We start from the raw sequence: 141,098 nt of genomic DNA, 5'->3' as shown, positions 1-141,098 counted from the left end.
TTTGTCTTCTTATAACCAGTCTTATACTTCTGAGACTGTCTCTTGTGAATGGGCCTTAAACTTATTTTTCCTGTCTCAGCCTCCAGAGAGCCAGAAGACATGGTGTTACTGTGCACAGTCATAGCATACACATCAGTCCTCTGTCAGATACAACTAACTTATGTATATGCACAAATGTTGGAAGACATGATGTCACTGTACGTTGTCATAGTATGCATACCAGTCCTTGTTCACACACAAGGAAACAAAAAGAAATCACTTTACCAACAGGACCCACCCTGAGCCAGACTGGCAGCAATGCTATCCTTGTTCATGTGCGTCAGGACAGAAGGTGTCTTAGAGGGCATTCTTCCTTTTACTGATGATGGTTTGAATCCTGGCTTGACAATAGCTGTGACCCTGAGAACATTGGACAGCTGAACTCTATCAGGGGAGTACTAACACCAACGGCCTTATGGACTTCTATGATAACGAAATAAGCAAATGCATGGAAAGCTTATACAGTAGTGCCCAGCACAGAGTACGTGGAAAGCAGTGTGCACTGTCATCAGCAATTACCAACATGACTTTGTCACTGTAAACAATTAACTGGGAAAAACACACAGACAACTAGTCTACACTGTTGATTCAAGTTAAATTTCTACTGACAAAGTGAGAGTGGTGGGAGCTGAAGCAGGTGACAGACAGCTGCGGGCAGTGCTCTAGAATCTAGCCCAGTCCCACGAGTGCTCCTGAGTGAAAAGCCTTGAGTCAGAACCAACCTGGCGTCTCCCAGGTTATCTAGCATTTATGCTAGATAATGCTCTAGACAGAGTAGAGGCAAGGCCAATAAACAAAGCAGGACATGTGACAGTCGGTCTCTATACATGTACACTGAAAAAGCAGACAGTGCCCAGGATGCGGTCATATTAAGAGAAGCTGAGGGGCTGGTTTCCATGGCCAATGCTCCTAGACAGATGTTTGCAGCTGTAGATGGGAACCGAAAACCAATGAGTCCAGAACCTGAACCCAGACTGGAGAGGGAAAGGAGGTAGTGAAGCCTAGTCTAGCCCGGACCTGTCCACGATTATACCATATGGCCAAGTCTCCTCACTGCTCTTACATACGATGAAGTGAAAAGAAAACGGTGAAGTGAATGAGGTAGGGCTACACAGTGAGATCCCATTAAAAAGAGAGAAGTTTTTTACAAAGGTAGCTATTGTGGTACATATCTGGTAGCCCAACACTTGGGAGCAGAATGATTACCCAGCTATGAGCCAGCCTGGTCTACACAGCAAGCTCCCAGCTAGCCGGGGTACACTAAGTAAATAAATGATGAAAACAGCTAGCCAGCATTCTGGAGCATCTTGTGGATTTCTACAAGGTAAGTGCTAACCAGCAAAGAACTCTGGCTAGAGAGGTAGCTCCATGGGGGAGAGCTCGCTGCATAAACACGAGTACCTGAGTTCAATGCTCAGCACTCCTGTCAAAAGCCAGTGTGGCTACACATGACTATAACCCAGTACTGGGGGCTGGGGACAGGAGGGTCACTGGGGCTGTGCTCGCCAGTCAGCCGAGCCAAAGAGCTGCAGGTGCCAGGTTCCGTGAGAACCACCTCAAGGGAATGAGGCAGAGAGCAACAGAGGCCTCCACATGGTGTATATGAATGTCTAACCTCCTGTGTCTCCCCCACAGCAAACAACCAGCGCTCAGGAGAATCTGAACAGCACACACTCACTTAACCAGGGGGTGAGGAGTGGGGTAGGCCCAGGTGTAAATGCACACAGGAACTCTTGTATACCTTACACTGGGAAGCAGAGCTTTCACTATTTTCAGGCAAGGAAGCAGAGGCACAGAGAGTGTATGCAACTTGTCCTCATCACACAGGCCTGAGACTCAAGCTGGATCCTTTCAAAGCTCCAAAAGAGCCTTTTCTGCAGCCACTGGACCGATATCAGCGATTAGTCATTGAAGGAATAGAGCATTTTATATTTACAATCTTGTATATCACACTTCTCTTACAAAACTAGGGCCCTTGCAACTCTAGGTCAAATGCTCACATTAAACTCCTGGCTGGACCTAATGAGTGGCCACTCCAGGCCCCTCAGTTTATTCACAAGTAGCCTCTCCATCCCCCTCAGGTCAGACCCTCTAAACCACCTGACAGTCCCAGGCTCCTCAGTCCCCATCTTCCTCACATCACACAGTCAATGTCATCTGTTCACATTCCTGCCTTTAAGGGCCTTTGAGCTTGCTCTTCCTTCTTTTTTTTTTTCCCCCCAGAGCTGGGGATCAAACCCAGGGCCTTGCGCTTGCTAGGCAAGCGCTCTACCACTGAGCTAAATCCCCAACCCGCTCTTCCTTCTAATATGGTCAAAATTACTTCAATCCATGTCTACAAGTCTGTTGATAATATATGATAATTTGAAAACTTTCCCCAAGAATCAGGGTCCAAAATCTCTGCTAAGAGCTGGGGGGAAGTCGAGAAAGCAGGAGAAAAGGGTTGCTAGAACAGAATGAAGCAGACACATATGGCTATACACAGAAGGAACTGAACAAGGACTGAGGCAAAGGTTCTGGAAGCCCATGTGAAATCTGCCTCTCGGGAAACTCTTACCTGTTCATAATTTATGAACATGGCCGTCTCAAAACTGCGGGCTGCCCACTTTAGGAGGTTGGCTGACTGCTCCGGAGTCATGTACACCAGCACACATTCGGTTATCAGGAGTGTGGGCAACCTGAGAGAGAGAGAGAGAGACGGGTCATCAGGTCACGACACCGAGTTAGGCAAACATCACAGCACTGCTGCTCCATAGCCAAGAAATCCAGAGTTAGCACTCGGCTTGACTGATGTCTAGTACAAATGTCCAGAGACACAACTACAGAAAGGAGAGCAAGGAGCTGGCGTCTGTCTATCTTAAGAAAATGAGTTCAGTGCATGGGGCAGACTAGAAAGGGAGACAGGCCTGCTGCTGCTGTGTGCCTACTGTCCAGGGGCAACAGAACCCTGTAGGCTCTCCCACTGCAGGAGATTATTCTCCTACCCTGGAACCGGGGCTGTGTAGACCAGCAAACAGATAGTGTGGAGATCACACACGCACTGAGCATGACCTGTTCCTACAGTGGAATCCTGACAGAAAATGAACTCCAGATAGCCAGGTGATGGGAAGAAAACGAAGTGTCTTTGCTGATAGCTGCCAGCTGGCCCATCTGCTGGTCACTCAAGTGGGCCCCTGGGGCTATCAACATACTTGGCCTCGAGAAAGAACCACCCATTTAAGCCCAGCCCCACTACAACTCACAGAATCCTTAGCAACATGTGAACTGTTTCAAACCACTGAGCTGAGATATGTAGAAATTACTAATATTCCTTTAATAGAATCTAATCTTTATTAAGTGAAGGTCTGCCATAAAGAGATGGAAAAAGAAGACTTAAGAGTTTAATTCAGTGGTTCAGAGCTTGCGTAGCATTTATGAGGCCCTAGGTCCATTCCCAGAACCAAATAAAAAAAATAATTAATTTAAAAAGCTGAAGACAGGGCTGGAGAGATGGCTCAGTGCTTAAGAGCACTGACTCTTCTTCCAGAGATCCTGAGTTCAATTCCCAGCAACCACATGGTGGCTCACAACCACCTGTAATGGGATCTGATGCCCTCTTCTGGTTTGTCTGAAGACAGCGACGGTGTACTCATATAAATTAAAAAAAAAAAAAAAAGCTGAAGACAATGTCATTACAAATGGTTATATTCTTCAAGAAATTCTATTATTAGTATGCATCGATCTACCCAAAGTAATAATACATTTTAAAGCAGTAAAAACAATACATTGCTATACAGTTATCCAGACGGCATAACTCTTCTTATATTTTGTACAATTCCACATGTTTGCCTGGCACACTGGGCCCCCTTACCCACTGTCATCCCTCCCCTCTCCTACTTCCAACAAATCTCTCTCACATTCATGTCACTTTATGTCTACTAAGATTGACAAGGGCCACCTGTGTGAGCATGGGTTTGGAGCTCTCTGTTGGAATCATGTGCTCAGCAACAGGGCCACAACTGTAAACAAGGATCACTCCTCTTCCAAAATCTACCAGTAACCAGTAGTTCAGGGTAAAGAGCAGGGCTCTATGAGCCCCTCCTCCTTCCTAGTCCTGTGCAGTGGATAGAAGTGGACCAGTGATGTGAACTAATGGCCACAGTGGTAGGTCAGGTCTGGCAGGGATTGCATTTCCTAGCCTAGCCCTTTACCCATCTTCCCAGCCACTCCTCCACAATGCACCCTATGCCTTAGCAGGGTGGTACGAGTGGCTGCTTTTGGGCGTCCTCATACTCCCTGTGTTACTAGAACATCTCCACTTGTCTTTTCTAAGTTCATTTACATTCCTTCTCAGACTCCTTTGCCAGATCCTCATTTCCTCCCTTCACCTTAAAGAACAAGATTCTCCTGACTGGTTATTTCTCTCAAATTAAGTGGCTTTCTTTTTCTTTTCTTTTTTTTTTTTTTGAGCTGAGGACCAAACCCAGGGCCTTGTGCCTGCTAGGCAAGCGCTCTACCACTGAGCTAAATCCCCAACCCCAAGTGGCTTTCTTTTGTCTTTATGTTTAGATCATAGAACAAATAAACTACATGTAATGAAATGGTAAAAAAAAAAAAAAAAAGAAACTGATAAAAAAACATTATGTATCTTTCAAATATATTACTACAAAAACTGAAATGATTTCTATACACCGAAATTAGAAGTTATTTGTAGTTCCTCCACTAAGAACCATAAGCAACAACTAAAATTATAGAAATGTAACTGCAGCTCAGATTCTTCTGTTTGTTTTTTGAGACAGCCTCACTGTGAAGACCAGGCTGGCGATCAACTCCTGAGTCTCCAGCGTAAGGCTGACACCGCAGACATACAACACCACACACTGGCCATTTCTCACACTTTGTTCAGTACTGAGAATTAAAACCCGAACCCTGCATACACACGTAGGCAGGTGCTCTATCTTTGAGCTACATATATCTCCAGTCCCATTTCTTAGATTTTTAAGTCAGTTATCACTGACATGAACTTGGAACATGGCTTGTTGGGTTCTGATATTATTCCAGTACTCAAAAGAGAAACTGTAGAAATAAAGACGTGAAATAAACTGTTCAAATCATATCCTCGTGCACCCTGCGACCAGAACCCCTATGTGTATAGTTGCACATGGCACCTCTGCTCATAGCTGCCATCAGTGAGAGAAGTATGGCATTCACAACAGCCTAGCACTGGCCTGACAGCACCAACCATCCCCGTGTTCACCTGCATTCCATTTTAACCTTTTAAACGGTGAAACGATCAATACCTCCACTTAACTAAGACACACACCTATTGCTCATTAGCATGCTGGCCAGCCACCTATGTGCAGGGTGTGTACCTGTGTGTGTGCACATGTACGTGGATCAAATGTCTTCCTCTCCCACTCTGACCTTACTGCTTCTCACAGAAGCAGAAACTCATCATTTTGGCTGGCTGGCCAGTGAGAAACCAGGATGTACCTGTTTCCTCCCCAGCACACTGGTCCATAGATGTGCACTGAAAGAGCGCATACCACTGAGCCATATCCCCAGCTCCACCACACACCTTAAGCTCAGTGCAGCTGAATCACAGTACAGAAGGGAAAACACCGAATCCAGGAGACAGAAGTAAGTCCGTACTGCAAGCATGATGAATAACAGAAAGCAAACCCACTTTTTTCCAATTTGACAATATAATCTAAGTCTAAAGCCTTGATCCTTATATGGATCGGGGACAGAGCTCAGACTAGGCTGGCACTCCTGCAATGCTCACACTGGACATGGTATGAATCTCAGCACTGGGGAGGTAGAGAAAGGAAGATCAGAAGTTCATGGTCACCTTCCCTCTGCACAGTAAATTCAAGGCCAGCCTGGAGTACATAAAGACCATGTCACAAAATAAAATAAGACGAACAAACAAAAAACTCACATAATAGATTATGAAAGTGAGAAAAAGTGATATTACCATATCTCATTTAATAAGTTAATGACCAAAGAAAAACAGCCCCAAGCTTTAAAGAAACCTCTAATTGTATTTATTTATGCGTATGTGTAAGGAGGTCAGAGGACAAGCTGTGGGAGTCAGCTCTCCTCTCCCACCATACGGGCTCCTGAGGGTTAAACCCAGACTGCAAGGCATGGTGGCAAAGTCTCATGTTGCAAAGGCAACCACTGTCATTTAAGCTGTGACAGAAGGGAAGCCTCAGGAAAGGCATCACAGGGAAGTTTTGTGGTTTTAAGTTGTGCTGTTAGTGCTGTCAGCTTGTCAGAATCTAGCATCAGCAGGAAGACAGGCATCTGAGAATGCCTGTAGGAAATTATCTTGACTGAGCTAAGGTGGGAAGAGCCATTCTGTGGCTTGGGATTAGGGCTGCGTAAGTGGCGGCAGGGAGCTGAGAGCAACATGGACCCACTGCTCCGCTTCCTGACTGTGGATGTGGTGCGGGCAGCTGCGTCCAGATCCTGCCGTCCTGACTTCCTGACATAACAGACTATACTTTGAACTGAGATGAAGCAAACACGTGCTCCCTTGCGTTGGTTTACTTGTGTTGTAGTATATAACCACAGCGTAAGGAAATGAACTAAGAAATACATTGGAGTTATTTGAAATTTAAGTTACAAATGGTTAGAACCAAATGCAGTGGCACACATCCATAATCTTAGCACTAGAGTGTCTAGGATTACATGATGAAGCCTTGTATCATGAAAAAAATGAAATATAAAACAAAGACCACTTAAAACTATTGGTGGTGATAGTTGGGGTTCTAAACACAGTCTCTCTACATAACCCTTGGCTTCCCTGGAACTCATTCTGTAGCCAGGCTGGCCTCAAACTCAAGAGATCTGCCTGCCTCTGCCTTCCCAGTGCTGGGGTTAAAGCCACGCACCACCACCGCCTAGCTACTTAAAACTCTATTTTTAAAGATGTATTTATTTATTTTATGTGTATGAGGACACTATCGCTCTCTTCAGATTCCATTACAGACGGTTATGAGCCACCATGTGGTTGCTGGGAATTGAACTCAGGACCTCTGGAAGAGCAGCTAGTGCTCTTAACCGCTGAGCCATCTCTGCAGCCCCCTAAAACTACTATTAAGGATACTCATTAACATTAAAAACAGGATTAACAATTGATTTTTTTTTTCAAGACAAGATCTCACTAAGGGCTATGTAACCCCAGCTGCCCTTGAACCCATAGTGACTTATCTGCCTTGGCCTCCTAAGTACTGGAATTACCAGTTTGGGATCACTACTTTTCAAAATATAATGTAAAAGAAAGCACTGAAAAGATAAGGGAGCCACCCGGGAAATCAGACACAGTTCTCATACTTGTAACAACTGCTTTTCACCTTTTGGTATGGGGTTCCAAAAGTGAGGCCAATTTCCCCATCAACAGCTCACTTATAACTGGGTCTTCCCTGTTCTGTCACATCACTGCAGAAGCTGCAGGTCCCTAGGGCCGAAGTCAGACTGAAGTATGACTTACTCCAAAAGTGACCAGTACACGCTCCTCCTGTTCCCCCACCCTCACATGCATTTCATCATCAAGTCTTTAAAACTATCTGGAGATACAGTATTTACACCATATCAGAATGCAGAAAAGAACTAAGGGCCAAATAAATTTAAAAAATATTTTAAAGGACCACTGTCAAATAACTAGTTCATTAAAAGGTTGGCACTATGCTCAGGATAAGAGTCTAAGACTCCTGATGATGAGGGTGCCACAGTAACCTAGGAGCATCTGATTCCAACCCTTGGTGACTCTCATAAGCCTAAGGAAACCAGTGTCCTTGAATATCAGTATGTTATATTCAGTCAAAAGAAGAATAAGCTACATGCTATAATCTGAGATCTGTGGAGTGGAAAACCCAGGCTTGCCCTCAGACTTCCCCGACTCAGTTCTCTCTCCCCTGTAACACACCTGAGAGCCAGCTCATAAAGAGGAAAGGTAACTTCAGCACACATTATTCAAGGTTCCTATTCAAGATTGGTTGGCCCTGTTGCTTTGAATTCATGCCCAGATTCCAGATGGCCAGGAACAAATGGTAGAATAGGGTATACTTCATAACCAGGGACAGAGAAAGGGACTGGCTGTGGCTCCTTCAGAACTTATGCCCAGTGTAATCCCTACTGTTACGGTTTGAATATGCTTGGCCCAGGGCGTGGCACTATTTAGAGGTGTGTCACTATGGGCATGGGCTTTACGACCCTCATCCTGGCTGTCTAGAAGTCAGTATTCTGCTAACAGCCTTCAAATGAAGATGTAGAACTCTCAGCTCCTCCTGTATGATGCCTGCCTGGATGCTGCCATATTCCTGCCTTGATGATAATGGACTGAACCTCTGAACCTGAAAGCCAGCCCTAATTAAATGTTGTTATTTATTAGACTTGCCTTGGTCATGGTGTCTGTTCACTGCAGTAAAACCCTAACTAAGATACCTATCAAGTTCCCTTCCTAAAGGTTCCACCTCCTCCTAAGGGCGTCATGGCCTAGGAACCAATGGTGCTCTCTGAATACTCAGTGAGACAAAGACAGACAAAGACTCCAGGATGGTACTAGGCCATCAGAGCCATCTCTTGCATGGGACACGTGGACCTCCAAGTCCTACTGAGGCTAACAGTGTTGCTGAGTGGTGTAGGCTGACTATGTCAAGAAGAGCTCCAATATGCAAAGATACTAGCTCCCACATTGGCACAGATAAGTAGGGAAGCCATGGAGACTTGGTGCTCCCTGTTCTCTCCGTCCACCTCCCAGAGCTCACTCGTATTTCACATCCATTCCTACCCTCCTCCTACTTATGTCCCCCACTGCTCATTTCTTTAACCTGCAATGGATGCTCTGCCTTATTTATTCTTTAAGCAACATTCCCTTCACCACATCATCCCTTTAAATGTGCTCCTGGGTACTAACTTCAGATGGTGACTACCCAATGTTATCTTTATATATGCAGTCTGACTTTGACTTGGTTCCAAGGCCACACACCCCTCATCTCTTCTCTACAAAGGGCGATCTCAGAAACTTGGCATAGAGGACCCTTCTTTTCACCCATAAGCCACTTCTGCAATCTAAGTGTGCACTTCTGGTCCAGAGATGTGGCTTTACGTAGTTCGAGTGTTATTCTGCAACTTGATTTTTACTTCGTGGATAGATTTTGAGTTCTCCATGTGGAGTTGAGTCATGTACTTCATGGTTTATTCATCCAGTTTCCTTCCAGGGAGCCTTTCCAATTTCCTGCTACTCTGCTGGCTGCAATCAACACCCACCTTTTAGCGTGAAGTAACTTCTCTGGAAAATACACCCAAAGTGGGACTTTTGTATCACAGATTACAATTCTGCTAGCTATTTCCCACTATTCCCACCATGGCTTGTAGCCAGCCCACTCCTACTTGGTGAGTCACTGCAGCCTACTCCCTACCACCCACATCCTCACCAACTTCATACACAGTCAGATTTACATATTCTTGCCACTTTGGTCAGAGAATACCAGAACTTTGTATGATGACTACAATGGTCTGACAGCCCCATGTGATGGGCACACGTTGTACATCCTGATGTCCTGTCACTATCTACCTATCTTTGGCCACTTTCATGAGTGTTGGTCTCTATGTATTTTAGACACCAGCTCTTTCTTTGCACATTGTTGCTATAGGCTCTCACACACTTTATTATATTAGGGCAAGCATTTTAAAAAGGAATCACGGGTGAAAAGCACACTTAAGGAAAAGACTGCTTAGAACTCTCAGGAAACTACAAAAAGTAGCAATGGCACAATACAGCATAAAGACAGAAAGCAAGTAGCAAGCTGTACTAACTGGCTCTCATAATTCGCAGGAAACCACAAACACATAAGGGGTTAAAAAAAAATCTCACTGTGTATTCATGTTACATTTCTTTAGTTTCTCTTCCAGCTCAGAAAGGTCTCGGAGATCTGCTCCAATGATGGCATATCTTTTTGAATCCAGCATGTGACTATCTGCAAATGCAAAAAATAAAACGCTTATTTCAATGCAAGCCAATGATATCATTCTTTTAATGGACAAGGCCTTTTCTTTTTTGAAGGTTATTTTATTTTACATTTTTAATCATTTTATGCGTATGAATGTTTTGCCTGTATGTATGGCCGCATAGTACGCAGATGGTTGTGAGGCTCCATGTGGATGTTGGGAATCAAACCTAGGTCCTCTGGAAGAACAGCAAGTGCTCTTAACTCAGAGCCATCTCTCCAACCTAGATATGGCTTTTTCAAAATTAAAGTAACTTTAATCCAGGTACGATGGTGCACACCTTTAATCTTAACACTTGGGGAGGCAGTCAGGTGGCTCTCTGTGAATTCAAGGTCAATCTGGTCAGCATAGCCAGTTCCAGGACAGCTAGGGCTACAAAGAGAAACCCTATCTCAAAAAACCAAACATGATGATGATGATGATGATGATGATGATAAAGAAGAAGAAGAAGAAGAAGAAGAAGAAGAAGAAGAAGAAGAAGAAGAAGAAGAAGAAGAAGAAGAAGAAGAAGAAGAAGAAGAAGAAGAAGAAGAAGAAGAAGAAGAAGAAGAAAACACAGAAAAATCTAGGGTAAGTGAAAGTCCCTGTATCTCTGCAATGAGGTGGAGAGGAGAGCGACAGAAGAGGACTCGACTCCTCTTATGGTTTCCTTATGGGTACATGCACATACAAACACATATTGAACACACACACATAAATCATATGACAGGACAGTGAAAATTAGCCCAAGTCATATCTTCTAAAGGTTATCAGTGAACATTGTAGTTTTTTTTATTTTATGCTTAAGCTCAAGTAAAACACTTCTCTCACACACACAGGTATTTAAGAAAATAGGACCACTAAGTACCTGTTTTCCAAATTGTGTTTCCTACCTAATAACAGCATCGAAGACATCATTCTCTTTATTTTGATTTGTTTTCTCAAGATGAGGACTTACTGCGTTGCTCAGACTGATTCCTCCAACCTCAGCTTGTCCAGTTGGGACTACATACCTGCACCACTATGTCCAGCTCACGGAACCATTTTCTATATTGATTTTCTAGCATGCCATTAAAAGGGAAAATACAATCTTCCACTGCTGAATATATGGGATCACCATCAAAAACACCTTGTATTTGGTCAATCCCATACTATTGGACATACACAGTATTGCCAAATTTTCTCCATCTGAGACACTGCAATGAACATCCTCGTACATACACTGATGAAGTACCTGTCAGTCACCAGTCAGTTTAAAAGAATTACGAAGCAATACATTTTCAAAATGAGTAAGAACATGAGTTTTCAGGTGTGCCCGAGGTAAGATTTCGTAGTCATCGGTGTAGTCATGATACCTCAGTGTGGCCTTATAAATTGTCAAGTATTCAATGACTAGGCTTTGTTTGTTTGTTTGTTTGTTTTAACAGGGCCTTGCTGTTTAACTCAGACTGGCCTTGCAGTCACAGCGACTCTCCCACTCCTTGAGTGCTGGGAAGACAGGTGTCTATCACTGTGCTCAAATCAGGTATCTTTCTACTGCAGGCCTTATTTACTATTTCCTCAGTGGTACAGAAAATGTAACAAGGTGACAAGTCATCCTGAACCACTGCTACTGATTCAAGTTCTGGCTCTAGACTCCTTATCAGCAGGGGCAGAGAGTGGCACAGTGCCCACCTTGCATGTATAAAACCCTGTATTCAATCCCCAGGACTAAAGCACCAAAGCATGGAAGCAGGCCCCTTATCATCTTCATCAGTCGACGCAAATACACTGAAAAAGATAAACACCTTCCGGGAGTCCCTTAGATATCAGGAAAGCAATAAAGGACAAGCGGAACCCAGAGTCAGCCCCAGGGTACCACAACACTGTATCAAGAGAATAATATAACAAAAACAGAAATACTTGTCTGGCCTATAACAGAAACAAACACTTCCCACGTGCTTGTGTACCTTCTTAAAAATAACACATTGATAGTAAGCAAGTCTTTAATGAGCTTTTCCATTTCTAACGAAAACCTAAAAGGCACACAACAGAATTTTGAGGCATGCAATTAGTTCTCTAATATAATGGAAATAATATAGTGGTGGCAAGGGGCAACCAAGTGGTTTGGGAGAGACTTATCTAACTAGGCCCAGTATCAAACAGCAAACAGTGCACAAGGACAGCAGATCTGAGGCTCTCAGGCCAAGCCTGTGTCGAGGGGGCATTCCACACAACAGGCAGGAAGCCCTGGACAACATGACCTCGAGTCTTTGAAGTGACAGAATCTAAGGACTGGAACAGCACACACTAGCACCACATACAGTTGTCCCTAAGTCAAAGCTGTTGTTTAGATATAGGAGGTCCACTGTCCTCAGAGAATACAATGGACCTGTGGGGGACAAGGGCAGAGTTAATCCCAAGGAAGTTTTACTATTCTAAGAAAAGAGACACTTTCATGAAATCCAGCACTGGCCAGAGCCCACCGATTGAGCAGAAGCTGTGTATACTGGAGCCTCCCCAGAGGTGATGGAAGGACTTCCCATAACCACAGGAAGGAGACACATCCCTCCTCTCCTTCTAGGTTTTCTGGTAAGGGAATGTGGAGGAAGGTTTGAAGTATTTTGTGCAATGTTTATAGAAGGCTTTCTGAAATAATGGACATATCCAGGTTTGGAAAGCCAATCACCATGGATTTAAATCCTGTACATTGGGTAGCAGGGTGCAATCCTGAAATCCTAGCACTTGAATGTAGAGGCAAGAGGTCTGAGAACTGAAGGGTAGCCTTGGTTACATAGTAAGTTTGGGCCAGCCTGGGCTTCATGAGATTCTATCATCAGAGGGTGGAACGGTTAAAATGATACCTGTGTGTTACTACACGCACTTCTGTAGCCAGCACTCTTTTAGAGGACTTGTTGCTAAGAGAACTGACAAAGGAGAAGCTTTAAAAATACAGCTCCTATGCAGGAACAACTAAGAACTGGCTTATATATGGTCAAAATGAGAGACAATTATGAAAATCCTCATTACATAAGCTTAGCCATTCTTCAGTATAAGAAGTGGCTCTCAACCAGAGCAACTTCACGAGTAGAGAGCTTGGAGCAATATCTAAAGACGTATTTGCTTGTTATGACTGAGGGATGTGCTGTGTAAGTCTCCCATGATGAGCAGCATTAGATCCTAACCATCAATAATGAACACAAAGAGACCCTGACATAAAGAGAGGCACAAGAACCCTACTACTACTAAGTAGTAAGTTGTTAAAAGTCCTTAAATAACACATATCCCCAGCTACTCAGGAGGCTGAGGTAAAAGGATTTCTTGAACCCTGGAATTTGACACCAACCTGAACAACATGGCAAGACCCACCACAACAAAACAAATAATCTTTAAGTGGTCCTACATATTCTACGATTGAGGAGTCACAGCACATTGTGATCTATACAGATCACAAACTAAAACTCAAAAGCAAAACCTTCTTTGAATTGAATTTACAGTACATGGTCACATTTCAACTTAGCCACTGTCAGCCCTGGAGCTCTGGGCAAGTAACATAGCCACATGACTACATTCCTTTCTTCCTTTCTTTTTTCTTTTCTCTTTTCCTTCTTTTCTTTCTCTCTCTCTCTCTCTCTCTCTCTCTCTCTCTCTTTCTTTCTTTTTCTTTTCTTTCTCAACACTTCACATTTATTTAAAACAAGATTTTGAGTGGTTTAACACAGTACCAAGTCACTAAGTCCCAGTATTTAGACACTCCCTTTCATTACAAATCTAATGTAACGTAGAGAAGTGCTTTTCATACATGGCCCCCAGGCCTGTGACTTCAGCATCATCTGGGAATTTGTTTCAAATGTAAATTGACTCACAGTACACATCTAAAGTTAGTGACTGAGGATTTGAGAATCTACCAGTCAATGAACATAAGAGAAACTCTGACTTAAGATGGGGAAAATTAATGTTTGGTGTTGGAGAGATGGTTCAGACATTTAGAGCACACACTGCTCTTCCAAAGGACCTGGGTTTGGTTCCCAGCACTGATTTCAAGTGGTTCATAAAAGCCAGTAACTCAAGCTCCAAAGAAGTCAACATCTCTGGCCTCTGCAGGCACCTGCACTGATGTACATGAACACACACACACACACACACACACACACACACACACACACACAGAGAGAGAGAGAGAGAGAGAGAGAGAGAGAAATAAATTTGTTCATAGAAGGCCAAATTCAACTTTCCAGACACCTGCTATAGTATATCAGAACAGAGACAACCACATCGTGCTTTCAGTCAGCTGCTCATACACACATCCAACTAGTAAACATGTAAGCCACTGAGTATCATTTAAGGCTAACTTCCTTTAAAAAAAAAAAAACAACCTAAAATACTGATCTTGTAAGGAAATGTGTTAATCACTTACTTTTAGCATATTCGAGTTTGCTTCTCAATTTAGTCAACTAAGATTTAGTAAAATATAAGTGTCTGGTAATAAAAATATTGTCATTACAAAATTTAAGTTTAACATCAAATTATAAACAATAAAAAATAATAAAGACATATAGTACAAAGGCACAGGTTTGCTTTTCTTAGTAATATGTGACATTCTAAAAAAGACATACATTTGGTTGTATGTTCTAGGTAACAGCTTTCAGATGCAGAGCTCTGCAAATCTTAACCAGACACCCTGAGAAGGGAGAGGTGACCTCAAGGCAGAGTTGGGAGTGCTGCTAATGAGGGAGACTGATCGTCCACTCTTGCAGTCTTTGGTCATGAACTGTGGAACCTGAGAGGGTCTACACAATTATCGTCCATTCTACATCCATCTGTAGCTTGAGAGAATAGTTTGCCCAAACACTAACACTTATCCAAGAGAAAATCATTTGACTTAAAAGTAAATGTATGTATGTATGTATGTATGTATGTATGTATGTATGTATGTATGTATGTATAAGAAACAGAAGCCAAGCCTGGCATAATATACCTAAATTAATACAACTTGGGGAGCTAAGGCAAGAGGACTGTCATAAGTTCAAGGCCAGCCTGACCTACAGAATAGATAGATCCTGTCTCAAAACAAATAAGCACACATACACTCACACATCTCTCTCTCTCTCACACACACACACACACACACACACACACACACACACACACACACACACTCTCTCTCTCTCTCTCTCTCTCTCTCTCTCTCTCTCTCTCTCTCTCCATATCTCCTAGTCAGGAACACTAAGTGGCGGGGTGCTGATCATCTCCAGACTCGGTGACGATGGCATCACAGACCCGGCGCTCCGGCCCACACTTGTTGGAGTTGCACTTGGGACACAGGTGGAAACATCCCAGGCAGGCATTCTTCTGCAGGCAGTCACACAGGTCCACATGGTTACAGAGCAGCCTGCCGTTTCTGTTGTACGTCATCACCTCGTACTTCACAGAAAAATATTCCTTCATCTTCGACATCTGCGCTGTCTTTCTCTGCTGCCTTGTTTTGGGGTCAAATCTGCCACCCGAGGTCCAGGGTTCTGAAATGCCAAGCACTTTAGCTGCCGTTCTGTCTGGTGCTGCAAGTTACCAGCCAGCCTTGCAAACCTGAGAGGACGAACTCCAGAACTAGCTTTTCTTGGGCATAAGGACAGAGCAGTTATGGTACCTACATTTCTTTAAACCATAAAATATAGACAATGCTCATCTCAAATGATTATATTTAGTATTACAGATGTTAAACTGATGACCTTGAGGTTCCCAAATGTGCACTGAGGTACCCTGGGTAGCATAGCAAATTTACAGGAATTAAATAGAATGTTTTGAATTTCCCCAGGAAATGGATACTTAACATCAGACAAACATAAGCAAAACACAGTCTCAACAGTACATCTCTTTGAACTCTTTGAATTCCTCCAATGTTACCATCCCCCTTGGGAAGTTAAGCTCTCATATGCTGTACATAAAAAGCAAACACTGTGAATGTTGATGTAGACATAGGTGGTCCTCAGTCTGATTCCAAGGTGAAGTTGTTAAGTACCCAAAAGGTACACCAGGCTTCACTAGTAACAGCAGTTAAAGATCGAAATAGCCACACATAGAGCACTGGTGTGCATCTGGAATCCTAGTATTTGGGAGGCTAAGGTAGAAGGATTCAAACTTTAAAGCAGCCTTGGCACATAGCATGTCTAAATGTCTAAATAACTAGATATTGCTTATCCAACTTGTCTATTGCCTTCAAATGACTAATACATTGTTTCAACACATATACTTAAGAAGTTTGAATCCAACTAACTAGTAAACTGAAGCGTGGGAGATGTCTTTTGGCCTACAGTACTGTGGAGTTGCTGAGACCTTCAAGGCACTGTAATTTTAAACAGACAGGGTCAGCCTGACCTAATGTACTCAAGGCCTGGGGACACCCAGAAAGCCTTTGGCAAAGATAAGAGCCCAGCTTAGACGTTCTACCCAAATGAACACAACTGAAGAGACAAGTCTCACTGTGAGCTAAACAGATGGCAGATGTTTGGGCCACATGGTTTGCAGTGGTTTGTTACAGAGCAAAGGGTAACTGATAAAGGCTGTGTTCATCTGCCTTCTAAAGCATCTGCCTTCAACAGTTCGGGAAAAGGTATGAGCAAAGTGAAGGTCTATAAATAACACATACGCGGGCGCAAAGAGTGACTCAATAGTACTTGTATTTTTCAAGCAAGCATTTCAAAAGGCATACTGATCTGAGTTGAACCCAACCAATGCAACCCATCATTCCTTCAATGAAAAAGTAATTTATTATTTTTAAAGATTACAAAATGATCTTTTTAGATAAGAAATTTTCCCAGAAAACTTGAGTCTTGTTTTTTGTTTCTATTTTGTTTTAAGGTAAAGGAGACTCTGTCTCAGGTGGATTTCTTGACCATAAGCAAGATTAATTTACCCATCTGCCCACCCATCTAATAATTTGTTGGCACTGTGTACAGAGCACTGAGTCAATTCTCAGAACACAAGGATAACCAAAACATGGTATGAGCTGGGAATGACAGCACTGTCTGTGACTCTAGCACTGAGGAGGCATAGGCAGAAGAAACCTATGTTCTAGGTTAGCCATGGCTACCCAGCAGGGTCTTGAATTAAAACCAAACCAGCCAACAATAAATCCCTGGGACCATGGGGCTCCTTATCCAACAGGAAAGATGAAAACTGAACGCAGCTGAGCAGGGTAACGCTACGGGGGAGTGTGTGCAACGGAAGTGGTTCTGCGTCATACATCTCCCCATTGTTGATCAAAGTGATGCAAAGTGCAAGGTGGCCATGCCATCCTAACGTGACACCAATTAACCAAGTACTTAGATAAACAGAAAAGTGAACAGCCACAACAGGTCCAGCTGGTCTGCATGGGACACAAAGGCTGGCAGCCATACACACTTCTGTGGAAACCTCAGTACACTCTAGTCACAGGGAACTCCGCTACAGCACTGCAGATGTGCACAAAAGGAGGACAAGGGGTGCCTGATTAACAGAGAAGGCCACTCTCTGAATATGTTCTCTTACCTGTATGACTATTAAACCCTCTGACCTTCTGTCAACCACAACTGAACAATGGAAAATGTTGGTAGAAATCTACAGACAGACAAACAAACAAAATACCCACAATCTATAAGGCTCAGCACTGAGAGAATGTGTCAGAAACAGTTATATTTACACGGGGGTCTGGGGATATGGCTAAGTGGTAAAGGGCTTGACAAGCATGTAGAAGATCCTAGGTGACAACTGGAGCTGAGCACATTAGTATAAATAAATGGACTGCATTGCATTGAGACTATCATATTGAGAAGGGGACCCTGCCCCAAACAACTAAGCATGCTACGATCCTGACCACACCACTCATAGGCCACTTGCCTATTTGAAGAGTATCCTCTGGGTGTAACTCCATGATGGGTCTGAATAGAAGTGGCTTGTTTCTGTGGAAGGATAGAAAAGAGGAGAAAAGGGAATCAATAAACACAGGAGTGAATTTACTACCAAAATGCAGCCATCTGTCACGAACTGAGCAAACAGATTCAGGATGTCTGTGAGACCCGTAAGAACTGCATAGACTTTAACCGTTACACTTCCCTAACTGGACATGATGCTGAAAATGTTTCTCATTCTGAGCATCTTTATTTCAGATTTCTGGATGAGGGAAGTTTGGTGTAATGCTAATATACTACAGAACAAGGGTTACTTCAGAGATCTTTCACTCTACCTACATTTGGTCCCTTGTACACAGCAGCAGTTCTATCTACACAGGCTTTAGGTTAGGGCAGCTCTGCATTTGGCATTCAAACCACCCACCGACCCTGAAGTAATTCAATTTGAAAATAACTAAAATGCTAACACAAGTTTTCTGAGTGTTCTAGGATTTTCCAGCTACTTCCAATTTCTTGCTTGCTCTCAAACAAAACTCTATCTTATGATCCTTGCTGTTCTTTGACATACAGGTACAAAGAACTGACTTTTAAAGTCAACCCAGCAAATGAAAACAATCAGAAACTAGAGACCCGCATGGCTATGCACAGGTAAAACCTGTTTTTCTTTCCAGGAAACCATTGTGAGCTGCTTCAGCTTCACCCAGGGCACCTTTCCTACTTCAGCCAGGGTGCTTATGAGCTCAGCAGAAGTACCGAGTTCTGAGTCCCTGTTCGTCATCTGAAGAGCCTACTTAATATAAATGTATTTAATGTTTAGAAAAACTGGAAAACTCATAGTAGACCACAGAAAAGGTGGAAAAATATTCCCAATGTATAGGAATGCAGTAGCTCTAAAGAATAAACTGAAAGTTTTAATGTCTACGGAACTTTAAAACATAATAGCTAGGCTTCTATTTAAATATCTATTTATAGTGGGGCAGAAGTGTTAAAAACAAAACAACAACAAAAAGTCCTGATACAAGGCTTTCAAAGTCATGGTTTAGATCTTAGCTCTAACCGGGTGACCCTGAGCAAGTCAACTTGTCTGGGCAGAAGATTCTTATCTCCAGAAGAGGGCTCCGAACTCAGCTCTCAAGTCTACTATGAAGACTGGGCCACCCAAAAAAACATGAGACAGCAAGAGGCTGAGAAAAGTGCATCATCCACAGCTCTGCCAGCCCTCAGAAGAGCCCTCACAGATACTCAAAGCAAAACGAAATTACTATGTTAATCCAGGGCCCCATGATAAGGCAGTAATCACAAAGAATTTTCAGAGTATTCAACTGTGTTCAGCATAGGTCGATTTTTCCTGTTCAGAGAAGTTGGATTAATGAGTAAGGAGGGTCGTGCAGAAGGCTGTTAAAGACTGCACTCATGCTGGACTCATGGTCCCAGAGCAAGAAAGGAAACTGAAAGGCAACACTCTCTTCTGAGGTCTCTCACATTCAACTAGATACACCAAGAGCTGAGTCTCTAACTGGCATCCTTTCCCCCCAACAAAGCCACACTTACTTGATGGTGTGCAGTTTTCTTGTGACTATCATTGGAAAGTCAACTTCAAAATATTTATTTGGGAGAAGACCTTCATCCTGGAGAAAACCATACAGAATCACTCCTTAGCCCAGTCACTAAATGCAGCAAGCACCAAGCATTTAGCTAAATGCAAAAGATGTACTTAGGGACTTTAGGTCAGGAGACTCACATGGTCAGAAACATTTTTATTTATTTCTATTTGTGTGTACAAATGTTTGCTGATCCTATGTGCATGTCTGCACAACATGTCTGTACCTACTGCCCTCAAAGGTCATTAAATCCTGTGGAATTAAAGATGGTTGTAAACTGTCATGTAGGTGCTGAGACTTGAACTTGTGTCCTCTGCAAGAACAAGTGCTCTTAATTGATAAGCCATCTCTTCGGCCCCCAAAGGCATTTTTTAAATTCCTATGATCTCAAGAATGTATCTGAGAGGAGCAAGAATGAATACAGAAACTAGGAAACAGCTCAGTTAGTGAAGTTCTTGTCTTATGAGTGTGAGACCCTGAGTTTAATCCTAAAACCCACATAAAAATGCAAAGTATGGAGGTTGGGGATCTAGCTCAGTGGTAGAGTGCTTGCTTAGCAAGCGCAAGGCCCTGGGTTCGGTGCCCAGCTCCGAAAAAAAGAAAAAAAATGCAAAGTATGGTGTGTGAGTTTGTAATCCTACGGCCATGGAGACAGAGAGAAGACCACTGGGACACTTTGGCCAGTTAGTCTAGTCTATTTGTTGAGCTCTAAGCCAATGAGAAACCCCAACTGAAAGGTAGTGGATAATGTTCCTAAGGATGACACTTTGGCCTCCATAATGTTTGTATACGTGTGTGTGTGTGTGTGTGTGCGTGCGCGCATGCGCACATATATGCACCACCACCACCCTGATACACACACACACACACACACACACACACACACACACACACACACAAAACACATGCATTAAAAAAATAGAAATGGGGGTTGGGAATTTAGCTCAGTGGTAGAGCGCTTGCCTAGCAAGCACAAGGCCCTGGGTTCAGTCCCCAGCTCCGAAAAAAAAAAAAAGAAAAAAAAATAGATATGGGAAAAACTCGAGGTTTTGTATTTGTCCAGGTAAGGTCTATTAAGTCGTGAAGTGGAATAGTGGGGGAGGAGTTTGAGTTGTCAAAACACAGCACATACAGTGCACGGAGTTAGGATCATTTTCTTGCTGTTACAAGAGAGTCTGGTGAAGTGTAGAGCTTGAGTCCTAGCTCAAGCATTTGTCTGAATGGGTCAAGAGGTCATCTCTTAAAAAAAGGAGAACTGGAGAGATGGCTAAGTCATTAAAAGCCCTGATTGTTCTTCCAGAGGACCCAGGTCAGAATATGCGCACGTGCATACACACACACACACACACACACACACACACACACACACACACACACACACACACAGAGTAGTTCACAAACACCTATAACCCTAGTTCCAGGAAATCAGACACGATCTTCTTATCCAGGTATATACACAGTGCACAGACACACATGTAGGCAAAGCACCCATACAAATATATTCAAAAATTTTTTTAAGTGAAAATACTGCTAGCTCTCATGTGGTTGAAATGAGTTAATCCATGAAGGGCACTCCAAGAAGGGCCTGGCTATAGTAAATTCTTTGTCTGTGCCTTTATCATTTATAAACACAGTAGAAAGATGTAGGACCCAACATTAATTTCTCACTATGAAACACAGTAACAAATGTGAAAATGCACAGAGAAACATAAGATATGTGTGTACATCCACACAGCTCCACTCCTTTCTTCTGTGTTTCCTAGCATGGTGGGTGGCTAGACCCCACCCACCCATCTACTACTTTTTGTCCTAGCCTTTCTCCATCCAAATGGTGCTCCAATCATTCACTCACTCAGTCCTACTGTTCTCACATCTGTCCATTCCTCTTCCAATCTCCCCTCTCACACTGACTATAACAACACAACTTCCCGGACTTTGTGCTCCACACTACACTACCTCCACAGCTCTTCATGCTAAGATTCAATGGAAGCAAGCCTAAACAGCCTTTCTCCTTAGGGCCCATGCCATCCCCTGCCATCTACACTTATGTCCCAGAAACACAGAGCTGTCTGCATACTTTAAAGGAAGTGCAAGAGACCAGATATCCTGAATCGGGTGCCAGATGCAGTAAGGGAAAGGAGAATCCAGGACAGGGAATCCCTTCTTCCTGCCTTGAGCAACTGCAAACCTGAGAGCCAATCATGGGGACAGTAGTTATAAGATATAAAGATCAGGTATGAAGGTGTAAACGAGTCTGAGGGACCAAACACAGTAAAGACAACCTGGTGGGGACAGAGCCACCACAACTGCATGCTCACAGAAAGTAATCCCTTAAGTCTACCAACATGGAGACAGCTCCTCTTTCAGATTCTAAGGCACAGCCTGGGCTTGTTTTACAAGGGAGGGAGAAAGGCCAGTATCCTGACACCCTCGGCTCAGAAACCTTAGCTTTCCACACTTAATGGTTTGTGCTCTGCAAAGCTGAGCTGTATAGAAGCAGCACAAAGACACCTGAAGGATGAAGAATGTATGTTAGGGGACATGGAAGCACTTCAATAAGAAATCCTATCAAGACTATACCCGGTATAAAACCTGCTTGGGATGTAAGAACTATACCTGGAGTCAGAGGTGCAGCTCAGTGGTCGAACACTTACTTGCCTAACATGCAAGCCCTGGGTTCCATCCTTAGTGCCGTGAAAACAAAACAAGAACACTTTACTCAACAGACAACAATGGGAGCAAACACACATGGTCAACACTGTCTGTCCTCTCCCATAGGACAGTGTCTTCTTTCAAGGGCACTTCCTCTCCTGAGTCGCCTAGCTTCCTTCCTAGTAGAGGGGAAAATAACTGGCATGTCATGCTTCACTCACTGATGTTCTGGTTCTCTGGGCCATCAGCACCACAAACCTAAAGAGCTCCCAGCAAATGAGCTGCTACACAAGCCACAACCCCACCTCCCGAGCTTGTCAGGCTTGTACAGGGGCAGCCTGGAATCAGAGGGAAGCCACCATGGCTGACCATTTCACAGACTGCCAAGGTCAACACTGCTTCCTGCTACAGGACTCAAGAGACATCAAGAAGCTGAGGTACTTCAAAGGGCTTCACCTTTCAACCCTTATTCTTTCTGTGACTGTCCCAGCTTTCCTGTCTCTAGGAAACCCCAGCTATACAAAGGGTCTTGCATCCCTGAGATCACACAGAAGGAGCAGGACATAGTAAGAGCATGAAAGATCTCCCTATTCACTTATGGAAAGGCATACATCTCTAAAGTACAGAGTCATAGTTTTGTTTTGTTTTATTTTTAATGAAGAACCAGAAAACAGTTTAACCTTTGCAGTCTGTATGGTCTGTGTTATAACTCGTTAACTCTGTTGTCATCCTAGTCACACAGTTGCTAAAGATGGACAAAATATAACAAATGGAAGTGACTGTGTTCCAATAAAGCTTTCTTTACAAAAACAGGTGGGGGGCCAGATTTAGCCTATAGCTTATAGTTGGCAACTCCTTCTCTGAAGGAGCAAACAGGGAGCTGGAGAGACAGCTCAGAAGTTAAGAGCACTGGCTGATCTTCCAGAGGACCATGGATTTAACTCCCAGGACCCACAGGACAGCTCACAACCATCTGTAACTCCAGTTCTAGAGGATCTGACACCCTCTTCTGGCTTCTGTGGACACCAGGCATACACAAACATGTACACAAACAGACATTAAAGCAAAACACCCAGATGCAAAAAAAAAAAATTAAAAACACAGAAAATATTTACAATATCCTGAACAACAATGATTAATTGTCATGATTACAAAATCATGATTATCAGTAAAAATATGAAATTTCCACAAAAGACTTCCAAACTTTCTGCTGTTTTCTTACAACATGATGGGAAATTTTTTTTCTTAGAAGAGGTAAACTTTGTTCATAAATAAAAATCCCAGATTTAATAGTTATCAAGTTATCTACATGAAGGGAAAGAAAGCAACCCATGTGATAAAGGGATCTTGGCCCAGTGGAAGGCTGTCTCAACAGCATATCCCTTCCACAGAACATTCACTCAAATCCTTTATACCAACCCTGAGGCACTGCCACAAAGGCAAAACAGTCCTCCTGAAAAGATGTCTCTCAAAAGGCACTCCTTCTACACTGTGAGTAAACGAGGGCTTGGGTTCACTGCATGTGTGTCAAACTCTAAAGCCACTGGTTGTTGGATCCAAAGATCCAAGCAGGTCAGACTGTGTACATACATTCTCATCTATCTTATTCTACACTTACAAACCATCTGGGGAAACGGACATGCCCATTACTGCACATGACTGACCTCACAGTGAAGTCAAGAAATCTGCACAAACTACAAAAAGAACATGTAACATAGAGGATATATAACAGTAAACACCAAGCAGAACACCAGCAGAATCACATTTCCCCTTGTGACCATGACCAGACCTGCCTCTCTACTCCTAACAGGGTGGCCAGAGAGCCGATCAGAACAACTACTACAGGCTTTATGTCACATCCTGTTCATATCTCAAATCTCTGAATCTTACCCTGAACAATGGTAACCTTGTGGTCAACTGATCTTAGTTACGATCAAAATTTATAATTCATACATTTGTTCTCAGTGATTCTAGTAGAAATTCTTTCCCTCCCAATGTATATCAACACATATAGAAGAACACATGTGAACTTTTAGTATAAGTACAATGTAATTTGAAAAAACAATCTAACTTCCTGGACAACACAGAGGGTTGAACGTTACTGCAGAGGTTACTGTGGCATCTAGGCAGGTGGACCTGGATGAGAGAGTCTGCCACTGAATTTCTTTTTTTATTTATATGCATGTGTATATATGTACGTGTGTGTGTGTGTGTGTGTGTGTGTGTGTGTGTGTGTGTGTGTGCATGATCCCTGTTAGTATGCACACACATGTGGAGTCAAAGGACTTCCTCAAGGGTCATTCCTTTCAGGTACGTTCTACTTTTTTGAAACAGGTTATCTCATTGGCTTGGAAATCCCACAAGTAGTACAGGCTAACTGGCCCAAGAACTTCCAGGGATCACCCTATCTCTGACCCCAGCTCACTAGTGCTGGGATTGCAAGAGCAAACTACTATGCCCAGTTTTTTTCTATGGACCCTCGAGGCAGAACTCAGGTTTCTGTGCTTTACCAGCGGAGACAGCCCCCTCGTTAAATATATTTTAAACATTTTAAATTAGGTAATCCTCATCAAAAAATTAAGCTGGAGAAACTGTAGTAGGAGAACCTTTAATTACCTTTAATTTCCAGAAGGTGGTATCCATCCCAGCCCCAAGGTTGAGAATTTGACAACGGCATTCTGTCTTCCGGAGAAAAGCTTTAATAAGCTGACTGACACCATGAACACGAGCAAAATATCCTTGAAGAGAGTTTCAGAGAATCAAGCTGTCAGTCACTCAGGGACAGCACACATTATCCCTCAAAGCCATCAGAGAATCAGGTGCTGCAAGGGTTCCTGGCTCAGAAACACTCAGGAGATCTGCCTCAAGACTACAGGGAAGCCTGCCAAGTAAACTAGCATGGCCTTACCTCAGGATCCTTGGTATTCAAATCTCTCTGCATTGACCCACTTTTAGGGGCCAAGATCCCCCCTACATTACCCACAAATGAATTAAGATAACATGGTCAAGGGTTAGGGATTTAGCTCAGTGGTAGAGCGCTTGCCTAGCAAGCGCAAGGCCCTGGGTTCGGTCCCCAGCTCCAAAAAAAAAAAAAAAAAAAAAAAAAAGATAACATGGTCAGTTTTCACTGGGGCAAAAAGTAAGCCATGTTTCTGCCTTGATGAAATTACTTAAAAGCCTAACAGTTGCTACCAATCACTATAAAAAGGCACAAAAGTTTACCTTCACACAGGCAGACAGTTCACAGCAAAAGATGCATGATATTTTGTTCTGTTTGGTGTTTTAGATTTTTGAGATAGAATCTTATTGTGTAGCCTAGATGGATTTAAAAATCACAACTGTCCTGCCTGACCCTTCAGAGTACTGGAAATAGAGGCATGCCCCACCACACTTGGCTTATACAGAGGTCGTGTGCCTGCATGTGCGTGTCCCCACATTTTCAGTGCTAGAGACTGAGCCCCTGCACCTGTCCGTGCTAAGCAAGCACTCTTGGAATGAGCCGCATCTGCAGCCATCACAGGTCCTTATAAATGGGGAATTAGACTACAAAATTTCAGTAACATCATTTTCATCATTGAATTGAGATTAAAAAATTTATAGCATGCCATACTGGTGAGGATGCTGGGAACTAAGACCTTCCCTCTTCTTTGTAAAGAGCATACCCTGGAAGGCTCTCTAAGAATGCATCTGTAAACCTTCAGGGCCCCTGGGGTTGAGATGGTGGGGAGGGCAGACAGCCACTTACCTCTGTTAATTTCAGGGGCCTTCCTCTCTTTAGACTGCCTCACAAGATGTTCGATGTATGGATCATGCCAGTAGCCAATGCTCACCGCAAACCTGGAAAAGTTGAAAAGGTGTGTAGCAAGCATGGATTTTCCAGTCTTAGGGACCACTGTTGTGTTCCCAAGAACCAGATAAGGATCCAGAGGAAAACCAACAGCTTCAAAAGGCCAATATATGCGCATGGACTGCCTAACAGCCCTTTAGCAAGGCCCATCTAACATGTCCACTCACATGACACTGCCCGCACACCTCCCACTTCAATCACTCCTCACCTCCTCTTCACATTGCTAACTTCCTCTCCAGGACACCTGTGAGCATCTGTTCACTACATAAACACTAGGGCCACTCACACCAAGAGTTTATTAACTGTAACAGAAAGTTTCCTGACTGCTACCCCGAGTCTCCACACCTCAAACCTTTAATAACCAAGTCAAGATTTAGTGGGTGCATGGGGTTCATCTCCAAGCTACAGTTTAAAGCTCCTAGAAGCAGCAGACACTACATCTTTTCTTTGTATCTACCAATAAGACTTTTTCATTTGTTTTTGCTTTTGAGACTGAATTCGTCCTGCCCCAGCTGAGCTTACAATGTGTGCTACCACACTGAGTAACCAGGTTGACTCTGCCCTGCTATCGCAGGTGCCATTTTCTGTACAAGCTTGTCTCTCACTGATGTTTGCGTATGTGTGGATACCACGAGGAAGCACATGGGCTAAAGTAGTTAATGCAACATGTAAAATACTCACTGATTTGCCAGGCCTTGCTACATGTGTCTCCATAGCCCAAAGCAAACAGCACACTTATAATCTGACCACAGTTAGAGGTAGACCCAGTCCCAGGGGCACACACTTTTAATGCCAGAATAAAATTTGGGAGGCAGAGGCAGTTGGACCTCTGAGAGTTCAAGGCCAACCTGATCTACCTATAGAGTGAGCCAGGGCTATGTAGGGAAATCCTGTATCAGAAAGCAAAACATAAAACAAAACAAAACATCTCAGTGGAACCATTCTTATCTAAGGCACTACATTCAGTCCCAATACCACAAAATAGATAAATAAAAAAGTTAACAGTGTGATTTTCAATATGTGACTTGTTACTATCAAATTCAATTTGAACAGTATGGAAATCTTCATTTTTTAAATATAAAAAGGAGCTTAAAATAGAAAACACCGTGTATTACAAATAAGAAGCATGAAGAAGTCTTGAAATGTGTGTTGCCAGTCCTCGCTGTGGGTTTCTGACAGTTTTCATGGGAATCGTGTAGTGCCATCTAGTGGCAGAGGTGTATCTCAGCTGAAGCATAGTTCTTTCCCATCCTTAGCATGGGGAAGGGGAAGGGAATGTTCTCCTGGGAATCTAAACTCAGGACCTCACCAATTGACCAGACACAGCAGCCAGCTCAAGGGTTTTCAACACACCATAGAGGAGGAAGGAAAAGAAGACTTCATGAAGGAAGGAAGACAAGCATCAGAGTCTGGGATTCACGGGCCAGCCATCTGGGATTAAGTAAGTAAACTGGTGTACCAACTGGTCTGCAGTGACCAGAACCCATAAGATGGGAGGGAGCTTTTTATTTATTTTTATTTTTATTTATTTTTATTTTTTTTATTTTTTCGGAGCTGGGGACCGAACCCAGGGTCTTGCGCTTCCTAGGCAAGTGCTCTACCACTGAGCTAAATCCCCAACCCCGGGAGGGAGCTTTTTAAAAGTGCCACTCTACTCTCTAAGGGTTCTTTCATCTGACTTGGATCAGAGGCATCAAAACACAGTTTCAAACAGCAATTCAGGTCTATGTTCCCTAGCCCTAGGTGTGTGAGTGAGTGAGTGTGTGTGTGTGTGTGTGTGTGTGTGTGTGTGTGTGTGTGTGTAGGGGGGTTGGGCAACTGCCCAGCCATGCCAACAAATGCCTACTGTGTCTATCTGCACAGGTGAAGGCAACCCTTACTGACAGAAACCACTGACACACAAAGGACAAACGGTATCTGACTCCAAAGGAATACAATGCAAAGACCTACGAAGCCTGACTATCAGATAAACCTAAAAAGCAAGGGCTCAACCAGGAGAAACAAAAGAGGAGAAGAAACAACCAGGAGAAGCCCATTACAAAGCACTTATACTGTCACAAAATAAAGAACTCTCAAAAATTAGGAAGAAATTCCTAGAGGTAAAAATGGATGAAAAAGCATATGGGGGCAATTCATAAAAGAAATATAACTAATTAATAAACATAAAAACTCAGCCTTACAACAATGATCAAAGGCAAAGGAGAAGCTTAAATAAAGCACCATTTCTCCTTTAAACTGGCACCAAAACTATTTCTGAGTAGAGCTTGGATTTGGAGGATGAGGAAGCAGGCACTCAAGCATTGCCTCCAGGCGGTGCATACTTGGTGAGCCTACAATCCCACTTTATCCTAACAGCCAAGAACGGCCACAGAGTTTTCCATAAGAACATGGAACATGACAAGTCCATGTGCAGGATGTCCCAACTTTGTTAGGAACTAACCCACAGGTACCAAAGATACCCCACTATTTACCAATCGCTTGAAATGCTATTAGCAGCAGTCGACTCCACACTACCCATGATGCTAAGCACCAACTCGGCTTGCTGGTTCTACTGTGTGCTCACTCGCTTTTGTGCGCTCGCTCTCTCTCTCTCTCTCTCTCTCTCTCTCTCTCTCTCTCTCTCTCTCTCTGTGTGTGTGTGTGTGTGTGTGTGTGGTGTGTGTGTGTGTGTGTGTGTGTGTGTGTGTGTTGACTGCAAAGACTGTTCTTAGTACCAAGCTTCCATCCTGGATGTGAACTGCATTCTGCTGGTGATCTCCAAGGCCTCTGACTGCCTCCAACTATAATTTTATTGCTGCTCTTTCTCGTTTTTCAGTTTGACTTTTACTGTCCATGGCCTGAGTGTTTCTTCTTCCTTTATGAAGGGGAAGCAGAAGCAGCCCCTTTCGGGTCATAGGCTGCCCCTAACTACCATTTACTGAGGTCTGAGTGCACTTGCCCACCTGACTTATTGAAGCATGCAAGAAACTACACACCTTGGGAGACCAAGGATGGAATTAAAGGAGGAAAAGGAAAAGCTAAGTGAGTACCTGTGTTCTCCTCTCTGCTTCCTGGTCTGCCATGGACAGAACATTTTGCCTCTACCACACGCTCCTGCCACCATGATGTTCCTGCTCAAGCCTCTGGAGCAAAGAAATAATGGACTGACTGTACCCTCCTAACACTGGGAGTGGAAAGAGATCTTTCCTCCCTTAAGTTATCTACACTAGGCAATCTGGTCACAGCAATGGAAAAGGAGTCCATGCACTGTTGAAAGCAGTCACTGAACACTGAGAAATGGTACCAACATTCACAGCAGGGTGCAACAGCAAGACTTCAACCAGACGATCCCTTGGTACCATGTCTCCAGCTTAGCAAACCATGAGCCAATACTTCATAAAATGCTAAGACACCATGATGGTCTATCTCCATTGCCAATTTGATAAGATCAACATTGAAGCAAATCTCTGGGCCCATCTGTAAAGGAGTTTCTAGACTGGGTTAACTGATACACGGGCAGCACAATTCTGTGCCTGGAGTTTTAAGTTGAATAAAGAAGTGAGCTAAGCACCAGTGGTCATCTCTCTCTGCTGCCTGCCCAACTGATGTACAAAGGACTCATCTCCCTCTATGCCACTGTTCATTACACGTCTACAGTAAGCTTTATAACTAATGTTAGTGTAAAACACCAAGCACTGCAAGTTTTCCAATTTTGATCTTTTCAAAACACTGGTTCTTTTTTTCCAGATCCTTTATATTTCCATATGTATTTTAGAATGAGCTTGTTATTTCTTCATTAAAAGAAAAGATGGACTGGATTTAGGCTAGAGCACAATGACTCTATATATCAACCTGAACAGAAATCTATTTTTGTTTTACTCTGTTTCTGAGGCAGGGTCCCGGGCTAGCCCTAAACTCACTATATAGCTAAAAATGGCCTTTTAAACTCTTGATTTCCCTGCTTCCACTTCAGACATGCTGTGATTACAGGTTTGCACAGCCCGGTACTTGGCTCAGATATCTTAGGAATACCCTACCTCCAATGTGAGAAAGTACATCTCCATTTAAATCTTTAATCTCGCTAAGCAAAGCAGGTTTCTGTGTGGAGAAGTTTTATATCTCTTATTAGATTTATTCCTATCATGTATAGTTTATCTTTTGTCCTATCACGAATGATATTTCAGTATTTTATTTCCCTGTGCATGTAGACCATGTTTGCCTGACAAAAGATTCACCTAGAATATATAATGACCACCAACAAATGGGCAGTATAAATAAAGACAGGCAAAAGATTTTAACACACTAGATAAAGAGGACGTAGAAACAGCAAGGAATGCATGAAAACGCTTTTGATTGCCATTAGTCACCAGCGAAGTGTAATTTAAAACCATAATGAGTCCTCTTTTTCCAGCTGGAACCATGGAGGCTGTACCAGATAAAAGAAGGTTGCTGGCGCACCAGGAACCCTTAAGAAGAAAAAGGTTCCCACTGAGCCAGAAACCCTTAAGAAAAAGCGAAGGAATTTCGCAGAGTTGAAGGTGAGGTACCTGAGGAAGAAGTTTGCCCTGAAGCTCTGCGAAAGGCAAGGAGGAAGCTCATCGATGAGAAGGCAAAGCACTATCACAAGGAGTGCAGACAGACGTACCGGACTGAGATTCGCATGGCTAGGACAGCAAGGAGAGCTGGGAATGTCTATGCGCCCGCAGAACCAAAATTGACCTTTGTCAACGGAATCAATGGAGCAAGCCCAAAGGTGCTCGAGGTGTTGCAGCTCCACGGGCAGTACCTTAGTTCATCCGTCTAATATCTGTTTATATGGCCTTCCCTGTTGCCAGCATCTCTACCTTCTACAAAGTGAGTTGTCTTTTTCTTTATTCCACCTCCTGGGGAAGATAGTTTGAAGGGCCATAGAAAGTTATTTGCTTCCTTGAAGCGTTTCCCAACTGTATAGATCTTATGAATTAGATCCTCTATGCAGATAATGTCAACTTTACCGAGAGATCGAGAAATCAAGGAATTATCTGTCAAGGCAATCCGCTTTTTATTTTTTTTTCTTTTTTTCGGAGCTGAGAACCGAACCCAGGGCCTTGCGCTACTAGGCAAGCGCTCTACCACTGAGCTAAATCCCCAACCCCTGCAATGCGCTTTTTATTGATTTTGCCATAGCCTTGCTTGTAGATGAGCTCATTTACTGACTTCAGGTTGGGGTACCCCCATGCAATGTACGGTTCCACAGTCCTCAGCACGTTAATTGAAGACTTGTTGAGCGTAACAAAGGTGCCATTGAGGATATTAGACAGATGAACTAAGGTACTGCCCGTGGTATTTTTATAATCCGGTCAGTTAATAAACAGTCACAGCGGGCTGGAGAGGTGGCTCAGTGGTTAAGAGCACCCGACTGCTCTTCCAGAGGTCATGAGTTCAATTCCCAGCAACCACATGGTGGCTCACAACCATCTGTAAAGAGATCTGGTGTATCTGAAGACAGCTACAGTGTACTTATATATAATAAATAAATCTTAAAAAAAAAAAAAAAAACAACAGTCACAGCTTGGCAAATTGAAAAAAAAAACCATAATAAGATGGCATTTTGCATACTCTGGCAATGCCACATGTGACAGAGGTCTAGAGAGACTGGAGTTCTGGTGCATCACTGGAAGGACTTTCAAACACACACACCAGGAGGGAAACCAGTGTGCTGGTTGAAGATGAGCCCACCTGTGACTGAGTTTGACCACTGTATTGAATCGATGATTAACTGAGTCAGCAATAATGCAATAGCGTGGCATGAAGAAGAGAAATAAAAGTACTTCCCCTGGCAGTAATTAATGGAGTCCAGGTTTGAATTCCCTACTTGTGTTCCCTGTGTCTTCTGTCCTGTGCCCTGAAAGCTGTCTTGTAAATCTGACCTTGTATCTGTGTGTTCTACATGTTACCTGTGTCTTTGTGTGTGTGTGTATTTGTGTCTATGTGTCTGTCCCCCACAAACAGCACAGAAAGCATCACATGAGGAAGGAATGGGATACTTGACAGAAATCTTTAACAAAGTGTTACAAGAAGTTAAGTCACTGGCTCCAACTGATCCCACCTGACCAGATAACAAACATTGTTATCAACCATAAATGGCGCTTTCAACCTTTCTGCAGATCTTGGGGAACTGCTTTCAACCTGTGTCTGCTGCTCTCAGCTAATGACTCACGTGCACTACCTGAGTAGGAGGAACGGAAGGGTACATAACTGAAAACTGCAGCTGACTTCATGGGAATCTACGGCAAGTAAGGCTGATTGTTACATTGTTCTCCTAAAGGCAGGTTAGGCAAGCAGTCTGAGTACACAGTAGGCTATCAGTCTTAAGTGACCTCAAAGTGTATTATTAACTCTGACTGTGAGGTCTAGCAAAAGTTTCAGTCTCTTAGAACGTAAGAGATATTTTCAGAATATTGCATTGCTACCACTCGGCAACTACAAAAAAGAACCCGAGAAAAATAAAAGAGAAAAAAGCGATGCTGACCAAAGCCTATTTCCAATGGCCAGTACAGGACCGAGAACGGGTAAATGAACAAATCAGACCACAGATACAGGACTGGACAGCTTCTGACCAAACATCCAGCCAAGCTCCTGAGCCTGCTTGCTGACTACACCTCACCCATCTGCAGGATAACCGTAACCTACCTTACGTTATCTGAGGCAGCTAAAAGAAGTTACTGTTTGTTCCAGTCAACGCCTGAACAGGGCCCTGTCTGCCTCCCAGCTGCTAGGGGAGGGCAAGAGCCTAACTTCACAAACACCAGTTAGCATTACCCAGGAGATTTTATATGAGCCAATCTTGCCTTCAAAGGGTTTGTGGGTTTTCAACACCCTAACCCCATTGAGCACCAGGACACTTCCATTTTTTCATTCTTCCTTGAAACACGCAGCCTGTCATTTCTATTGAACAAGAAGTTCAGTTCAGTTTACAATGGGCTGAGTTGGAACGAACTGCAGGAGCTTTACTGATTAAAATCTACTTTATTATCTGGGTCTGTATATCTTTGTTGATATGTACATGAATAAACCTCAGACAACATACTGGATATAAAAAAATGCTGGAACAAACCTTTAAGCCCAGGACTCTCAAGTTCAAGGTCAGCCTGATCTATAGAGTAAGTTCCAGAAAGCCAGGGCTAAACGGTGAAACCCTATGTCAAAGCAGAAAAAAAAATAAAGAGTATGTACAATATGATTCACTAAAGAATGTACAAAACCAGCCAAATCTAGAGCTGGGGATATAGCTCTTATCTCTCTAATGGTGGCCCGGGCCTTAAATCCAGCATTCGGGAGGCTGAAGCAGATGGATTTCTGTGAGTTTGAGGTCAGCATGGTCTATATAGAAAGCTCCAGGACAATATGGCTACCTGGAAAGACCCTGTTTCAAACAACAAAAACAAAGAAGTCTATTCAGTAGGCTTCCCCCAGAGGAGACTGTCCCTAGATGAAAGGGGGCCCAAGGCAAACATCTTCTGTCAGTGTCTGCTTTCACTTTTCTTTCCCAAAGCACAGCCAATCAAAGGAACTAGGAGAATTCTATAAACTTCCCTCATCCTAAGAAACAAGGGATGGGACCAAGAATAAAAGACAATTATGTAACTTTTTTTTCTTTTTCTTTTTTTAAAATTTTTATTGGTTATTTTATTTATTTACATTTCAAACGTTATCTTCCTTCCCAGTTTCTTCTCCAAGAACCCCCATCCCACCTCCCTTGCCTCCACAAGGGTGCTCCCCCACTCACACACCCAGGCCACTCCCACCCCACGGCCCTAGCATTCCCCTACACTGGGGCATTGAGCCTTCACAGGACCAAGGGCCTCCCCTCCCTTTGATGCCAGACAATGCTATCCTCTGCTACATATGCAGCTGGAGCCATCGGTCCCTCCATATGTACTCTTTGGTTGGTGGTTTAGTCCCTGGGAGCTCTGGGGGTCTGGTTGGTTGATATTGTTGTTCTTCCTATGGAAGTCAATGATTTCAGTCATCAAAATGAACAAAAGCAACTTCAGCTGCAAAACGAGGTGTACACAGCACTGCTGCACTACAGCACATGTAAGGTTGAGTTCATAGCTCAAAGTGTGCTTACATCATCGGCACCGTAAGTACAGAGGGGTAGAGTCAGCCTGAACCCTTATAACTTTATAATGTAACCTTATTGCAAAACACAGAAACAAAGCCTACAAACAAGCCATCTCCCAGCTACATAATATGACTTTAATAGCAACACTAGAACAGCTTTAATATAGGTAAAAGAAAACGTACAGTAGAGTCTCCACAGCCTCTGAAGAGAATGAGGCAGATGGCTGTGAAGCCACAGGGACAAAGTGTCCACTTTAAGGGAGGGAATGCTCACCACTGTCCTATTAAACTTTTGGAGCTGGAGAGATGGCTGAGTGGTTAAGAGCACTGGCTTCAAGAGGACCTGGTTTCAATTCCTAGTACCCACATGGCAGCTCACAACTGTCTATAATTCCAGGTCCAGGTCAAGGGGATCCGCATACAGATACACATGCAGACAAAACACCAATGCATGTAAAATAAAAATAAATAAGTCATTAAAAAATTTAAAACTTAAAGAAGAAATATTTTTCTTTTTTCTTTTAAAAAAGGAAAGAAAGAATTACGCTTTGGAATCAATGAAATAGCTCAACAGCTAAAGGTGCTCACTGACAAGTGTTTACATCTTGAGTTCAATCCCCAAGCAGAAAGGGAACTGATTCCACAGATCATCCTAGGTATTCAACTGTAACAATGCATGAATGCATGTATACAAACAAACAAACAAATAAATGTAATTTTTTTTTAAAAAGGAAGTAGGTCAGTCGAGGTGCAAAAGAAGGCCTGGAGAGATGTGCATGAGTTCCCAGAGAAGCAGGAAGGTAATAAACTTGAAGCCACCTGGGAGACAGAGAAATAAACAAATCGGAAACAGGAAGGAAGGAGAAAGGGGAGGGAAGGAAAGAAAGTGGTGCGTAGGTAGGCAGGAACATGGCGTAATTTTCTTCATTTATAGGCAAGTTTAGAAGCTTATTTATCTTCACTAGAATGGTCTACTTCTACAATAGTGTATTTTCTCTTGAAATGGAAAGTAGTACCAGGTTGGAAAATATTTTAGATCAAAATCTCCACCTTGCTCTCTGGTGCACAGGTCTGAAGATGTAATCAATACACCAGAAAGGCCTGCGCCAAAGCCCTCAGAGCAAATCTAACTTTGCCTTGAGGTGACCATATGGCCTGCTCCTGTGTCACTCGTGTTGAGAAATCATTACGTTCTATAATAGCCCAAAGGAATGTCAGTCTTGGTCCAGGTCTGGTTTCTGTAACGCACTGACCGCTCACACCAGTAAACCCGGACTTCATGTATCAGGAAATATAATCCTTAACACCACTTGGATTCAGTTCTCATTTGACAAATGCTCACTTTGTGTCTGCGACATACATTCCTACTCTGTGTTGAATCATTCTCTTGGAAGATACAACAAACATTAAACAATTGAGTTTTTGAATTATGTAAGAGCTGCTGACCACAAGGAAAACACTTGGGTGCTAGACAATTAACAGAGGGGTTGTGGGTATGGGGAACAGATCAAGTACTGAGTAAATGTGTCTGTTGATATAGGCACAGCCATGCCATGCACCTTAATGCCTCAGATCCATGGTAATGGCAAGGCCTTCACCAGGTCAGGCTCAGAGTAAGGCAAAGCCTTCTCCTAGTCCAAGAACCTACTATATACAGGCTCTTCTCCCTCTCAATCACTATAAAACAAGTTCAGCAGGCTTGGGAACATTTCCACTCTACTTTCTGCCTGGGATACTGTTTTCTCAGATGGCTCCAGGGCACACTCCCTCAACTTCTGCAAGTGTTTGCTGTAGATGTATTTCTCAGTTAGACCTTCTCTGATCTTTCCCCCTTGAGATCACATCTGGCTTGCTTCCTGTCTAGTTTCTAAGAGCTTCATTTGATCTGTCTATATCTGTAGTCAAGAATACCACTTCCATAAACGAAGCAGACACTCACTAAAGAATTCTGCGTGACCGAAAGCACAATTCTAAACTGACGAAAGGGACCAGCATGTTTGATGACTCTGAGGAAGGAGAGCTAAGAGGAAGGATCAAGTAGGGTAGGGTGAAGTGATGTTGGGGACCTGTATCAGAACAAACAGGACACTACAAAACTGGGTAAGGCCATTGTCAACAGGAAGCCATTAAGCCATGGAGAGGCACAATTCAGACAGCCTTTTACAACTTCTGGCTTCACTATGACTTATGGATTAGAAGAAAGAATGACTAAGGAAGCCCAGGAGGCAGAGAGGAGTGCCTTAACTCTGATCATACCTAACCTTGTCTTGCACTGAGAAACCAGGAGCTGAGGTGGAAGGAAGTAGATTCCAGAAATACTTTGAGAGGAAGAACAATGGATCTAGGTAACAGACCATATAAGTGGAAGACTCATATCTCTGTTTTACCTGTGACCTATGACCAATGGAGTAGGAGCAGGAGAAGAAGAACATGTCAGAGTAATCTTTAGCAGGATAGGTTAGCAGTAAAGCATCTGAGGCCATTCTGAGATATCTGAGTGGATATCTAATGGTGAGTGGTCAGATCATAAAAAGGCACAGTGGGTCAAACATCACATTGTATGTAGATTTGTACCTGTGGCTAATAGGATCTAGAAGATTTTCAAGTGACAGGATAAAGTGACCCTGAGCAGAATAAGGATGTATATTAACAGACTGAGTGAGGGGGGAGAAGAACAGGGTTGGGGCAGAGAGAGAAAGCACCCTTTGCTACTACCCATCTCCTGAACAGCTAGTAGAGGAGCACTGCCAGACCATGTCAGCCCACCACTTACATCCCTGAGGACGACACCATCTTCTGTGGGTCTTGCCATCATCCCTCTGCAGAATTCTCTCCTGCTGCCCAGTGCCCACCTCTGTCAAGTTCCCCTAACATACTGCCCTGCCTCTGTCAATGTTTCTAGTCATGTTTGGCAGCCTCTGTGCATGTTGTAAAAATTCACTCTTCCACTGTGCACGGAAAGCAAGCTGAGCCTCTAGGTCCTGGCTAGTTAGCATGAACTAGGCCTTCATCTGAGAGCAGTTAGCTTGGAACCCACAGTGAGGCCATGCTGTTTTCGTGCTGGACATAAACAATCTTGCAGAACACTAGGATAAAGCATTGTGCAAGAATGACAAGTGATGCAGATTATATGCCCTGATGAATTCTAAACAGATTTAAAACAAGATCACTGTCTTGGTTTGCTTTCTATCTGTGTGATAAAACACCATGACTAAAACAACTTAGGTAGAGAGATTTATTTGACTTACATGTCCTATTCACAGTCTATCATGAAAGGTACCCAGGGCAGGAAGCCCTGGAGGAACGCTGCTTACTGGCTTGCTCCCCATGGCTCGCTCAGCCTGCTTTCTTATACAACCCAGGACCACCTGCCCCAGGGTGGTACTGTCACCTGCCCACAGTGGCCAGGGTCCTCCCATATCAATCTTTAATCCAGAAAATGCTCCACAGACTTGTCTGCAAGCCAATCTCACAGAGACATTTTCTCATTTGAAGTTCTCTCTTCCCAGATGACCTGAGCTTGTGTCAAACTGACAAACACTAAGTAGCACAGGCATTGTGTCACCCACAAAGATACCAAGCACCCTGTCTCCCAGCTGACAAGTGGCTGGGTTTCTAGTACCCTTCCAATCCTTCTCCAGACAAACACTCTAACACCCGGAATGTGCCTCCCCAACAGAGCTGCCTGGCCTCGGCTATTAGCATTTGGTCCACAGCACATCTGCTTCCTGGACCCTCCTACAAACAAAGAGATGAAGCACACATTCTAAGAAGTATTTTATACTCCTCTTACTGAGAGACTACAACTGTCAAACTCATCTTCTTTAGCTGTAAGTGCGTTCTACAGGACAAAAGACAAACATCCTACAGGAAAAAATTGATAAGGCTCTTAGAGGAACATGAATGTGGCTCCAATTGAAGGCTTCTGTGCCCTCTGTCAAGCAGTTTACTGGACAGAAACAGAAGTCAAGTTTGGAAGTAGATAAAGTATGAAATGTAGTCCCAGATGCTCACAGAATGAGAGACATGAGGACAGGAGTTCAAGGCCTGTCTAGGCTACACAATAAAACCTTATGTTAAAAACAAACTAACCAGGGACTGGAGAGCTGGCTCAGTGGTTAAGAGCACTGACTGCTCTTCCAGAGGTCCTGAGTTCAAATCCCAGCAACATGGTGGCTCACAACCATCTATAATGAGATCAGATGCCCTCTTCTGATGTGTCTGAAGACAGCTACAGTGTACTTACATATAAATAAATCTTTAAAAACAAACAAGCTAGGCAATGGCTTAGCAGGTAAAGTGCTCTGATGAACAATCATGAGGACCTGAATTTTAACCCAAGGACCCAGGACATATAAAAGCCTACCATGAGTACCTATAATCCCAGTAGGATTATCCCTAGGAAACAAAGCAATTCCTCTGCGTGCAAAGTAGATGACCTGAGTTTAGATTCCCCAACATTCATGTAAAAAGCCAGAAACTATGTAACTGCAACCCCAGTTTTGAGAGAAGGTTAAGGTAAATAGACCCCTGGAGCTCACTGGCCAGAGAATCTAGCTCAATCTGTGAGTTTTGAACTCAGTGAGAAACTCTTCCTTAAAAAAAAAAAAAAAAAAAAAGGTGGAGTACAATTGCTGAAGACACTTGATATCAAACTCTGATGTCCACATGCACATATATGCACCAGTATATGTGTATATGCATGCATGTGCACAGACATATACACAAACAGAATTTTTTTTAAGAGTAAGAATGAGATATCCAGAGAAGCAGTTAGGGGTACAGACCAGGCCGGCAGACACAAATTCACAGGAGTATTAAGTTGCCCTACTATGTGTTCTACCACAAATATTCCAGGAGGACATAGAAACTAGAAATTGTGCCATTTCTCTGAGATCCACCTTATCCTTCTGGACCACACCTTCTTGCTATTGTCTCCTTCTGGCTACTCACCTAATTCACCAAAGAGGTCTACTAAGACCAAAGGACAAGAGAGATAGGGCACTGCCAACTCAATTGCTGAATGATGGACTATGAACTCTACGCTCTGACTTGAGTCCTGAGGAAAGTCGACTGAGTTCTAATAACGATTAAAGCAACTGCAAAGGAGGAAGATAGTTATGCACCTAGACGGAGACTCAGGGTACTATGGTGGGAAAGGGTGGTCACAAAGGAATGAGGGTATATAGGCAAACTGGGTGCTTATAGGATGCAGAGCTCACCCAGAGGCTATGTCAAGAATTAAGGAGGGTGCTCATTAATTAATTTTAGATTGGCAGACAATCTAAAATTGCAATGCCACAGAGGTTAGCCAGTCTTTGTGTAAGGATGATACAAAAATTTTAAAGTGTTCCAGACCCTGCATCAGTTCCTACAAAGGTTGTCTACCAAAAGCCAGCTGTGGGATTTGGAAGGTTATCTAAGGTGCATGCCTAGAAAGAAAGAAATAAGGAAGACTAGAAGAGGTGAAGCATACACACAAGTCTTCAAGGAACTGATTAACTCAGAAAGGGTAAACAACAGCCACTGGGCAAAGAATACTGCTAGATATAATGAACCTCAAAAAAATGGAAAGAGGAAAAACAGCTGGAAAAATGCACATCTCAAACACCTGATCCTTGGGGATACTACAGATGAGAAACAAGACTTCAAGAAAAGGACATCTGCAGGGAAGCATCAACGTTCATTGACAGGGAAGAAAGGGATGGTTACAAGGAGACTGATGAACTGGAGGGAGGTACTGAATATGGGGCATTCCTTTGAGAGGACACAGTACAGGTATGGTGGACCTGGGTCACTGGTAAACAACCAACAGAGTGGCCTGGCACAGCATGATGAGCAGAATGAGAAGACAAGGAGAGTCTGTGAGTCTCATTCATGCTGCTATAACAAAATAACGGGGCTTACTACCTTAAAAAGCAAAGAGGTTCATCTGGCAAATGATTCTGCTAACTAGAAGTTCAAACAGCAAGGCACCAACTGGGTAAGATGCCCTGACTGTGTCATATCAGAGTGTAAAAGTGGATGGGAGAGAAGACATATAAAAGAGGGGAGCAAGAGAGCTTTTCTTCACAGCCTTCTCTCACAACAATCAACCAAGTATCAAAGAATGAAAATTCCCTCCTCCAAGAAATACAATATCCAGGGTTGTAGAGATGGCTCAATAATTAAAAGCATTTGCTATGCAAGTGTGATCTCAGCACACACACAAAGCCAAGCCTAGTCTTGCACACACCTGTAATTCCAGTGTGGGGTAGGTGAACTGATAAGACATGCAGGTTGTAAACCTAGTTGAAAAATGAGAGCTCCAGGTTCTGCAAATCTTGCCTCAAAAGAACATGGCATAATAAAGGACACATCCTTTTTCAGCTGCTAATTGAGTGTGCCCAGGATCATGTACACACACACACACACACACACACACACACACACACACACACACACACCACTTACCAACACACAGATATTAATACATATATACACCAAAAAAGGAAAAGAAAACAAAGAAATATTTTAAACCTTTTGAAAGGCCTCAACGGTTTTCAAAGGCACCATCTCCCAACAGTGACACATCAGGAACCAAGTAAATACAAACCTGATATATCAAAAGAGGCCATGATTCTGATGGCTTGATGACCTCAGGGGTGAGAGTGGCAATAATAACCAGTTTGAAGCATCTGCTACAGCCACTGCTGAAAACACTCCACACTCAACCCTCACCACAACCTCCAACACGGACAACCTCATCACTGTTCCAGGGCTCTACCAAAGGAGGGGGCAAACAACACACAGTGACAGAACTGTGGGTGCCCTGGGAGCCAACTGACTTTTTTAAATGTTGTCTTATAGATTTGATGTGGTAATTCAGGGTGTCAAGAACCAGCCAGACCCATGGCCACTACATGGTCAGCAACTTCAACCAAATAATGCTCTGATGGGAAGGAAATCTAAACTATTACTAGTAAATTGACAACTTCATTTTGTAGGAATCCTTAGTAACAACTTTGCACCAATTATCACACTTAATCCTCACATACAAAAGGTATGCTTAACTTTATTATTCCCATTTTATATGAGCACACTGTAGCTGTCTTCAGACACACCAGAAGAGGACATCGGATCTCATTACAGATGGTTGTAAGCCACCATGTGGTTGCTGGGATTTGAACTCAGGACCTCTGGAAGAGCAGTCAGTGCTCTTAACCACTGAGCCATCTCTCCAGCCCATTATTCCCATTTTAAAAGAAGAAAGGGAAGAAGACTTTGGCACAGGAGAATAATTTGTTCATATGCCCCACAAGCAAGCATCTAGTGACATCACAACTTCTGATGAGATTGAAAAGTTTTATGTGATACAGTGAAGATGTTGGTCTCACAGGTAAGACAGCTTAGGAAAAAGGTATTTGCAACCAAGTGTAATGATCTAAGTTTAATACCCAGGACCAACAGGGTAAAAGGAGAGAAATGACCCATCCTATGCTGTCTGCTGACACACATATACAAAGGGGATAAATGTGATTTGAAAAAAATTTGTTCAAGGATGCTGATTACAGTATCATAGAAACCAAGAGATACCGAATCCTCAATATAGCTTAACGATTAATTTATGGGGGCTGAAGAAATGGCTCAGTGGTTAATGGTTAAGATTGAGTACTGAACCCCAAGTTCAATTCCCTGCACATACATTGGCTGGTTCACAACTACCCATAACTCCAACTCTAGAGGACCTGTCAACACAATGTGCACTCACACACACAGAGACACACAAATATACATATATCAGGTGGTGGTGGCACACACACACCTTTAATCCCAGCACTCAGGAGGCACAGGCAGAGAGATCTCTGTGAATTGTAGGCCAGCCTGGTCTACAAAGCAAGTTCCAGAACAGCCAGGGCTACACAGAGAAACCCTATATCGAAAAACAAAACAAACAAAAACAAAACCTTAACAATAACAAAACGAAAAACCCAAAACCAGATTCTCAGAGACAACGATCCAGTGCAAAAAGCTCTGAATTTAAACCACAACCTCCCTGTCACAACATCCACTCTAAGTGATCTACTGATACAGACAGTATCACTGAATCTTCAAAACCACTTAAGAAACTAGATGGCCATCCCCTCCCCCACCCCGTCTGTCTCTGTCTCTTTCTCACACACACTTTTACTATGTGATATACAGGTGCACACCTGCATGTGCAGGTGTACACAGCTGTGCATGCACAAGTTCAGTCCTGACATTCATGTTGTGTCTTCCTCTATCACTTTCCACCTTATTTTTTGAGACCAGGGTTCTCACTGAACCCGGAACGAGTCAATTTAGCTAGGCCAGATGGTCAGTAAGCTCCAGGGATCGATCCCCTTGTTTCCAGCTCTCTGCAACCCCAGGCTGGGGTTACAGGCATGCCACATGCAGTTTCTTATATGAATGATGGAGATATGATCTCAGGCCACAATGCTTGCACAGCAAGCACTTTGCCAACTAATCTCTCTCCCTAGCCCCACCATCCCTACTTCAGAGACAAGAAATCTAAGGCAAAAAAAAAAAAAAAAGTTAGGGACTGGGGAGGTGGCTCGGTAGGTAAGAACACTTTTTGCACAAGCATGAAGGCCTGAGTTGGATCCCTAGCACGAGAAAAAAGAAGGGTATGGCTCACACACCTGCAACCCAAGATGGGGGTAGGGGCAGGAAGACTGCTGACGTTTGCTCCCACCTAACCAGTTTGGCTGAAAAGGTGAGAGATCCTATCTCAAGGGAACAAGACAGAATGATAGAGCAGGACACACAACATCCTCCTCTGGCATCCACAGGTACATCCACCCACACACGCATGCACCTATACTACACACACACACACACACACACACACACACACACACACACATACACACACGTTTTTTTGTTTTAAAGTTAGGAACTTAGCCAAGTTTATACAGCCTGGGCGCAGTCTGGTTCCAGGACTGATGGTTTAAATCCCTATGCTTAGTTTCTAAGACCCTACAAAAAGCGCAACACTTCACCCCAAAATTTGTACTCCCTACACCATCATGCCTCTTTGGCCCCCCAGCCTAGGCCTATCTCTAGGGCATTGTCCTAATCCTTCAAAAGTCCACACTCTTCCCTTGTTCTGAACATCGTCCTATTTCCTTGTTTCAGGCTTTTCTTGCCAGTTTAGACAGTCCTGTATAAATTTCAAACTCTAAACACTGCTGCATCTCCAAGATCCAAACACTAAAGTATGAGTTTACTATTACTCCCAACTAGGCTGTGAGTTGAGTATGTCAACATCATGTCTGTCTTGCTCCTTTAAGTATTTGCGATCACTGAAACAGAACCCTACCGATTAGCTCAAAGCAAAGGTCTAGCACAATGAAATGTTCCAATAACTTTGTTGCAGGAATGAAGGACATACAAGCCTTGTGATATCTCTGACAAGACCAAATGACTGCTACAACAACTCCATAAGTACTGTAGCCTACGTATAGTACTGATTCTACAAACACACATTGCCAGGGCCGGGACCTGCAATCTACCTCTCATAGACTTGAGTTTCAGGTGCTCAGTGAGGAATCATGACCAATTTCAACAGGATGTAACCTATCAAGCAAAGCTGCATTTCTAACCCAGCAAAGCTGTAGTTGTAATTTTCAACAAATCGTGCCTTTCCTGAAGGCCATGATCCAGCAAGCTTGTTCAGCGCCTTACTCCCCGTCGTGGTACCCCTAGTTCACACACACACTCGGTAATTACGACTTAAATGAACTCCTCCCTGCTCCGTGCACTTCCAGGTGTGAAGCCAGGGCCGCTCCAGATGAGTGTGGCAGCTCCTTCCCAGTGTCCTAGCGTATGCCTCGGACAGTGGCCCTCTAGCCACCTAGGCTCGGTACACTAGCGCCCATCCCAAACCCAGCGCCCCAGGCACCTCTTGCAGAGAGAAGCATCTTCGCAGGTGCCGCGCACTCCCTCGTCGTCAAAGTCACAGCTCGACGCGCAGGAAGAAAACGAGGACTCCCTCGAGCCGGTGGCCATGTGCGTGGGATGTTCTGGGGTGTGGCACCCACCAGGGACATGGAAACGGGGAAAAGAGCAGTGGGAAAAGAGGCAAGAAACAGGCACAGACTAAAGCAGCAAGGATAAGGCGCGATAGGCGGGCGCTGTTCAGTGACGCCGCCCCCGCGCCGCCCACCCACCTTTCAGCTGATTGGCGCCCGGGACATGACGTTTGTTAGATTAAGTTCCTCGTCCAGTCAGGCCATTGGAAGATTCTTTAGGCTCCGCCTGCACAACCCGGAAGTTTCTTGAAAGCCCGGACATGCTGGTGACGCCGCAATGCTTTCTGGGAAATGTAGTCTTAGTTGCTCTGTGTTTTCTTTTTGCCTTCTTGCTGCTCAGAAACTTTTTTTTTTTTTTTTTTTTTTCCCCCGGAGCTGGGGACCGAACCCAGGGTCTTGCGCTTCCTAGGCAAGCGCTCTACCACTGAGCTAAATCCCCAGCCCCAGGAACTTTTTTTATAAATACAGTCAACTCAGGGCTGAGGGGCAGAAAGTCCATCCAAAAGAAGCAAGTTTAAAGTATTAACTTTCTGTCGCCCTTTGTGTCATTCAACACTAACAAACTTTTAGTGAGGGAGTCAACACTGTGCCAGGTCCTGTGCTAATTAATGCCTTTGATATGTTAGGAAGTGACTTGGGATGTAGCTCTGAGCTCTCACCTGGGTGGGGTTCTCAGCAAGAAAAGGGAGAAAAGTTGTGAAAGAGAGAGTTGTGAAGAATAGAATGGAAAAAAGTGTAACTGTGACAGTAAATTAGGGCTAGGGGGATACAAAATTTCTTGAACTCTGTTTCAAAAACAACAAATGTAATAAAAGTCTGCAAAAAGGTTTAGGTGACATCAAAAGGGGAAGGTGGGAGAAGAGAAAACAGTGTAACTACAGAGAGAGTTCAGTTTTTCAAATGAGTAAATCTGTTTCATAATTGTTCATATGCAGTGTACTTTATAGGTATTTCATAATGGGTCACTAAATAAAATTGAAGGGTTATGTTCTATTTTGTCTGCTGTTTGGGAAAGAGGAAGGGATAAGCTCTAGCTTTATGAAGTTTGAATCATACCCAAGAAAAATTCTGTGGAGATAGGCCAGTGATAAATACTTTCCCATCCTTTCCAAGGTTAAGGGTTTGAGCCCAGAACCCCTCACACACACACACACACACACACACACACACACACACACACACACACAATCATAGTAGTCCACCCCTGTTTGGGAAGATAGAGCAATAGGATCCTTTGAGCCTAATATTGGAGGTCAGCTTGGATACCATAGTAAGACTCCATTTCAACTAATGATGATGACGACTATGATGAAGACGATATGATGATGATGATGACGATGACAATAATAATAATATCTTAGATGAGTTCTCCTATAATAAAACCTGACTTTTAACTTACTGTGTAGCAAAAATGACCTTGAACTTCTAATTCAATGACCTTGAACTTCTGATCCTACACTTCTCCACCCCTGGGATTGTAGGTATATGTAACCACATGCAATTTGTAAACTATTGTGGCTCAAACCCTGGGCTTTGTGCACTCTAGGAAAATATCTACCAACCAAGCTACATACTGACTCAATTATTTAAAAAGGAAAACAGAAAATCAATATATATGTTCATATATTTTGTTTTACTTATCATTCACTGGAGACACAAGTAACCGCTGATACTTCAGGGAGAGATGGCAAAAGGAATGACTGGAGTTCTGAAATGTTGAAGCAGCTAATCTCGAGGGGTTATGATAAGACACCCTGACAAAAACAACTTAAAGGACAATATACTTTATTTTGGTTTACAGTTTGTTTTAGTTGTTTTTCTATTGTTGCCATGACCAAGGCAGTTTATAAAAGAAATCATTTCATCAGGGGCTTGTTTACATTTTCAGAGGGCTAGTTCATGACTATCACAGTGGTGAACAAGGCAGCATGTAGGCAGGCTTGGATAATATAGCCAGAGAGTTGGAGGCAGCTGGAGGAGAAGGGATACAGGAAGAAAGAGTAAATGATAGAGAGAGGGGGAAGGGAGAGGGGGAGGAAAGAGGAAGAGGGGGGAAAGTGAGTGAGAGAGAGGTGGGGTTTTGAAATCTCACAGCCCACCCCGAGTGACACCTCTCCAACAAGGTCACACCTCTTAATCCTTACCAGAACTGTTCCACCCACTATCAACCAAGCATTCAAATACATGAACCTATGGGAGTCTTTTTTGTTAAGACCACCACACAGTTCCAGAAGGATATGTGGCAGGGAAGACATGGCAGTAGGTAAGGAAGACCTGCTGGCAGGATCACGAGACTTACTGGTCAGATTGAATCCACAACTGGTAAGCAAGAGAGCAGTGGGTTCATGCTATGGTTTAGCTCCCTTTCTCCACTTATATACTCCAGGATCCTAGCCAGAGAATGCTAGACCCTTAGTGCACGGGTCTTCCTCTCTCAAATAATATTATCAGGAGAATAATCTATAGGCATTCCCAGAAGCCCATCTCCCATTAAAAACTCTAGATTCTGCCAAGTTGGCATTTAACACTAACCATCACAGGGAACTAACACATCTTTCCCTGAAGTGGTCCTCTGAGAAGCAGTTCACAGGCTTAGTGTCCCCATGTGGCACTCCCTGTGGGTGTCAGTAGGTAATAAATATGTCAACAGCAAGCTGTATTGGATGTTGGTGCCATAACGATCTGCCTCTCTGAATGGCCCTTCAGCCACAATTAGCTTTATCTTGGAAGGGACCAGACAGGCTACTCAGGGCACCAGAACAACTTAGACTGCCTTGACTAAGACCCTCCCACAAAAACTCCTGAATTTCTCCAAAATAAAATCAACAGGTATTCCTGTCACTACCACCAGTGTCTCCTTCAGTGACTTAGTGGTAATCATTCATGTTTTCTGGAGTCCCCTGGCGACCCAACGTGATTATAAGCTGTCTACGGGCTTCTAATGCAACAAGTCACTTCTTTGACCCAGCATTACTGCCATTAGAGTGGCACACATTCACAAGTTTTGTTTGGAATGACAATTCTAACTGTAGAAAAGTTTATCAAGTTGTAAACTTTGGGTCTGATTAATCTTTGTGCGTGATGTTTTCATTTGCACATTTTAAAAATAAAGTCCATACAATTAAAAACAAGGCACAAAAGTCAGCACAATTGGCCAAACTCTAGGTACCATCCTCGTGCTGAGTGCTTGTTTCGGTCCATTCAGTCTGCTATGACACACAAGCATACATTTGGTGATTCTTCCTTTTTTATTTTTTAAAGTTTTTACTTATTTATTATTCCATGTCTGTGAGCACACTGTTGCTGGATTCAGGAGACTGGGAGGTCCCTGCTCACATCTGGTGTCTGGTGAACTACGTTCCTGTTACCCAGGCTGCTCAATAAGAGCCTCGTTCTCATTTGTAAGTGCAGTTTATTACTTGAGCAATCATATGATTGTTCTTTTCTTCCTTTTAGTTTCTATATCTAGACACTGAACATTTTCTATTTGAAAAACATCAGAATGTGTTTGAATCTCTTGTCTTTTTCTTTTTTTTTTTTCTTGGCTTTTTTTTATTTACACTTCAAATGTTATCCCCTTTCCCAGTTTCCTGACCATATAATCCCTATTCCATCCCCCTCCCCCTTCTTCTATGAGGGCGTTCCCCCTCCCCAACCACCCACCCCTTCCCACCTCCCTGCCCTGACACTCGTTGTCTTTTTCTTGCAGCTGAATTTTGATCTGTTCTACTGTTTTGAGACTTTTTTTTTTCTTGAGAAAGGGTCTTATATAGCCCAGGCTGGTCTCTGATTCTGCATATAACCAAAAATAACTCTGAATTTACAACCCTTTTCTTTCTACCTTCCAATTGTTAGATTACAGACCTGCATTACTATAGCCAATTTATATAGCTCTAAGGGTTGGCCCAGAGCCCTATGGATACTTGGCAGGCACTCTACCAACTGAGCTGCTTCTTGAATTTTCTCTGAAAAGAACTGTGGGGGTTGGGGATTTAGCTCAGTGGTAGAGCACTTGCCTAGCAAGTGCAAGGCGCTGGGTTTGGTCCCCAGCTCCGAGAAAAAAAAAAAAAAACAAACAAACAAAAAAAAACAGAACTGTGAATAGGTGATGTAGTTATTTGTTTCTGCTGGTTTTTAAATTAACCCCTGCCCTTCTCTTCAAAGACTGAAGCAGGTGTGTCTGACACTGCTTTTTATGTTCAGGAGTTTTCACTGTCGTTGCTCTTTCTCCTTGAGCAAGTCTTTCTAACATTTGGCTGAGACACAGTGGCTTGTAGTTCTGTGACAACGTCTAGCACTTTAGGGTTAGCCAAGGCTCATTCCACTCTGGTGTTCCCCAAGGTGTCCCATCTTCTTCAGGTGGTTCTTTCTTCTGTGGAGGTGAGGAATCTTTTTTTTATCCTATGCTATAGATTTTCTTGTTTTCTTAGGTGCATTTATTGAATTCCTTTGGAAGCTCTGAACTTTTCAGATTTCCGTTCTTTAACTGTATCACTTTGCTCTATCACACAAGCCTGTACTTTCAAAGGTCTACATTTACGACTGCGTTTCTTTTGAATGGAGGCTGAGATGTTTTTGTGTCAAACTCTGCTACTTTGTATAGGGAATAATTATTTAAATCTTCAACTGTGTCTTCAAGTTCTTCCATTTGGGGGCTTGACTCTACTTTTTGTAGGTATGCCAGTTGGAAAAATTAAATGCCCCCCCCCCTCTGTGTGTGTGTGTGTGTGTGTGTGTGTGTGTGTGTGTGTGTGTGTGTGTGTAGGTGCACATGTGCCACTGTGGTCAGAGAATAACTTGCTGCAGTCAGTTTTCTGCTTCTACCGTGTGGGTCCCAGAGAGAGAATTCAGTTGGTGAAGGTTGGTAGCAACCACTTTTCCTTGACAGGCCATCTCTTGTGCTCTCTAGATCGGTGTTTAGCACGGTCTGAGGTTTAGAGATTGGTGACTTCAATTCCTGAGCCACTTGGCTGAAGCATGATTTCTAACTCTTCTGCCTTTGGTTCAGAGTCACGGAGGTTTTCCGGATGCCTGTGGTTGACAACTGAATTCGATGGTTGACAGTTCCCTGGTTTCTGTTCCGTTTAAGTTCTTTATGTTGCTAGATTTCATTTTCCACCTACTAGCTCTTCCTTCTACATAGCCAAGTCTGAGCAACACTCCTCAAGGATGGGCTTTAGACACATGTCTTAAAACTTTCTCTGTCCATGTTGTGACCAAATTGACATTAAAATCCACGTCATCCACTTGGAAAGCTAATGTATAATTGGTACCACAACTGAATGAAGTTTGTACAGTGCTCCCCAATATAACAACATCTGTTTTGCATTGTTTTTTACTGCTCTCCGTAGCCTGGACTGACCTGGAATTTGTGATCCTTCTGGGTCAGCCTCTGAGTAGCTAGGTTTCAGGCCTATGTCACCACTGTCTAGTTTCATGGTAGCATCTAAATGTAGTGACTCAATGGCTGACTCAGATTGAGCAAATGGTTTTGAAGTCCTGTTTGTCTTGCTTCAATAAATCTTGTCGGATGGGGGTGCCACAAGCCTGTAATTCTAGGATTTGGCCACTGGAGGCAGGAGGATCAGAAATTTAAGGCCATCCTTTAAGGCCTACATAAGACTCCTCGGAAAAACCCAAACGAAACAAAAACAAAACAAAGCCTTATTTCAACACTTCCTGTTGTAATTAATGTTGATGACTTGCAGTTTTCTGCCTGACTCGAGGCTCCCCACTTGAGTTGTAATCGTTACAGATTTTTAAGCTTCTTGTTCTTTGAGCTTAAGATGTCCCTTGCATTAGTTTCTTTGCTCTCTGTTGTAAGGAAATGCAGGACCAGAAGCAAGTGAGGGACGAGGGACGAAAGGTTTAGTCCAGCTTTCAGTTGGAGGGAGGGATGGGGAAGGCACTGCAATAGGCATTATGGAGCCTGCCCACAGCGAGACCACATTGCCTCCACATTCAGAAAGCAGAAGGAGATGAAAGCTCCCAGCTCAGCTAGTTTTCTGTGGTCTGGGGCCACCACGGAATGAATGCTGTGGCCCACATTTAGGGTGGGCCTTCCCATATCAATGAACCCAAGGTAGATAATACTTCACAGACAGACACAGAGATTTGTTTCTAAGGTGACTCTAGATCCTGTCAAGTTGACACTTTAAACCATCACACAGACTGTGAAGGATGCCATAGCCCACTGGACACGGGGAGTGTTATGTATATGGAGCCAAGGCTGCCAAGTCAGGAGAGCATGGCTGAAAGTTATAAAACTAGCTTGGTTCAATTGGAAGAAAGGGTTCAGCAAAACAGAAATGGTCCCACTGAGTTTCCCAGCTCCACTGTACCTGCAGGGCAGGGCGGGGAATCAGAACCTTGTCATTTAAGGCAGCAGGAACTCAGAGACCCATCAGTGCAGGGGCCTAGCGAAGGCCAGTTTCCTTTGGCTGCCGGACACGGGTGTATACTCCATAGGTGGCCCTCATCTGATTGACCCTACTCTTTTAGCCTTTCCCTGCTAAAAGGAGTCGCAGGCCTCCATGACACTCACTCTCCTGATACTTTGCTCTTTGGGTAGGAAAGAGGGCAAGGGGTTCAGGTATTGAGGGCGTGGAGCTGGTTCACCCTGTAGATCTGCTTCAGCTCACTCCTGCCCAACTAGGATATACCCTGGTCAGACGCACCGCTCTAGGTTAGGTCCACTCGGCTCAGCTTAACCTCAGTTCGTTTCAGTTCTCCCTTGCTTGACTAGGCATCCTATTCGGTTAGGCTTGGCCGGACTCTCCTCCCCCTCATAACTCCCTTCCCCTGCTGGCTGGACTCCCCGGTCCGGCTGGGCAAGGCCCCATCTCTGCGTTCCGCCTTGCCGGACCGGGCCAAGATCTGAGAGGCTCACTCGCGTTCTAATTGTCACCACTAGAGTAGGTAGCTAAGTTTGGCTCTGCTCTGCCCATCCTGTTCGGCTCTAATTCAGAACCGCCGGGTCTCTTCTCCGCTCTAGCTCTCAAAGCCACGCTCATTCGTCTCCTATTGGCTCAACTCCACCCCTTGCTCACCGATTGGTTCGGCTCCACCCCTAACTTTGCCTAGCTCTACCCCGTCCTGCTCTGCCTGACTTCTCTGGTTTCGGCCGGTGTTGGCCAGCTCGGCTACACCTATCTGGTTTCGGCCCTGTTCGGTTAGGCTCCACCCACCTCGGCGCGGCCTCCCTGGTCCCCGCCCTGATCGTCTTAACTCCACCCATTTTTGGTCTGTCCGCACCTGTTCCACCTCTCTAGTTTCGGCCTCTTTCGGCTCGGCTCGGCCCCACTCGTGTTAGGGGCGGGTGGCGGGGCTGGAAGTGACGCGCGAGGGCGGGGTCGAATTGTAGCCTCCGTCACCGCCTCCGGGGCCGGGAAGCGATGTAGGTAGGACCCGCCAGACGGTCCCCAGCTCTCCTCGTCCCGAGCCCCGCGGCCTGCCGCTGCCGCCACCGCCGCCGCCATGAAGAAGCAATTCAACCGCATGAAGCAGCTGGCCAACCAGACTGTCGGCAGGCGAGTGCGCGGGGCGCGCTGGCGGGAGACGCGCGGGGGGGCGGGCCGGTCCCGCGCGCGAGGAGCCGGGGAGCGGGGAGAGCCGGGCGCGGCCCGGCCTGGGCCCCGTGGGGCGGGGGTCTGCGCCCTGTTGAGGTTTGGGCGCTGCCCATTGTCCTGCCCCGAGGAGCATCGCCCTTAGGAGACCCACGCGAGTCTTCACTCCTCCCTGTCCCCGCCAGCCGGAGCTCGCTGCCTGGTGTGAAAACTCCGTAAACTTGTGTGCCTCACGCAGTGCCAGGCGCTCAGCTTTGGGACTGGTGTTCTCAGGCTCTCCCCGCCGACCCGCTGTTGCAGCCTCCCCCCCCCCCCCCCCCCCCGGGAAGAGCTTGCTGGTCACTAGGAATCCAAAGGGTGTTAGTCGAGTGTGGCTTGCCCAGTTAAGTTCAGCCTCCCTCCCCTCTGTGAAGGAATCGAGAAGTGCAGTCTCAAAATCCAGGCTTTGGGGAATTTGCCGCGAGTTCTTGAGGTCTGGTAGGTTTTGGAAAGAGAAAAGGATGCCTTTTCTCACCTGGGATGTGGTATTTTTGTGAGACTGCGTGAGTGCTTGACAAGAAACTGATATTTTTAATGATAGAATACAGGAGGGACAGTAGATAAGAAGTAGGCTGTAGATCAGGAATGATTGCGGTTTTTAGAGCTTTCAGGAGGCTGTTGTCATGTGCTGTGCTATCTGGAACAAATATTTCAAGGTCTGCAGGGCAGATAGCTGTGCTGAACCAATTTGCTGTTTATTCTGCACAGAGAGAGATGGATTTTTCACAGCTCTCGCTCTTTCCCTCCTCCCCTAGCAGTTAAGGGGAGCTTGGTTTGGTTGAAGCACGTGAGACACTTCTTTTTTTATGTGTAGGAAAATACTTTTACTTCCTCTTGGGTGTTCTAAATTTGCTTTTTGCAATGTTTCATTTCCCTCAACTTTTTGCTAAGTTTTGTTAGTGAGTTTCTAAAAAAAAAAAGAAAGAAAAGAAAAAGAAAAAAAGAAAAAAACAAACAAAAAACCCTCTCCATCGCATAATCTTAGTATCATTTATCCAGACTCAGTCCCTGCCCCATAAACCCAGAAATGCCTAGTTTTTGTTGCTTGTAGAATTAGAGAAAGTGAAGGATCAAGGCAAGTAGTCCTAATGGCTTGAACAAGAAATATTATGAGAAGTGATTATTTCTTATGAGTCTTGTACTCCTTTCAGAGTTCTTAGTAGTATGCATGGCAGAATCAAAACTTGGTGGATACCACAATGTCTTCATTATTTATTTATCAGGTTTTGTATTGTGTGGGGCAAGGGAAAGTTGCTGGTTTTATGCAAAGTTCTGAGAGCTTTCTGTCTTGAAAACTAGGGTTTTGTGGCCCCTGCTTCTCCTTAGCCTCTCTGCCTAGTTTTATATTCTGGCCATACTTGCCCACTTTCGGTTTCCATGGGAGGCCTATGTTTCTTACATGTTATCCTCTTCCTGGAATCCCCCGAAGCTTCTCTTACCACACCTAACTGATAGATAACCTCTCTCATTCTTCACCTCACTCGGTCTCTGTGCCCTTAGAAGATCCTTGCTGTCTCAGATGGGCATCATCTCCTTTCTATCATCAAACTGCCTCTTTACCTGCTTGTGTTGGCTAGATGAGCACCCTGAAAGTCAGAGTCTTTCCTATGTGTCTTTGTTTCCCAGGGTCGGTGACTCCCATCCCACAACAGATGACCTGTCAAAATTGTTAATTCCAGGATTCTAGCTGGTACTACATGGCCTGGTGCTGCAGGATTAAGTTTGGGAAAATATGAACAGGATAGAGTGGTAGTGATTCATACTGGGACAGTAATTCTGGTCCTGACCTTTGACTCTGTTTGAAAGTCTTTATTGCTAGATGCCAGGGGAAGCTGCAGCTATTACAGAGCTGTAAGGGTGTGGCAGCCATGAGACTAAAGTCAGAACATCTGTTTTTACTGGGGAGAAAACCTGTTGTTCTCTTGTTGTTGATTTCCTAGATAACCTCCCCCCAATCCCGTGTGTGTGTGTGTGTGTGTGTGTGTGTGTGTGTGTGTGTGTGTGTGTTCTCTCTAAATGACCATAAGGGTTTAGGAAGAAAAATGGAGGACAGAACTGAGAATAATTCAGTGAGCCAGATGGTTGGTATGCATCAGAAGGAGTATTTGGATAAAGATGAATGCTTTTCTAGCACAGATTTCTCCCAGCTGTGATCTGGATAGAGAAGGAGTTTATATATGTGAACGTCCACCGTTATCAGTTTGTGGAGCTCCAGGTGCTATCTTGCAGTGAGGAATTTCTGTAGGATGGAATGCTCGTGAGTAACAACTCCACTGAGAAGTTTCATGGGACTGGCATGGATTAGCAATGCCTAGAAAGAATGAGCTACCATGATGCAATTATTGTGGAGAGGATGGATGAGTCTGTGGGCAAGGCTTATGAGGTGCTCTCACGATGTGGGTGCCCTAAAAAAGAGTAGTGGGATGGATGTCTTTGTCACCCACTCTTTGTTGAGCCTCCTATTCAGCGAACACTGAGGCTATACTGTATATCACTGTGCGATACTAAAGAATCAAAGACCAATACAAATGAGATCTCTGCCCTAGAGCTGCTCGGTAGATGTATGGAGGAGATAGGCAAACCCCAAGTAATTGTGAACATAAGATAAGCACTTCCGGAAGGCTAGCAGGTGCAAAGAGGAGAACCTGTCTGCCCCTGGCTGGAGGAGCTCGTGAAAGCTGCTCTTGGGAGGCGTGAGCAGAGCCTCTGCTTTCCTTCCACCTCCACACACTGCTTTCAGACTTTCCTGCAAGAATTAGGTCTCTTCTGGGGAAGGAAAAAAAATAATTCAAGGTGCCTGAGCAGAAAGGAATTCTTTGGCCTGTGAGCAGGAGTCTAGACATAGGACTGCTTTTGTTTGAGACAATCTCACTGTATAGCCAGAATTCCCAGTCCTCCTGCCCCAGTCATCCCAGTGCTGGATCTGAGAGCGTTCTGGGGGGTTCACTCTTTAGGCAGGCTGTGTTCACAGACTTCCATTATCCCCAGCATAGTCTCATAGGAAAAGAATACTTTGTGACTGTGGCCAAAGTCCTGGATTGGCTCTGTTTCTGGGTCACATGCCTTTCCTGGGAAATGGAATGGACTTAACCCCACCCAAATAGAGAGCGGAGGAGTGCTGGTTCCCAAAGGTAAACTGGGGCACTGTTACCAGCAGAAGGAGAATGGGCAGACACTGATTAGGCAAGCAAGAAAAACCTCGTTGAGCTTTTGCAGTCTTGCTGTGGAAAAGGGGAAGCATTCCCTCTTGAAAACTCTTGGCTTCAGATAATCTAGAGAGGGCAGAGGGTGCACCAGGAAGTCAAGGAGTGCTGGTGGGTGAATGTTGTCTGGATAGAGGAGGCTGTGCAGGAGGATAAGGAGTATGAAGTTAGGAGCTGATGTGTGTCAAGAGAGGAACTGGACAGATGTAACTAGGAGCACACACATCCCTATGATTCTATCCTCATAGGAGTTGGTCCGAATGCTTTCATTTGGCAAGTCAAGGTTACAAACCCAGGGAAGGACCGCAGAGAACCTGAAGGGCTGTGTTCTAATAAGAAGGTGGGAGTGTGTCTGTGGGAATGTGGGTTCCAACTGGAGTTCTCAGGAAGTTGCCTAAAATGTAAGTTTTGGGGAACATTAGCTGACATTTGTCTCAAGCAAGCACAGCAATATTACGACATTACACTATACAAAAATTTTTGAGGCCAGATGTGGTCTGTGGCTGTGTTGGCAACTGCTTATCTCAGAGGACCTGGAAGTTTCCACTTCCTGATTCCTTCTTTACCTGACACCATGGCACCATTGGTCTCTGGCTCTGTTGGAGGGCTCATTTTCATTTCATTTGCTGAGGTCTTTAATAGGGGCGTAGTAATCATTTCACTGTCCTACAGTGGTGTGTCTTACCAAGGACTGTGCCTCAGCACCTGGCCTGGCTCTCACCCACGGTGACTACCACTTATAGTTTATGATTTGCCAGGCTGGCACATCTACTCAGTGACCCACACAGGACATGGTGTGGGCCTTCCGCCTCTGTGGCCCATATACTTCTGACCACAGAACTCGGGCTGCCTTTCACCAGGAAAGGTGGAGTGTTATGAACAGATGTCATGAATCTTCCATGATCATTAAGCTGATGCACTTCTCATAAGGAACCTACTGCACTTTCTGAGCAGCTCTGGGGTGGTGCTGTTTATTCCTGATTTAACAATGAGGAAGCCAGAGATCAGAGAGGTCACAGAGCTGGTACATGATGGAGTTGTGGATCCAAACCAGGTTTCTGACTTTGAAGCAGACATGTATGGTGTTTGATTCATCTGCCTCAATCAAATCTTGGGAGCTGTGAGTTGGGTGTTACTGTCACTCAGTGGCTTGCTACCTTGGCTGTGTTTCCTCAGGAGACCCTGGGCAGTATCTAGATGCCTTTAGAGGTTTGGCTTAGGACAGGCGCTCTACCACTGAGCCACATTCCAGCCTTCGTGATGGTCATAACTTGGGTAGGTGGGGCCGGAGTTGCTGCTGGCGTCTTTTGCTGGCATGGATCCTGAACAGTGCCAACAACAAAGACTTGTATAGTACCAGTTGCATTAGTGACGAAACCTAGAACCCTGACTTAGTCCTCTTTAATGTTCTGGATATATGAATGATCGCAGCCAAAGATGCAGACTATTGGCTTCCAGGTCATAGATGTTTTTTTCTCTTGGCTTTATTTGGTGCTTATTCATTTATTGTTACTTTAAAAAGTTAATACTTTTCATCTGAAAAATATGGATCTCATGCTTCTTCTGGAAGAATCTTGGAAATTCTGTCAGGACCTGATAGCCCTGTCCAGTATAGGTCCTGAAGTAAGCCACAACTTTCCCATTGGGATGGTCATCAGCTCCCTTTGTGTGTAGCCCATGGCTAATGGGTTTTATCTCTTCATATTCCTTGCTGACCTCTTCCTAATCATCGAGATCTAAAGACTCTCTAGGAGTATCAAAGTGCTTGGCTACCTGCGGATGTCACAGTGGTGCCATGGTGTACCCCTAGTACCATGGTGTATAAAACGTCTCTGTGAGGCAGCATTCATTACCTGTGTATACCTATCACATACCAGCTCCTTGCTTTGCCTGTGGGGACAATCTGTACTCCTCAGTGACTTAACAAGCTTCTTCCCTCACTTGGGGTTCACTCTACCTTTCCCCAGAAATCTCTGAACAGGGCATCTAAGGAAAGAGAGGCACCAAGCCAAGTGGCTTCCATCCAGCCTCTGATATAGCAGGATAGGGAAAGAATCACTATCTGAACATCTTCTTAGACTTTCTGAGGCCACCTTGGGTGGGTTGCAGGTTGTAGAATTCTAGAATGCCAAACAGCTTATTTACAAATATATAAAAATCCACCCCCAACCCAGGAAACAGTCACAGAAGGAAGAAGTCACCTGGCATCCTCTTTATTTATGAAGGTAACATAGGGCACTGTTATGAATCATCTGGTGACAGAAGTTCCTGGTGCTGGGGAGAACCCGTCATCGTTTGCAGTTGTAATAGAGGGTGCACTATGCCAGACTATGGAATATTTTGGATGTATCATTCTGATGTAGGTGGATACCATGGTAACCAAGTAAAAATTCATTGAAACAAGTTAACTGCACTCTATCTACTGTTCGTGTAATTTCCTGAAGGCAGAAAGACCCATGCATGGTTCCAGATGTGAAACCCTTAAGGTCTTTGTTTTGATGAAGGGGTCTTGCTGTATAGGCCAGGGTGGCCTCTTGATCTTCCTGCCTCAGCCTCCCACGTGCTATGATGACAAGATGCTTCTGTGTCAGCTCCAGGTGATTTTCAGAATTCAGAACTTTTCAGATTCTGGAGCAGTGTGTGTATATGCCAGTGTTATAGGTAACCAACCTCCAACTGAATCTGGCTAACAGCTTCTAACCCAGCATGTTATTTCTGTAGCAAACATGTGCATATAATTACCCCAAAGGATACATAAAAATGTAGCTATCCATGTATGGTATGTTCTTGCCATCACGGATCAAGTTTATAGTCAGTGGCTTTCATGCTTATTTTTATATTTGTCCTCCCCAAATAACAAGGATTGTGGATCTATTTTAGTTTTACTAATGCACCTATATGATTGTCTGTAAATCTTTTATTTCAAATAATGTCTCCCATACTCTAAGAGATTAGAAACTATAATTAATAGTGTATGAGCAAGTCCAGGACAGATAAAATAAAGAACTGAGTTAGAAGGCAGGTGTGAGAATGGGAGATGCTGGGGACTGTTGAACACTTATCCATCTAAAGGGGGGCTGCTTTCCGCTCTAGCCACTTGTTGCCTTGGTGAATGTACATGCGGTTTACCACAATTCCCTTTTTTAAAAAGAGGGACACATATTCATACATATATTGTGCAAGTGTATACGCCTGTGCATATCTATGTGCACCACATGTATGTATGGGCCTGCGGAGATCAGAAAAGGCATCAGGTCTCCTGGAGCTAGAGTTACAGATGGCCATGAGTCATTATGTGTGTTCTGGGAACTGAACCCAGGTCCTCTGCAAGAACAGCAAGTATTATAACCAGCTGAACCATCTCTCCTGCCTCACATCGCCCATTTTTAATGATGCTTCAAAATGCTGATTTTCTTGCAAAGTTTTATGATGCTTAGCAACGAAAAAGAAAAAAAGTTCCATCCATGTAGCCAAAGAAAACATATCTGCAAACTTTATCTGGCCTTGGGCAGTCTGCCTTGACCTCTAGCTCAGAGACTAACGCTTGTGGCATGAGAAGTCATCCTTGAGTTAGGATTAAGCTACTTCCGAAGATGTAGGTGGCCAATTTGTTCTGTCATTTACTTGTTTTGTTTCTGTTTTTTTTTAACATATATGCTATTTTTTTGCATATACAGTAACTTATACTAAGAAGAAAACAAGTTGGTAGGTATTTTATTTTAGAACTGCCTTACTTTCTAGCCAATTGGAGAGTTTCCTTTTAATCTACCACTACCAGCTGAACTTAAAGTTATTTACCTTGAAAAGGGCGTGGAAGCCCTCCTTTAAAATGAGCTGCTGGAGAGAAGGCTCAGACCTAAAGATTACTTACCGCTCTTCCAGAGGACTTGGGTTCCTAGCACCAAGAGTGCACTCACAGCTGTCTGTAATTCTAGCTCCAGAGGACCCAGTGCCACCTTCTGGCCTTCAGAGGCACTGCACATACATGAAGTGTATACATGCATATATTTACGCAAGGCAATCATACACATAAGATAAAAATAAATAAATCTTTAAAATTGAGGAGCTTCCCCTACCTCCTGCTTTTTTTTTTTTTTTTGAGACAGAGGTCCTCTGTGTAGCCTTGGCTGTCCTGGAACTCTATATGTACACCAGGCTGGTTTCAGACTCACAAAGATCAGCCTGCCTCTGCCTCTGCCTCTGCCTCTGCCTCTGCCTCTGCCTCTGCCTCTGCCTCTGCCTCTGCCTCTGCCTCTGCCTCTGCCTCCCAAGTGCTGGGACTAAAGGCTTGCCCCACCATGCCCAGCAAGAGGAGCCCTGTTCTTGAAAAGAATGACTTAAGGAAGGTTGTGCTATGCTATCCCTTCCTTCCCAGACCTTAATGGCTATAAATAACACTGCACACTCCTTGTATATTTGTTACCGGCACCTTTAGAATTGACCTAGGCCCCCCTACAGATGTGAAAATTCTTAGATACTCAGGTCTCATATAAAATGTCAGAGTGTGTGCACATAGCCATTGATGTTGTTCTGCATACTTTAAATCATTTCTAGATCACTTACCATAGCTAGTATATTGTGAACACTATATAAATAAGTATTGTGCTATATATTTTAGGGAATAGTAATAAAGGAAAAATCTGTTAAGATCAAAAGCAATTTCCCCCCAAATATTTCTTACCCTGGTTGGTTGGATGTGCAGATGGGAATACAGGGGAAGGCCAGCTGTCTAGGGACTGGGAAGCACTGTTGGTCTCTTCTCTTCCTTCCCAAGCTGCTCACCTCCGAGGTGATCTCAGCCCAGTGATTCTCGCCTCCTGAGTGATGATTTGCAGTCTTATGCTCTGGAACTGGCAGGACTCCACCCCTAGGTGCTGCTGCCATCTCAGCCTCTCACTGTGTGCTACAGACATTGAACGCATGACCTTCATCCTTAAATTCACCTCATTTTCTTACTTCCGTAAACCATGGATCTCTAGACCTCTGCCTACAGGCCGAATCTGACCCATCTTGTTTCGTCAAAGAAGGCTTTTTGCAGCTAACACAGTCACACACTATAGTAGAAGGGTTGAGTAATTAGAAAGGTGACCTGGTGGCCCATAGAACCCAAAGAGTTGACAGTAAGTTTACTCACTGTGTTGGGGATGTAGCTCACTAGTGGAGTATGTGTGTGGAATTTGTGAGTTCTGGGGTTCTGTCCCCAACAACCATAAAACAGAACAAAAATTTATTTTCCTTCCCCATGGATGCAAATGCCACCAGCTGGGGTTGCCCCAGCCATTTTACAAGTTCTGTTTTGGCCCCACATTTTGAATCCTGCTGTTACCATCTCCAGCTTCCTATTGTTAGTCTTTCGTGTGGTGTCTGTTCTTGATGGGTGTCTATCTTTCCTGTCACCTTTGTCAGCCTCTCAGTTTCATCTGGACAGAAGGTTGTCTTCCAACTAGTTTTACTGGCTTAAGGAACACAGGAGTGAATTGTGTGGAGTAACATGTTCTGGACTAGTGTGAGTCTAAGAAATTCTAGGAGATAGGACAGCTCTTTGGAAAACTTGTGTCAAATGAAGTAAGAGTGTGCCTGATGTGAAAGTAGTGTCTAGTCCGTTTTCCTCAGCTGTAAGGGCTGGTGACCCTGGGTCACACACTTTGGTTGATTGCAAGTTTGCGGTTATATTTTTAATTGGGTAGTGATTGGCCCAAGAAGTATATCTCTTCCACTCCCATCCCAGTTTTCCTTTTTAGGTGTCTGCCTTATCAGAGATGCCTTCTGGTCTTGCCATTCATTTGATCTCTCCTTTAATGTTTCATTAGCATTTCTTCTCTAGTTTCTCATGTTCTTTCACATGAGTCCGTCAAACAGTTGCTTCTTAAATGCTTGAACCCATAAGTCATGGAGCAAGTCAAGAGGGACTCAAGTGAACACAAATATTCATTCAACAAATGTTGAGAGGTGCATGGAGAGCCTTCCAACTAATTGTCACCTGTTTGTGTAAACATTTAGAAATCTGCTAGCTTGGATTTCACATGGTCATTGGATCCTTGTAGATGTATTGGCTGAAGTGACTGATTGAAACCAAGTGCAGCCAGACCTGGGGGAATACACTGAGTATTCCACTCATGGCATATGGGACTGCTATGATTCAAGGTGCTCAGTGTAACACAGGGGTCTCTGACATGTGCCTGGGGCAGGGGAATGTGTTCAGTTAGGGAATCTCTGGATACAGAGAACCTGGGCATCATAAGACAAGCTGTTGGAGCTACTAGGTGACAACAGTTTCAACAGGACAGAAATAACCTCAGGGAACATGGCATTCTATATTTTCCATCTTTTTACTTCAATATCTTCTTCTGCTTATGAATCAGACAGACGGGTCTGCTTCCTAGTGGGGACAGCTCTCCAGCCTTCTCAGCAGGGACACCGCTCTCTAGCACTTTGGTTTTTTGTTTTTGTTTTTCAGGATGCTTGGGTAGAGATGGTGGTTGGCATGCACTAACAGCCGGTATAGAGTGTAGCTTGGGCCTTGAAAGCTTTCAGGAATGTTAGAATTGATGTGCCTTTATTTCCTTTACTTGGTATTAACTGATATGCGTCTTTCCTCCAAAGAGAAAATTGGTTGCACATTGAAATTCTATTGTGTTATTGTATTTATCATAGGAATTTAAAAATTCCTTAGTAATTTCATACATGTGTATAATGGATTCTAGGTCATTTTTACTCCCATTACCCTCCCTCTTCCTCCTCCTCCCAATGAATCCCCTTTTTTCAATAAGCTCCACCCCTACTTTCATGATTTTTGTGTATGGTCCCTGAGTTTATGGTTGTGTGAGCAGGAATAGGTAATAAAGAATGATACCTCCTCCACTAGAAGCCATTAACTGCCCACAGGCCTTCAATAGTGGGTGGGGACTCACAGAGTCCTCCCATAAATGTTGAAATGGTGATTGGACCTGTTGTAACAGTGATATCCCCTGAATTCCCAGATGTCAAGATTAAAATACACAGTCTTTAAGCACTACCACCCAGTGCTGGAGACAGGCAGTATTGGTGACTTTTGCCTATTTGCTGCCAATCATTACTTTTCTTTTCCAATTTGAAGAGATCAGTCATGATTTGCAGACTACCACAGTCAGATTTGGGGGTTCTGTGCGGAAGCTAAGAAGTGGACTTGGGTCACACCGCACTTTGCACCGTCCTCCGGCCATCGCTCGCAGTCTCTCCGCCACCATGCCTATGTTCATCGTGAACACCAATGTTCCCCGCGCCTCCATGCCAGAGAGGTTATGAAATTCGTAGGCAAATGGAGGGAACTGGAAAATATCATCCTGAGTGAGCTAACCCAGTCACAGACAAACACACATGGTATGCACTCATTGATAAGTGGCTATTAGCCCAAATGCTTGAATTACCCTAGATCCCTAGAACAAACGAAACTCAAGACGGATGATCAAAATGTGAATGCTTCACTCCTTCTTTAAATGAGGAAAAAGAATACCCTTGGCAGGGAAGGGAGAGGCAAAGATTAAAACAGAGACTGAAGGAACACCCATTCAGAGCCTGCCCCACATGTGGCCCATGCATATACAGCCACCCAATTAGACAAGATGGATGAAGCAAAGAAGTGCAGGCTACAGGAACCAGGTGTAGATCTCTCCTGAGAGACACAGCCAGAATATGGCAAATAGCTAGGTGAATGCCAGCAGCAAACTACTGAACTGAGAATAGGACCCCCGTTGAAGGAATCAGAGAAAGGACTGGAAGAGCTTGAAGGGGCTCGAGACTCCATATGTACAACAATGCCAACCAACCAGAGCTCCCAGGGACTAAGCCACTACCTAAAGACTATACATGGACTGACCCTGGACTCTGACCTCATAGGTAGCAATGAATATCCTAGTAAGATCACCAGTGGAAGGGGAAGCCCTGGGTCCTGCTAAGACTGAACCCCCAGTGAACTAGACTATGGGGGGGAGGGCGGCAATGGGGGGAGGGTGGGGAGGGGAACACCCATAAAGAAGGGGAGGGGGGAGGGGGATGTTGGCCCGGAAACCGGGAAAGGGAATAACAATCGAAATGTAAATAAGAAATATTCAAGTTAATAAAGAAAAAACAAAAGAAGTGAAGATGCTTTGGGCTTGAAGTCTGGGAGCAGGTGTGTCTCAGATGCGTTAGGAGAGTGGCTAGGAAGCTGTGGCACTGGGCTGAGAGGGGCAGACAACAGACCTCGGGTGATGGCATCTAGACTGATGGGGAAGCAGGACTACAGTGTTGAGGCTTCAGAAGAAGGACAGGAGGAACTGAGGACGAGCCACAGTTGGCTGCTCCATGCTGAAATAAGCTACAGGCGACTTCACGTCTGTGTTGTTTATAACGCTCGCTCCTCTTTCTTATGTGTTCTTGTGTCTTCTGCCTGCCATGCCCCATGCTCCAGTGCTTCAGGATCTGCAAGTGTGAGCGCCAGTCTGCACTGTCTCCATAACTGCTGGTCATAATCTGCTGTATTCATTTTAATCTGCAATTACCCTGTCCTTTTTATGTGATCAGCTTTGGTTTTTGTTTGTTTGGTTTTTTGTTTTTGTTTTGTTTTTTTTGGCTCTCCCCATTTTTGTTTAAAAGGGATATTGATATTGCTTTTTTTCTAGCTGCTAGGAAAACTTACAATTCTGATTGCTTAGAAGCTCATTCATTAAAATATTAATTGGGCCAGGTGTGGTGGAACATGCCTGAATCCCAGGACATAGGGGGCGGAAAAAGGAAGGTGGTGAATTCCAGGCAGCCTAAGCTAGAGTGACAACCTGACTGAAAAATAAATAAGTTAGTAGTAATATTTTTGGGAACCTTTATGCTAGGTCCTTTTAGTACAAAAGTAAATGAATTTATTTACCAGGAATGCGTAGTTTAGTATGTCTGATTTAGTAGTCTGTGGCTGAACTTCAGAGAGACTTGGTAGGTGCAGATCTTTCTGGGGCTATAGGGAGATTGAACACAGCATTTCTTTTTATGTTCACAGACTTTTATGTGCCTCTCAAGTGTTTTCTTATTTTTGAGGACCTAACTACTTTTATTGGTTAACGTGTGTGATACTGATGTGATTCGTATAGTTGACATCTTTGGTTTATTTGAGAGAGAGAGAGTGTGTGTGTGTGTGTGTGTGTGTGTGTGTGTGTGTGTGTGTGTACACTATCTATGTCTGTTGTTCTGTTTTTATTCTGTTTCTTTCACTCTTCCTCCTGTCTTCCTTTCCCCTGTTCACTCCTCCACTCCTTTTGGAAGCCAGTTTCACTTCCCGGACTGGCTCTGAGCTACACTCCTTTGTGCCTTATCTTTCAGAGTAGTTGAGACCATAGAATATACCATTGTGTAATAATTTCTTCTCATGATTTCCTTTCTATCCTATTGTTCAGGCTTTAAGGTATGTGTTGCTGTGTCCTTATGGGCAGTATTATATGGCAGGCCTGTGAATCTGTTCCTACCTGGCTTTGCAGAAACATGATGAATGTTGCTTGAATCCTGTCTTAGTTGGGGTTTCTGTTGCTACAACAAAACACCACAACAAAAAAAAACAAGCGGGGGAGGAAAAGGTTTATTTGGCTTCCACTTCCACATCACAGTACATCACTGATAGAAGCCAGGACAAGAACTCACACAGGGCAGGAACCTGAAGGCAGGAGCTAATGCAGAGGCCTTGGAGGATGCTGCTTACTGGTTTGCTTATCATGGCTTGCTCAACTGACTTTTTTTTATCAAACCCAGGACCACCAGCTCACAATGGGCTGGGTGAGACTTCCCACATTAACCACTAATTATGAAAATGTTGTACAGGCTTGCCCACACCTGATCTTATGGAGGAATTTTCTTAATTGAGATTCCCTCCTCTTAGATGACCTTAGTTTGTGTCATGCTGACATGAAACTGTCCAGCACAAATCCTGTCAAAATGCAAGTGTTATTATACTCTGGGTTATTAGTGAAGTCTATGTCTTAGTTAGGGATTGACTGCTGTGAACAGACACCATGATCAAGGCAACTCTTATAAAGACAACATTTAACCGGGGCTGGCATACAGGTTCAGAGGTTCAGTCCATTATCATCAAGGTGGGAGCATGGCAGCGACCAGGCAGGCATGGTGCAGGAGGGGCTGAGTTCTACATCTTCACCTGAAAGTTGCTAGCACAGTGCTGACTTCCACGCCCACAGTAACACACCTATTCCAACAAGGCCACACCTACTCCAATAGGGCCACACCTTCTAATAGTGCCACTCCCTGTATTCATATACAAACCATACAGTATACACACAGCCTTGCTCTCTATTCTAAGACACAACATGTAGTGTGTCTCTAGTTTGATTATGAGTTATAAGGTTGTCAGGAGAGTATTTTTGCAGAAGAACACAAAATGATACTTTCAGAGCGGATTGGTTTTGACATTGGCCAACATGTTGACAAGTCAGTTCATACTAGAATGAAGTGTTCTCGTGGGTATAATCTGAGAAGGAACATGACAGATATGCTATTCAGATGTTGATTAGAGTTGTGGAGGAACCATTATAGTCTGGTACTGAAGCAGGTTTGTAAACTAGGAGAGAGGACATCCTTCACGAGGTGATAGGATCTCAGTCCTCAGGAGAGTGAAGTGGTAATGTGACCTGCTAGGGAGGCCAGGCTGAGCTGTCAGATTTGCCTCCTACTTTTTCATTTTTTCTTTTCTTCTTCTTGAACTTACTCCCTTACACCTCAGGTGATCCCCATCTGAGCTCTCTCTGAGCTGTCTAGCAACCATTCCTTGATAACTGCTTGGAACGTGAGTTTTAATAGGAAGATAGGGAGGGTGGCTCTGAACTCCTTTTACTTGTGTATGTGTAGGGATGGGAGTGGGAGACAGGGTCGCACTGTATAGCCTAGCATAGCCTGGGATTGACTATATATCCCAGGCTGGCCTAGAACTCGTGACAGCCCTTCTGCTTCAGCCTTCCAGGTGTTTGGTTGGCAGGCATGCACCACCATTGTCAGCTGTGAACTATCCATTTCTTTTAAGAGTCCCATGGACCAAGTCCATTTTATTTTACATGGACCCTCTGTTTTGTGTGGCTGCCTTGCCGTTGCTGGGTTTTTACTACTCTGACTCTATGGAGAAAACAAACACACTTCAGACAGAACTGAAAGAAGAACAATGGTAGAGGACTTGAAATGGATTATTGGTGGCAGTATGTTCATGTTGCTTTTAAGGAAGTGGTTAGCAAGTCTTGAGGCCACGGACTTAATTGTAGGCTCTGACTCTTTTGACATTTTTAAAGAATAGAAGCTTTGCTGAAGATTTTAGGTGGAGGTTGTAACAATCCTCACGTCAGAACTCCTCCCTCTGTCCAAGAGGATCTGGACGTAATTTCTTAGGCTCTAGAGACATCAAGGCCAAGGACAAGAATACCAGGGTGAGGAAACCTCACTTCAGTCTGGCACTCAGCAAATCCAGCAGTTCTCAAAAAACCTCCAGTAGAGCTCCATGCATGAGTGCTCTAGAGAGACACTAGCAGTGTCTTTGTGTGTTCTCTCCCTAGTCTTTACAACACTCACTGTGTGTTAAATGGGAGCTCGCCCCAAGCAGAAGTGTGCTCTCAGGGATGAGAATTTATAGTCATAAATTATTTTCTCACAGAATCAGCTTTCTTTGCACTTAGGTGACTGCATTGTTCTTGAAGACCAGGCTGTGGGGTGTAGTGAGAGCGTGCTGACCTGAGCCCAAGGAGCTCAGGCCACTGTGCTGATCTGCAGCTTGCCAGGGAGAACACTCTCTTCAGCTCTTTTTCCCTCTGTCTTATTCCCTCCCTGCTCTTCTCCTCCCTCTTCTCTTTTCCTCCTTCTTTCTTTCTTTCTTTCTTTCTTTCTTTCTTTCTTTCTTTCTTTCTTTCTTTCTCTCCCTTTATCCTCTCTCATTCACTCCCCTCTCTATCTACCCTGCCTCCTTTTTTCTTTCTCATCTCTTTCTTTCTCTCCTTTTCTTTCTCAGCCCCAGTGCTGTGCTCCAGAGGCTTCTAATACAGCAGTACACCAAGCCCCCCAGTATGTTTAAGATATTGGCACCTAAGAAAGAGGCATCATAAGACATTGAGGAAATAGCACGAGACAACAGGTTAGTTAGCATTGTGGACCAGTAAGGTTAGATTTCACCTCAGCATCATATGCCAAAAGGTAAATCCCAACCAGATCAAGAGTTTATACACTGGCTCGGATCAGTTCAGTGTTAGAGCACTTGCCCAGCATGCTTGAAGCCACTGGTTCCATGTCCAGTATAAGGAAAAACGCCATAAAAATTAATAGTAACAAAAGGAGCTTATCATAGAAAGTACTTTGTGGTTTGGCCTAAGAGATGCAGAGCAAGAACAATAGATAACCTGCAGATTTGAGCAATTAAATTTTAGGCAGAGCTCACAATTGCCTAGGTGCTCGAGGCCTTAGGTTTGGACCTCAGCACCACAAAATAAGTAGCCTTGTCTGTTGTGGTTTCATAATGAATGCTATGTTGCATGCTATTTGGAAAAAAACAGTAGCCACAACTGAGGTCTAATGCCCTCGCATGTGAAGCTCTCACTTTAAAGAACATTGGTCTACTGAGCAGAGAACAACGTTCATAGCTGCGTGCAGATGACTAGGAATGCATGAGAATCTTTTTTTCTTTCTTATTTTTGTTGTTTGTTTCATTGAGATGGACCTTTGCTGTGTAGTTCTGGGTGGCCTGAAGTAAGTCTGTGTAGACTAGGCTGGCTTTGAACTCACAGCTCTGTTCATCTCTGCCTTCCCAGTGCTGGGATTAAAGTTGTGACCATGGTGCTGACTGTGACTGTTTTCAGAAATGCAAAGCTTCAAGATTCAATTTTTTACCTGTAAAAATTGTGTGCAAGATAATGGTGTGCTGCTGTTATGGAGGCTAAAAGGGTGTGCCACACACTACTGCTGGGGATGGAAATAGGTTTTACACCACTTCTAGAAATGTCACTCTGATCCTTTGTATACTGGGACCACAATCTATCCCATCTTAGAGTCCCTTTCCAAGGCAGTTCTTCCCAGCTTCTTGTGTGACTGAGTTGGCCATTTCCTCTTGGACATCACTCTCAAGACTCATTCCAGCTGATCTTTCCTTTTATCTCTTCTGCAGAATGCCTGACTTTGGCTTCTCTCCTGTACCTGGGATGTGGAGTGTAGCGCAGAGTTCAGTTGTACAGGTTGGCACTGCCAAACCTTACCGCCTCCAGCTCCTTTAGGCCTTTAGTCCTGCCTTCCCACCCTCGGCTCTGGTTCCCAGTCCATTTTCCTGAGTGCCTTCGCCAGACTTTCACTGTTATCATGGCAGGCACACCCACTCCCCCTGATTACCTTCCCAGTCTTCAGAGAACACTGGAGGCGCTTCTGCTGGTCTCATGGTCTAGTTGGCAGGCTCTGTTCTTGTCATGTTGGCAGGTGTGTCTTTATCCTCCCACCCCCCAGGCCCTGTCTTACACTTCTGCTCTGCCTTCCCCCCACCCCCATGTGCACATAACTCTTGTCTTCTCAGTTCATAACAGTGCTCTCCTCCCTTCTTGGTATTGACCTCTTGTCAGTGGCCTTCATCTTGACCTTTGATACCCATTTGACCTATTTTTGTATCCACAGGACGTAGCCTAGAGCAGGCACCTAACAATCACTATTTTAATGAATGAGTCCCAAACCAATATTTAAATTATTAATTAAATTAAAACTTTTACTTATTTATTTTGGTTTTTTTTGAGACAGGGTTATCTGTGTAGCTTTGTCTGTCCTGGAACTGACTTCATTGACCAGGCTGGCCTATGCTTCTGCCTCTGCCTCCCAAGTGTTAGGATTAAAGGGTTGTGCCTCCATGACTCCATTTACTTATTTATTTTTATGTCATGGGTATGACTATTTTGACTGGATGTGTGTCTGTGTGCCTACCACATATGTACCTGTAGCCCATGGAGGCCAGAAGATGGTGTCAGATCTTCTGGAACTGCAGTTACAGTTGATTATGACCTGTCCTATGCATGCTGGGAACCAAACCCAGGTCCTCTGCAAGAGCAATCAGTGCCATCTCCCTAGCCCCAAAATGAAATCTTTAAGTTGTTCTAGGAACTAGAAAGGGAGTAATATAATAGTAATATTTATTTTTGGACACATATAGGAAAATCACTGACGTGGGTTTTGAGGCGTTGCAGCCATCCTCTTCATCCCAGCCTCAGCCCACACTGTTCCTGTCATCAACTCTCCTGCCACGGGTCACTCAGCCTTGCTTTCTTAACCTCTCTGCTGCCATCTTCCCTTCCTTCTGCAGGGATTCCTTCTCTGTTCCCTGCTGTGGATCTCCCCTGTGTGCATGGACATGCCCACTGGCCTGTCTGCAGGTCCCTTAACTGAGCATTCGCAGAGCTGACCTCATTCACCCGTTAGATCTCTGAGAGTTTCTCAGAAAGAAGACTGCGTGTATCCAGCAGGTGTTCAGTAAGTGCTCTTGGTGAGAGTGTGAGGTTCCTACTTCCTACTTACAAGGGCTGCTCATCACTGTTGGGTCAGTTCTGGTTCAGTCCATAGTTGGAGCACTTTCCCGTCCCCTCTACAGAATGCCAGCTTACTTGGTTAGGCCCTCCCCTTCTCACCCAAGTCTCATCTTTTTATGGCTTTTGATATTTTCTTTCTTGGCCCCTGTCTTAGTCAGGCTTTACTATTGCTGTGATGAAACACCAGGACCAAAGCAACCTGGGGAGGAAAGGGCTTATTTATTTGACTTGCATTTCTACATCACTGATCATCATCAAAGGAAGTCAGGACAGGAACTCCAACAGGGCAGGAGGAGACAGGAGCTGAGACAGAGGCCATGGAGGGGTGCTGCTTATTGGCTTGCCCAGCCTGCTTTCTTAAAGCAGGAATGGCATCACCCACAATGGACAGGGCTTTCCCACACCAATCACTAATTAAGAAAATGTCCTCCAGACTTACCTGTGGCCCAGTCTTATGGACAGGGGAGCAGAGGCAGAGGTAGGTGGGTTTCTATATAGTGAGTTCCAGGACAGCCTTCTCTCAGATGACCCTGGGTTGTGTCAAGTTGATATAAAACCATCTGGCACAGCCTCCAATACGTGATCCCTCTCACTTCTTCCACATAGTTGCTTGGAGAACTGTCTGGAAGAACAGCTACAGTCATGATAGCTAATACTTACTTGATTCTTTTACTAGATGTCAGCACTGTTTCAAATTTAGTCGTGTACCAGCCCATTTAGACTCAGCAAACCATGGCAAATGATTGTCTAGTCCCTTCTTGCCAGGAAGACAGGAGCACAGGTCACAGACCTGGTACATCTGTTTTTCTGGTTTTCTAGGAAGCAGGCACTTTGCCCATCTATCTCTTTGGAGTTTTCAAGTCTGTAAGGTAGATATTCTTCCTAGCTTCATTTTCTAATAAACACAGGCACGAAGATACCAAGTAATTTGTTCATGGTTTCTTAGGTCTTTGGTAGTGGCTAGATTTGACTCCAGGCTTAACTCTTAGACATATTCCCCCACCCTAAGGAGCTGGGGGAATTCCTAGGAAGAGGCTTCCAGGTAAATTTATGGGTGTTTTAGGTTCTTTTTTTCAGGGTTCTGGTGTAGTTGTAAACATTTGAGGACTAGTGGGAAGTAGCCATGCTCCTACTTAGCATGGCCAGGGACCAGCACTGGACCAGAACACTTGAAGATGTTCTCATGATTGCAAGAGGAAACTAATATCCTGTTTGCACAGCATCCAGGTAGCTCATGCTAGAACGCTACATTTTCCCAGTAATCCTGGAGGTCAAGCCCTTCATCCCTGTATCCCTCTCCTCTCAGTTCATCGGTTGATTTCATGAATTGATGTTAGTTTGTTTATGATCTCTATGTAGCCTTGACTGTCCTAGAACTCACTGTATAGAAAGCCATCTGCCTCTGTCTGTCTCCCTAGGATTAAAAGCACACCCTACCACTCCCAGCTACAAATTGATTTTTGACAATCTTAGGCATATGATGACCACAATGGCATGTTGCAGTGCACAGCACATTGAAGTTCTGTCTTTACCTCCTGGTATATCTCTGAAACCCAGTGAGGAGAGAAATTCAGGGCATTGGGGAACATGTCAGTTCAGTGGTTCTCAACCTTCCAAATGCTGGGGCCCTTTAATATACTTCATGTTGTGGTGACCTCAACCATAAAATTATCTTATTACTACTTATTTGCTACAGTTATGAATTGTAAAATGTAAATATCTATGTTTTTTTATGGGCCTCGGCAACCCCCGTGAAAGGATTGTTCCATCCCCAAAGAGTCTCAACCAGAGGTTGAGAACCACAGCATTAGTTTAAAATGACTAGCTAAACACGTTTAGTTTTTCTTCTCTGCTTAAATCCATTAAATGTTATGAGACATTTTAAAAAATGATTCATTTATTTTTATTTATGTGCATTGGTGTTATTGCCTTCTTGTATGTCTATGAGAAAGTTGGATCCCCTGGCACTGGAGTCACAGACAGTTGTATGCTGCCATGTGGGTGCTGGGAATTGAACCCTGGTCCTTTGGAAGAACAGCCAGTAAGTACTCTTAATCACTGAACCATCTCTCCAGCTCTGACATTTAAAAAAAAAAAAAAAGTCTTATGGGGGGGGCGGGGAGGAATGGAAGCCATTTAGCAAAGTTCCAGGTGTACCTATTAAGAAGTGGGTCACTGGACAAGGAAATCTGTAAGTACAGTTTGTTCATTCATTCTTTGCCAGCTTAGGACAGTAGGACATTAGACTGAACTTCAGAAATGCCATTATATCTAGCCTTTAAAGAAAAGTGGGCAACCAAACAAAATGCAGCGTTCACAGAAATGAAAAAGCTACCTCACTGTGACGTGTTCAGAAGCAGAAGTCAAATGTGGACAGAAAGTGAAGCAAGTGTTTATATCCTTTGCTTTCCCAGGACCCAGGGCTAGTGATTTATACAGTCCCCAGCCAACTGCTGGGCTACAGAGGTTACCTGGTTACCTCGGGTGAGACACACCTTCTTTCTGAATTGTAAGGCAGAGGGCAGTGTTGCCCCTCCTTTTCCTCAGGGATGTTTGGGAGTATCTGCAGACATTCTTTCTGTGATGACTGTGGAGGAGGAGAGAATAGAATACATTGTCACTCTTTGCTATGTGGGTAGAGGCCAGGATGCTATGAAATACTCCACAGTGCTCAGGTCAGCCCCCACAGGAAGGAATTACCTACATCGAAATGTCAGGAGTGTCAGGTTTGAGAAACATTATAATTCTAAAGAGTCTAGCTGGCTAGCAGCCCAAGTTTCTCTATCCCAGGACATCTCTATCCAGGGTCTCAGAGACCAGACAAGTCCAAGTCTTAAGAACTGAAAATTGATAATCTTTCAGAAGCCATTTTATTCTGAAAGTCTCCTGGAAAGTAGACAAATCTGTAACTTCTTTCATTGTTCCTTACATATCTGCTTCAATAGTGGGGCTGAATGCATGATATGGAGACAGCCAGCCTGGAGCAGGGATAGCCACTGTAGATGTCTCCTGCTCCTGGGGTGGTGGTGGGGGGCTGGGAGGCTGGGTGCAGCCTTTTTGGAGTTGGCTTGTGTTGTAAGAGCTCTTTGCTATCCTTCCCTAGACATCCTCCTGGCTTCTCTTCACATGCCTTTTCCAACCCCACTCCAGGGGTAGATGGAAGCTCCTGGGATGACTTTTTGGCGGTTGTCTCTCTAAATACATTTTCCTCCAGTATTTCAGGAGGCTTTTCTCTTGTCCCTTGCTCTTAGTGTTTCTGCAAAGCAGCCATGATTCTTTTCCTTGTTCCCTGAATGTCCTTTCCTCCTTCTGTCTACTTTTCAGATTTATTCCATGTCTTTGATTTCAACAACAGTTTCTGATGATAAATATAGAGAAAATACTGATTTTTTTTTCTCTATATTATCCAGCTTGGGATTCTCTGGTCTTGTTGGATCTTTAGCTTAATATCTTTCATTTATTTTTAAAAAATTGTCTACTTCTGCCTGCCTGCCTGTCTATCTGTCAGTCTGTCTGTCTTGTGACCATATGTGGGTGGTTGGGGCATCAAGAGAGGCCACCAGGTGTTCTCTAGAACCCCCCACCTATCCTCGGGAGGCAGTCTCACCCTGAACTTGGCCTTGTGTTTCTTCTGCTAAGCTGGAAGTCAGCAAACCCAGGCAATCCTCCTTTATTCTGTCCCACTAAGAGTTGAGGTTATAAGCCTAAACGGGATACCCAGCTTGTTACGTGGGTGCCAGCATCTGACCTCCAGTCCTGGCAGTTGGGTAGCAGATGCTCTTAACTGCTGTATAATTGGTTCATGGTTGCTCAGGGGGTGGCTGGACTTGGCACCAGGCTTAACTCTTAGACATAACCCCATCCCCCACTCCCCAATAAAGCCAGTACATTCCTGGAAGGGGGCTTCCAGGTAAGTTTATGGATGTAAAGGTTTGGGGGCTGGTCTCTCCAGCCTCTCCTCAGTGTCTTTTAAGTTCTTAGTTGACTCTGCATACTTCTTCTGTCTCTGTCCCCTTACCTCCCTGCCTGGGATTAATCATTTGCATGATAGACATTTGATTTTTATCCTTTAGATCCTGGGCACTTTGTTCTACTTTTTATTTCTGTGTTTTAGTTGGGAGAATTCCTGTACATTTCCAGATCCCCCATCTGCTCATGTGTCTTTTTTTCTCATTTTACTAACCCCTTTTATATGTTTATCATATTGTTTTAAAGTTCCTGCATGCTGGTTTGAGCCAGTACCTTTGCTGTCTCAGAGTTCAGTTGGATTGGCTGTCATACTGACACCTTCTGGGTTTGTCTCTAGCTGTTGTGACCAAATGTATGTGGAAGGTGAGAGTAGGTGAGAATGCCCTTCCTCGCCCCATCCCCTCTGCTAGGCTGCTAGTGTGTTAATTTAGCTTGCAGTTGTTTGGGTCTTGGCTTTGTCGTTGCTTAACATAGTTTCCTCTAAGCAGGTCTTATATATCATGGCTCCGCTGCCTTGCTCCAGAACTTAGCATGCCAGTGTCCATGCGCTAAGGACTCTCTCAGACCCCCGCCCTTCTGAGGAGGACTACTGCTGATACTCACTTTAAGGTTCAGAGACACACAGTGCTTCCTTCTCTCAGGTTCCCATTGTTCTTCAGCAGGCTCTGTGTTCCCTTAGTTGTCCTAGAGGAACTGATATATGTTAATGTTGCCCATCCCCTCAGTGGGCTGCTGAGGTAGGAACCTCTGTACAGGATAAGGGCAGGATAGGAGATTTCTGTGGATAGGAGATTGACTTGTTCTCTGACTGACCTGAGAATCACGAGAGAAAGACCAGTTCTTAGTTTTTGAGTAAAATTTGAAGCAAGTTTTAATTAAATGCTAGCTAGGATGGTGGACTGTAGCCAAGACCATTCTGCAATTACCAGCAAATGACCAGGAGTCACATTGTGCAGAGGCTTATAAAGGCAAACCCATAAGGCTATGTCTTTCCCACCAGGTCCAATCCTGATGTACTTCCTGCCTACATAACCTCCCTGCTACATATGATCAAGCACATCCAGTGCATTTGGGTCAAACAAACTTGTTTAGGGGAGTGAAAACCTAAAACGGTAGCCTCCAGCATTTCAGGAAGTGTCTGTCCTTGGACGAGGGGCTTACAGGTTAAAGGCCCCCACTCCCCCCTTTTTTTAATGAATCTTAGCACAGTAATTAAAACTTAAAACATAACTTTTGCGCGCACACACACACACACACACACACACACACACACACACACACACCACCCCGGCATAGGTACTAGCCCTGTCACTTGTACTATATCCAATGTTCACATCTACAGCCCTCCTGCTAGATTAGATCTCAGAAGTCACTTCTTTCAAAAAGCCTTTTCCATATCCAGGATCTGTGCTCAAATTTCCTCCTGTTTCCTAATTTTCTCTGCAAAAGATTTTTGGATTTTTATTTTTCTGTGCTAGGCAAGTACTCTTCCACTGTGCCACATCCCCTGTTCTGCGAGTTAGTGAACTTGGCTGTGCTTAGGTGTCTCATCTGGGAATTGGATATTGTAATAGTATCACTCCCAAGGCTATCTATCCTGAGGCACAGTAGGAGAGTATATTAGATGGTTAATAGCAGCCTTTACAATGATGGCGTCCAGATTCAGACCCCACTGCTGAAACCTAGGCAGGTTACTTCCCCATACCTCAGTTTCCTCACCTATAGAATGGGGATAATAATACCTTCATTATAGAGTTATTTTGGGCTTAGTGGAATTATTTCTGACAGAACATCTGGATCACATAGAGCCCACAATAATGGGAGCTTTGGCATCGGGGAGTACAGGGTGCTGTGACTTCCCTGATGGAGTGCTCACTGCCTAGAAGAAAATAATTCATTTTCCTCGATAGTCTTCGCTGTCTTTCAGGACGGGCTGTATCTCTTATTCATGATGGCTCATAGAAGGAAACTAAACAAATATTTATTCAGTGACTGAGTCATGAGAAGGTTGTGTGAGTGTGCATGATGGCAGCTGTGGTTGAATTCAGTGCCTCTGCATGGCCCCACTCAGTTTCCACTAAGTTATTCTGTGAATCCTTTTGAGAAGCCATGTGTTTGAAATGAGTTTTCTGTTTTGAGTGTCTGTATTAGTATTAGGTAAATTAGTATTTACCAAGAGCTACCTGACCTTTAGAAAAAGTGAGTAAGATTTATAGTGTTCCACACCCAGGGTCTTCCTGTTCACCCCTCCAGCACAGCCTCACCCAGTTTTCCAAGTGAACAGATTTTCCTTTCATTTCGTGAGTATGTTCATCTTGGAACCTTCTGAGCTGTTTCTGATTTGTGGTTGTTGTAGAAACCTAGATGAACTCAGCTTTTCAGGTTCTCAGTGCCTCTCCTGTCTTGAAATGTTTCAAAGCAGGTTTAGATATTCTTTTTGGCTATGTAATTGCAGCATTCTTAGTGGGGGAATGATCATGCAAATATAAATAAAATGAGGGCTGGAAGGTAGAGAGATGCATCTTTAGATCATATGATTAGCTGTGGTGGTGTCAGCAGCAGAACCTGTCGTGAGAATAGAAGAGGAACCCAGCTTTGTTTGGTGCTGAGGTTTCTTTTGAGGCCTAGAGGCTGGTCACATGGTGTCATTCTAGCGGATGTCAACCTCAGAAAGTAAGGATTTGGCTGTAAAGGTTTCTATCATCTTATTAGCATATTGACAGTATCCCATAAAAGATGATAGTGTCACATATTGTTTTTAAACTTTCTTTTGTAGTAGTGGGATAGCTACAAGGAGCTTGTACGTGCCAACCAAGTGTTCTACACTGAGCCACACCCCCACTCCTGAGACCTTTCTAAATGATAGTATCAGCAATCTGGTATTGAATGTGAAGCCCTCTTAATAGGCATTCCAGGTTCCCAAGGTTTTTAGTTTATAAACACCGCCCCTCCAACCCCCTGATCTTTCTGAAGGGTTTCCTGACTGAGTAGTGTGTAGCCAGTGGTTTTGCTGTACTAACTAGCCTGTTGAAATTAACAGACCCTGGCTTTTGGTCTGTGTTCTTGAATGTGCCTTGGCAGCTGAGAGGCCTGAGTCAGTCCCTACCGCTGTTCTTGTATGCCACAGTCAGAACTTGTGTTTTCATTTGCAAGCTTGACCCTGGGTTCTTAGACAGCAAAGATCTCATGGCATCCTTCAAAGATGGCAGGGATCTTAACCAGATACCTGCCCTGCCCTGCCCTGCCCTGCCCTGCCCTGCCCTGCCCTGCCCTGCCCTGCCCTGCCCTGCCCTGCCCTGCCCTGCCCTGCCCTGCCTTGTTAAATCCACACTTCCACAAGGCTTTGTCCATACATTTCCTAGACCCATCTGAAGTTGCAGGGATTGCTCAGGAACCCTATCCTGGCCACACAGATGATTACTCTCCTGCGAGGAAGGTGGTTTGTGTACATTTCTGTCTTTTCCTATGAGCTTCTCAAGGGTGAGGTGGGACTCCGCTCTGCCTCTTTTTCCCTTTACCCAGTTCTTGACATTTAGTGTACTCCATAAATACAGGGTGAGCTAATGGTGATCTAAGGACAAGTTCATTCTGGGCCTGGTACTTCAGGTAGAGGCTGGCTCTGGTCCTGTGAGCACTCCTCTGGGAACTGCCCCCCATAGCTGAGTGTTTTGGGACTCCAGATGCTGAGCCTTTAATGGAGCACTGCACCTGGAATCCTGTCTCTCCGTGTCCTGTTTATTGTGTAGCACTGGTTCTCCCTGGTGGCTCCTATCCCACAGGTGTCATCACAAACTCAGTTTTCCTGGAAGGCTCTTCTGCCCCTGCCCTCTCTTGGAGGTTGTGTTTTGTTACCATGAGGCCTCTTTGAACAGTACCTTATTCCCAAGAGAAACGAAAATGGCTTGGAAACTTGAGAAAGGTCACCTTTGAATAAGACGTGGTTTTTATCTAAAGAGTGTTTGAATTTGTTGTACCTCTGAACAGCTGACCCATAGGCCATTACTGGATCCCTGGGACCCAGGTGTCCAGTAAATGAGAGAAGTAATCAGAAAGGTGGTGGTGGGGCTGGAGAGGTGACTCAGTGGTTAAGAGCCCTGGCTGCTTTCCCAAAGGGTCTGGATTCAGTTCCCAGCAACCACATGTAGCACACGAGTTTTCTTAACTCCAGTTTCTGGAGATTCAGTGCCCAATTCTGGCTCTTCAGGCACCAGGCACACATGTGATGCACATGTGTATATACATGCAGCCAAAACACATGTATACATAAGATAAAATAAATACATATGAAAAAGGAAAGAGTGGGGTTGGGGATTTAGCTCAGTGGTAGAGCGCTTGCCTAGGAAGCGCAAGGCCCTGGGTTCGGTCCCCAGCTCCGAAAAAAAGAACCAAAAAAAAGAAAAGAAAAAGGAAAGAGTTGTGTTTCTGAGTAACCAGTATGGTAGTATTACTATTTTTATTTCTGTTTGTAGTTATAATGACTTCCATTTTATAGTGGAATAGACACTTAAAGTCAAAGGCATCTGGCTTCACAGATCTACTTCCTGGTTCCTGTCACACCCTAAATCCCTCTCTTTCCCTGAAATGAAACTCATACTCTTATTACTGGGTGACTTCCTGGAATCAAAGAATGCAAGAGAGTAGGTCTGACCATGAGCCACATGCTTGAGATGTACTCCGGGCAGCACTGAGCTGGGAAGAGTACTGTCTGCCTGGTGTGTGAGAGCCTTTAGGCTGGTCCTGTGCCTGGCAGCTGTTCAGTGCAGGGCCCCACTCTGCCCTAGTGACTCCACTGTCTCAGATTTCCACGGCCGTGCCTCCCCTTGCCGGCTGTGCTGGGGTCGGCTGCAGGGCTTTTCCTGGGAAGGAACGGAACAGGGGAGGCAGAGGACTGTAGAGAAGATGTCTGACCTTGACCTCTGCCTCCACATGTGTACAAAGTGCTCTACACACATACAAATGCATACATGCCATAACCGTGTAAGCACCTGCTGCTAACTCTCAGTGGTTCTGGGTTGGATCCAGGCGTGGAGATACTGAGTCACGTTCCCCTTAGGACAGGGGCACATCTCAGAAGTGTGCTGCGATTTCATCTTTGCGGAGTCATTATGGAGTGTACTTCCGCATCCAGGTGATCTACTTGCCATGTGATAAGGCCCGTTTTTCTGTTGTACAATATATAATGGAGATTAAATAAATCCCAAGAGAAAATGATCAGAACCAGGGAATCAGATGCAGGAAACTTGCCATGGCTAATGAAGTATATGTTCTCTCTCTCTCTCTCTCTCTCTCTCTCTCTCTCTCTTTCTCTCTCTCTCTCTCTCTCTCTCTCTCTCTCTCTCTCTCTCTCTCTCTCTTAGTATAGGGTCTCTATTATGTAACCGTGGCTGTCCTGCTGTCCTGGAACTTACTCTATAGGCCAGGCTGGCCACAAACTCAGCAGTCCTGCCCCTGAGTGCTGGGATTAAAGGTGTGCGCCACCATGCATGCCCACCTTAAGGAGTGCATTCTAAAATAACAATGAAAAATGTAGTTGTGATGATTAGCATTGATTACTACTTGACACATCTAGAATCACCTAGGAAGAGAATCTCAATGAGGAATTGTCCACCCTGGGTTGGCCTGTGAGCATTTTTGTAGAGGATAGCCTTATGTTAATTGGTATGGCAAGACCAGTGAGGGCAGCACAGTCCTTTGGTTTGGGATCCCTGGCTGTGTAGAAATGAAGATAGAGCTGAGCATAAGCACGTGAGCATGTGTGCATTCATTTCTTCTGACTGTGGGTGTTATGCCTCGAATTCCCCTCAATGATGGACTATAACCTGGAACTGTAAATTGATAATAAGTCTCTAACCTTCCCTTGAGTTGCTTTTTGTCAAGGTGTTTTATCAAGAAGAAATGAAACTAGAACAAGTAGTAAATAAAACTAATGTGTTTAATCATTATCTAGTACTGTATACCTGGGCCTAATTGTCTGTGCTGTTTCCTGTGTGGGCAGCTAGGGTGTGTTTAAGGAAGCATCTCTACAAATGTGTGAGAAATGCACCAAGCTTCCACAGTGCACTGTCCTTCAGTGATGGCGGTTTTAGTTGCATCTTATGGGATTACTTACCTGTGTATGAGTTTGGTCCGACAGCAATTACAGTGCCCTTAGGAGACACTTGTTATACATGTCCAGCTCTCTTCTAGTAAATTTTCATCACCCCAAGTAAGACCCCTCATTCCCTTTTACAGTGAAACCTGGTTACGTTACACTCAGCTGGCCGCTCATCCACTACTGCCCATCAGTGGCCTTTTCTGGTCATTTTCAAAGTGCCAGGAGCGATAACAACTCAGGCTCAGCTCAGGAGCCACTGTTTTATCTTCAGTATTATTCCTTTCATCACTATAGTTTTGATCTGCATTGGTTCACTAAAAACAGTGGCCCCTCCCAGGGATACGTTTACATCAGAGTGCCAAAGCTGCTTTGTGAGCTGAATTAGGAATAGGTGTTATTTATAACCTGTTTTGTGTGGAAACCCACTTTCCAAAGTCAAGAAGAAAAGTCACGAGTAGCACTGAGTTAGCTTAGAGAGCATTTAAACTTGTGGTCTTTTGGCACTCTGTGTGTGTGTGTGTGTGTGTGTGTGTGTGTGTGTGTGTGTGTGTGTGTGTGTGTGTATGCGTGTGCGCACCTGCACATGTGCACAGGCGTCTGTATCTCTCTGTGTGGATAGAACCTAAAGCCTCTCTTATATGCTAGTCAATTATTCAGCCACTGAGCCCCACCCAGACTGCTGGAGACTTTCTATGTGGTTTTCAGCTCTTCCTGGCTGCTTGTCGCCTTGCATAGCAATAAGCAGGTCTGCTTCCTCTAACTTCTCCCACAGACCATCGTGTTCCATGCCTTGTCTGCCTTACAGTAACTTGAATGTTTTATTTTTTTTACCTGTTTCTGATTTTGAAAAGAAACTGCAGTCTGAAACTTTCCTCCAAGTTCAAGCAGGTGAAAACAGCCCACTTAAGTGGACCAGGACGTGGAACTTTGTGGAGTCCTCTAGGACAACTGAGAGAAACGCAGTGTGCTGCTGCTGCTGCTGCTGCTGCGGCTGCTGGCGGCAGGGAAGTTTTCTTGGACTTTGCCATAGGCAAGAAGTTTGGTGGAGCTTTGAGACTGAGGCCTCGTGGTTAGAGTAGGGCTAGCACAAGGTTCCGTTTCATGTGCCAGAGAGAAAAGGCCAGCTGGCAAGCAGAAAACTGTGGACATGCTTGGATATGTGAGAGAATGGGAAAGTGTGGCTTAGTCATCTGAAAAGATTGAGTTAAGATTAATAAGGCTTTATGTCTGTTAAAGTAAAAGTAAATAGATTAGCTCCATCTTAGATGGGTTTGGAATTCAGAGTGTAGAGTGCCTAGCTTTCTTTGCCTGTGCTGTTGCTTAAATGCTCTATATGATCTTTTCCAGGAGAAGCGCCCTTTTGTTTTATATGTCATGCATGGGAATCCTCTGCCCCCATATGACCCCCTTAGAGTTCTGTGAACTCAGGACTTTCTAAACTGTTTAGTGGAGTGTGAACAAATCATTTGATGTATAAAGTATGAGAGGGGCCTTTATTTTTTAAAATTCAACTAAGTAAATTTCAGATTCCTTTTTAGCAGCTCAAGAAGATAGCAAAGCTGATGAGAGAAAAGAGAGAAAAGAGCTCACCCAGGCCTGCAGCTCTTTGGGTTTTGGAAGCATTTATAACAGGAGATGACAAGATCACACAAACTTGAATTTCTAGGGACAAAGATCCACTTCTTATCTGTAAGCCTGGCCTGTGTCCTTTCCCTGTGGTACAATCAGGGTGTGCACAGTCTCCATCTGTGTCCAAGCAGGGCTTCCTTGACCAGTTGTAGCTTCCCTGTTCTTCACAGTGCATTTATGTTTCTAGGTAACTAGAATTAAAATCGGCTTATCAAAAAATTATTTCAACATTCTGTGCTACATTTTTGTTGTTGTTACATATCAAAGTGATGTGTGGGCAGGACTGTAATCTTACGTGTGAGTATATAAACCGAAGGCAGCTGTGTGGTCTCAGACATGGAATGCCATTAGTGTTTGGTATCAGTGTTGGTGCCCCGTCTGAATGCTTGTTTACCCAGATACCATATCAAGGATAGAATTGCGAGCCTCTACACTGAAAAGAATCAGTTTGATGAAGTCTTGGGCAGAGGTCAGATTCATCCATGTGTTATCTATGGCTACTTTCAGTGGAGCTGAGCAACCACAGCAGTGTGGTCTACAAGCCTGGAACATTTATCCCTCGGTCTTTCCAGAAGAAAACTAGCTGAACCCTTCCTTATGTAGAGAGCTGGGCTCATTTCAGTTCTGTCCTGAGGTTTGTTAATGAATAGAGACCAAAGAGAAGAAGTCTGTGCCTGAGGGATGGGGTGGTGAAGAGAGACACATACTTTCTTTCTCATTGGTTCTGTCACCATTGACTATCCCTGAGATGTGCCTCTGCTTCAGGACTGTATCAGTTCAGCCACCACCATTCAGTGTAATTAGTAGACACGTCTTGAATATACTGTATATAATAGAAATATAATGGACACTAGTCTTATATACTGGTCCATCGAACAATGTTTCAAGGCTAGCTTTCGAAGTGTCTGCCACGCCCCGTCGGAGCTGCTGTGGACCAGGTTAGTGTGCATTTTCCATAAAGGCCCTGATAGTGAGCTCCTGGAGCTCTGATGACACTGACTCAGCTCTACCCCAACAGTCCTAGGTAGTGGCAGTGCCAGACCCGGCAGTGCTCCAGTAGACTTTATTTATAGACTATGTTTATTTATCCTAGCTTCATTTCTGTTGCAGTGATAAAACACCCTGACCAAGAGCAGCTTGGTGGAGGAGAAAGTTTATTTGGCTTGAAATTTCAGATTACAGTCTATCCTGGAGGAGAAGTTAACCTGGGAGCTTAGCGGATGATCATTTCAAATGCATAATCGAGCAGATAGAGACAGATGTCCTGTGTTGTCGGCTCATTGCTGCCCCTTTTGCTCTAGGCTTGCCTCTTCCTCTTACATGGTCTGGGATCTTCTGCCTAGGGAATGACACTGCCCACAACTGTCTGGGTTCTTTTGTATCAATCAACAACCAAAATAATCGCCCACTGCCCCCACACATCAGCCTGATCTAGACAGTTCCTCGATTGAGACTTTCTTCTCAGGTGATTTCAAGTTGTGGCAAGTTAAAGTTTTATCACTGACCATCATACACATGCGCGCGCACGCGCGCACACACACACACACACACACACACACACACACACACACACACACCTGATCACACATGTTAACAATTGAATTTCAAGTGCTATAAAACATTATTCCTCTCGTTAAAAACTATTTAAAAATAATAAAAACTCTCTTAGCTTCTCTGACTGGCTTTGGCTTACAAATGAAGTTTGCTGACCCCAGGATAAACAAGGGCTGAGGGTTCTGTCCTGTGAGCATGCTCCTCAGGTATGTCTACTCGTCAGACATGTGTGCATATATGCATAATTCTATATTTGTGTAAGCATGTCACTGAAATCAGGTTCTTCAGCCTCGCCACTGTTCATATTTAGGCTCTGTGACAGGCAGAAGGATGCTTGCTGTCCCTACAGGTGTCCACACAGTAGTCTCCAGAACTTGTGCATGCATAACTTTGTAATGGCAGAGGGGAGCCAAGGCTCTATGTAGATGGGAAGGGGCAATTACACTGGGTTTTCAGGTGGACCCACTGTCATCACAAGGGCCTGTAGCCATGGAAGGAGGGAGTCACTGACAGTCCTGAGTGGGAAGCTGGGACTGGGAAGAAGAGCACAGAGTGTACATTGCATGTTGCTGGCCTGAACAGTACAGGAAAGGACCAAGGAATGTGGGTGGCTTCCAGGAGCTGGAGAGGGAAGGAAGTGGATTCTCCTCAGAGTGTCAGGAAAAGAGCCTGGCCTTGCTGACCCCCGAGTTTCTGCCCAGCGAGTCCTGCTTTGAACTTTTGACCTCTAGAATTGCAAGCTAATAATACATTTGTACCATTTAAGCGCTCAGTGTGAGGCAGGGTGTTCAGCAGCAATGGGGAGCTCATGCAGCTGGAGACCCAGCCCCTGGTTCCCCACTGGCAAGGAGAAAGCAGTGTGCTGAAGTGAGTGGAGGCCTGGTCTTCCACGCTCCTTTACTGCAACCTCCCAGCACAAGTCAGAGTAGATGTCCCTGGGGGGTTGGGGTGGTGGTGAGGGACAGTCACCTCTGGTTGGGAATCACTAGTTTAGATTTAGAGTCATTCAGGGAAGGTTGTATAAGTTGATAACAGTAGCTGTACCTGCATTGTGGAGTCACAGGGTAAAGGGATGACTTTCCTTCCTCTCTAATATAAAAGTTAAACATCTGTAGTGATGTAGGTGGGTTTACTCTTTTGGGGTTTTTTGGATTTATCTGTTTGTTTGTTTGTTTGTTTGTTTGTTTGTTTCAGCTTTCTGATATATGATCTTACCAAGACTGGCATTAAACTTGCTATTATTAGCTGAGGATGACTTTGAACTCCTGACTTCCTGCCTCTCTCTGGTGAGCACTGGATTCAGGCCTGTACTACCATGCTCATTTCTTTCCTCTTTCCTCCTAATTTTTAAACACATTAGTTTTGAAAACTACTGCCCTCATGTTTTAGTGGCCATGGGTTTTGCTGGGGATGGCAGTCCTTTGCGCCACAGCTGCTCTTCTGCCTGGTTCCATTGGAATCCTTTTACTTCTTCTTTTGAAGTGATAGTTTTTGGCAGCATCCATCCACCACACAGTGAGGATCTCTTCGACCCCTGCTGCATTACAGGTAGATTCTGCACTCTGTGCTCTGGACGAGTGGTGACTGCTCTCAGATGCGGGAGTGCCACAGTGGTCGGCAGTGCTCACTGATGGCAGCTCACAGTTTACTGTGATGGTGTGGACTTCTGGGTCTCTAGCCCTGACCAGGAAGCCTGAGGTTTCCATGGCGGATGTTCTAGGCACCTGTTTGTGTAGTAGTGATCATCTTAGAGACAGCACGGGGGTTTACAACAGTGGCACTTGGTGTGTGGCTGCCACCATGACATTAGCTTTGCTGTAAGTCAGCCCATGATTGCGTGTGAGGATTGTCATACCAGCTAGAGTTTCCCTTTGAGGCTGCTGTGCACTACTCTGAGCACTACAAAACTCTGCTTGTATAAGTTGAATTATCCAGTTTGGAAATACTTAGGTTTTCTCTTTGCACAGTAAGTGAACTGAATGAAACATAACTGGAGGGCTGAATGTTCCCAGACCTCATCCAGAGATAGGTAAGCATGTGAAGGCACCCACAGCACTGCTCTCAGATCCTGAGAATTCCAGAGAGAACTCTTAGGGCTTTAGAAAAACTATAAGAAAAATCCTGCCTGGGGAGGTGGTGGTAGGTTGGGGGTGGAATAGTGTTCAACATGACCTTGGTTTGAATCCCCCCGCACTCACATACATCTGTAACTCCTGCAGCAGGGAACAGAGACCTATTAATTGCCAGCCACCCAACCAAAACACTGACCTCCAGGTTAAGTAAGAGACCAGGTCTCAAGAGAGTGTTAGAGGACACCTGAAGGCCTTTCTGGCTTCCATATACATGTGCACATATGCATCTCTCTCCTCTCCCTCTCCCTCTCTACCCCCTCTCCCCAAATAAATAAATAAATAAATGAAGGAAAGCAAACATTCTGTGTAGAACAAGCCATATGTGACTGCTTTGTGGGACAGCAAAGTGGCCTGCTTAGGAAACAACAAGTCTCAGAGTGACATGGCAAGTGGGAGGTTCCTTCCTGAGTGCTATTGTTCTCCAAGTTATGGACAGGAAACTCTGGAGTGTACTCTGAAGCACAGAACACCAGACACAAAGAGGCTCTAACAGTGCAGAGTTGAAGTCTGTAGCAAGATGTCTGACTCAAAACTCTTGCTTAGCAAACATTTTACAATTGGCTTGTCTTGTACTGTTGTTTTTATTCCCATCTTAGGTGTCTTAGTTCAATCCATTGTCCCATTCTTTGTTCTAGCAAGTTAAAATCAGTCATGTTCACCTTGTGGAAAAGCACTATAGTCAATAGATGTAGTACAACGTAGGAAGTCCAACAAGCTTTTATACTGGATTTACTCCTTACAGACTGTGCACCTTGGCAGTATTCTGAAGAATTGCCAGCCTTTCTCTGGTAGGAATTTTACACTTCTAGTAAAGATGAGTACTTTAAAAGTAGTTGCTAAAAATAGAAAGGAGACTGTTAGGAAATCGGAAAGAGCCATGAAGGAGCCAGGGAGGATGTACCTTAGGGTAGTATAAGTAAAATTTAAGCATCTTATACACACATGTGATAGTCACCAACATATACAAATGAACGGCAGTTGAGCATAGAGAGCTGTGGACCATCACCATGAAGAGGGCAGGCCAGGTCATTGGGACCATACCTGGTGGTGAGGACAGTAGTAATTCTCAACTGAGGTAGATAGTAGCAGAGGCCAGCAGAGAATCTCTGTGGATAGAGCTACCCATTTGCCAATTACACGCCACAATCAGGAGTTAGCAATTTAAAAGAACGTTTCCTAATTTTTAATAATTTCAGTGACCCCCCCCAGTATCTGATTAAGATCCATAGTGATTTGTTTTCTAAAAGCAATTATGGAAATGTAGTAAGAAATATCCACAAAGGCAAAACCAGGCAGATTCATTTTAAACAGTATGTTGTTAACAGTTGAATGTAATATCATTGTATTTCTTGGCTTCCAGAACCTTTACAGGTCAGGTGTATCTTAATTCAGTCATTTATTTTTATTTTATGTGTGTGAGTGGTTTTGCATATATGTTATATCCGTGTATCATGTACATGTCTGGTACCGAGGTCAGAAGAGGCTATCGGATTTCCTGGAACTGGCGTTTTAGGTGGTTATGGGGGAATTGAACTCAGACCTCTGTTCTTAACCTCTGAGCTATCTCTACAGTCCAACTTCTAAATATGAACCAATGATTAATTTAAAATAATGATTAAAGCAAAAGTTAATTTGAGAAAGGATACTAATACTGTAGATTGTCTTTCTGTCTTAGGCACTTTGAGGGTTTAAGTATTTTGGTACTCAGCTTTTGTAGAGATTAATAGTTATTATACCCATTGCCTTAAGTAACAGGTAATTCTAACCATATAAGGCTCATGGTGTAAAAATGTAAGTAACACGCTGATTTTAAAATGTTGGGTAGGTGAGCTGTTGAGATGGCTCAGTCTTTAAAGCACTTGCTATGTAAGCATGAAGTTCTGAGTTTGATTTCCCCAGCACCCATATGGAAAAAGCCAAGTGCAGTGGCTCACGCCCAGTGTTGTGGAGGTGGGGATTGCAGGCCAGCCAGTCTGGCAGAATCTGATAGCTCCCATCCAAAAAAATAAGGTGGAGGTCAAAGAACACACCTGACCTCTACCTCTGCCTCCTTCACACACATTTTGGGTGAGGGTTACAGTTTATTGATAAATTGTCTAATTTCAAAGCCCTGAATCTGATCCATAACACAGCACACACACACACACACACACACACACACACACACACACACAGATGGGAGGGTGGACTGTATACACGTGAGTATAGTACATTCTCCAGTAGCAGCTAGGAAGGGTTATAGCCATTTCTTCTGGCGGCTACTTATATCTGTGTTTAATAAGCAATATGTATAAGCCGTTATTCTTTGATTAGAGGACTCGTAGGACCTCTCCCTTCCAATACAGTCATGGTATAATTTTTGGCCATATTACCATTTGATATCTAAGTTATTAAAACTAGTTTGCAGCTCAGTAAAAAGGTTTTTAGGGTTTTTTTTAGGTTATTACTTGCTTTTTGTTTATATTAATTTTATTTTGGCTATTATATTACTGTGTTTACAAACTTACAAATCTTAAGCCTAGATCTCAAAATTCTCAACATTCAATTTGTTTACATTTTTATGATTTATTTTATGTGAGTACACTGTAGCTGTCTTCAGACACACCAGAAGAGGGCATCAGATCTCATTACAGGTGGTTGTGAACCACCATATGGTTGCTGGGAATTGATCTCAGGACCTCTGGAAGAGCAGTTAGTGCTGTTAACACAGCCGTCTCTCCAGTCTGATGACAGAGTTCTAAAAAGGCCGGTATGATAGTATACCTCCACAGTTCAGTGCTTAGGGGGTGTAAGCAGAAGAACCAGAAATTCAAGGTCATACTAACTACATAATAAGGCCAACCTGGGCTACATGAGATTCTGTCTCAAAAAAACAAAACAAAAAATATAAAACAACCAAAGATTTAAAAGGCAATCAGGTGGTTGCATTATATTTGTTTTTCTGGTTTTCTCCTTTCAGTCCTAGATGACCATGTTTTATTTCTGAGCTGTACTCTAGCCCTAATATTCTATCTCAAGGCCCCCATAGGAGGTCAGTGAACAGGAATTGGGAAAAACTGCACACAGCCAGTTCTCCTGGACCTGCTAAAGTGTGCCTTGACGCTGCCTCTTGTGCCCACAGTGGGACCGTAGAACAAGTTCCCTCTGCTGGTTATGTGTTAGGTTTCCCTGCTGTAAGCCGACAGCTTTGCTCTTCACTTTTATTCTCTTCCCTTAGACTTGTGAGAATGTTTGCTAGGCCAAGGGACTGAGCAGCTTCAGAATTGAAGTGGGTTCACACAGAAGCTTACAAGGTCCTGTGCGGATTTCTGGGCCCTGATTAGACAAGAAACAAAAGGTTATACAATCCAGGATGGCCCTTCACTAGAGGAGGGTTGTGGCTGTTGGTGAGGGGCATGAGGTATCAGGTGCTTCCATGGGTCTGTGAGTCTCTCGTGAGGAAGTTCAGGCTTCCTTCTGGAGTGTGAGTTTCATCTCCTGGTCAGTGGGCCCCTGCCACACTTCCCTGGCTGGCATGATTACCAGTGTTGGCTACTCAAGGTAAGACTCAGAGGGCACGTATCTGCTGCTGTGGAATTCCCTCACAGAGTTTAGAGCTCTACTTCTGTGCAATGGGACCTTGGCTCTCCTGGCCTCTGCTCCTCTGGCCTGGGGAGGCCTGGTCTGTGTTGACCTGCAGAATCTGGTAAGCAAGCCACTCCTCTAGGCATCTCCAGTTTAACTGGGGCACTATGTGGCACCTGGTGCTGGCATCTTGTGTAACAATGCCCATTTTGATAACCATGCCACCTCTGTAAGTGTAGGTTGGGGGGCTCAACACTTCTCTCCCTTGCCTACAGGTGGCGCTGCTCTGGGTGGGGTGTCCAGGTTATTCTAAGGGTCCCCCTCATATTTTGGCTAAACAGCTTTTTCTTCTCTTGTATTAGTTTAGGCCTAAGATTATGCAGCCCTGCATTCTACCATAGTTTGTTAAAAAAAATCATTTCTTCTAGGTGTGTGGCACACACCTTTAGGCTCAGTATATTTGGGAGGCAGAGGCAGGTGGATTTCTGAATTGAGGCCACTGTGGTCTACAGAGTGAGTTACAGGCCAGATAGTGTTACATGATGAGATCTTGTCTTCAGGAGGGCCTCAGGTTTCTAGTCCGTTTGGGCCTCTCCTAACTATTCGGCTTTTCTCTCTCCTTAAAACTCTCCTTGTTCATTTTTAATGGAAATTTGGTAGGTTAGGTATCACAAACAGCTTCTCAAATCACTAGTTAACCACAAGTCCAAAATAACACTTTAGACTTTAGTAATTTGGGGTTTTATATGTCAATAAGCAGCCCTATGAACTGCAGAGAAAAGCATTCTCCGCTTGTGACAAGTACTTGGCACTTGAGGACAGGGTGGCTTGTGAGATGGCTTAGTGGGTAAAGTGCTTGCCATGAGATTGTGAGGGACAGACCTCAGGTCCCCAGCACTCAGGTGAAAAAGCAGGTAAATATGGTGGCCTGACATGGGGTCCTCAGCACAAGATGGCTAGATTAGTTGGGTTGGTAAGCTCTGGCTTCAAGTGGCAGTCACTGCTTCAGGATATAAGATAGAGAGCAATTGAGGAAGACACCAGGCATCAACCTCTAGGTTTCACATGCATATCTACCTACACACATGTAGGTGTACACATGAGCTTTCACACACTTGGAAACGTACACACATGCATAAACACGCATACACATGCACACACTGTATCCATGTCTAGCAATTAAGGAAGAAAGGGTTTTTGGGCTGCTGGCTCCAGAGGTTTTGGTCCATGGTTGCTTGGCTGTGTCACTTTGAGCCTGTTGTTGCACAGAATGTCATGGGAAAACAGCAAACAAGCCAGGTCACTTCATGGTCCGAAACCACAGAGACAGGAAATCTTAACTCAGAGTGTGCCAGATGACCTATCTTTTTCAACTAGGCCCAATCTATTAAATGGCCACCTTCCTAATAATGGCAAACACCCTTAGCAATTAGGTCTCTGGGCAGTTTTCTTCAGCTTTGGACACCAGCAGCCTATACATATGTGCCCTGCTTCCAATAGCTGGCTACATTCTGGTCTCTATGAAGTTCAGCAAATCTAGTAAAGTTGATCTAAGCATTGCAGAGAGAAAGCTGGGAAATGCCTTCCTTTCCATTTGAAATTAAAGAAAGGAATGCTTTCTACTGTGACGAGGTGTCTACGTTTCACAGATTTAGGACCAGTTTTTCTCCATAGGTCTGGCTGTGGAAATTTAACTGATCATTTTAGGTTCTGAAGTTAAGTCTACAGAAAGGAGTTGTTTCTCAAAGCGTGGCCTGGGTACACCTCTGTAAGTTAGGGTTGTACTCCATACACACAGAGTCGGTCTAGAATGCTGTGTGGCTAGCACTGGAGAAAGACTGTGGGTGGTCCTCGGCAGCAGGCTCCAGCCACATCTTGTGTTGGTTGTCGTTCAGCCTGTTTGTTTTCCTTTGGTTTTGCTTACATTGCCCTGTGATAAAAATTTCTTCCTGCCTGTTTTGTTAAAAATCCCATTAACCATTTTTAAGATTCACAGATTACTTTTTCTACATGGCTAATTCTGAACTTCATTTTTTTCCCCATAGAGCTGAGAAGACAGAAGTCCTCAGTGAAGATCTGCTACAGGTAACAAAATACATTTTCCCCCTGACTAAGGATCCCATCCCAATCTCCATGCATGCTGGGCATGTGCTCTATGACAGGGCCTTACTGTATTGTCCAGGCTGGCCTCAAACTCATTCTGTAGTCCTTCCAAACCTTGAACTCAACAGTCCTACTGCTTTAGCCTCCCCTGAGTTGGAATTGTGTACCTGTGCCTCTCATGTCTTAAAATAATTTCTTTAAAGATGTGGAGTGAAAACAAATGATTTAAGTCTGGGGCTGGTGGCAACTCTGGTAAAGCGCCATCTACCATACACACACAAGCCCTGGGTTCAGACCCCAGCACCAGAGACCACTAAGGGCAGACATGGGCCCTGGGGTGAAACAGACACAGGAGACTTGGAGCTTGTGAGACATTTCACTTCCTCTTTCCTGGGTGGAACAGCATAACTGAATTAGCATGGGTTTTTGTGGGGAAAGAGACGCATGGAGTGGGGTTGTGAAAGGAAGGGGATCTGAAACTTTCTGTCATGTTATGGAGTACAGATGGTGCTACTCTTGCTCTCAAGTGCCAGGTGTTGGGATGGGTAGGGCCCGGTCACAGACTCGGGGCAGGCTAGCACTCTGATACACTGCTGGGATACTGCCCTTGAGACTGCAGGACAGGTCCTGCCCATTGCTTAGAAGCCCCAGTGGCTCCAACCTAAAGCTCTCTCTCCTGCTCATGCTCTTTCTTCACAACTCTGGCCTGCTTGGGTCTTTAGAAGCTTAGGCCATAGTAACATAGCAGATGTACCACAGCCAACCAGAGGCCTGGGACACTCTGTGTCCTCACTTCAGACCTTCCTTCCGTTTCCTGCCAGGACACTTTGGCCAGGGCTACTCTGTTCATCTGTCAAGACGTTTCCCTGACTTTGGTCTTGGAGAAGACAGTGGAGCCTTTATATGTTTCATTTCTGTTCACATCTCCACCCACTGCAAAAGGCTGAGGGAGGGTGAAGCCCAGCTGCATGGAGTCTTTGTTAAGCAGTATGTCCTGCCTGCCTGCCTTGTGCTTCCTTAACCTATACAGCAGTCTGGCTAATGAAGTGTGGCTCTGAAGACCAAGAGTTTGGCCCTACGAGTCTGTCCATTCCTTCCTGTGGAGAAAGGAGCTGGCATAAGTCAGAAAAGAGTTTCCCTCCATCATAGCCTGTCAAACATCCTGAATTGTGTCAGCCACCTGCACTGACAGATTCATTCTAGATATCCTCATACTAACAGTACAGTGTTGGAATTTAGCTTGCACACATCCTTTTGATAACATCTTTATTTGTTTATTTGCTTACTGTTGTGCTGAAAACCACAGGCCTTTGCACAAAGTAGGAAAGTGGTCTGCCCCGAGCATCAGTCCAGCCTCATCTCTTCTTGGTTATTTGCAGTGCCCAACTCGATGTTTGTGCTGTGTGCATAGTCCTCATGCTGGGCTGTTTAGGGAACAGCAATGAGAACTCTGCACATGGTCTTACAGAAGTTTTCTTTTGAAGGTTTTTGGTCCATGGTTGGCTAAATGTTACAGATGTCCAAATCCATCCATGGATCTGGGGACTGGGTCTGGGGGTTGTTTTGGGTTTTGGTTCTAGTGCTGGGGATTGAACCAAGAGCAATCTAAGATCTCTTCTGCTTTGAGCCACACCTACAGTCTAGTATTTTTTTTTAAAAAAACTTTTTTTTTTAAAGGTAGGCAGATTCTAAGTTCAAGGCCAGCCTACAAAACAAAGATCTGTGTACATTCTTGGCCCTTGTTAGTTCAGGGCACTTGTTTAAGTCCACTTCCTTCCTGAAGTGCTGTTTGTGCACTTTAGCTCCAGCTCGGTTTTCATGTTTTCGTGCTGTCTTGCCACAGTACTTACATCATCACATTTAACCCTTGATGTTCTGAGGCGAGACCCTTGTAGTTGGAGAAGAGCTGTCTTCATTGTCTGTGGGGTGTGAAAGCTTTGTCCCCTCTGGAATACCCTACTTTGATAATACAGACCTTTCTTTGCTGTCTTCATAACTGCCACAGGTATTTACACAATCAATCTCTCTCTCTCTCTCTCTCTCTCTCTCTCTCTCTCTCTCTCTCTCTCTCTCTTCTGCTGTTTTTAACTTGAAGGAAAAGAACAACAACAACAAAACCCTCCAAAATAGTAGGTTCTGGTGCTAACTCTACTGCCAGGGCTGACCCTGTGGCCTAGGATTAAGTTAATCCCCCAGTGCCTCAGTTTCCACTAGACTCCAGTGAAGTTGCTGGCATTTTCTGCCCCATGGGGAGAGACTAATGAAGGCGGGCTAATGAGGGAATGGACAAAATTGTGGTGCATCTTGACAATGGAGCCTGAGAGACAGGTTTGTTTCAAGCTGCTCTGATCACCACTACAGGCCACCAGGTTTGTGTTGCTGGCCTGTCTCTGAGGTGACACTACCTTCTCTGATCTCTTTCTGCCAGAGCTGCCTTTTATTTTAATGGCATAGTGTTGCACCAGGAGACTGTGAACTGCAGCAGATGGAGACCAGAATGTCTTCTCTGTTGCTTTTCTAATATCTGGCACAGAAGAGTACTCAGTACTTGTCTAACATAGTCAAGAGACCTGTGGCAGATAGTGAGCCAGGCCCTTGGGGGACCAGTGAACCAGACAGACAGGGCTCTTGCCCTCATGGAGTTGGTGTGTTGATGAGAAGTTCCGGGATTCTGGGTGTCATTTGCTCTTAAGGCATCCAGAGACTGTTAGTTTTCTAATGCTCTGCCATGTGGCCACTGTAGATGGGGTGCTATGGCATGTGCTCCTGAGTGTCAGCCTGCCTGCGGGTCATAGTCTGGTGACTGGGGTGTGGGTCTGAAGAGACGCTCCCTGTGTCCAGGTACCTTTGAGAAACAGGCACAAAGCAACTAGGGGCCACAACGCATTCTGTTTTGATTTTGCTGATTTCTCATTAAAATGGAAAGCATCCCTGAGGACTGGCTCTCACTCTGCATGAGTCATCAGAACTCACATTTTTGGCATTCCTTCCTGTAACAAGCAGCCCTCTTTGCCATAAACAGCTATATTCCAGCAGTCTTATTTTGAGAGGCTATTCAGGATGTGTGGGTTCCTAGGCCAGTGTTCCCTACTGCTAGGTATCCATTTTGCTGTGGGGGCCTCATTAAAAGAGAAACAAAAACCTACCCCAAACTTAATATGGAAGAAGGTTTTTATACTGATTCTGTTTTGGCTGTGCCACCTGGATTTTGGGTCTATTGCCCTGTGTGTGGAAGACCCAATTATCTGTGCTTCTGCTGTCCCTATTGACTTGTCCCCCGTGGCAGTAGGTAGGAGTTGGTTTGATTGGACTAGAGCTTTGCTGGTGCTCTAACTGCCACTACTTGGCCTCATAAATGTAGACACAATTGTCCCTTAACCTAAACAGATTCAGCTTTGGAGGCTAGCTGTGTGCTTTCCTGGAGATGACATCTTGGGGCGTGGGGTGCTACTTACATCTAGTACGTAGAGGCCAGAGATGCCACTAAACACACACCACAGTGTACAGGACAACCTCCTGCAACCCAGGACCATTGTGTGTCAGCAGTAAGAACTGTGGTATGAATAGGAGCTGTCTGTCAACACCCAAGAGCTGAGAATTTTCATTGCAGCTTGCTTTTCCTACCTCCATGCACACACCACACATGGAGAAAGCTGAATTTCTTTCTAAGGCCTGAAAATTGCTCTTTTGTCTCTGCGTTGACAGATTGAACGTCGACTGGACACTGTGCGGTCAATGTGCCACCATTCACATAAGCGTTTGATAGCCTGCTTCCAAGGTCAGCATGGCACCGATGCTGAGAGGAGACATGTGAGTATCAGATTCGCCTCAGAGCCATATTACAGCGGCAGTTCAGTAGCACGTCATGAAGCTAGTTAGGGTTGCTGCTTTGATAATCACCAGACACCGAAGAAGGACGGGCTAGTATGCAAATAACTGTGTCACCCTTTGAGTTTCCCACAGTTAATTACAGGTACCTGACCACAAAGTTCTCCCTCTATTTTGTAATAGTTAGGATTCTGCAGTTGTGTAAATCTAGTGGGCATTTGCATACACCTGTGTGTCCTGGAATGCTTGCTTTGGTCTGTCCCTCAGAGACAGATGTCATTGGTTCTGTCCCCACTGTTCTTGTTCTAGCCCGGCTTCTGCTCTGCTGACCTTTCACCTTTATCTCGGTCCTCCTGTAGCTGTCTTGCTGGTTAGCCCTGTGTTTCTCATTGTGGGTGTCTTTAAAATTCCTCACCCCTGCCTCATCCCTCCCTTCTCCTCAAGGTGAGACCTGCTTATCATAAATACCTGAGCTGTCTGAGCTGTCATCTTGTTTCCTTTCTGAACCACATTTCCTGTCTCTAAGTTTCCATCCTTTCTAGTCAGTTTTCCGTCTGTTTGTCAGAGTCATTGCCAAAGTGGGAAACTGCATATTCTGTGGTGCTGCTGGCAGAGCTGGACACCAGAGGTGCCCCAAAAGCTGATGGGACCTCTTAAGGGGCTCTGCTGGTTGCCAGGGCCTGGAATACACTTAGCATGATTTAAACTCTTTGTATTCCAATCCCTTTTTGCCTCAGCAGGGTTCTTTGTTCCTTCCTCTCATTCCCACTGGGTCCAGCCACATAATACCCAATGGTCCCTAAATATAATACTGGCAGCCATGTCCTGTTGTTTTTGATGTCTGCTTTGAGATAAACTGCCACACCTCTTCATTAAAAACAAACTGAATTTTTATCAAATACCTACTGTGCTTGAGCGCTCGAGATATAAGAGTGCTTGTGTCCTGGTTGTGTGAGGGGTGCCACTAGTGGATAATTATAAAATGGCATGGTGAATAAAACATGCATAGGGTGGGCTGTGAGAACAGAGAGCAAAGTCAGGTGGGCTTCCTGAGGGCTCAGTGCCTGACCTGTAGACTGGAGAGTGGCTGGTGGAGGGAACGTGCCAGCAGTAGGAGCAAGGAGCTTCATCCTAGTTTCTGCAATGTTTGATGACTTAGATTTCCCCTAAAACCTCAAGCAAATGTGCCAAAGAAAAGACTCTGAGGAGAGACATGACAGTGTTGCCATGACAGTGTTGAGAACGATTAGGAGTCCTCAGGAGAGCATATAACAGGCGGAGGCAGGCTCCAGGAAACACGAGTAGAGCTCCCGAGGGAGCAGCAGTAGCTCCACCACCTGGGAGGAAGCAAGAAAGGGTGGGAAGAGAGCTGGAGCAGCAGCCTCCTCAGCTCAGAGCCTCCGTGTACATAGCAGAGCCCGTGAAGTAGGCCTTTAAGAGCTCAGCTGGCCTTCTGTGTAGTTGGCACATATGTCACCAGTGAAGAGCTTTTCAGTTCCTCCTGATGATGGATGGTAGAGCTGTTCACCCCTGGAAAGCTGGGTCTTTCTTTCCTTGTGGAGGGAATTTCAGTGTGGCTAGATACATCTTTGTTAATGAGCTCATTTGTTCAGCAGACTTCCCTTGTTTATGTATGCCTGGAAACAGGGTCAAGGCTATTGAGTCAGGTACTGATTAAAATAGGTTCTTGGTGATTTTCCCTCAGGGACTCATGGAGTTCTAGAATTGCATGACGTCTGGCTCTCTGGATTGCTATGTGTATCTTACATTTCATCTCTTTGAAAGGAGCTCACCTAAACTGTGACTTATCCTCAGTTATGCTCAGAGCTTTCTGTTGTGAAAGCATGGCAGCCAGCTGTGGTCTCCTTCTGGGTGCTGGGAATGAAACCCAGGTCCTCTGGAAGAGTAGCAAGTGCTTTTAACTGCTGAGCCATCTCTCCAGCCTCATGGATAACTTTAATTCAGAATGTACAAAAGAACATGAGCATAGTTTGTTCCAGACCCCATCCCTCCTCCTGAGCCACCACTGTTGGTACTTTCCTGGATAGAAGTCCTCCAAGTGGCACAAGCCAGTGCATGCAGGGAAGTTAGATGATAGGTGGTGTCTGACATAAGTGCCCTTTTCACTGGGGAGGCAAATGACATGGCTTTTCAGAAGGAAAGCATCACGCTTTCATTAGCAGCGTCGTCTTCATTAGAAGCATCCTCCTTGTTACTTTCCAGGCCTCTTCAGCGTGCACTCTGAGGTGATGCCAGCCAGTGGTGTACAGGGGCTCACTAGTGTTGCTCATTTGTACCAAGGTCTGCACTTCCGCGCCAGTCACTTCACCTCTGCGTCTGAGTTCCCTGGTTAGATGATCCTGTTGATGATTAAGAACAAATCTCTGATAGGAAAAGGATTAGTTTCATGCTTAAAACACCACAAAACTTGTTTAGATATTTTTAGGTATTTAAAACTATATTTTAAGATTATAGCCAAATCAAGACCCAAGTTAAGAATGTTCTAGCCAACATTTTGCAGTTGAGCATTTTATTACAGTTATTTATGATATGTAAAGAGCAAGGTCTATGCATGAAACATAATCTGAAACTCTGGAATCCAGAGGCTGAGGCTCTAGCTTTCATAGAGTGTTGGCCTGGCATGCACCAAGCTCCAGTTTCAGTCCCCAACATCACACAGACTGAGTGTGACAGTACCTGCCCATAATTCTAGCACTCTGGGATGTGGAAACAGTAAAGTCACCCATGATTGCAAATGGTGAGTCAAGGCCAGCTTGGGACACATGAGATGGCTCATGGCTGCCAAGATGGCTCAGCTGGTAAAGGTGCTTCCTTCACGCTTGATAACCTGAGTTCAATTCCAGAAGCCAACAGGGTAGACGGAGAGAATTGACCCATAAGTTGTCCTCTGGCTTCTACCTTTGCACTGGTATAGGCACCCCCACCCAAGTAAATGGATTATTTTTAATAATTTTAAATTTTAATTAAAAAATAAAACAAAATCTGAAATCCAAAATGGTCTGAAATCAGAAACTTTTTAAACACAGACTTTGGACCATTATACATTTTGGATTTTCAAGTTAGGGATTCTCAGCCAGTAAAGACAGTGTACCTATTCCAAAGTCTTAAAAACCTGAAACACTAGTCCCAAGATTTCAGACAAGCATACTCAGTCTCTGTTCACCTGATTAATTAGTAACAGCAGCAGCAGCAGCTGCTGGACCCCGGTAAGCACACCCCAAGTGGGAGCATGCCCCTATGTGTGAGGCATCTGAAGTTAATTTAGTTAAAGGACAGCCACAGGGGCAATCCTCTTCCTGGTACAGATTGCCTGGAGGGCAAGGTACCCAGAATGACCTGAAGCAGACAGTGAGAATGACTGGGAAACCACACATAAGAAGCCACCTTGTCTTTGCCTTCTAGAAAAAGCTTCCTCTGACAGCTCTCGCCCAGAACATGCAGGAAGCTTCAGCCCAGCTGGAAGAGTCTCTCTTGGGGTAAGTGGTGCTTCTGGAGAGCCCTCGGCCTGGAGCCCGGGGGAGGTGGGCAGCCACTGTAGCAGTTGGAAGCATGTACTGAAGGCTCTTTCGTCAGGGAGCAGCTTAGACCTTGGGGAGGGATACCTCAGGGCTGTGATGCTGGGAAGGAACTACTCTACTAGGAGCTTAGCCAAGCACAAGGCTCAGTCATGTTCTCCATGCTTGAACATGAACGTGTACCTCCCCATGCCAGTGGGTAGGCTCACAGTTAGTACTGGCCAGTCCCAGTCCTTCAGTGTCACTACAAGTGTGGCCACCAAAGCATGGAAGGTGGTGTTCTCAAATGAATACATTTCCTAAATTATGTGGCTTATTTGGTGTTGTTTTAACTTAAAAGTGTCAAGCCTACTTTATTTTCTTTTTAAATATATTTTTATTTTAATTGACCCATAAATAATTGTATATTAATTAGTCTAAGATATGATGCATAATAATTGTATCTAGGTAACTGGAATGCTTGTCACACACACACACACACACAAAGTTTTTTGCTTTGAAACCCATACAGGTTTCCATCTTTGTTTCCTTGTACTAATGTTATTTTCCTCAATGACATCACAGCAGTGATGCTGTGTACAAGCCATTGCTGAATGCTAAGTATTAGCTCTCTTAGCCTTCAAAACAACCGAGGCAGTAGGCAGGATACATGCTCATGTTCTTTAGCACACAAGGAAAAGGTAAGGAGCTGCCTGAGAGCACACGGCTGCAGAGCACAGACTGTAAGCAAACTCTCCAGCTTAGGTCTGACAGGACAGCCACCCCTCAGCACACCACACCCTTTCCATGGAGGGCTGGAGGGACACAGTGGAAAAGAAGGGCAGAAGGGTGGGCAAAGCCCGTGGAGTCACGCATTCGCGCTTGTATTTGGGGTTACATCAGCTGTGTGTTTAAGGAAAATAAGAAGGAAGAATGATGTTCAGTAGCACAGTGCTCATGGCATGTAGTGTTAGTCAGCTGCCTCGTCTGCTGTCAAGTACCCTGTTTTTATGGTGCTGGGGAGGAACCCACATTGGTACATGGTAACCTTTGGATTGTCCGTGTTGACTTTGGAGGTAGCACCTCTAAGGCTAGACTCACGAGGATACAAAACCACGTGTAAGGAGTGACCTTGGCACATGTTAAGATTTTTCAGGGTATTTTGAGAACACTCTTCTCACCTAACTTGAGAACCTAATTCTTGTTTAAGTTATGATCTCACTGTTCACACTTTATTTCCACCCACGTTAAGTACATGCCAGAGACAGTTGGTTCCTCCTTCCCTTCAGCCTCCTGTTTGCAGGTTGGAACCCAGAACCTCATGCACTCTAGGCAGGAACTACATCCGTAAACCACCTGTCTCCATTCATTTCACCTTTAAAGCCCAATCCGGGCTTGTATTTTAGGTGATAGCACACATGCAAAACAGTGTAAAGGTTTTCTTGGGTAGCGCTCTGCTGTATCCATTATGGCAGAATGTAGCCTCATGGCAGCTCGGTTTAACCAGTGCATGGCTATTGTTTGCTGTCTTATCCCTGAAGGAAGATGCTGGAAACCTGTGGGGATGCTGAGAATCAGCTGGCTTTTGAACTCTCTCAGCATGAGGTCTTTGTGGAGAAGGAGATCATGGACCCTCTCTACGGCATAGCGGAGGTGGGTGCTCGTGCTGCCCGCCCGGCCTGGCAGAAGTCAGTCCGTAGTCGGCTAGTGTGTTCCTGTGTAATGGTAATCCGCGGCTTTAATGTAGACCGATTCGGGGAAATGAGGGAAGTCTGTGTCTAAAAGAAAACTTTTGTAAAGAAGTAATTGCTCTCTGAAGAATCTGGCTAAAATCTCCAGGTTTATCTGTGTGATCTGTCTTTTCCTTCCAGGTGGAGATTCCCAACATCCAAAAGCAAAGGAAACAGCTTGCTAGATTGGTGCTGGACTGGGATTCAGTCAGAGCAAGGTAAGGTGGTGGTGAGAGAGTAGTGAGGAATTACAGCAGAATTTGTGTTACTCCTAGGAAAATGTATTACTAGGAGAAGGATGGGTCTAACAGTTCTCAAAACACTGGAGTTGAGGGATGATAGATCTATGGTCTTACCAGCTTATGAGAGTCTCACCACCACGTCTTAAACCCTCCATGGTCAAGAAAGGGAAGGACTCATGAACTCAGAAGAATCAGGACCATGGCTGTTGATCCATTCAAGGAATGTTATAGTGGAGCACCTGTGACCCAGGCAGGCCTGCCGCCCCACAGCTCTGCCCTTATTTTAGCCATAATTTACATGCTTTATCCTGTCGTACATGGAAACAGAAACAGAGAGGACCTATAGCCCAGTCCTTTCTCGAGTGCATCATAGTGGCCAACACACTCTGATAAAGGCCAGGCAGTGAATATGTTTAACTTGTGCTCCAGATTTGCTCAACATAACCCACCTCACTCTGCTGTCACAGCACAAAGCAGATGTGGTCCAAGGTAAGCATTTGCCTGTCATGCAGAGAGAGAACCTAGATCCCTTCCCAGTACTGCAACAGTATGAATTAGTAGATGGAGAGAGCCATAGTCAGTGTATGCATGCTCCATTGAAAACTTAGATATAAACCCAGTCTTGGTGAGTTTTTCTGGGACCGTGGCTCTGTGGGGTGAGACAGTCTCTGCCAGAGTGCCTTGAAGAGGAACCCCTACTCTGGAGCACATGTTTCTGGCGCTGCTGTGTTTCTTCTGTTTCTCAGACACCGCTGAACCATCTCTCCATCATCACACACCACAGGGGTGTGGGCGAAGGAGAAAACATGTCAGCCCATTAAATGTATAAATCGGCTGCTCAGTATTCGGTGTAACTGTCTGGTTTAAGAAATGACAAGAGGTACAGTCGTCAAGCCAGTGTGACGTGGCATGCCAGGCGTCGATCTTCGTGCACTATTTGACTCTCCCACTGATCCCTCTCTGTCTCCTCCTCTTTATTTTCAGCAAATACTGCTTGCTTCCCACTTAGTGCAGAGCTCCCTTGCAGTCAGCTGGAAAGGCCAGGATGGAGCTGGTACAAACACCTTGTGCTTCTGTGAAGAGAACTGTTTCACAGACAGGCTGGGACCCCACATGCTGGCTGTATGATTTACTCCATCCCCTAGAGATAGCAGGTGCTGGGACTAGTACTCTGACAGAGGCTTCTGCTGTGTCCTTGTCATGTATACATGTGTGTCTACAACCCTGCATGACAGGCAGACCAGGGAGTATGCCCTAATACGTGCATTTTTGCTTGGAAGAAGAATGTGTACCAGTTAATTTGGTGAGGTCATGTGTGTCCCTCACTGTGCTTGGCTAAGGAAAATACAGATGTTTATCAGGCATCAGCATCTCAAACAGAGGCTATCCAACATGGACTCTTACTGTATGTCTGCTGTCACACTTGCTTAGTTGACCGAGGTGGGTGTTAGAGACTGCAGTGGTCGCATGCTCATGTGCTTGTTCTTGTTCCTGTGGCTCTGCTCTCCTTGAAGGAAGATGGTACCTAATGCAGTGAGTACCTGTTATGTGTGCACTGTAGAGGACTGTGCCTATCCCCTCCTTTTTGGTTGTGAGATGGGGTCATACATACACCTCTAGCTGTCCTGGAAGTCACTATGCACATCAAGGTGGCCTCAGACTCACGGAGATCGGCCTGCCTCTGCCTCCTGAATGCTGGGAGTAAAGGTGTGCGCTGCCGTGCTCACCTGCTTGCCTCCTCTTTTACTCCCTGTCCTAGTACTACAGGGTAGACAGTATTTATTCATCAGCTTCACCTAACGTGAGACAACCTAGGCGGTGATTAGTCTCCCAAGTCACACAGCTACAGAAGATGGAACTGCTCTTCACACAAATGTCACACTCCAAATTCTGTGCTCTCCTCAAACTCAGCACTGGCTGTTTGCTTCATGGGAAACATTCTGTGTATCACACTGGGAGTGGGGAGTGAGGAAAGATGGCAATTGTGGGGCAGGGAACAGGTTGCTAGTGTGTGTTTTCATGCTGTGTCTGCATAGTATCTATGTTTAGATTTTCAATGAGGCCAGTCATCTGTATTCAAACTGAAGCATATTTGAAAACCAAAAATAATGTTACAGATCCATTACTCTCATCTGCCCCACCACTGTTGCTATGTGTATCTGAAATGTTTCCATAGTTGCAGTGAAGTTCTAGCTTTTACTGCTAGAAGCAGTCCCAGGTCTCAAGGGGTAGAAAGGTGCATCAGGAGCAGGGACGTGTTCTCAGAGTATAGCGAACATTCCAGATCAAGTCAGGAGGAGGGTGCTTCTTGGCAAGGATTTCCTGATTGAACCCTGAAATACAGTTTCCCCAGAGGTTCCATTGTGTCCCAGCAGTGGTGTTTGCATGACACAAAGTGTGCTTGGTTATGCTACCCCCAGTCCTACAGAAGTCCTGCCTTGTGGAGACACTGGTAGTTCAATTCTAGAGCCTGAGCATAAGGGGTTTTGTTTTGTTTTGTTTTGTTTTGTTTTGTTTTTTTAAAAAAAGGCCTCCTGGGAATCAGCTCCCATCCCAAGGGAGTCAGGCTGCAGGAAGGAGCTCTCTCCAGTCCTGAATCCTGGTTGAATTTTTGTAGCTCCTCTCAGTCTGGCTCTTCCTTTGTTTTGCAGATGGAACCAAGCACACAAGTCTTCAGGAACCAACTTTCAGGGACTTCCATCTAAAATAGATACCCTAAAGGAAGAGATGGATGAAGCTGGAAATAAAGTCGAGCAGTGCAAGGTGGGAATCCCCTGTCTGGGTACACTTTGAGCCATCTGCTGTTTTCTGTAAGATGGGTATAAGGTCTGTTATAAATTCATCAGTGTTTTTCCTACTTCATATCAGAATATTATGAGTGATACTGAAAAATAGTTTTGTTTTGTTTTTTTTCTTTTTTTCAGAGCTGGGGACCGAACCCAGGGCCTTGTGCTTGCTAGGCAAGCGCTCTACCACTGAGCTAAATCCCCAACCCCGAAAAATAGTTTTATTTTCTAATTCTATAGATTATTTTACAATAAAAAAATAACAGTTTTAAAAATCCAAGTGGGGTCTGAATGCATATTGCTCTTACAGAGGACCCACATTGGTTGGCTCACAACCACTTGAAGCTCAAGCTTTAGACAATTTAAACACCCTCTTCTGGCCTCTGCAGGCACCTGCACTCAAATGTTCATATCATGCACAACACATTCATATACATGCACCTAAGAACAACTAAAATAAATTTACAGAATGCAAATGGGAAGTTTAAAGAGAACTCAACTGGGCATAAAGTTGTAACTAAAATGATATGACAGGACTGGAGAGATGGCTCAGCAGTTAAGAGCACTGACTGCTCTTCCAGAGGTCCTGAGTTCAATTCCCAGCAACCACATGGTGGCTCACAACCATCCGTAATGAGATCTGATGCTCTCATGTGGTGTGCATGAAGACAGAGCAGTTTAATAGTATAGGTGTTCTAATGATAAACATGGCATCTATTATATTGTATAGTAAATTGGTCATATTTACTTTAGTAACGAAAGGTTTTGTTATTTGGGTTTGGTTGTGGGCTTTTTTTTTTTTTTTTTTTTTTTTTTGAAACAGGGTCTTGTTATTGTAGCCCTGGTTATCCTAGAACTTATCTCTGCCTGGCTCTTAATCCCAAATGCTAATATTAAAATCATACTCTACCATGCCAGGCAGGATTTTTTTTTAAGTTTCTACAACAGTTGGTTTATGAATTCCATACTGATTAGATGATTGAATGGTATTATTCTCCTCAGGTCTAGCCGGGTAAATAGATGGACACTTATCAAATGCTTTGAAATGTGGTTAAGAAACAAGTTCTTTGTGAATTGTAGGAGCTTCAACTTTTTTTCCTGATGATCCTTGTTTTTTCCAAAACTGTTCTTTTCCTCCTAGATGTGTTGGGCCTCTTTTGGTTTTTTCAGGCCGCATTACAATCCCTCCTTTTCGATAGCAATTGATGCTTTCTAAGCTGTTGTTGAATACTGAATACAATAGGTAAAAAGGGAAACATACCTCACAGAGGTATATCGTAGTTTTTGTGTTCATAAAGGATGATGTTCAGCTTAGTAGGCACAGTGCTGGCTTGGGATGCACAGAGCTCTGGGCCCAGTCCCAGAACCACACAGGCTGGGGTAGTAATGCTAGCACTTGAGAGCTGGAAAGCAAGGGGGTCAGAAGTTCAAGGGCACCATTGGCTACAGGCTTGAGATGACTGTAGCTACATGAGACTAACTCAGAGAAAGAGACAAGCAAAGTATGGAAAAGTCATATTTAAATGACACTAGCAGGGTCTGGAGAGTGGCTCAGCAGTTTAGAGTATTAACTGTACCTCCAGAGGACCCATGTTCAAATCCCAGCACATGCATGGCAAATCACAACTGCCTGTAACTCCAAGATCTGACTGACATCCTCACACATACATGCAGGCAAAACACCAATGCACATAAAAATAAATAAGTAAAAAATTGTTAGAAATGAGTAATTGGGGGGCTGGAGGGATGGCTCAGCGGTTAAGAGCACCCAACTGCTCTTCCAGAGGTCCTGAGTTCAATTCCCAGCAACCACATGGTGGCTCACAACCATCTGTAAAGAGATCCGATGCCCTCTTCTGGTGTATCTGAAAACAGCTACAGTGTACTTATATATAATAAATGAATAAATCTTTAAAAAAAATGAGTAATCGACACTAGCAGTTTGGTATGTTTAGAGTGGCATATGTCTACAAACACAACCAAAGGGAGGCATTTGTCTCTGGGAACTGGGGCAAGTGTCTCACAGACAGAATCTTCTTTCCTACACTCAGCCCACTCTGCATTGCTCAGTTCTTTCCATGTACTGATGAATGAACTTACTGTAATCTTCCCCTTTGTTGGCATATAATTCCTTAGAAACACTGTCCTTAAGTGGGCTGGGCCTTTAATCCCAGCTCTCCAGAGGCAAAGGAGGGTGAGTTTGAGGCCAGCCTGATCTACAGCTGAGCTACATAGTGAGATCCTGTCTCCAAAAAGGAAAAAAAGGAAAAGAAAAAAAGGAAGAAAGACACACTATGCACAGTGGGTTTGTAGCTCTCCCTTAACTCCACAAGTTCCATGCTTAACAGTTTTTTGACCCTCGAATGTACACAACCCACATATCCCAGCACGTTGGATGGCCCAGGTTGTCCCCAGCTTTAGTCCGTGTTTCGTATTTGACTGTTCATTATTTTTTCCCCTCATTTTGTTAGGAACAGTGTGAGAGCTTAGGAAACCTACTTTCTTGTTTTCTCATTTATTCTAAATGGATATTAGTTGCTCCTAATGTGCATTTCTGAATAAGTCCTCATATTACTTGATGGTGCCTCCTTCTCCTTTCTTTTTTGGTATGTGTGGGGAGGTCAGTGGACACCCTTGCGTGTTGGTCCTTCCCTTCCACTTTGTCTGAGGCAGGTTCTGTTGTTTACCACTGTGTAGCCAAAGCGAGGTGGTCCACAAGCTTCCAGAGTCTTCTGTCTGGGCTACCGTCTCGCAGTAGGAGTGCTGGACTTACAGATGTATGCACCATGCTCAGTTGCCCTCAAATCCTTATCTTTGTGAGGCAAGGGCCTGTCTACTGGGCCATGTCCCTGTCAGGGAGGGGGGAAAGCTTTCTGCTTCAGTGCACAGTTGTCACTTGGTCACCAGGCATTTCACCTGTGGCTTTTGTCATCCCTTTCATTTGACCTGAGAAATCCCAGAGGTTGTTCTCAGGCACTACTTTCACAATGATGATGCATCTTCTCCCCAGGATCAACTTGCAGCAGACATGTACAACTTCATGGCCAAAGAAGGGGAATACGGCAAGTTCTTTGTGACGGTAAGCACCTTCCCTTGACTGAATGCTGACACGTTATAAAAGTTGAACCATTTAAGCCTTTTTGAAAGAGTTCATTTTTAGTTTTGCTCAACCACTGTGTCTGTGTCCATCCAATGCTAACGTTACTTTTGTTTTTGAATGTGGGTCTGTTCTCAGTTATTAGAAGCCCAAGCAGATTACCATAGAAAAGCATTAGCAGTCTTAGAAAAGGCCCTTCCCGAAATGCGCGCCCATCAAGGTAATGTAACCCACGTGTCTCTTGACGCCTCCTCTTGCACTGCCCCCCTGCCCTGTTCTCTTACCCTGGCTCCTTTGCATGCCTTTCCTTGGGACGAAGCCTCTCTGCTTAGCATTTCTCAGTATAATTTCATCTTTCTTGCTGCATTCTCTAATTTCTTCCAAACTCAAATTAACACACTAATGGAGCATCGCACTTCTGACACCTTCCATTGAAGAAAAACAGCCTCTCTGCTTCTTCCACAGGTTTGAAAATCTCTGCCATCTCATTACCCTTTCCAGTCGGTTCCATAGGGAGCATCCATCTGTTCTAGAGAAAGTGTTCCAGACTTACCAAGGAAGAGTATGATAGCCCAGCCCTTGATGCCACATCAGTCACTGAGATAGCTCACAAGGCCGTGGCAGCCTCTCTCTAACCTTCCGTGTTTACAGTCCCTGCTCTTACCAGCTCTTCTGAAGCACATAACCCTTTGTCCACCAGTGCTGTTTACTTTTAAGTTGGATGTTTAAAGCCTGCACCCAGTCTCAGCTCTTGCTATTGCTTCTCTGTGATTTACCATTAGAATAGTTATCAGCAGATGTGGGCAGAAGCTGTTGATCCTGTCATCTTTGAGTTGGACTGCATTTGTCCCTTGGTGTCTGTGAGGGGTTGGCTCTCTAGAACAAAAGTTCCAGACTTCCAAATCCCTTATGTAAAGCAGAATAGTGTTTGTCAACACCTTCCACACATGCACCCTTTAACCTCTAAACGACTTATAATGTCTATTATAGCTCAAGTACTTAATAAAGAACGTTGTTAGCTTGCATTATTTTGGAAATAATAACAAGAAAATGAAGGTCTCTACATATTCGGTACAGATCAGCCTTTTCCAGTTTCTTTTTCTTTCTCTTTTTCCCTGTAGTAGGCAAGTGGAAGGCAAATGCTCTGTATACCCACAACCTTTCCAGATACTTTTAGTCTGCAATTGTTGACTGACGGCCCTCAGAGAGCTGAGAGTTGACTGTGCATTTGCTTGGTGCATAGACACTTGGAGCTTACATTCTCTGTGGAGCATTGGGTTTGTAAAGCAAGAGGATCTGACCAGGTGCTGATAGTGGCAAGGGGGCAAATGCATGTGTTCACCACTGTGTGGGTAGCTGGTCCTCTAGAGAATTCCATGTCTGCCCCTAAGGTTTAGGAAGCCCCAATGAGTGCCTGGATGCCTAGATGCATTGCACTAGAGGGTGAGAGCTCCCCCGGCCTGACTGAGTGGATCGGGTCTTGAGCAGTGGCAGGTGCAGTGCAGGGTCTCAGTCCTGGGCCATCCTTTGTATGACAGGCTGCATGACCTTGTTTCCTGACTCCCCCACTGTCCCAGTTCCTGGAGGATACACTGTGTCAGCAGCAACTGCTCATCTTCCCAAGGGACAGACTACTGCTGTCAAGTTCAGAGCATTGAGAATGTGTGTTTGATATGTCCACTGCTGGTTGGGCCCTGTATGGGTAAGATGCAGATGTCATTCTAGTCTTTGAATGGTGAGAGCTATGTTGGGAAGAGTTGAATATTAACATAAGCAAGAAATTGGATTTCTTAGTCACCCTCATTCAGTGTTCTTCCCCAGAGAAACAGAAAGTTGTGGGTGGGAGCAGAGGAGAGTCTAGTCTGGAAGAGGGAGTGCTGGGATGTGAGGAGCATGGCTCTGTCCCAGGCCAAGTCCTCTCTGGCTGCAGGCTGTCTCCCTGACCTCCACCCATCTGTGTACTTAACCTCTCTTTAGCCCTGCTTTCTGTGGTAGCCGTTTCTCGGAAAGTCTGAACATATCAGAAAAATACATACAATGGGGTCCTCCTGTTCCCATGCGTGGGTGACTGCAGTCCCTTCAGTCAGCTAGTGGCTGTTCAGCCCTTCCTGCCCTGAACTCAAGCTCGTCTCATCTTGGCTTCCTCCATTTTCTGAGGGATGCTGAATCAATTTTCACCTTCTCATCTACCTTTCTATCCTTAGCTCTTTGCAGTTTTGCTTCTGTGCCCACTCAACTATTAAAGAAAATTACAGTTCCCCAAGGACAGCAACCTGTTTTTCCAAATCTTGGTATTGGACACAACCCAGGCAATCACTCTGCTGAAGCTCTTTCCCTCATTCAGTCTCCTTCACAGTTAGGATTGCACGTCTTTGATTCATTCCCCTCAGCAGTCAGCATTTTCTGAGGTCCGTCCTCACTCCTCTGCTCCCCTCCCTCCCTGCCTCATCCCTTTTGTCTAGAAATCCCCCTTCCTGACACCTTCCCCAGCCCCAACAGCACTGCACCATAAGCATCAGTTGGTTCCCTGGATCTGGGCTTCCTTGCCCTTGACAGACGCCAGACAGTATGAGAGGCCGCCTGCCCCAGCTGCCTTTCCCTCCTTGTCTTCCAGTGATTCCTTTCTTCACAGGGAACCTAGAAGCCAGCACTCTGTCTTCCTACATCCCTGTGGCTAGGTTGTGGGTAGTTGGCACTGAGCTCCACTGCCCTTCTATCCCACCAGCCCCCTGCCTCTTGCTGGTCCCAGCCAACTCCCTCACTTGTGCTTGTTTGCTTCCTGATTTGAGGAGCCTTCTCTAACCACTGCTGCCAGCACTGAGTACTTTGTCTCTGAATTGCTGTCACATTGATGGTCTATACCAGAAGTCGCAAACAGCCATAGCTCATTCAAATTTTTTTTTAAAATTAGTTGCCACCATTGAAAAACAGCCCTGACCTCTGGCTTCTCTTGGGCATTTCAAAGATCTCAGCATAGCATACTTTCCCCTGTGGAAATCTCCACCCAGCTCTCAGAGTGCTGCAACCTGAGGCTCTCCAGCCTGGCCCACAGACGTGTTCTACCTAAACTGTGTTTGCGACCCTTGTCTATACCATTGATCGCCACATCTTAGCAATATGCCCTGTCTCTGTAATGGCCATTATGTGTATGTGTGTGTGTGCATGTGTGTATGTATGTGTCTCTGTGTGTGTGTGTGTGTGTGTGTGTGTGTGTGTGTCCACCACAGTCCAAATTGCTCTTATTGTGAAAGTGGGGAGTCCTTAAGAGTTTTGTGTTCCTGCTATGTGTACTTGACACATATAGGCCTGTTGCTTGAAGGCGGCAGCTCTTAAGCTGGAACTGTCTAGGCCGGAAACTCTCAAGTGTTTCCTCTGTGGTTATCACTTCATAGTGGTAAGCCATATTCTGCTTGGTGTTTACTAGAACATTCCAAGACTGCAGTATGGTCATCTCTCAGTGATATGGGAGCCTCAGTTCATGTTATCTCATAGGAAAGTGAGAGGCATGAAAAGCTTAAACAGAAGTTTATTTAGAAGACAAGAACTACAAAGAGAAATTGCAATGGGCTGCCCCAAAGGCCTCACAGTGGGCCCTGTGTCCTTGGCTTTCAAGTCCTCATAAGTGTTTATGAGGTAGTAGGTACATATTTATGGGGAAAGATGGCCCTTTTCTTATCCCAAATCCTAGTGGACTAGATCTTCCTTTTAGTGTTCTTTGTGTGGTCCTCTGGTCAGGTTCACAGAGGGGCAGAGATGAAGGCCCTTTATTGGTGCATGAGTGTAGGGAGATGTCCCACCCTCCTAGTGTTCAGTGTAGCCGTAAAAACCCCTGTGTAACTTCAAGGGCATTTCACCACGGGGCATTCTGCCTGGTAAGACATAGCCACCAAACTGCTGTTATAGTTTTCTTGGTTATCTCACATCTAACTCCCTTTGAGATTATTCAAAGTCTATGATTGAACTCATAATTGTCAAGATATTTTGCTGTTTTAAACATTAAGATCTCTTTTTAGCATGAGGGCTGGACCATGGTTTTACAGTAGACTGCACAGACAGGAAACAGGACTTGGGTAGGGTATTAGGCTTCTTCCTCCCAACTTGTGTCTATCTTCTGTTCGACATCAGCATCTCAGGGTTGGACATGTTGTAGAGGCAATTAGGTGCCCACTCAAGTGCCTCCAGTGCGTCCACGAAGAGAATGGTCACCGCCATTTTGAGCCTGGCTGACCATCATTGCTTTAGGTAAAATGGACAGAGTGGTCTAAGTAAGATCCAGCCTTCAGAGAACTGTTACAGATCTGTCTTGTGGAACAGGACAGATCCTTCTGATAGTTTTCTGTTAGAAAGTTCCTTGGGCCGAGGACCAGGCCAAGGGTGAAGAGCCAAGAGCTGCAGATCCCAAGGTCTGTGTTTCTGTCCACTGTCTTCCACCCTACACCTTTCTGTCACCTTTCCTTACTCCCTCTTGCTGTCATTTTAAACTGTTCATTATTTTTGGCCTGTGAATCTGTGACATTTTGTTTGTCTCTCCCTTCCTCTCTGAATGGGTGCGCAGGGAGGTGAGGGAGGGAGGTATCACTGGACAGCTCTATCCAGATCCAGCCCTCCAATAGCAGTGTGATCAGGCTGGGGAGATGTATCTTCTGCTTTAGCTGAACAGGATCGTGTACTCGTTTTTGTGTACCTCCCAGGTAACACTAGATCTCTGTTATATCCACAGACAGACAGACAGACAGACAGACCAGCCAAGCAACTCATTATCTAATGTAGCGTGTCCATGTTCCAAATTCTTTCCAACTCATTTATTGTACACATTTCTGCTGAGCTGCCTCAGAAGTGTGGTGTGTAAAACAGGGCCTGTGACCTAAATGTCATAAGAAACACCGTTGCCACATTCAGCACAGCCTTTACCCTAAGCTACTTGGGAACCCCAGATACCTCAGTTTTTCTACTTAGGGTTTTTTTTTTTTTTTTTTTTTTAGTTGGATAGGCTAATGGGCAGTATTGCGTGGCACCTGCCTTGTGTTCACATTGTCCTCTTTTGGTCTTGACACCCCTGCTTGGAATGCCAAGGATGTTCTGGCTTTTGTGTGATGGAATTTTTTTCTTGTCCTCTACCCATGAGGCAGTGCTTCTTTGCATGACTAGAGTATGTTTCTTTTCAGTAAAACCAATGTGCTCAGATGTAGCCTGCATTTTAATGCAAGGCCTCTGTCTCCAATGTGTTGGTAGTCATCCAAGGCCATCATCAGCATCAACCTTGGGCAAGCTGAGCCATGTGGCATGCTTAGGGCCTCTATCCACCCGTGATTGTCCCAGACTGACATGTCCATGCTTCCATAGTTGCTAAATGACAAAAGCTCACCAAATGTCTGGGTTTTTCTCTTCTCCCTGAGCCTCAGCCACCCTCAGTCTTCTAGGGAGTCCTTGGGTGCTATGGAAAGGAAATGTCCAGAATTCATGAGGTGGCCAAAGGTCTTACCAACTATTTACTGCTCTAGATAAATGGGCAGAGAAGCCAGCCTTCGGTACACCTCTGGAGGAACACCTGAAGAGGAGTGGACGTGAGATCGCTCTCCCTATTGAGGCCTGCGTCATGTTGTTACTGGAGACTGGCATGAAGGAGGAGGTGAGGAAGGTGTACCCTAGGTTCTCCCTGCCAAATCCTGTTACCCTCCTCTGTCCACATCACCACCCTCACACACTTTCATTTAACAGCTACTGTGGAGGTATAGACCAGTGGCTTTCAATCCTTTGTTCGTCATGACCCACATTTTCCAATGAGTCTACGGACCTTTATTCAGTAAATAAAGTGGGACCTCAGAACAGTAGGCACTTGTTCTGCTTGCAGTGTACTCTGACCTCTAACCATCCTGTCTCTTTCCTTTCAAGCTCTGTTTATGATTTGGGACAATGCTCTGGTGGCCAAGAATGTCCATGATCTCTTGTTCATGACAGCCTTGAATTGTGTGTGCTGTGCAGTGGTCTTAATGGGTACATTTATGTATTATATAAGATCCATACCAAAAATACCCACTTGAACCAAGCAGGGCCGCTCTTAGTCCTCCTTACATAGAGGTAAGCATGCAGGGAGTTCATGCCAAGACAGATCTAGACAAAATGCCATAGTCTTTATACTTTAAAGAGTCTTTTGTTACTGTCTCATGCATACAGAAGAACAGGGAGCTCTGTAGATGAACAGCACAGCAAGTTTTCACAGATAAAATTTTGGTATCTAATCTAGCCCAAATCAAGAACATCTGGAAACTCTCATGTTGGCTTCCGGTGCCCAAACTCAACTTTTAATAGTTGCAGTGCATGCTTCTCTACTGGGGCTACTCTTGCTTTCCAGGAGAGCAGTGGCACTATTTGTAGTCACTAGCACTGTCACCACCCCCTCCTCACACCCAGTGAAGAGTCACTGGGTGTATAAAGTGTTAAGAAGTCTGCTGGTTTATTGCTGAAGCCTAAGTCTCCTAAATTCTGGCCTGCTCTCCTTTATATACTTGGCTCTCTTGGTTGGTTCTCTGTGTGTTCACATTTAATCAGTAAAAGTGACATGCAGTATGGTCTACTTTCCCTTCAATGCCAGGTTTTTTTTTTTTTTTTTTTTTTTTGGTTCTTTTTTTCGGAGCTGGGGACCGAACCCAGGGCCTTGCGCTTCCTAGGTAAGCGCTCTACCACTGAGCTAAGTCCCCAGCCCCCAGGTTTTTAAAATAACTAAATTTATAAAATACGTGTAGTCAATACTCTGTGCTATGAAAAAAAAAGCTTTCAATAGATCAAGGACTAGTACTAAGGTCTGTGTCCTGCTGGCCGCCATACACTAGCTGCACATGCACTCTTCATGCCTTGGAATGGGGCTCTGAGATGGTCAGTGTAACTCTCACAAGCAAGATGAAGTTCCCTAGGGTGAGACAGCTCTGACTAGCTACTGGCATTTCGTTTCTTTAGGGCCTTTTTCGGATCGGAGCTGGAGCCTCCAAGTTGAAGAAGCTGAAAGCTGCTCTCGACTGCTCCACGTCTCACCTGGATGAGTTCTATTCAGACCCCCATGCTGTCGCAGGTGAGCTCCAAGCGCTTGGCCAACCTGGCTGTCCTCCGTGGTGAGCAGTCCTAGCTCAAGTCACCAGCTGTCATTTGAGCAGTGAGAGGTCAAATGGAAGACTCCCCTGATTAAGTGTCCTAACACACATACGTGTGCACACGTGTGTGTGCCTGTCTCCTCTCTCTGAGTTCTCCTCTCCCCCTCACTCCCTGTTATTAAGCAAAGGAGAAGATATTTATTGGCACATGTATTTATTGTGGAAATTACTGGAAATCTTCCTTCCTGTCACACTATGACTTGTCTGCCTGGAGAAATGATGTACGTTAATAGAATTACCTTAAAGCTACTTTTATTTTCCATTGCTCTCTCCGTGTATTTTTTTCAAGAAACTTAATTTCTTTTCTGAGGTTTCATTCTCTGAAGCATGGCTCCCGATCATTATTTGTTCTGTGCTGCTTGGAAGACTGTATGTGAGATACTTCATTTGTAAGCCGATGCAGCTTCTGGCCCTACTACATACTCAGAGTGTGTTCATGGTTTCAGGTGCTTTAAAGTCCTATTTGCGGGAACTGCCTGAGCCCTTAATGACTTTCAGTCTGTATGAAGAGTGGACACAAGTTGCAAGGTAAGTTTAAAGTGTTGAGAGTGTGAACAATGTAACACTGCCCCACTTGTAAATAACTACTCTCAGGAATCCTAAGACAGTGAGCTAGCATGGGTAAGGATATGTGCTGTTCTCCCTGCATCCAGAGTGAGCATGCTCAGTATTGTTAACATAGAAAGCAGGTGTGGCTTCACCCACTTTAGTGAAATGACTAGTTCAAATCCCACTGTGGGATACGTGCTGCTGCCTGGGGGCTCAGCTGTTCAGCAGTATGACGGGAGCCTTACTCGAAGTAATAGTGTTTTCCCAGTGTCCACTGTGGCTAGAGTGAGCACATTGCCCCACCCCCACCTGCCGGGTTTTTTTTCCAATTTATTTATTGATTTGTTTATATCCCAAATGTTGCACACACACTTATGCGCGCGCGCGCGCACACACACACACACACACACACACACACACACACACACACGCTGGCACATCAAATCTGCCAGATTAGATGTATCCTCTACCTCTGAGACTAGAAGGGCAGCCATGGAGACTGAGCTGCCTATCTGCTGTGTATTTGCCTGGGGCCTTGTTCCAACCCAAGCATGTTCTTTGGTTGGTGGCTCAGATTTTGAAAGCTACCAGGGTCCAGGTTTGTTGACTCTGTTGGTCTTCTGTGGAGTTCCCTTCTACTTCTGAGCCTTCAATTCTTTCCCCAACTCTTCCTTAGATGTCTCTGACCTCCTTAGGTTTCTGTTTCTGTCCACTGCCGGGTGGAGTCACTCAGAGGACAGTTATGCTGGGCAGCTGCAAGCATAACAGAGTATCATTAATAATGTCAGGGATTGCCGTTTGCCCATGGGATAGGTTTTGCGTTGGGCCAGTTATTGGTTGGCCTTCCCTTCAGGCTCTGCTCCATCCCTGCATTTCTTTTAGATGGAACAAATTTTGGGTTCAAAGTTAGTGGGTGGGTTGGTGTCCCTATGCTTCCACTGGGGTCCTGCCTCTGGCTGTAGGAGGTGGCCTCTTCAGGCTCCATGTCCCTACTGTTAGGCATCTCAGCTAAGGTCACCTGCCTTGACTCCTAGGAGCCTCCCCTACCCCAGGTCTCTGGGGCTTCCTAAAGATTCTCCCCTACTTCCCCCCTAGGCAGCTACAGATTTCCATCCATTCTCCTGTCTCTCCCCTCGCCTGATCCTGTCTTTCTACTTTCTTGCCTCTCCTCTATACCCACCCACCCCCACCCCCACCCCCACCTCCACCCCCCACCCCCCAGGTCCTCCCTCCCTGTGCCTCCTGTGATTATTTTGTTTTCCCTTCTAAATGTTATTCAAAAATCCTTGCTTCATTCTTAACAAGCATCAAGCATCCAGAACAGGCATGTGTTCCTGTTCCTTCATTATGCAGATACAGAGCTGGGAGCTAGACCAAGCAATCCTCAGAGCTGGTGTCCAGATGGAGACTGGTCTTCCAAAGGCTCTGCCCATTGTTTGATCTTTTCATATTGCCTCTCCCTCCCCCATAGCTTCCACATGTCCAGTAGCAGGACAGTGTGTGTCAAATACTATCTGCTTCTCCTTGGCCAGTCCAACGATCTCCGTGTTACCTCTTCACTTTCTCTCTTAATTGTCTAATTCTTCAATCCTAGGGAAGAAAGAAATCCTGCCCTTCCCCTTTAGCTCACCCTTTGTGGGGATCATGGTGCTGCCTCAGGGATCTGCAGTCACTATAGTCTGAGAGACTTTCTCCCTGGTAGGTGGTGAGGTTTTAAGTTCAAGGACAAGTTCTCATGCTGTCCTGGGACCAAGTTAAATGAATCAAGAATCAGCATCAGTGGAATATCTTGTGTAGAGCAGCCTCCAGTATCCTCCGGATTCCTAGACTCTAGACGTATTGTTTAAGGTGGAGGCGTGTGCTGACGGCAGACAGGTCCTATAGTTGAGAAATGTCCCCACGGGCCTCCATCCTCTTGGCTTGGTGGCTGGCCTCTGAGGTGTAATCAGCTGCCCCTCTGTTCTGCAGCACATCAGCATTCGTGGGCAGCTGCTTCACTCTGTGTGGAGGACAGAGTTGCCACTTGGTGGGTTCTTTTCTTTCCATCTCCTGTTTATGGGGGGTTGTGCATCAAAGCTGTATAGAAACAGAGCTCTTGTAACTGCTCCACACAGAATTAGCTTAATTCTTAGCTCAAACAGCAAGAAAGACCTGTGGTCCAGGTCCCTGGGAGCTTGACAGCTGATCTATGAGAGGCTGTCTTTATGTTAAGGAAAGCTAGGCCTCATAAAGCCCCTAATTAATATCCGGATTCCTAAACAGAATTTTTAGTGGCATCTTCTGTGCTGAGCTTGGGGCAGGTTCACAGTGTTCTGCCTCAAGCCTTGTGCTCATTCAACAGAATCAACATTAGATGAAATGAAATACCTGCTCCTTGTCAGTGTGTGGAACTGGGATTTGACTCCAAGCCTACAGTGATGAGTGCTAACTTCCAGTTTTGAAAACAGCCAAGTGCCACTGTTGATAAAGAGCATGTGTTAGATTTCTGCTCTAAGAAACATGTGACAGCCTAAAGGAGAGCAGGTTTATTGCAGCTTGGATTCAGACATTCAGTTCCTGTTGCTTAGGCTGTGGCTCCCCCTTATATTATGGTAGTAGAAGAAGCCTGTTTACCTCATGCTGGGACGTGGAGAAGCAGGTAGGGACTGGCCTCCTAACACCTCCCCCTAGGATCCAAGCCCTCCAACTAGGCCCTACTTCAGAAAGGATTTCCTGAGAGCACTACAGACTGAAGACCAAGCCTTTAGTACACAGGCCTTTGAGCGATATTTCAGGTCTGAGCTATATTAGCACATTATTAAGGGTATTAATAATATGTGCCTTTATATATATTCTTGTGTATATTTCTTTCCTAGTGTGCAGGATCAAGACAAAAAACTTCAATATTTATGGACAACATGTCAGAAGTTGCCGCCACAAAATTTTGTTAACTTTAGGTATGTATTTGAGATTGTTTTTCTGTTGCTGTGATAACCATCATAATCAAAAGCTACATAGGGTCGGAAAGGGTATATTTGACTTACAGATTATAGTCTGTCATTGAGGGAAACCAAGGCAGAAACTCAGGGCATAAGAAGCAAAGATTATGGAAGACACTTGTTTCCTGACTTGGTCCCAGACTTACTACTTAGCTATCTTACACAGCCTGGGTCCAACCTACCCAGGGATGCTCTGTCTACAGTGGGTTAGGCCCTCCTACATCAATCGTTAATCAAGAAAAAGCATCACAGACATATCCACAGGCCAGATTGATAGATGCATTTCCTAAATTGAGGGTCCCTCTTTCCAGATGTGTCAAGTTAACATCAAATTAGCCTTCACAGTGTATATGATTCTATAAAGGAAGTTTCAGTGAGCTTGGAGTCAATATGGTTCCTCCGAGATGATGCTAACTCTAACATGCTTAGCACATTCAGAAGAAGGCTTTGCACAAAAGTATGGAGCTTCTGGAATGGGATGGCCGTGCATGCACTGCCGGGCACTAATATGTGGGTGATGTTGATATATAGAAATAGAAATGCAGATACTCTGATCATTTTGACCCTGTAGCTGTTAGCAAAAACGTTGCTGTGAAAAGCTTTGGTGATTGTAGGTTGTATTTGGAGTCCAGGTTGTCCCAAATGTGGATGCAGTTAATGAGTAGTTACTGTTTCTGTGTCCGTCCACAGATAGTACCCAGATCACTGTACAGTGGAGATTATGTTTCACTTCGTTATTAAATATGTCTCTTAAGAAAACTTCTCATGGGACAAACTTCTGGGACTTCTCTTTCCCTTGGATTTCTATACTTGGTAGAAGCATAGATGAAAAGTAGCCCCAGGAAATTGTCAGTTAAAACCAAGCAAAGGGTCCAGCAAAGTGACTCAGTGAGCAAGGGCCCTTCTGCTGAGCCTGGGAAGCCATGTTGAGTTCTGGCATCTACAAGATAGAGGGAGAGAATTAACTCCTGCAAGATGTGTCCTTTTGTCCTCTCCCTCCCTGTCCCCACCCCCTCCCCCCTCTGATATACACATAGGAATAAATGTTATTAAAATTTAAAAACAAGCTCTTAAAATCAGACTTTTTTTTTTTTTGTCTTAAGGGGTTCATTTAAAATCCACTCTCCAGGTGATTTATGGGACATGTTCCCTGACCTTAAACTTAGTCTTAGTCTTTATTTTAGCTCTGTCAGGTATTCCCTCTCCACATGTAAAGGACTGGCTCCGTTTTGTGAGTTGTCACTCTTCTCTGTAGCACCCCTCATTGATTACAAGCCTGGCTCAGAATGGCAGGCAATAGAAATCTGCCTGTGTGATGTGGGAACTCAGTTACAGACCTTAGTGTGTTGAGGTTTGATCTTTTAGCTTGCACCTTTTCCTCTGTAACTTTTACTAATTATTTTTTTAAATAATGAAGGACATTCTGATGGTTCCAAGCTCAAAAGTTACACATTGAAAAATCCCGTCTCTAGCTACCCTGTTTGTCTCAGCTACAGTATCAACAATTTCTTCAGTGTCTATCTACACTTCAAGAGCTTCTGTGTGTGTGCATGTGTGTGTGTGCATGTGTGTGTGTGCATGTGTGTGTGAAGTGTGTGCACAAGTGTGTGCATATGTGCGTGTGTGTTGCACGTGTGTGTTGCACGTGCACGCACACGTGAAGTATATTCATACATATTTTTATTTTTTGAGAATTTCATATATGTGTATAACACATTGTGATTATGTCTACCCCAGTCATACGTCTTCCCTTTTGTTTTTAGCCAGAATGATCATATATATTTTATATGTCATTCTCTCCTTTGCCTGCTCTGCTCCATATCTTGGCTTAATATATCGTGGAGAATTTTCTGAATCACTACATGATTTTTTTCTTTTTTTTTTTTTTTTTGGTCACATTGTACTTTGCTGTAGATCAAGATAGACTATAATTTATCTAACTAGTTCCTTGTTAATAGATAACGTGGTTGTTCATGTTTCATTTTTATACTACTTATGAGTTAGAACATAAGTCTGTGTAATAGATCAAATATTTTCATAATTAAAATGGTTTTCAAACACAGTTTCCTTTTTTTAAAACTACTTTTTTATTAAACATATATTGGGTCCACTATTAATCAGGTTAACTAATGTATGGGCAAAGTAAGTAGATTATAAAGGAAAATAAATTAGAGATAAGTAAGGTTAAATTAGTGTGATGGTGTTGGACCTGTTTTCTCCTTCCAAACCTTCAGTAATCTGTTTTGAATAAAGAATGAGGAATGTGAGCAGAACTCCACATGAGGGGGTCCCAGAAGTGACAGCCGTGTGTGTGTGTGTGTGTGTGTGTGTGTGTGTGTGTGTGTGTGTGTGTGTGACGCACAGAGATAGCGGAGCAGGGACACTTCACAGCACTTCAGCGATGCTCCTGCCCTTCTGTTTTGTCTCATAGGTATTTAATCAAGTTCCTTGCAAAGCTCGCCCAGACCAGTGATGTTAATAAAATGACTCCTAGCAACATAGCCATCGTGTTGGGCCCTAACCTCCTGTGGGCCAAACAAGAAGGGTAAGTGGTTCTTTTCCATCTCATGCTTCAGCTTCTCCTTCCTGGTGGTTAGCATGGCTAGTGACAGATGTCAGGAGACATACTCCAACTGCAGGTGACTTCAGAGTGATCTGAAATTGCTTTCCCATCCAGCTCATGTTTGGAAGACACAGCTGTGCACTCGGTGTTAACTCCTGTGCAGATGACACAGAAACATAGACATTAACCCCACCTAAGAGAGCCTCTGCTCCTGAGTTCTGAGTAGTCAGGCAGCTTAGCAGCCCCTGTATGGTAACAAGCCAGACACACATCTCTGTGTATGGACCACAGGGCAGACCCATGCCCCAGGCTCTTGTGTCTCTGGCTATGCCTAAGAATTTAACTGACATAAAGCAAATTGACAAGAGAAAAGCCTGTAGGTTTTTGCAAGTACGTAGGACATGAAGGCACAGAGAACACCCAAATGTTGCTACAGCTGGACAGTGTGGTGGTGTGTGAACATATTGCAAAATGGACTTGGGCTGGACAGTTGAGTGTAGGCATATTAGGAAGATGAGGATTGTCTCAACAGTTTGTTAGTACAGATTGGCCCCCTCATCCTGTCATGATGGACAGTGTGGGGAAGGTGTCTTTCACTAGGTCATCCCTGCCCTCAGGAAGGAAAAAAAAAAGCCAGAACTCCCTCTAGCATCTGCTGCTTTCACATGCTTTTACCTCAGCATAGCCTGTCCCACAGGGGCACACATTGGGGTGTCCTGTTGTGTACCTTTCGTGCTAACAGTGTAGGTAAGAGGGTGTGACAGGCTGAGGAGGCTGCTGAGCCCCCTCCTCTGGGAGTGACGCTTGTTCACCTTAGTGAACAAATAGTTTCCTGGCCTTGGCACTGAGACCAGAGCAAGCACCATAGTGAGGCAGAGCTTAGATTCTGCCCTTTGAGGACAGTATACATGGTTCTGGATAACTGGAAGATTCCTTTACAGAGGTGAGCTGTGAAGGACCTTGTGTGTATGGCTGACTTCTTTGGAACTTACTCTCCTGGGTCTTATGGGAATCGTCAAGGTTCCTTTTTCCATTGTTAATATACAGTGTCCCTCATACGACCATGTTTTGAACGTCTGTTTCCCAGGTCATGGTACTGTTTTGTGGGGTTGTAGAGCTATTGAGAAGTGGAGCCTGCTGACTGAGGCAAGTTTTTAGGATTGTCTTTGAAGCTGATACCTAGCTCCCGCCTCACCTCAATGTGAAGACCCTTCACTAGACTATTTTGCTACCATGACAGTTCTTTCACCTGTATGGCGGAAACCATGAGCCCAAACAAATCTGCTTCCTTGAGTCACTTTGCCATAGCAGTGTGAAAGTGACTAATACTGTCCTAAGTAGAATGGCTTCACGGCGTTGTCTTTAGGAAGCCTTTGCTGGCATTGAGCAGTGTGGGTTAACTAGAAGAGATAGACCTTGAGAACTTATTTGGAGGTTCTAGCAGGGGAGTGCAGCTACTCGTATACCCTTGACCAAAGACTGGTCCTCTATTGGGGAAAGTCCGTCTTCCTCTTCAACTGAGCGTGCAGCTTCAGGAGGGATACATATGGAGCAGTGAGGGAGGAAGGGGACACCCACCTAGCCAACCAGATCAGCCAAATCAACCCTGGTAATCAATGGGGTGACCAATGTCACAGCCAGGTCACCAGAAGGGAGAACAAAATACTCAGGGGAGGAAATACAGGGACAAAGAGTGGAGCAGGGACTAAAGAAAAGGTCATCCAGAGACTGCCCCACCTGGGAATCCATCCCATATGCAGCCACCAAACCTAGACACTTATTGATGCTGAGAAGTTCTTGCTGACAGGAACCAGATATGGGTGTCTCCTGAGAGGCTCTGCCTTAATGATAACAAATGTGGATGCTTGCAGCCAACCATTAGACTGAGCCTGGGGACCCCAATGGAGGAATTAGAGGAAGGACCGAAGGAGCTAAAGGGGTTTGCAACCCATAGGAAGAACAATGATATCAACCAACCAGATCCCACCAGAGTTCCCAGGGACTAAACCACCAACCAATGATTACACATGGAGGGACCTATGACTCCAGTCACATATGTAGCAGAGGATGGCATTGTCCAGCATCAATAGGAGGAGAAGCATTTGGTCCTGTGAAGGCTCGTTTCCCCAGTGTAGGGGAATGCCAGGGCATTAAGGTTGGAGTGGGTGGGTGGGAGTGGGAGCATCCTCATAGAAGCAGGGGGAGAGGGTATGGGAGAGGGGGAAAGAAGATAACATTTGAAGTATAAATACATAAAATATCCAAGAAAAATTAAATTTAAAAAAAAGCTAGAAGAGCTAGGCAGGAGGACTGAGCTGGGGAGCAGGTGCTCTTCTGAGGATGCTCTCTGACCGCACACGGTATCTTTTGAAAGAAGTGCTGTTCTCAGATCCATAGCTGAGGATGGCGAACCATGTAATTTGCCCAGGGCTGCATGGCAGGACAGTGGTAGGGTATGAGCACTGACCACAGAGTCTGTGTTCTTACCTGCCACTGCCTCGTTGCTGCTGGCTAGCTTAGCAAATCATCAGTTTGCTTGTTTGTGCCCAGTTTTGTTTCAGAAAGTAGTTGTAAGCATACAGCGTCATAAAGCAAAATTACAATTAACTAGGATGATGAGCTAAGATCATATAGTAAATAAACCTCTGACCAAAGATACCCGCATAGAAAGTAATGCAATATAGCTATGGGACAAGAATTTTCAAAGGAAAACAGACAAAATTCAAAAAGCAGGTTAAAATCAGTACATTTAACAGTAATAGACACAGCTTTCTGATGCCCAGAAACTTGTCTGGAAGCACCGTAGCCCGAAGATAGGAAGAAGTCCAAAAGTCTGCAGAATGCCTGAAGGAAAGCTGTATGAATAATCAGCATGTGTTCTTGAAGACCTTTTGGACTAGTGCACACGTGGGCATGGGAGCTGACCTGAATCTTCACACGAGGAAGAGTAGGAGGGTACTTTGCCAGGAGGGCTTGCGCCATGCTGGAATGTGAAGGAACTAGATGGTTTTCTTGGTTAGGAAGTGGGTGACACAGCTTGAGGGCTGAGGACCAGTGACACTAGGACAGGAGAGGTTGGTTTGAGGTGTTATCCCTGAAAATCAAGGCTCCTAGGAATCCAGTGTCTGTTCCTAAATTAGGCCTCTTGTGCCTCAGACTTTTCATGATGTGACTGATACCTGAGTGAACAGCTTAAAAGTAGGAAGTGTTTATGTAGGTCTCAGGTGTCATCTGGCTGTGTGGCTGTAAGCATCTGACAAGGCAGACCTTCATGGTGTCGGAAGCATGTGGCAGAAAGTGTTACTTAGCCAGGAAACAGAACCAGAGGAGAGGCCAGAGATCATTAAAGGTCTTTAGAGGTACGGCTAGGAAAATTCCTTCCCAGAGATGTGAAGCAGCATCTGTCCCTTCTTCCAAGGTCCCAATCAAAATCTGGGCCATGATTCTGCCAAAGTTTTGGACTCCCCCAAAGCCACACAGATAAAGCTCCAGCTCTAGTCTCACTCAGCCTGCCATCCCTTCACCCCTGCCAGCTCACTTCAGGCACTTCCACTCTGCTGAGGGAGGACTGATAATAAATAGCTGGGTAATTCTTCCTCTAGGGCCATTACTAGCAAACTCATAGGGCCTTGTGGGTTTACTTTTTGTATCTGTTTGCACATATTTTATCCATTAGCAATCATCAAGAGACCCTGACAGCTTTCGGAAATGTGAGGCTGCCGAGGTGGAACATTTTAATTGTGTGAACTTCCTTGCAGAACCCTGGCTGAAATAGCGGCTGCCACATCTGTCCACGTGGTCGCAGTGATTGAACCTATCATCCAGCATGCCGATTGGTTCTTCCCCGGAGGTACTCATGGTTCCAGGCTTACAGATTGCTATGTGGCAGTAGTATACCACATTTTTTACAAGGAAGAAAACATGTCAATGATTATGTATTCGGTTTCCCTTTTTCACACTTCACTTCAGATTTCCTTCATGTGCATTTATATTTTGATATGGTAGTGATTCTATTATTTTCCATTTGCCTTAGTTTGACTAAAATATGTTTGCATAATGTATATTGAATGCCCTCTAGTTGCTATGATTGTAGACTGTCTACTCTGAAGGAACTTGGATGCCCTGAGAAGGCAACCATATAAACACATAAAATTATAAAATTATAAAGTGACAAGTTAGAATGTTGGATAGAGAAAAATTTGACAAGCTCAGGTGCTGGGAGAAGTGAGCCAAGGTCTGTTTTTCAGGAGTGACGCTGACTGCACAGGGCCTTCACTTAGCACGGGTTTGGTGAGCTTGCTTAGTTGTTTGGACTATGCAAGGGAGAGAATAAAGCAGCAAGCCTAGAGCTGGTTGGAGCTGGTTTGTGATGGTCAGAGGATTAGGGTTTCATTCTGTAGCTGTTAAATTTTCCAGTTTCTCTTGTTGTGATCATGGGATCCACAGAGGTTCCCATGGCCTCTTCAGGAACTGGTTGTTTGTATGTTGAGTCCCCATGTCCTGCCCCTGCTTTCTCAGTGCAGCCCAGCGGCCTCGTCCACTGCAGTGTGAGCTCCTGATGCAGGCCTGGGCTCAGTTCTCTGTCTTCCTGTCCTTGAGAATCACTCCTTGCTGTTGCTTAGGGAAGGTGGGTCAGGCAATGAAGACTGACATGCTGCCTAGAATTTCCTCGCTGCCACAGGCAATGAGCCTTCCGGGCTGCCTTTCACTGCTAGTTTATATCAAAGGATTGGTCTCTGTCACTTTTTAAGTGACTCAGTAAGCTCTCCGTGTGTCTTGTCCCTCCTTGGATTCCTGGATCTCTCAAGAGCAGTAGAGCTGTTTGCTCAGCTGGCCCCGCCAGGCTCACCTCACTGGGGTCAGGATCTGTGCAGTGCAGAGGCGCTCATTCCACTGGGGTATGGGCGAGCTCCCCCTGTGCCAAGTCTCACATTTGTTTCTCTTCTACAGAGGTAGAATTCAATGTATCAGAAGCATTCGTGCCTCTTGCTACCCCAAATTCTAATCACTCATCCCATACTGGAAATGACTCTGACTCGGGGACTCTGGAGAGGAAGCGACCCGCCAGCATGGCAGTGATGGAAGGGGACTTGGTGAAGAAGGAGAGGTGCGTGGAGAGTTGGTCACTTCCACAGAAATAATAGGTGTCATGTAGGAGGGCATGTGACCATGCATCTGGTACAGGCTTAATGGCCCCGTGTGACCCTGGCCTACAGAGTATAGATAATTCAAGAACCACGCTGTCCATTCCTTCAGACATTGATCTGACCACAAAGTAGGGGTGTAGCTTGGCTGTTAGCATCTGTGCCTCGTGTCCCAGCCTTTACTTGATGGCCTGTTATGTGCCCCACAGTAAAAAGAGTGCTACCACACACACTAAATCCACTTACATGTGTCTTAAGTGTTAACATGTGGATTTAGCTGAGGATCATATGAAGACAAACACATTTCCCAGGGAGCTATGGGGAAACATATTTTTGGCCTTGATATACTTGCTAACGGCTGAGAGAAGCCCCAGAATTTGACAGTCCTGAATGGGGGAAATGTGTGTTTTAAACTTTTCCATCCTATTGTCTATGAGCAATTCATGAGATGCTCAGTACTGATTAAGACTGTGTTTGAGTCTTGCCTTCAGAAGGCAATGTAGCCCCTAAGTGAGGAACGTGCTAGCAACTCAGTGTCTCCAAGTGAGAGCCGTGTGAAGCCACACACTGTCTTTATCCACCTGACACACTGTCTCACGGTGGGCTTCTCTTGTCTCCTTCCCTGAACTTCACCATCTTCCTTTGTAATTGAGCACTGTTACCTGAGCCCCATTCAGTCCTTACCATTGTCCCCTGGTGGCCTATTAGAGTTGTTAGTCTTCTGAATTTAAGTTACATGAGGTGGTACAAGTCTCATTATGCCCTGACACACCATTCTCAGCTGTCTGTTCTGCTTATTCTCCAATAAACATCAGTTAATGAGGTCCAGATTCTCAATTTTCCAAACTTAAGAAAAGAAAATTAAGTTTTGCAGTGTATGCCCTATTGCTCTGAATGAAGAATGTCTTCCACCGTCCAGACACCATCCTCCCAAAAGCGACTATTTTTTCCAGCTGTACATAGCTTTCAGCCATATCCTCATGTGCACACATGATTGTGTCTGTATCTCATGCAAGTTCAGAGGCAGTGTGGTGTGATCTTACACAGCCACTGGTATGCTCTGGATTTGGCTTCTACTTCCTTCTCAAATTTAGATAGGAAATCGATCAACACAGAACTTAAGTGTCACTCAATGTGAGGCTGCCTGTTCGCTCTCAGCTGCACACACCCACCTGATCAAGGCCATTTGTTGATCAGTATGTGAGGTGTTGGCTTTGCTAAGGTTCAAAGCCAGATGCAGGTGCTTGCTTTGGTAACTGGGATGACCACTGACACATCTTGCCATTTACCTGCATGCTGGGCAATGTGGGCGGCTGTCCCTTCCATGGTTTTAACCTATGAGAACCAGCGGGCTTCTGTCTCTATAGTCGGCATGTGTGGTGTGTTGACTGTTTCTTCTCTCTGTGTAGCTTTGGTGTGAAGCTTATGGACTTCCAGGCCCACCGGCGGGGTGGCACTCTAAATAGAAAGCACATATCTCCTGCTTTCCAGCCGCCACTCCCGCCCACGGATGGCAACGCCTTGGCTCCAGCAGGCCCAGAGCTCCCTTCTCAGAGCTCTAGGGCTGACAGCAACTCAGTGGGTGGGCCTGTCCCCTCTTCTTCGGGCATATTGGAGCAGGGGCTGAGCCCAGGTGACAGCAGGTAAGGAGCCCACTTCTGCTGGCAGTCAAGACTGGATGCCCCTGCCTTCTTCTGAGTGGCAGTCCTTGGCGCAGTTGCAGAGCAAACCAAACCAAATTTGCTTTCACTCCTTTGGTTAACGGAAGAGAAAGACTGCAAAATTGCTTGTTTGCTTTTCTGTTTTCAAAAGAAAGCAGCACTTGTCTGGGTGTTTTGGTGGTAGACAGTAGAGACTAACGGGTGTCTAATGGTGTGCTCAGCCTCTACCGCTCAGTGTGTAGCTGTGTTCATGTACCGTTTGCCTGCTGTTGTTCACTGTGCTAACTAGGAAGCATTTGAGAATGGGGAGCTGGCCAAATCACAGGGTTCTTGACATTTTTCACCCATTTTGCTCATTTAATGCTTACATTCAGTTGTGCAGATTCACCAAGTAGCTGCCATTGCACCAGGCTGCCAGCACAATGGGTGGCTAAGGGTCCCGCCACCCCTCAGGGCTTTCAGGTTTACAAGAACTGGCACATGGGTTCAAGGAAGAAAGTAAGGCATGTTTCTGAAAAGGCTCGCTAATATGCTTGAACTTCTGACAAGATGCTGGGAGCTGGGCTTCACAGTGGATCACCCTGAGAGGCTGAGAGACCTTTGGGTTGGAGATTTCCACTCTGTATCATGCAGAGGCCACTGCAAGACTGATCTCTGCTTCAGAATCCATGGCTCTGCAGGAGATGAGCCCTGCTCAAGTGCTGAAGTTTTCATTGTCATTTAGCCCTCATCTCTGGCGGCCACACAGTGCCACATGGTCATATACGCACACTTGTGCATATATGTGCAGTAAATGTGTGTAAAACAAAGCCTGTTTACCCAGGCACTGTTTATCACACAGGTGGGTTTTCCTTGGAGAACTCTGATTGCATCTTTTTGGTTGTTGATAAGATAGACCTGTCCTGGTGGTATAGCCCATAATCCTAGTTACTTGGAAGGAAGAATAATTCAAGTTCAGGGCCAGTCTGGGTAACAGTGAGACTTTGTCTCAAAGTGGAAACTGAAGCATGGGGCTGAGGATATAGGTCAGGTAGAGCACTTGCATGGTATTTCAGGAGACTTCAGAGAGAGAAGCACAGGACTCTTGCTCTGTTGCCATGGCTGGACTCAGTGCTTTTGTACATCTGTGAGTCCTCCTCAACACTTCTAATCTAGGGAAGTCCATCTTTCTGTCAAGAAGTCCTGCAGTTTTGTCTTGGATGTACTTATGAATATGCTGTATGTGCCATGCTATCTGTGACCACCCCGACATGCAGGCCTCCAAGTGTATAAGCCAATGCACATATCTTTATTTCCTCATGACATTCAGTTTGTTTAACCATAGCTAAATATTTAAGGAAGTAGTCAGTCGTCTGCAAAAATAGGAGCATGTGTCAGCCATCAGTCTCCCACTAGTTTCTATACTTGAAATATTTATGCACACACTTCAGTGGCATCTGCCTTTTGGTGACCTTGACAAAACGTAATCTTTGGTTTAGAAAGCTGTGAGCCAGGAAGTAGGAGGGCTGGATTGGCTCCTTCTGCTGCCGCTATCAGTTTTAGACTGAGTCATCAACCAGCTCCTTAGAACGTCTCTTCTCAGTCCAGATAACGGATGATAGTTAAGCCCTTTTTAATCCAAGTTCCTTTGCAATGGTTACTTTTGTACAAGAGCTAGTAAAAAGTCCCCAAGCCTCGTTTTCTTAAAATAACACCCAATTTAAGTACATATAGGGCAGAACTTGACGCTTACTGTGGATCCTCTGGAATGCTTGGCAAAGTAGCTGAAACTTAGTCTATCTATCACAGGGAATCTCGAAATGCCTCGTCTCTGAGTAAATATCTACTTATCTGCCAATTCAGGCTATTTAAAATTTTAGATAATCTTTATTTCCCTGGGTTCTTTTATGTATCTCCAGCTGATTATGTTTCAGATAATTTTTAAAACTCTTTCTGCAGGGCTGAAGAGATGACTCAGTGCTTAAAATACTTGATACTTTTCCAGAAGACCAAAATTCAGTTTCCAGCACCCACCAGCTTGCAACCACCTGTAACTCTAGGCCTCTAACATGTCTGCCCACCTGCACACACACACAGATCTTAAAAACAAAACCCCATTGTTGTATTAGACACTTTTTTGTCTGCCGTTCTCCAGACAGTACAGCATATCCAGCACTCTCACAGCTTCTCTACTGTCTCAGTTGTTATGAGAGGTGACTTACGGTGCACAGGAAGGTGTTGACAGTTAGGTTCTAATGCCATTTTATATACAGGGCTCCCGCAGCCTTAACTTTTGATATCTGTAAGAAGTCCTGGAACTTGAGAGTCCTAACCCCCATACAAGGATGAACTGTATCTTAGCTTTCTACCAGGGATTGCCTGACCTCTGACCTCTAACTTCACCTTTTCCCCTCTCAGTCCTCCAAAACCCAAAGACTCTGTGTCTGCAGCTGCCCCTGTGGCAGGAAGAAACAGCAACCAGATAACCACGGTCCCAAACCAGGCCCAGACAGGTGGCAACTCCCATCAGCTCTCAGTAGGCACAGCTCACAGTGCAGCTGGCCCCAGCCCGCACACTCTGCGTCGAGGTAAGTGTCCCACATCCCTTGTGCTTGGGGAGAGTAAAAGAACTTCCAGAAGTTACTGAAAGAATCACGAGGCTCTGAGAAGTCATTGCCTGTTACCAAGTAACAAGCAGGAAAATCAGTCATCAAAGAGGAAAAAACATTGAAGAAAACTGAAAACATAGAGAAAAGAAATACCAGAACCAAAAGAAAGTGAATTTGCGGTCACTTGTGGGTTTCTAGGAAGTTGGTGTCCAAGACACTGCTGTTTGGGACCACCACAGCCTCCAGATACTGAGCTTTGCGAGCCAGACCTGCAGGCTCAGGGTTTTCTGGTTTAGGAGTGATGTAATCCAAACAGCTCCCACCAGTCTCCTTTGCTCCCCGCAACCCAGCAGCCAGGGCCATTGCTCTGAAACACCAAGAAACCATGTCACCAACCCCATCTCTCCCCCAGGCACAAGCCATTTCTGTCATTCGGTCAGGGCATTTATTTTTCTTTCTTCTGCAATTCTTCCCAACCCCTGTGACACAGTACACGTGTAGGGTCAGAAGATAGCCTTGGGTTTTGTCCTCACCTTCTCCCTGCTTTTCCACTGTGTGTGCTGGGTCAGCTGCCCAGGGGAGTCCTGGAGATTCATCTCCATCTCTCTGTGGGAGAAGCATCCCAGGCGTGCTCCTGTGCCTGGCTTTACCTGGGCGCTGGTCTTCAGGTTTGCATAGCAAGTGCTTTACCCGCCTGAGGCACTGTGTTCTAGCTACTGAGCATCTTTCTTGACCTGAATTTGTAAATCTGTTTAGTTCATTATCCTTCTCCCCAAGGTCTTAGTGAGCTCGGTTCTTACCTGTTTCGTGCATTTCAACATCTTACCCTCATGTGTGATTGCCAGAGATGGCACTCAGGAAGCTCGTGTGCTCTGGAGCTCAGGGTGCCTCAGAGATCTAGAAAAACTGGGACTAACTTTATCCCTACCTTAGTCAGTAGTCTATTGCTGTGAAGAAACACCGTGATAAAGGCAGTTGCTATAGAAGAAAGCATTTCGTTGTGGGTTTGCTTACAGTGAAAGGTCAGCCCATGATCATCATGGCAGGAAGCAGACAGACATGGTGCTAGAGCAGTAGCTGAGAGCTGTACATCCCGAACTATAGGCAGAGGCAGGCAGGCAGACAGACAGACACTGGGCCTGGGATGGACCTTTGAAGCCTCAGAGCCCACCCCCAGTGACACACCTCCTCCAACAAGGCCATGGCTTCTGGTCCTACGATTGCTTCCACTAACTGGTGACTAAACATTCAACCATGACCCTGTGGGGAGTGTTCTCATTCAAACCACCACAACCCCCAACTCTGACTTTGTAGATGTCTGGAGGTGGTTTTGGTTGTCACAAACAGCAGGAAGTGACAGCAGTTAGGGCACAGAGGCAGGACAGCTGCTGGTGCTGCTGAAGTGGAGAGACCATGGTCTGGAGAGGGTCATGTTCCAACAGAGATGCACGAGGAAAGCCACACTTCTTCCTCCAGCTCCAGTCAGTTAAAGTCCATGTTGACCAGGTTGCCCTGTTTTCCCTAGCTGTGTTTACTAACATGTGAAGAAAGATCCTCACCTCAAAGTGTCTCATAATTCTGGTTGCTCAAGAAACAGTGAATTTAACATAGCAAGGGGCATGTGGGTGCTGAAGCATGTTTCTGAGTTTGTGTTCTTTACATCTCTCTGAAATTAAGACTGGGGAAAGACAGTCCTTTACCATTGGAAAACCTGCAGGTAGGAATGAGGAGGATATGATATGATGCTGCAGGGAAGAAGTAGAAGGGAAAGGAGCTGCAGGAGAGAGCCAGGGGGCCAAAGGCAGGAACAATTCATGAGGCTAGGCCTCCCACTAGTCCTTGCCACTAAGAGTTACTGTACCAACACACAGACTCGGGGCAGGGAACTGAAATCACAGCAGTAAGCACAGAGTAATATTGCAGACTTCTGCACACATGCTCACAAGAGTGCACAGTGGCCCTCAGGGAGAGGCAGTTAAGAGAAGAGTAGACACAAGCTGCCAAACTTTAGAGAAGCTGCAGATATTCTCCACAATCAGCCCTGAGAGCCATGAGTGCATGACAGACTGGGAGGCCCCTTCTCTACTGGAGAGATGACGAGTGCGTTCAGCACAAGAGATGCTCACACTCAGGCGTGTGGGCTGCCGCGGCTCTGGGAGCAGGGCTTAGGCCACCCCCCTTGCTTGCCCTGCACCTTTCTTTCTGAGCATGCTCTCCTCATTAGCTTTTCATGTGTCCTGGCACCATGCTGTAATGGGGAACGTGAGAGGCATCAGGCTTTAGTAAGAAGGGGGAGCAGATTGAAAGAGTTGTTCAGTTTTCACCACAAAACCAGCTGAACAGTAGGGCTACCTGGGATGGGGCGGGAGACAGCAGACAGTGTCATCAGCAAGGGCCACTGGACTGTTGCCGTGACCTAGGGAAGGTGGCAGTGGCCACAAGAGGAATCCAGGAGATCTGACCTGTATCTTTGATGCCACTCTTAATGCAAGGGCATTATAGAAGAGGAAAAAGACCCTAAACTCCAGAGTATGTGTTCTGGCTTTAGTCTAAAGGTACACACTGCTTGCAGGTGCTTACTTGACCTCTTCCAATGTGTCCTACACATATACAGGAGAAATAAATGACGAGGAGGGTCAAAAATGAGGGAGCATTGCAAGTATTAAATTCATTGTTGGAGTTTCTGAAACAGGATCTCACTGTATAGCCCAAGCTAGCCTCACACTCTCCAGGATTCCAACCTCCGCCTCCTGAGCACGGGATTGCAATCGTGCCGCTCCCCTTCTCCGTCACATATGTACTCTTTCTGAAGCACTCCACAAGCGCTAATGAACATCAGTGCACTTTTTCAGCAGGAAGGCAAGCTCTGCTCTGGTGTGGTCACAGGCCCCACTTCATCCTTATTGTTCTCCTGTCCTGTACTCCTGTCCTTTCCATCTGTCCTGCCTGCCTGAGCTCAGCTATAGCTCTGCTTTTGGAGAGATGGCTCCCCAGAACCCAGAAGGCCCCATAGGACAAGTTTTATTCTGCCTGTCTGCACCTCAGCATTCTAGCACCTCCATCGCAGTCCCAGACAAGATCTGCTGCTTTCCAGTCCTGCTGCCCTGTGCACTGTCCTTGGGCTTCCTCACCTGAGTCTTCTGCATTGTAAATGTCAGGCATGAGTTAGTTCATCTTCAACATGAGTTTACAGTCAGTACTGCTTAGGGCAGAAAACCAGACTTCTCCTCGCCCTCCTCCTCCTTGTTTTCTTCTTTTTCTTCTATTTCCTCCTCCTCTTCCTCATTGATTACACCAACCAGAGTGTGGCTAATATTCCAGAGAGCTTTTCCTTTGTAAGCTGTTGTTGATTTTATGAGTTGCTAGGCTCAGAATTCTAGGCCTAACAGAGCAGTATATCATGTAAGCCCTTTTGCTGGGCCCTGTGAATAGGAAGAAAAGCAGTGTGGAAAGGAAGAGGAGGAAAAAGAATCCAGGGTGACCACATGAGATAGGTTTGAATCGGTTCCTATTAGCTATGCGATTGTTAGAAAATAACCTGCCAGATTCCACTCTCTGGGCCAATCCCACCATGATCTAGTGAGATGGGCATGGCAGGGAATGAGAGGCCTGGTTTGTAGCTGAGTGGCACTTGCTTATTTCTGTCCTCTGATTCCTCCTGTCTCAGAGTTCTCAGTGTGACCTCAGAAGAAACGGAAATAACTGTCTTTAGGATTTTTGCCCCCACCATCCTCCTCTCACTGTGAGATTCTGTTCAGATCTAAGCTGGCCTCAGAGCAGGAACTGTGATTCAGCTCATTTTAGGGAAATAGATATAGGCTCATTTGTAATAGATTCTATCTAGAATGTGTCCAGAATTGGTAGAATTTCCATGAGTGAAAACTAAAGTCAGGGTCTGAGGATGTAGCCCAGTGATAGAATATATGCCTACCATGGAGGAAGCCCTAGATTCAATCCCCAGTAGCTACCCTTCCCCACACCTACCTCAGACTGTACAGAAAATGCTTGGGCAATTGTGAATGGGCCTCTGTTCTTCCCTCCTGGGTTTCTTCCCCTACTTTAAAGTCAAAGTGTGTGGGGACTCTGGAAAAGGGCCACTAAGAAGCCCTCAGTTTTCTGTTTTGTATGGGTGTGTAGCTTCTCTTAAACTGAGTTTTCTTCCTTTTGAACTTGTGAAATGACAGGTCACTGAAGGCCTGTATATATATATACATATATATATGTATGTATATATATATATATATATATATATATATATATATATATATGTATATATATCATGTACTTAACTTTTTATATAAATTGCTTATATTGGACTAGTTTAAGTTTATAGTTCTGTTCCCACTATGCCTGTTACCTCATTGTTACTGTCTGGCTTTATCATACTGCATCTGTCACAGCGGAGACACCAGTGTCAGGTCATTAGTTCCACACTGGATTCAGGTTTTTCATTTGTCCATTGTGCCCATTTTCCATCCCACTTCCTGCCCAAGAGTTCTCTTTCCTCCTCAGTGTCCTCAGGTTGGGAAGGGTTTGGTTTTTCCTTTGTTTCTGTGGCTGTCTGTTTGCCAAATATTCTTGGGAGAGGATGGGTCTTGAGCTGGGGGTTCATACAGCAGGCCCCCCCCCCGCGCACTTCTGTGCCCCTTCCACAACCATACCCGGACCTAACTCCTGCCCCTGTTTTCTCTCTTCTGTGCAGCTGTGAAGAAACCTGCTCCGGCACCCCCCAAACCAGGAAACCCACCTCCTGGCCACCCTGGAGGACAGAGCTCTCCAGGCACAGGCACATCCCCAAAGCCAAGCACCCGAAGCCCATCACCGCCTCAGCAGCAGCAGCAGCAGCAACAACAACAACAGCAGCAGCAACAACAACAGCAGCAGCAACAACAACAACAGCAGCAGCAGCAGACCCCGGGCATGCGCCGCTGTTCCAGCAGCCTGCCTCCTATCCAGGCACCCAACCACCCACCACCGCAGCCCCCCACACAGCCTCGGCTGGGTGAACAGGGACCAGAGCCAGGCCCCACGCCACCTCAGACCCCCACACCACCCAGCACCCCACCCCCGGCCAAGCAGAATTCATCCCAAAGCGAGACCACACAGCTGCATGGAACCCTCCCAAGGCCACGGCCAGTGCCTAAACCCCGCAACCGGCCTAGTGTGCCACCACCCCCGAATCCACCTGGCACCCACATGGGGGATGGTGGCCTCACACCTTCAGTGCCCACAGCCTCCAGAATCGTCACTGGTGAGTAGCAAGGGCTCCATGTTCTCTCAGGCTTCCCTTGAAGGCAGTCAACCCCAAGCCAGGTTGGACAAGTCCATGCTGGGAGCGCAGCCACACTTGCTTCCTCTGAGCCGTTCGCGGCGGCTTTTATATCAGGACAGCAAAGATGAATACGGTGGCACAGGCCATAAGGCCTGCAGTTTTCTAGGTGTGAGACTGTCTTCATTTACATACTGGGAAGTCAAGGTAGAAGGTATTGTACGACACAGACATGGAGTTCATAGTTCCTTCTCACAAGCTGGGCCTGGTGGCCACTACTTGGAGACAGGAGCAAGTTCCAGGCCACACTGGACTTATTCTAAAAGTAAAAATTGCACATACTAAATTTCAGAAAGCACCATTTATGCTAAATCGAATGCTCTGGGAAGGCAGATCATCTGAACACATCATCCACTGTGTGAGCCTCTAATGACTTTAGTGGGACCAGGTGGAGATTTTCCTGTCATCCCCATAAATCTGCCTCAGGCATGGGGTTGATTATACGTTGCCGAGCTATCTTGTGGGGCATTTTAATAGAAGGTCCTATAAACACATGATCATTTTATTTAATTATAAGAATGTTTTCACCTGAGTACTGGGCTTTCTATTTAGTTTGGGAAACTATGGGTTCATCAGTGATTCGATGGTCACGTGGTCTGTACACCATTTCTTCACAGCAGCTTGCTTTTAATTGGCGCAGCCTTGCTGTGGGTTGTCCTGTGTGGGAGCATATAGTAGAAGCCATTGAACTGTACTTCTGACTCCCCAGCCCTCACAAGTGACTTCTCAGCAGATGATAACCCAGTGCTAAACCCAAAATAAGTTAACCTACTACAAAAAGATTGTTTTCCAGTTTAACGTATAGTTTAACGTATGTTACCAGTAGTTAATAACCGTTTCTATGACAGCAGGTTGTTTATTTGAAAAGCACAAAGCCACATTGGTTTCTTTGCTGTGTGTTTCCCACTAGATGCCCTTCCCGGTGCCCTCACAGGTGGGGAAGGTTTCCAGAACTAAGGTCTGTAACCTCAGCAGCTTGAACTGCAGCTGCTAGCACCCCCGCTTAGCCATGTTCTGTGTGTGCTTTTGACTTTGTGCTCAGGGTGGCCATTTGACCCCATGCCACGGCCATCAGTCAGCCATCCATTCTGTAGCATATAGTTATGCCTTTTGTCCCACCAGAAGAATTTTGAGCTTTGGGTTTGCCCCAAATCTAAGAAGTGGCTGTCACTAGGGTGAGATCTCAGTTTGAAGTCCGATAAGATGCTGTATTGTTCCACTGTTTTTCTTTGGGTAAGCCTGTCCCAGTGTTCTGCGCTTCTCAGTACCATTCACCTGTCACTGGCCTATCAGTATCCAACAGAAGAGGACCAGGGTACCGGCAGCACAGAAAACTATGCATCCCTGCGTTTTGTGCTTTGATTTTTAATTTTGTATCTTGCGTGCAAGGTAACTGCATGGAGCTTCTTAGGTGATGTCTAAAACTCTCAGCCCCTCCAAAGCTCCCAGACCCCTTCATGCCCTTGGCATCCAGCACGCTTACACTTTGCTTTCCTAGGTTGTCTGAGCCTTTAAAGGACATGGAAGCTCACCTGAACACACCTTTGGGCATATAGTTATTGGGCAGCAGAAGGCTCCCGTATGCTACAGTTGCTTTATTCAGTGCCCTTAGCCTTTTATAAGATGTATAGTGTAGGTGTTCACAGCTTAGTTCAAGCTTGAAATGGTGGAGGATAGAGACATTCATCTGCTTTTCTCAGGACTTGGTAATGAATCCATTAGTTGAATGACTAAACCTTAGTTAAGGCTGAGCCTTTTAACACTTTAATAATACTTATGACACCAAAATTTTACTCAGTTCTTTTATAACTATACTAGAGAACTCTGCAAACCAGAAATATGCATTTTTGTAATACCATGGACATCATGGTATTGCCATGTATGTGTATTTATTGCCAAAAGATTGTTTTAATTGATTTATCAGTCACTATACTTTATAGTGAGGTGAAATTTTACTTTTAAAAATGATCTAAGATGTTTTTTAATCTTTGCTATACATTTTTTTAGCACAAGAAATCCAGGGTTCCTGTAGTTTCCTTTGTATTGTAGCATTAAGCTAAAGTATCCTAACATCCCTCGTCTACACACACTTGGAAATGTAGAGAAGGCCAGCATGTGGGATCTAGGAACCCTGCTAGCATGGGTCATGCTCTTAGCGACTCCTCTTGGATGCAGAGCTAGGTTCCCAAGATAAAGTGCACAGTGCTTCAACTTGGGAAACCTGGGAAAGTTTCCTGAAAGCCTCTCACTGTTTGCATCATTTAACGTAAAGAAGCTTCAGGCGTTAGGGACTGAGTGAACACTTGTGGGCAGAGCACACCGCCAAGCCGACTTGGTAGCTCACTCCCCTCTTCAAAGCTCAGTCTCAGAACTCTGGAGAGGGGAGGGGTTCTAGGCCATTCTAAATGTCAAGCTCTCATTGTAACTCTGTAAAGCAGTAGGATTTTAGCAAAGAATATTCTAATTTAAACATTTTATTAAATAATTTAGATGTATGACCTGCCATATTCAGTAAGAACTGAAATTGGAATGTTTAATGGTAAGGAAAAGGCAACTGATTGGCCAAAGCATTTTTGCTACTTTATGATCGTATTTGTGCACTAATGGCTGTCACTAACCAAGTCACCCTAACCCTGCCTGCCCGCACCCCTACTAATAGTGCATGCACTAAGGAAGGCTGGCCTTGTCCATGCTTGCTCTTCATTGTTCTAAGGACTAAATGTGTTCACGGACTTGGTACAGGTGGGCACTGGGCTGGCCTTGTTACTCCTTCATTTGCATTCTTTCCTCTTCCAGCAGGCTTGAGATGTAGTAGACAGAGCATGTGTTGTAGCACCAGAGACACTTTGGGAAGGCACAGCCTGGTTGATGTATCAAATGCCAACATTGGGCACAACGGGTAAAGGGACTAAATCAGATAAAATAAGAAAGACTAACAGCCTATAATAGCAGAGGGTAAGCAAACGGTAGTTATCTGTTATCATGTTACATACAAGACTAGGCCTTGTAGGACCCAGAGAGAGACAAGAGGCTGCAGGCACCTAGGTATTCAGATCTTTATTTTCCATTGCAGAAGTCTGCTTCTAGCCTGCCTTTAAAGGCTATCTCCTTCTGTGTTCTGAAGGCAGGGAAGTCCATGGTCATGATCTCATTTGCCCTGTATGAATTTTATCCCAGCATTAGGATTCCTTTTGCATTCTATGCCATTGCCCACATAGGTACTCACTATTCTATCAGCTATTACTTGTAGCTGAACATTTACTGGGCTTTTGCTTCTAATTGCAGTTTAATATGTAATGGCGTATTCATGGGAAGCCAGACATTCAGTGAGACTGAGTATAGTCCCTCCTTTAACTAGAGCAATGGTTCTCAACCTGTGAGTTGTGACAACAAAAGACCATCAGAAAAAAGTTTTTTCCATCACATTTGATAGTCGTACCAAAATGTTATGAAGTAGCAATGAAAATAATTTTACGGTTGGGAGTCACCACAAGGTGAGGGACTGCATTAAAGGGTCACAGTACTAGGAAAGCGAGAAGCTCTGGGCTAGAGTAATAAGCTCACTCTGCTGTTCACAAACCAGAACTTGCTAAGGGACTTGCTGGGGCTTTCAGACCTGAGAGAGGCTGTGTGGGCAGTGATGTTTGGGGCTTCACTTTGCATTGGGTTGCTTTCCAAGGTGTGTTTGGATCTGGTACTTATGTGAGTTGATATCAAAATAGCATGTTTGAAGAAAAGGGTTGCAGCCTAAAGCACATAATCAAAATTATTGGAGTGAAAATTCTTCTAGATCCATATCGTAAACTCTGTAGAGTGCCAGTCCTGCCCCTTGGCGGCCTGTATGCCAAGGCACTCACTCAAGAAAGAACGAGTTCCATTTGTCAGACTCCCAGCCCCATCTCACTGCCCTCCCTGTGCCATGAGGCCAAGCTGTTACCTGATGTTCTTTTCTGGGTTCCTTGTTGTCACCTTTAAATTAACTTTAATATGAACTTAACTCCAAGCAACATACCTACAGACCAGCCCTTCTTGGAGCTGTGTAGAATCATTAAAAGAGGGGAAAGAAGGCTTAAGGGTGTCGTCTACAGTGACACTTTTCTTTCCTGCAGTGAGCCAGGTGTCCAAGACTTCAGCCATTATCTTCTGAGAGAATACACATGGTCCTCTGGGAGGTGGAGAAGCACAGTGCTGTCCAGAGAGCCCAGACAGCTGCCTTTGCTTTGTGTCTGACCTGTGCCGGCATGTCACCTGATACAGTGGTGCCCTGGTCTCCAGGGTGGAGCTAATGCTGGTATACAGCAGCCTCTGATGTGGTGTGACAGTCACTGTGGACTGCATGTGTCTTCATTCTGCAGCAGATACACAGCCATGTTTGCTGTCTTTCCAGAAACTGGCCCTGCACACGTGCAGCCCATTTTACCACTCTGCACATACTCCATTGTTTGCTGTCACAAAACAGTTTTTGTGAGAGTGAGAGAGGGAAGGGCAGATGGGACAGACAGGGGGCAGAGGAAAGCTATGTTTCTTACACCTCACCACATGGGTTTTGTCCTAAATATATTATTGTTTTCATCATAAGTAGAGAATTTCAAAAAAGTACAAATTAAGAAATGATATATACATCACAGTGGTGACACACACCTTTAATCCCAGCACTTGGGAGGCAGAAGCAAGCAAATCTCTGAGTTCAAGGCCAGCCTGGTCTGCATATCGAGTTCCAGGACACCCAGCGCTACACAGAGAAACCCTGCCTTTAAAAACGAAATTAATTTTTAAAAAAGTATATGTGGATGGATTAGGAAAAGAAGAGCCAGTTTGTCCTCTTTAATAGCTGGCACCCAAGCAGAGGGATTGACAATCTGATTAGTATGCATTTGCATTCTGCATGCTCCACAGCTCATGTCTCCCTAGGCTGTCAGTGGCATCTGTGGTAGGTAGGATAATAGGGGAAGAGACTTGAGTTTGCGATGATTTTCTTGTTCACGGCTGCCTTGAGTCATGGCCACCTCTCTGCCTCAGACTATGAGAAGGGAGGGTTGGGAAGGTGTTTGCACTAGTCCACTAGTTATCTGTCCACCTACTGCCTAGCTTTATAGGTCTGCCTTGTGCCAGTCATGGCTGTAAGCACTGAACAAGACAGGTATGCCCTTGCCCTGTGTGAGCCACTAGTCTGAGGCATCCTTAATTCTGTGTACACAGACTGCTTGATTTGTCTCTGAACCATGAGATTGAGACCCATTCAGTTGGTTTCCGAGTTACTGTAAATCTGAAGTGTCTGAAGTGGCACTGAGAACCTGGACCCTTTAACTTCTTGGCACCTCCATAATCTAAAAATTCCCCCTAGTTATGGTACAAGGACAAGTTTCTTGACCTAGGAAAAAGTAAACTCACAGCTCAGAACTATATGGAGAGAGACCAGAAAGGGCTCTGGGGAAGGGGAAGAAATCAGTCTCCTGGCTTACCTGAGGGTCTCATCAAGGCCACATCTGTCTCCTTCACTATTGTGTCCTCAGCAGGCAGGGCAGGACCTAGCATTGAATGAGGGGTCTTGTGAGCATGCAAGGGGAGGGATAGCGGCTTAAGGCCTGGGTATTTGCCATCTCTCTAAGGGAAGTTTCAGTCAACCTAAGACATAAAAAGAGATTTCAGTGCATTAGTATTAGAAAAATAGTATTTAGAGATTTGGTGGTCTACTGAAGTTGTCACAAGGGGTGAATGTGTCCCACAGGGGACACTTAACAGTGCCTGGAGATATTTCAGGTTGTCTCTCTGGAGTTCAGTAGGCTGTATGCCACCAGCATCTTGTTGGTAAAAGCCACCAGAGTCTACCCAGTATCCTACAGTGCAGAGGAAAATCCCTGAAACTGAGAATATGCACGCTTTGACTCAGTGCAGGTTGAGGTCACAGCCTTATTGCCCAGATGCTGTTAAGAACCCACAGTTAGTGCACTGGAGGCCTAGATGAGAGTGGAAATACCCTCACTCAGAGCAAGCATACTTCAAGTGTCACACCTCTCCGGCTGCCCAGGCTCTCAAGAGTCCCGGTGGCTGCAGTAGGCAACTGCTGCCTAGGGTCTCAAGGACTTGAAACCTCTGGAAAGGGCTGTGTTTGTGCATGGGGTGACTCGGACCTTCCAGCTTTCTTCTCAGTGCATTGGTAGCATTTGGGCCTCACCTTCACTGACACCATGTTTCTTCATGTTTTTTGTCCAGACACCAATTCTAGGGTTTCTGAATCACTTCGAAACATCTTTCCTGAAATACATTCAGACTTGGCAAGCAAAGAAGTGCCTGGCCATATCCTGCTGGACATAGACAATGACACAGAGAGCACCGCCTTGTGAAGAAAGTCACTTGCCAGCCTTTGGCCCTCCATCCCAGTGAGCGGATCTGGGTCAGGCAAGCCTCTGTCTCTGCAGACCAAACAGTGAGAAGCTTTCGGGGGGGAAGGAAGGTCTGACCACGAAGGACTAGACTCCCACGGCCCAAGGAGAATGTGAGGGCCAGTCCTCAAAGCTGAATGACCTGTGTCGTAAAGAAGTTGGCTTGCTTTATCTAGGACGAAAATCATGCCAAAAAATGATCAGAACAGAAATATCTACAGCAGAGAGTGTTTACTGCCGAGAAATGTATGGAAGCCTTTGCCAGTGCTGTCAGCTCAGTCAGCACTGGGAGTGACTAGGAAGAGACTTACCTATCTATTTAATAAAACATTAATTATGCAAGATGCCTACTTCCTGCTACTTGGACTTTGGTTCTCACATACCAGAGGGAGCTTCCGTTCCTTCAGACTTGCTGCAGAATCATTTTGTATTAGATACAGTCTGTCTCCTCCAACCCCCAGAACCTCGAGCATTGTTGGCGACTGCTGGCTCTGTTGCCTCATCAGAATGGATGTGAGTTGTGCCTTGTGGATCACCAGAATATGGAGAGAAATATACCATTCTTTTTTAAAAAAACAAAACTATAATTGCTACTTGATAAAGAGCGAATGTTATTCTAGTTTCATGTTTAATTTGAATTAAATATATTCTGTGGTTTATATGAAAACTTGCTAATTCTTGGGGGCAAACTCTGGTTATATACATGTGTATTTGTGTGTGTGTGTGTGTGTGTGTGTGTGTGTGTGTGTGTGCGCGCGCGCGCGCGCCTATGTATGTGTCTATAGGAATTTGAAATAGAGAGATGCTAGCATGATAGTTTCAGCCCTTGGGAGGCAGAGGGTTATAAGTTTGAGGCCAGCCTGGGATACATAGCAAGTCTCTGAGACTGGGGAGTTGGGAAGCAGGTGAGGTGTGAGATGCAGAGAGTCAGGTGTTTAAGGTCATCCTTAACTACATAATGAGTTGGAGGTCAGCATACACTCTATGAGGCCATGTCTCAGAAAGACTGCACAGCGGTGACAGCTGCCCGGTCCTGTAAGGAACATCCA

The 141,098-nt window shown here is 44.8% G+C and overlaps 2 protein-coding genes and 1 pseudogene across 21 annotated transcripts in view; 1 reads left to right on the top strand and 2 right to left on the bottom strand.

Moving 5' to 3' along the window:
- Positions 1–44,233, bottom strand: part of Lcmt1 (leucine carboxyl methyltransferase 1) — a 56,276-nt gene extending 12,043 nt beyond the window's left edge. The window contains exons 1-7 of one of the 2 annotated variants that reach the window (XM_087571586.1): positions 43,990–44,233; positions 25,878–25,969; positions 24,749–24,870; positions 19,431–19,507; positions 17,869–17,930; positions 9,902–10,004; positions 2,597–2,717 (exon numbers count right to left, since the gene is read on the bottom strand). In XM_087571586.1, the coding sequence (XP_087427712.1) occupies positions 2,597–2,717; positions 9,902–10,004; positions 17,869–17,930; positions 19,431–19,507; positions 24,749–24,870; positions 25,878–25,969; positions 43,990–44,096 (684 nt within the window). In that variant the 5' untranslated portion in view covers positions 44,097–44,233. The remainder of the gene's footprint in view (positions 1–2,596; positions 2,718–9,901; positions 10,005–17,868; positions 17,931–19,430; positions 19,508–24,748; positions 24,871–25,877; positions 25,970–43,989) is intronic. The other variant, NM_199405.3, reaches the window with a different exon arrangement.
- Positions 15,181–15,537, bottom strand: LOC147996961 (ARL14 effector protein-like pseudogene; annotated as a pseudogene).
- Positions 44,234–51,478: 7,245 nt separating the features above from the next.
- Arhgap17 (Rho GTPase activating protein 17) lies at positions 51,479–140,716 on the top strand. 19 transcript variants are annotated; one of them, XR_015638171.1, is made up of 22 exons: positions 51,479–51,648; positions 90,454–90,493; positions 94,217–94,321; positions 97,763–97,836; positions 99,396–99,507; positions 99,726–99,802; positions 102,478–102,589; positions 105,623–105,691; positions 105,848–105,929; positions 111,211–111,338; positions 112,664–112,775; positions 113,301–113,382; positions 116,259–116,339; positions 118,813–118,926; positions 122,703–122,794; positions 123,895–124,051; positions 125,498–125,731; positions 128,147–128,316; positions 133,040–133,588; positions 134,577–134,624; positions 136,157–136,205; positions 139,880–140,716. XR_015638171.1 is itself a non-coding variant. In XM_087586592.1 (21 exons), exons 1-20 carry the CDS (start codon positions 51,596–51,598, stop codon positions 136,162–136,164), a joined length of 2,451 nt encoding a protein of 816 aa, XP_087442718.1. In that variant the 5' UTR covers positions 51,479–51,595; the 3' UTR covers positions 136,165–136,205; positions 139,880–140,716.
- Positions 140,717–141,098: the final 382 nt, after the last annotated feature.

This window comes from Rattus norvegicus, chromosome 1, assembly GCF_021556685.1.
Source record: "Rattus norvegicus strain SHRSP/BbbUtx chromosome 1, alternate assembly SHRSP_T2T, whole genome shotgun sequence".
Lineage (NCBI taxonomy): Eukaryota > Metazoa > Chordata > Mammalia > Rodentia > Muridae > Rattus > Rattus norvegicus.
Note: the sequence above shows the minus strand (reverse complement) of the source record. Positions and strands in the feature narration are given on the sequence as shown.

What these genes read in the sequence shown, in the direction of transcription:
- Arhgap17 (XM_087586579.1), top strand. Translation starts at nt 51,596, where the DNA reads ATGAAGAAGCAATTCAACCGCATGAAGCAGCTGGCCAACCAGACTGTC. An exon ending in GAGTGGACACAAGTTGCAAG is followed by an intron (nt 113,383 to 116,258) that starts GTAAGTTTAAAG and finishes TTTCTTTCCTAG; the next exon opens with TGTGCAGGATCAAGACAAAA. An exon ending in AGCCTCCAGAATCGTCACTG is followed by an intron (nt 133,589 to 134,576) that starts GTGAGTAGCAAG and finishes GTTTCCCACTAG; the next exon opens with ATGCCCTTCCCGGTGCCCTC.